The 144,179-nt window shown below is 46.3% G+C and overlaps 2 protein-coding genes across 2 annotated transcripts; both read right to left on the minus strand.

Annotated features, from left to right (window-relative positions):
* Window positions 1-27,157: 27,157 nt before the first annotated feature.
* LOC125757840 (phospholipid-transporting ATPase ABCA3-like) lies at window positions 27,158-58,552 on the minus strand. The gene is made up of 8 exons (XM_049414044.1): window positions 58,369-58,552; window positions 56,677-56,802; window positions 54,224-54,496; window positions 51,572-51,705; window positions 45,397-45,542; window positions 41,612-41,795; window positions 30,436-30,623; window positions 27,158-27,330 (listed from the first exon to the last, which is right to left on the minus strand). Exons 1-8 carry the CDS (start codon window positions 58,550-58,552, stop codon window positions 27,207-27,209), a joined length of 1,359 nt encoding a protein of 452 aa, XP_049270001.1. The 3' UTR covers window positions 27,158-27,206.
* Window positions 58,553-65,919: 7,367 nt separating this feature from the next.
* Window positions 65,920-101,036, minus strand: LOC119385623 (ATP-binding cassette sub-family A member 17-like). Its single transcript, XM_049414045.1, has 10 exons — window positions 100,884-101,036; window positions 92,145-92,300; window positions 86,500-86,713; window positions 85,208-85,460; window positions 82,646-82,698; window positions 77,417-77,742; window positions 76,214-76,389; window positions 72,392-72,533; window positions 66,290-66,382; window positions 65,920-65,988 (listed from the first exon to the last, which is right to left on the minus strand). Exons 1-10 carry the CDS (start codon window positions 101,034-101,036, stop codon window positions 65,920-65,922), a joined length of 1,635 nt encoding a protein of 544 aa, XP_049270002.1.
* Window positions 101,037-144,179: the final 43,143 nt, after the last annotated feature.

Consider the following 144,179-nt stretch of genomic DNA (forward strand, 5'->3'; position numbering starts at 1 on the left):
CCGTGCTTCGCTGTACCAAGCTTCGCACGACTTAGTGCAAACGTTTTTCGAAATGAAAATCCTTACATGGCCGAGTGCCAGATCGGGGTAACTTTCTGTCTAGTAGAAAAGTCGGTAGGTGTTAGGTGGCACTGAGAGCCGAACCCTGGACCTTCCGAATCGCTGGTAGACGACCCTACATTTCACCACCGCTGTTGTACTTATCCTGCCTCAGTTTGTGCCTCCGTCTTCCTGCTCGCACCCATGCACTCGATCTTAGCAGTTTCGGCCTTTTGCTTTCCTGTCGAAGACACAGCTCGCGCACGTCTTTTTTTTTTAAATAATTTGCATTAATGTAAAAATTTTAGTGTCTGCATTTGCGACATTGGAGGTCTAAAACGTGTTTTGCATGTCTATTTTAGGCGCCTAAAACGCCCTTTTTAAATGCCTAAAAATCTGGCCTCTAGTAATAACCATGTTGATGTTAGCGGCATTACCCAATTATAAACAACTGGTTATATAACGGCATATCCGGCTCTTTAACATATGTGTGTGCGTATAATTTGTACATATCTTTAACGTCATTTCGTGACGTTTCGCCCAGTAAAAATATTACGCCACAATAACCTTACCGCTGCATGCTTCGCACAACATCAGCTCCCATGGAGCGTGGGATCTGCCGATTTTGTTTCTTTCGCGGTTATGTAACAACATATGGCGACCGCAGGGTGTGCCTCACGACAAAAATGCTTTAGACCATGACACGCCTGTGTAGCTTAAGAACATATCTAAAAGAAATTTTTTTAATGGCACGAATACAGTCATGTGCGGGCCGCGGGCCGCGGGTTCGAGACCCCTTCGCTATATAGCGCGAGAGCTACATGATACTGCCGAAACAGGGTTTGGAATGTGCAGGAATAGCTTATGTGCATTAAACAAGCCGTAAGGCAAAGTATATTCGTTTGACAAAATATTTGGCTTGAAAAAAAAAAGAAACAATTGAGAATTCCGTGCCGGGTGATATCCCCTTACCTCGAGCCACATTCATCCAATGAGTAAGCGTCGAGAAACTGAATGGTGCCATTATTAATGAACAGCAACGAACCCCGAAAATAGATGAAATCGCTTCGTCCACCTGCCGCCATTCCCACCCGCGTAGTCAACTGGCCACCTTCTCTCGGTAAAACATCGTTAGGAAGGCATGGTTCACGATTCAAATCATGCATAAGCTACACTGCTCATAATTGCGAGGAGAAGCCCTCAGAGAGGAGTTTTATACATGATATTAGACAGTGGCGCGACGCTCGGGAGCGAGAGGAATGAAGGGATGAGCTGGACAACTATGTTCCTTCTGCAGGGGTTCACAATGACATTCTAAATTTGCAAGGAACTGTCGCGCGGCAGCATATGTGAGCATATTTCGGGTTTACGCACATTACGTGCTTAAACCCGAAATCTCTCGATAACTTGATTTCTGCACAATAGCCTAGAAATAAGCTATAACCTATGGCACAAAAAAAAACCTATAGACCGTATATACTAGCACTGGTGTGAATATGAAAATAATCCTATGACAAAAACATGGCTGATCCGTCTGTCATAGGAATCGGTATAACACGAAAGCGAAACGTTTCTTCACAGACGTAGTTGAGCGTTTGTTGTGCATTCTTTCGCCCCAAGCGTGAAGGAATGAATGCTACACCAACAAATTGTAATGCCACGCGAAGAACGGCAAGCAGCTCGAAACTTGCAACGCACTGCTCAAGACGAAAGGGCGCATGGAACGAACATACACAGGATGCGCGCGAACTGTCACAGTAGTGACTTATATCTGTGTAAGGAGCGCGCTGCTTTCGCAAAAGCGGCCGCTGCAGTGAGCGAAGTGACCGTCCCGCGCACCGCACACGAGCGAGCACGCCCTGTAGAGGCGCACGCTCATTCGCCTGGGGCGACGACCTTTAAAGCACGCTCTTCGGGCCCTTCGCGCCATCTCGCTAGTGATAACGAAAACACGCTGATGTACCACCAATCTCTGAGTACCGCCACCGGCAAATGGTGTATATAAATAGCTCGCCGTTAACATGTGAAGGAACGTGGCGTCTGGGGCCGAATCGTTTCGCGCCCCGCGCTGCGGAGCAAGGGGTCGTAAGTTCGAGTCCCGGTGACGGAAGACTCCCGGTGACGGAACTTTTTCTTCTGGTTTTTTTCATTTGCCAACTGTTAGTCTTTATATTTTACAACATCATATCCATGACGGAAATACGTCAGTGGAGCCGTGGTGGACCCCGGCATAAAACACTTTCGTGTTAAAATATTTTTTTCGTCCTTTCGGCTGCTTAAGCGTATTTCTAAAAGTACACGTGGCGCACGCGATTAGTTGCATTTTTTATCTTGGTTACGCTCTTTACAACAAAGGTAGTAAATTTGGCTTTTTTCCTGTGTTTCTCTTGCTGTGGCAAGGTGCCACTAGGCTGATGACAGGTGCTATTTATCTAGGAGGGTGCACGATGGGCTTTCTCGTTAGAGCCTCCTTTATATTTCAATAAAGAGCGCATTAAAAACAAAGTGAAGAGAGCGTTCTGTTCTGTGTCTTCTCTTTTGTTATTGTGCTCCCTATCGAAACTGAACTTATGCTGCTAATCACTTTCCATGCTACAATATCTGCTACAAAACGCGCTTGATAATCCCCATTGTACTTGCAGACAAAAAAGGTACAGTATACCACTGCCGAACAAACGTTCATCGTACCAGTGTGTCCTTTCAGCTGTTTTCACCGAGAGCCCCTTTTTACAAGAAACTAGCTTAGGTTAAAGTATAATTGCTAACGAAGCATACGAACCTGGTAACCTCCGAAGCCGATGATGGCACAGGCTTCTGAGGTTGGCCTTGTGCGCGCTTGTAGTCCTTCATACCGGCGCTGTAGTCCTGCACGTTGCAATTCGATTTAGGTTGCTCGCGCCAGCGTTAACGCCACTATTGCGCCCACTACTAGAAGAAGTATATCCTTCAATTTCTGGCACACACCCACGCTGTGGTGGCCGTCAGGAAGCGGGTATTTTAAAAACAAATCATGAAAATGTAACGTTATCTTTTGTCAAATAACCAAGAAGAATAATAAAAATTAAACAAATTTTAAACCTAGTATTACAGGAATAGGCAAAATATGAATATAATATGCAACGAGACCAAGAAGTTCGAAACAGGCCTGCGCGGAAAGCGCAGCACAGTCACAGCGAAAGCTGGAAGAGCGGCATTTATAGAGCCTGTTATAAACTCTCTTGTGACAAGTACACTAGCAACGTACCCTCTACGCCACACATCATAATTTGTAAAGTTTGGAAGCACCCACTACACTATTATTAGTCATTCTGCGGAGAAGCGAGGTACCATCTGTAAAGCATTATGTGCACTTTGTTGATGCGATGGCTGATGACGATGAAAACTTATGGCTCAGCCCTTTGTAATGGCTTGAAGCTTTACACGACCCACTAGTTACGTAATTCGCATTGTGTGACACCCGATCGTTATTTCACTCTCCCACCACGCTATCTAACATACGTTAACGTGACAAAGAGAGAGAGGGGGGAAATAACTTTACTAAGACCCTGAGCAAATGGATCGCGGGGGCCTTATGAGCCTCCTTGGCAACCATGAGAAGTGCACTTGCGAGGAACCCACTACGCTAGAAATCATAATTTTTATGAAGTAGGGAAGCCGCCACTATGCCATCTTTCGTCGTTCTGCGGAGACCCGTGGTACCCGCTAAACACCTGTAAGGCCACCTTCTTGATGCTGTGGCTGATGACGATTGATAAATATGGCAGAGCCCTTTGTAATGGGTTGGAAGCATTCAAGAACCCACTCGTTGCGCAAGTCGCATTGTGTGACGCCTAGTTACAGAATTCGCGTTGTGTGACGCCTGGTTGTCATTTTACTCTTCTACCCCGCTACATTATTATGTTCAAGAGGTTCCTTCCTGACATGAAGCCTGTATAGGGTCTTTTTGCAAAGCAGCTTTCAGCCCCTGCATGACTCTGAGGTAGAATACTGGGCTCCAACGCAGAGGAGCCCAGGTTCAAAACCGCCCTTCCATGCTGAAATTTTTTATTATTTCCTTTTTTTCTTATTTCGTGCGATAGCGGTTACGGCGACAATTGCGGCGCCAAAAACAGCCTTTATTGTGATCTCATAACAGCTTTCGCTGTAAGAAAGCAAAATTTATAAGAAGAAAAACAACTGAGTCTATAGCCTAAATCTCTTTGAACCTTTTAGAAGCTGCTGTAAGGCTTCACCAACCTTCCCGTCGCTGTCCAAGAGTCATAGCCACCTAAGAAAGTAAACTATACTCGGATACAGCTGAAGATGTCCGGGTAGAGCCCACCCAGAAGAAAGAAGCGCGCGAATCGATCTCCTACGCGGCCAAAGAAATTGTCCCGCTCAAGCACTCGGCAATGATCTCCGAAGGCGGGGTCACCGACCGTTCGGCTTCTGATCTCATCCTGGAGTGCGCGCGCATTGATGCAGGCTCTGTGGCATCCGCCTTTGAGGAGGAAGTGCCGCGTACTTCTACAGTTGTGTCCGACTATAGGCAAATCCAGTTTAAGCAGGCGGATTACTCCATGTAAAGTCATTTTACGCAAATTAGAATCAGTTTTACTCGAAATGAGAAAATACTGCATTGTTTTTTGGTAGCCACGAAGGAAACAATGAAGAAAATATTCCAGACCAGCTGCCCATCAAAAAATATTGAACGGAAAGTGTAACTGAAAGAAAAAACTCACTGCAAAGCCGACGTTTATAGGTAATTGGACTTCAACTATTGCGGCATGTACAAGATGGACGATGTTGCTTAGCGATCTCTAAAGCGAAATAAGCGAGCGGTCTGATGAAGTCGAGGGTCTGCAGAAATCTCGTCAGGCCGGGATGAAGCGTTCAGGGAAACATTGAAGGGCGTCGATCAAAGTGAAGAAAGTTTACTGACGTTTCGAATCCCTCACGGGAGCCTTTCTCACAGTCTTCATTGTGAACAAGGCTCCCATGAGGGAACCGAAACGTCAGTAAACTTTTTTCACTTTGGTCGGCGCACATGAATGTTGCCATGAAGCGAGTGGTGTACGCCATATTTTTGATAAATACTGTGACGTGTGCGAACACAGAATGATGGTGATGACATTTCCTTCGATGGCGCTCACATACACGTGGTTGTGTGTGCGCGATGAAAGAAACAGAAGCGTTCGCCCGTTTAGCGCACGCACGCGAACGCGCTTGCGGAGTAACCGAACACGTATGGGCTATTCTGTGCGTCCATGGACAAGCATTAATAGGGAGAGCTTCACTCTATACAAAGAAAGAAGAAACCAGCAGGGCCTACAGACGGGTAAAAAAATGGCGCACTTTCACCCGTGACGCGACGGAAAGCTATTACATTTAGGACCGCACCGATACCGGCTGGTTCCGGTATGGGTGCGGATCTTGCTACGGCTCGTGGAGGCGGTGTGATGGAATGTTGCAGGATTTATGCACGGAAGAGTACATTCAGCCGCAGAAGGAAACGCAAGCTGTATCTCTCGATTTCTTAACCATTACGAATGTAATGAAGCTTACTAATGATACTATCTCTTACTATTTCTACTCCTACTGCTACCACGGCTGCACTTACTGATATGATACACTACTCACTCTCAACTGTTATACCTCAACATACAATTTGCTACTATTTACTATACTGCCTATACTACTGTTACTGATACTTATACTTCACTGCTGCTCACTATTACTGCTACTGCTACTATTACTGCTTACGATGCTACTTATTGCTACTTACAACTATTACTACCAGTACTACTACTCCTATTTTCTGCTATTACTTCATGTCAACTGCAATCCCTGCACCTTCCCTACTGCACGTGGCGCTTCCCAGCTTGATTCTTTCGTATCCTCCATTTCGCTTCTTGCCGCTCACCAGGCGCATCGAGTCTTTTTTGCACAGTAAGTGATGAACTGCTCTGTGATGCTGTTGTTGCAGTAATCATCCGAACATGCCCGCGGAGTAATGGCAAGTTCCTCTCGTTTCGTATCTCCTTCCTTGCGCATTCTTACGGCTGTGTGTGGCAGTGGATGAAGTCGCGCAGACTATGCAGTTGTCCACGTGTCACCGTAGACAGAACCTTATCAGTAGTGGGTCATTCCACGCCAACTGTCCCAGTCAGGGCGCTCGACAAAAATCAATTTCTCTAAAAACTTCTGAGAAAATTACACACATATAGACATTAGCTCTACAGTATATTCCCAAAATAATTTGAGTGGCAGAAATTTTTTGGGTACGTAAGCGCCATTTGAACTTCACGAAATGTTGGAAAACCAAGCACGAAAAAGAAATTCGCTATAAATCGGCCGTTCCAGGCATTCTTTCAACACTTGCTTTGTTGCCTTTTTCGAGCATCTTTATTTCATTGTAGGACAATTCCTTATAGCAGCTTCATATTTTTACTCCTTAGAGCGTAGGTAAAGTTGAGTAAATTCTCGTGTTTTGGCGAATTTCTTTACAAAAGGCAATTATCGATCAAATGAAGTAATTATTTTGATAGCACTCTCCATAAAACGTACTGTCTCCTAAATGTTTTGTTTTGTTTGTGTATGGCGCACAGGCTCTCAAATAAAATCCTGAACTTGGCAAAAAGGCTACATTGGCCTATGTTGAGACGTCTGTAGCACCCTAAGGTTTTCCAACAAAAAATAAGCGGAAAGCGCATACGATTGAGAATTATAACAACTTCGTCCAGAAAAAGTTTAATCAAAGTAATTTTTGTTTTAGTTAAGAAAACATTTATGAGTTTAGTCCCACCATTGCATTGTTTCGCGGTGGGGGCGATATACAAACCAACTGAATTTGCTGCTTAAAAAAGGAGGTAGTGTATTCGCAGAACGTTGTTTTCAATTCCTTTTGTTAGTACTGTATATTGTTTATACATATCAAGGCGATAACAAACATAGGTAAAATTGTAACAATGATATTGGCTTACATCCCACAATTTGCCCAATAATGAATCGCGTTGCTTATGGCATTGCTTACGCACACCGGAGGTAGCGGCGGCGGCGTATAACTACGCCAACAAGATCGCCTGTTGTGGTCTCGTAACAGCGGTAAAACTGCATGTTACCATGCTGGCAAATCCTACTTTAACCAAACATCTGCTGCCTGCAACCACCCACATAAGGATGTCAAATATAGCTTGGCATAACCGTACGTAGGTCACGGACGACCTACGGAGAGCGTAAATACAGGCGCGTCGCCACATCGTGCGCCGCCCCTTCATTATCTGGGGCATTATCTGGGGAATTGCAGTCCCTAAGCCAATGGCATTTTTATATTTTTTACCTCTGTTTGTTATAACCTTGATATGGAATAAACGAGATAAAGTACTAACAAAACGAACTGAAAACAATGTGCTATGAATACACTACCTCTTTTTTTTATGCCACAAATTCAGTTGGTTTCTATTGCCCTCGCAGCAAAACAATGCAATGGTGGGACTAAATTTCAAAAATTTTTTTCTCATCTAAAACAAAAATTACTTTGATTGAACTTTCTCTGGACAAAGTCGTTATGATTCTCAATCGTATGCGCTTTTCCGCTTATTTTTTCTTGGACCAACATAGGGTGCTACAGACGTCTCAACATTGGCCAATGTAGCTTTCTTGCCATGTTTAGGATTTTATTTTAGAGCCTATGCGCCGTAAACAGGCAAAACAAAATTTTAGGAGATAGTATGTTGTATGGAGAGTTTTATCGAAATAATTTCTTCAATTGATCGATAATTGCCTTTTGTAAAAAATTCCCCAAAACACGAGAATTTACTCAACTTTACCTACGCTCTAAGGAGTACAATTATAAAGCTGCTATAAGGAATTGTCGAACAGTGAAATAAAGAAGCTCGAAAAACGCAAAAAAAACAAGTGTTGAAAGAATGCCTGGAACGGTCGATTTATAGCGATTTCTTTTCGTACCTGGTTTTCAACATTTCATGAAATTCAAATGGCACTCACGTGCCCCAAAAATTATTGCCGCTCATATTATATTAAGAAAATACGGTTGAACTAATGTCTATATGTGTATAACCTTCTCAGATTCTTTTTAGTGAAATTTATTTTTGTCGAGCGCACCGATTGGGACAGTTGGCGTGGAATGACCCTGGTAGAACCGATGTTCTTTAAATTGTTTTGCAGGAAGCTCGTATAGGATTCAAGAAAACAAAGGAATTACAAGCTACAAAATCTACCTTAATTTACAAACTACAATAAGTCGTATAAGGTCAAAAAGAAGCGGTCACCAGTAACGGGGATGGCGGCTGCGGGCGTCGGCTGCTGTCGGACGAGGCTGGGACGCTGACGACGGAACGTGCCCGCCAGCGCGTCGGAGCCGGATGGAAGGCACCTTGCCGACGCGGTTGAAGCAGCGGACAACCTGGGACAGACACGGCAGGCCCACCTTGAGATCTTCGGCTAAATGTGCAGCGCGGCACAGACGAAGGACAAGAAACAGCACTCCTGTCGTCGGTTTCTTGTCCTTCGTCTCTACGCTGCACATTTACCCGAAGGTGTTAGTATACCAACTCGCCCAAATCGCCGTATTAGCACACCGTGAGGCCACGTACCTCCAGCTGTTCCTTGCCTTGTCCGCAACCCCACAGGACGGTTCCGGGCAGCCAGAGCTCCGAACGCCTTCTGCCCACGGCTTGTTCTTGTTCTTGTTCACCTGCAACTTTGGCTCACACCGACTGTGGGGGATTGGCCAAGACTTGAGTGGTTTTATAAATGTTATAATTCTTTCGTTGCCGAATGTTTCTTCTTTTCTCTTGTCCTCCGTGCCCTCTTCTCATTGGTCGTTTTTTAGGCCTCGACCATGCATTTTCCCGCGAACTTCCTCTTCTTTTGTCGGGCCCTGGGTTCACGCGTGACTTTTGACGCCAACGTCGTTGTCTTCTCTTAACACGATGATGAAGCATCGCTGTCGTTGCCTCCCAACGCGTCTCACAACACACACGAGGCCACCGCACTTCACTGAAACCACCGCGTCACCACACTTCACCACAGGGCACCAGAGGCTATCCACTTGCGCCGAACTTGCGCTTTCGAGCGGGCCGATTATCAGTTGTCGCCATAGAAGTTCAGTGTAGTACTATCGTGGAAGTGTGTGCGTGCGTGCGTGCGTGCGTGCGTGTGTGTGTGTGTGTGTGTGTGTGTGTGTGTGTGTGTGTGTGTGTTGTGTGTGTGTGTGTGTGTGTGTGTGTGTGTGTGTGTGTGTGTGTGTGTGTGTGTTACGTTTGGCCCTAGATTTCATCGTGGCAGACGCCATTGTGCGTGCACCTGTCTGCCGGAATACTTTCTCCCCGGCGTGACACATGGACGGAGCAAGGGAGCCCCGCTTTTTCCAAGGGGTGTGCTTGCGTACACGTAGTCAAGTGTGCCAAGAAATTACCGTAGTCCAGTCGCGAGGAAACCGATGGAGGTGTCCAGAATACCTCTTTCTTTTGCAGCGTTTGACAGCGTGTGACGGCGCCGCTGGATGCGCTCTCATCGATCCATGTGATGCTTTCACCTGCAGGCAGCCATCAGCGCTTGCACGTGTTCAAGACAGCGGTGGCCATTTCTTCTGAGGATTAGAATAACAGAGAGCTGAGCTAGTTGGTACGTATTCATTCTAAAAAGAGACAGGGCGTGCAAACACGGACACAAGAAAGAGATCAGGACACCACAAACGCCGACTAACAACTGAAGAGACGCACAACGGCTGAAAAGAAAGAAGGCACGAAAACTTATCTGCGCATGCCCATGCAACCGGCGAACCTATCAATCCGGCACGCGCGGCGGTCTACGTGGAAGATAACTGTTAAGGCATTTGATTTCATCTTTATGCAAGCTAATCGACGGTTGGCTCACGCATGCGCTACCACTATTCTCGATATGCCATGCTTCAATCATCAGACGCGTTTCTTCATTTCTATGCCGGTACAACACTGCGCATTCATCAAATTTTGGCGTGCACTTACAATCTCGACAATGTAAAGATAGATTAGATGGTGAGCCTCCTGTTAGCGATCTCTTATGTTCCAACAATCTCTGGTTAATGCATCGGCCCGTCTGTCCTACGTAGAAGCGGCCGCAGCTGAAAGGGACCTTATACACCACACTCGTAGATACGGCGTTAATGTTGTTTTCACGGCTGCCAATAAGCTAGGTAAGATTTGTGCCGCTGTGCAGAGGAAGAATGAGCGAGTAAAAGACAAGAAGCGGACCGATAATTGTTTTGTAAAACACACCAACAAATTCACTGATTGCCGTACGAGTGTGGTGTATAAGGTCCCTTTCAGCTGCGGCCGCTTCTACGTAGGACAGACGGGCCGATGCATTAACCAGAGATTGTTGGAACATAAGAGATCGCTAACAGGAGGCTCACCATCTAATCTATCTTTACATTGTCGAGATTGTAAGTGCACGCCAAAATTTGATGAATGCGCAGTGTTGTACCGGCATAGAAATGAAGAAACGCGTCTGATGATTGAAGCATGGCATATCGAGAATAGTGGTAGCGCATGCGTGAGCCAACCGTCGATTAGCTTGCATAAAGATGAAATCAAATGCCTTAACAGTTATCTTCCACGTAGACCGCCGCGCGTGCCGGATTGATAGGTTCGCCGGTTGCATGGGCATGCGCAGATAAGTTTTCGTGCCTTCTTTCTTTTCAGCCGTTGTGCGTCTCTTCAGTTGTTAGTCGGCGTTTGTGGTGTCCTGATCTCTTTCTTGTGTCCGTGTTTGCACGCCCTGTCTCTTTTTAGAATCTTCTGAGGACATCGACCTTTCACCTCCCCCCTCCTTCGGACTCTTCCTCCGCGCCGACATTCAAGTAATCGCGTCGTCGAGGCCTGGTGCGTGAACATATTCATTGTGTGGCACATTGGCGTTCCCCAATTGGAATTCTCGTCCTTGCCTCTCATCAACGAATGCATTGTGTGGCCCATCACCTCCTTTCTGAGGGCAGGGCGCTGTGACGGCAAGACGCCGGATTAGCGGGAGCTGCTGACACCGGTCTTCGAGTGCCTCAGTGTTGACAGACTCGGGGCTATTATATCCGAAGAGTTTCATCGTTCATTCATTCGTTCGTTCAGTCTCTCTCTTGTAACAATGCAAATAAACCTACGTTCCTTGTAAGAACGCGTCCTCATCACTGGACAGCGTCAGGAATGCGAACGGACGGCTGGAGCCAGCTACTATAACGAGACCTGCCGAACCTCACTCCTTTAAGTGTGTGGCGGCTTTGTTAACATGTATTTTCGTGTGCACCGCTAAACGTGTGCCAGCCTTCAGCGCACGATTATCTACCGCGGTGAAACGCAAAACCTTCAGCAAAGGTGTCCCACAGTTTTCATAACGTGCTCCGATTTAGCGGCTTGAAATTTTGAACACACTTTTGTTTTCAAGAAACGATTAGCACTGTGGAGTGCTGTATGTGCTGTACTATGGGAGAGCAGTAGGATTTCCGTATAAGTTTACATTTTATGGGCACGCATAATGAGCACAGTAAGCTTACGAAGAGAAATTTAATGGTGAAACATAGAAATCACGCAAATGTCTTGCGGCGTTTTACTCTAAAAAAAAAGAAGAAAGCACTCTCATGAAAATGCGCGTACTGCCGTACGAGGCGGAATGACGTTATAAAAAATTGCAGGGAAACGCACTTGACAACGAAAAGCAAGCGTGGATGACTCACACACATACACAGGCACAATTCTTCCCTTGGGGAAACGTCGTCGATCATGGTCCCTCAGGGTTCCCGAGGTCGGCCGCCGCGCTTCCTGCCGCTGCGCTTGGACGCGCTTCACGGCGCGGATGCGCTGGAAAGGGTCGCATGTGTGCGCCCTTCTTCGACAAGCCATCTAGGTTGATGGCTTTGAATTTCTTCTGCGGAAGCGGCTCGCCCGTTGCTCTTTTCGGGTTTTAGATGCGAAGCAGCTCTGAGACTCACGTGTGTAACGCCGTACGTTACGTGCGTCCGTACGAATGCGCCGCAACGCGTTCCCCTCGCCGTAGGTGTTGGAGCATTGCAAGGTAGGTCACGCCACAGCTTTGCGTTGACGTCACGCTCCCCTCGCACGCTTCCCTCGCAGGTGCGCGCTGACGTCACTCTCTCCCTCACCCGCAGCATGCTCGCCGTAGCGCCCGCAGCTGCCGCCCGCTCGCAACACCTTTGAACGTGTCACTTCTCTCTCGCTTCAACCGTGGTAGTCAAAGCGAAACGCGCGCCTGCTCCGGTCCAGCGCCCGTGTCTCGACTCTGAAGAAACAACGACTACGAAGTCTTGCCAAACGCTTTAATGAAACTTACACGAAACCCAACCCGCCTCCCATGTCTTTGCGTTTCAAACAAACGTTTACTCGAGTAAACGCTACACCGAGTTTCGCTTCAAACCGTTCTTCCAGCACCCGCGTCGGCGCCCGTTTCAACCGGGTCAACTCCATGCGCACCGCTGCTGCTTCGCATCCCATCAGGGTTCCCTTCGGGGAGATGGTCCAAGTTTTTCCTCGACAGCTCAGTTTGCTGGCTTCGGCACTTGTGGTTTTATCGGCGAGGTCCGGACATTCTTGACCCAACGACGCGTTGCGGCTGACTGTCGTCGCCGACGCCTCCATGGTCGGGACGCTGCAGTTTGTCGGCATGGCATTCTCGGGGAAATCCGACGAGGGCGGTGCACGGCTATGGCGCCGTCAGCATTGACGCCACCAGGGAGTCGCGCGACCAGAAGCTCGTCGTGCAGCTCCGTGCCAACGCGGCGTTGTCCGCAGGTGTCCTAGAACCAGGGTTCGTGTTGAAGCTGGCTGCAGGTGGTGCTGATGGCTCGGCATCTTGATGAAAGCACGAAACGTATACGTATGACTTATACACACCACTCAACGCCTCAGTGAACTAGAGAGCCAAAAAGTGAACGCCAGGCCTGCGCGCAAAGCGCAACACAGTCACAGCGAAAGCTCGAAGAGCGGCATTTCTAGAGCCCGTTATAAACTACTTTGTGGCTACTAATACAACTACACTAGCAACGAACCACTACGTCACAAATAGAATAATTTTCGTGAAGTTGGGAATCACCCACCACGACATTACTCGGCATTCTGCGGAGAAGCGACGTATCAAATGTGCAGTTTCTTGATACGACGGCTGATGACGATGAAGAATTATGACTGGGCGTTTTGTAATGGGTTGGAAGCTTTAAAGGACCCACTAGTTACGTAACTCGCGTTGTGTGACGCCCGGTCGTTATTTCACTCTCCCACCACGCTTTATAACATACGCTAACGTGAGAAAGAGGTAGAGAGAGGGAATTAACTTTATTCAGACCCTGAGGAAATGGATCATGGGAACCTTATGGGCTTCCTTGGCAACCAGTAGAAGTGCACTTGCGAGGAACCCACTACGCTATAAATCATCATAATTTTTGTGAAGTAGGGAAGCAGCCAATATGCAATATTTCGTCATTCTGCGGAGAACCGTGGTACCTGCTAAACACCTGTAAGGCATTATGTGCACTTTGTTGATGCTGTGGCTGATGACTATGAATAATTATGGAAGAGCCTTTTTGTAATGGGTTGGAAGCATTCAACAAACCACTCGTTGCGCAATTCGCATTGTGTGACGCCTCGTTACAGAATTCGCATTGTGTGACGCTTGGTTGCTATTTTACTCTTCTACCACGCTACATTACATATGTTGATGTGGTTCTTTCTGGACATGAAGCCTGTATAGGGTCTTCTTGCAGAGCAGTTTCAAGCACCGGCATGGCTCTGAGGTAGAACACTGGGCTCCCACGCAGAGGGCCCAGGTTCGAACCTCTTTCCATCCTGCAATTTTTTTCTTATTTCGTGTTTTTTTCTTATTTCGAGCGATAGGTGTTACGGACACCGGCGGCGGCGGCGGACAACTACGGCTCCAAAAACGGCCCTTGTTGTGATCGCATAACAGCTTTCGCTGTAAAACGGGACATTGTCGGTGGTGCATCATGTCTTGTTTCACGACCCGGCTTGTGGGCCTCGTCGGGAGGAGCGCCTTTCCTGATTCCTTTCGCCTCGTGTCGTTGGTGTGATGCATCCTTGTATATGTGCACACGTACGAACAAAATACAGAAAGGAAGTTTGGGTGTGTTTGTGAAACAGGATAAAAGCTAGGTACTGGCTATGCATTATTAACAGACAACACGTGAAATCATTGAGGCAGACTTCGTGAGGAAGTTCGATAGCACGTGCGTCAGTACTCCTTCGATAGGACTTTCATCTCGTGAAAAACGTCTGAACAGGCTTTGAATTACATACTACGGTGCGCAGTGTTGCTTGTACTACTTACAACATTAGGTAAAATGGCTGTGTATTTTTTATTTTTTTTTTGCTGGTTGTGGCGCATGAAGGTGGCATATGTACAGTATAGTTCATCTTTCTTGTGCTATGAGTAAAGTCTTGCTAGTCAGCGCTTTGTGCGAGATTCTCTTGTCCCCACATACCGGGTGTTCTTTTTAGACAATATAATTTTTCATAAGGATCGTGTGAAAGTCAAGCTTCTGTCGATTTCCTGCGCGAACTCTACTTTGAGGTGGAATATTTTGCCGATTAAGGCTTTCGCCTTCGAGACGTCTTAGCGATAGAGTACGATACCCTCCATTTTTTTTATTCCATGGCGTCTCTCTGTGGACCCGTTTAGTTAATCTCCAGGCCGTTGAACCAGCGTTACGTGTCGGTCTGATGAGCCCCTTGCAACAGCAGAATACCAAGAAGAAGACCTCAAGAGAAGATGTTTCATGACGAGAAGGTGGAGAGGTCGGCCTGGAAAGCAGGTTTCTAGCCTGATACTGCTCACGAGGGTAGGGGAAAAGGTAGAACAAGAAGGAGGTATGATAAATGAATATAGTACGGCATAATGAGTCACTGTACACACTGTCCTGAGCGGGGACAGGACACGCGCGAAAGTTTTTAACAGCGAAGGTGTTCTTAGTCGAGGCTTTCATACTGATACTTATACTACACTGATTCACTGATACTACACTGATACTTACACTACACTGCACAACGAGCTTCTGTTTCGCTACCTCAGAGCGTCCTGCAGACGTGTCAAATATCTGACGGAGTTGGGCCGTGAATGTTGACCAATCAGCAAAGTCGCTTTCATGGTCGTAGACCAAAGTATTAGCTGGTTGTCAATTTTGTAGAATACATTTTAGAACCACCTGCCGAAAGGGGGTCGAGCCCCCTCCTTCAGAAACAGAGAGGGGGCCGCGCCACCCTGACCCCCCGCCCTGATTTTAAGCGGCACCCAAATGTTAATAAAGGAAAGGTAACATTTCTGTGAGGTCACACTCGTTCAGTGTTAGAGCTAACGTTTTGTAGCAACGCGGTTAATGCTTTCTCATGGTCCGTGGTTGACGCTGCAACTTACAGCGATCACCTTAATTCCTGCGGTTTTTTATATTACTTGCACAGTAATGACTTTTCATCAGCCAACACGCATATATCCCTTTGCGACACGGCGTCCTCGTTTGGGGACGCGAAATTCGGAGGCGCGTCCCGCGCCGCGTGTTTCTTCAAATGGCCTGAAACTCAGTGTGCACTTTCGTGCACGCCTCCTGATTGGACAACTAGCGGTCATTTAACTTCATTGTCCTGCGTATTGCTGCAGAGCATCACTTTGCTGGAGAAACTACCGTGTTAGACGATCGTTCGACGTGCCGCGTTCCAGGACCAACGTCAAGAGTATTTTTTTCTTCACTCTAAACGAATACAACCAAAAAAGAAGGTGTGCATGCTTTTCGGGCCTAATAGTTTATTCTTTTTATGCAAGTATTGAAGCACACTGATAGCAGAAAATTTGATAATTAGTTACATGCTAAATCACATTAATTACTGAAACTCACAAAAAACAACACATTCCTTCGTTTTCTTTCTTGGAATGTAATACTGAGTGCCTTCGAATCATGCCATGCGAATTTGACGCATTTGCAGACAGTGCATCATAATGCGTGACTGAGGGGATATGGCAACCATAGCAAATTTTTAAATTACCTGCGTTCTGCAATTTCGAAACTTTAGAATGCCGGTTGTAGAAAATCGCTCTAGGACTGGTTGAATACTAGAGGGACCTCGGAAAAATTTGGAGTTCTCTGTTCAACCGTGTAAGCGAGCCTGCTCTCATTGGTGGAGCTATGAGTGTACGCGCAATTACAGAAGGCAAAATGGCGCTTTGAAAAATCTTCCTTCATAATCAATGCTCAACAAATCGGAAAGACTACCTCTTTCTTGCTGGTGTATTTAAGCGCACTGTTATGCGCGATAGAAGAATATGGCAGTAAACATTACGATCATGCTTCCAAGTAAAAAAAAAAATCACCCACCATTACGATACTGCCTAATGCGAATTTTGAGCGCAACTGTTGAGGTGTTTTGATTTTCCGATACGTTGACGCAAACAATTTGAGAGAGCATGTACGTATGTACAGTTGCATACCACGCCTTAAGTAGCGTGACTGGCGCGGACAATTTCGTGCGGCCCATTTCACATCAACCACCGCAGACGGGGCGTGGCGCGAATGCCTCGATAATCGGGAGACCGCATTAGACAGTACGTGGGCGCGTTCCACAATAGACGCCGCAGACAGGCATCCCTTCATGCAGCGCTTTCTTTCCATATATGGTATCGGTGCCCCTGTCTATTTGGGTTGAGGGCTTGTTGTTCAATTAGAATGCCTGATTTCAAATGGACTTAAGAGTCGCATACAATTAGTACGACGCCATAACAAAATATGCGGCTTTAGCTACTTTATACACCGCTAAAGCATATCATACCGTAGAATACGGTATTTCATAGAGCGATTGTAATCCCTTGATTTCCCGGCATGCATGGTAGCGTGGGTTCGCACATTACTTGCGTACAGAAAGCTTTATTGTATTAAAAGTGGCCTTTGTTCATCTACTTCTTCATCGACAAACGAGAAGTACCACATGGCTCAATGCGATTACCAGGTGCTATTTAATGTACAGTCGCGCTCAATATGACTTGCAACACGGGAGCGCGTGGCCTTACAAGCTTTAATATCACCCTTGGCCTCCACTATTCCTTATTTCCACATGTAAACGCTCTTCATCTAACATGGGAATGATCCCAAATAAAAAAATATAATTTAGTTGTGGAAATTCAGTCAAGTTGTAGCCAGGCACCATCTTTGAACTCGTGAGTGCACGCGCTCCCGTGTTGCAAGTCATATTGAGCGTGACTGTACTACTGACCACCATTCCACATCACCAGAAGATAACAGCTTCTGCGTATGCTGACTATATCACGTTCTTTGCAAGGGCAGGAAATCTTCAGGCCTTATATGAAGCGGCTTCAGGACTTAGCCTAATACCCTGGAGAACTGGCTTGATAACAATCACAGTTTACTGAATCCGCGTAAATATGCCCTTCTTGTTTCCGCACTACAATACTCAGTGAACGTCTCATTGTGTTATCATTATGAGGACATACCGCTAGTAAAATCTGTTAATTACCTCGGGATCTTCTAACTTCAGACCAAACATTGAATATATAGCTGGAAAAGGTGCACAGGGTGTTGGCATTTTGTGTATACGCTAAGGAAGTGCCGTGTAGGCCTGGAAATAGACACATTAGCAATTATATATTGTATGTACGTTCGTCCTATTTTCGAATTCGGTTGCGTACTTTTCTCTACTGCTGCATCCTACAAGATCCGGCTCTTGATTTGTTTCGCAAATAGAATCACTGCGCTTATGCCCTGAGCTTCCCAGAACGTTGCGAACAGTGTAATGTATCTATAATAATTCGAATGCATTCAGTGCATGCAGTTGAGTGCATGCATGCAATTCGAATTCATTCAGAAGACAATCAGAATCCCCTTTTCATTCCACTGCGGCAATACTTTTCGGTGCTAGCTGGCAGCCATTTCACACCCCAGAAGTTATAGCTGTACAAAAACTAGTGGACCCTATGAACGTGCGTATCTGTGATATACTTCCGACTCGTAGCAATATTTACCCTCTTGATATTACGTTCGATAATATTTTCCAAACAATGCAAAATTACTTCCCCTTACTATTTCAGGTGCTTTATTGCAAGGGCGCCTGCAGAGTATTCGAACAAATGTGAAGTGTTCTACCACAGCGCCACGCCAGTGCTTCGGGTTGTTGAGAGAAAAGAACCCATACAAGAGTCACGTCGGGGCAACGCCAATTGTGGTTGCAGTGCTGGCTAGTCGCTTCTACAACAATGTAATAACATATACTCCGCAAGCTACAGTCTAGCGTCACTCGTAGCTGCTGACAATTGCTACTTATAATATGCACTTATCGCACCGCAGCATGCACTTCGTCGCGGTAAAACTGACATCGCTTTAACATGAGCGCCGACGTTACGGAGAACAATTATTAACTACACTATATACGCCAGTCTGGTCGATCTGCCTTTCAAGCGCACGATATGCGCACAAGTACTGAATTTACAAAAAGGCGACGATCCACCGCGTAACGCTTGACTCGATGCGAAAAATTCAGCCTAAGATGCTAGTCGCCGACGACTGCTTCGCATGACATCCATTCCCACACAGCGTGGGATCTGCCGGCACTTCTTTTGCATTTCGTTATGCATCAAAACATCCTCTATAATTTAAAATTTTTCTAGTCCAAAAATACCCTATTCCAAAGTTAATAAAAATTTACAAGACTAAATTCTTGGCCGATCCTCCATAGTACGTGCGAGCTACAGATAATAGGTTAACCTAGAACAAGCTTCAAAATGAGCACGCTATCGAGTTCCACTCTTGAAGGCGATGCACAAGTTTGTTCGCATCGTCCTGAAATTCGTTAGCCAAGCTTTGCTTTTCAGTGGGCACCTCAACAGTGCCGCGAGAAAAGGAACGCCTGTGCGCATAAAATTGACCGCTTTTTACTACCCTAGGATACCTGCTGCTAGTAAAGTTGCGAGGTGCCCACTACGCGTTCGTAAGGCAGCGCGCGCACCTACGCAGCTGCACGTCTTGTAGGCGCTGTTGCTCATCATAACAATTTATTATGCTTGAGCGCTTCGTAATGGTTAAGCAGTTAAACTGCTCACTCGCTGCCCTATTCCCATGGTGTGACGCCTCGGTTCGATTCTATGCTTCTGGACGCAATATTGCATATTTTGATGCCACTCGTCGCACTATATAGCACCTACTTGGGGTTCTACTGCGGAAAAGTTTAAACCACTGGCGTCGCTTCACGAAGGATCAATGGGAGGAATCCCTGAAGAGCAGCGACCACCACACCCAACTCCAGGCTGTCCAGAGGGCCCACGACATCGCGACGGAACTTGGACTTCCAGTCCCATCGTGGGCGGAGCCACCAACTTCATCTGGGGGCCTCCGGCTTCCCAGATTCGAGTTCCTCAGGTCTCCAATAAAATTCTTGTCATGTCATGACATGTCATGTCATGTCATGTCACTGGCGTCGCTGTGTGGTAGTATACCTGCTTACCGCACAGGGGGCCTGCGCTCGATTGTGGCACCAACCCTTGATAATTTTCATCCACCGTGATTTTTCGCTCACAACCAACGACACCGACGCCGACACTGAAAACCCTGCGAAACAAACCCTTTAACGCTACTGCGAGTTCTATGAGCCGTAATTGATGGCGTGCTGTAATCTATAGAAGGGTAGTTAAGATCACTGGATAGATTTAAAGAAGATCGAGGAGACTACACGATTTGGTCAGTATCATAGGTGGAAATATCAACAAATTCAGATCGGCTACTCGGCGGCCGCTAACAGGTACCACTGACGCAATGAATACGGCATACAAAATCAAATATCCATGTCCAAACTAATTTCAGGGGCGATTCAATAGAGCTTTGAGACGGCTCACACTGCTGTTTTACTTCGACGAGCGCTCCTGGTCATCTAGACCCGGTCCTATCTCCACAAAAAATTGGGAACACCATATCGCTATAAACAATATCGTTGGAAAACTAGGTTCCCGTACCGATGAGGACATCGGTGGAACAGGTGGGTATGATTGTTTTTAGAACGTCAAGATCAGCAAATTAACTGCGGAAGTTCGCCAAGAGCAAGTAAATCAGATGTGGCGTTAAAGGTTTATTTCGTTTTTGTGTGTGTTTTTGAGTAGACTGTGACCTCCGGTTAAAGTAGGTTTGTCCAAGAAACGTTAAATAAAAGAATGCGGCTATGGGGTGCCAGTAGCACCGAAAAATATTTTATAGTAAAAGTACATGTCTCAGGTAATATACGTGTACGTCTCAGGTAATGTACGCATCGGCAGATGCCCCATTAGACATACTATCGCACGCTATGGCATGAGGCCTAATTCCTTATACTTATGCCTCCAAATTGCGTTTTAATCAAGCATTGTAATAGCATGACAGTAGGATTCACTCGGTTGCTGTTTTCAATTTACCGACCGCCGCACTGCTTACCGACCGCCGCAGAGAGGAAAGATTATCAAGTGGACAAACATTTTTCGACAGCTATCAACAAAACAGAGGTGATATGTTTACATACATTGTTACCGGCCACGACACGTGAATACACAACACTAACGTACAAAAAAAAAGGAAACATTCGGTGCCGTTGTTCTCGTTCGTTGCCGTGTTGCTGTCGTTGTCAGCTCGTTCAATTTAAAGGCGCCGAACTTCCACGTAGTTTAAATGAAAAAAAAAAGCTGGTGCAGCATCAGGACAAGTGCTGAGCAATCAACAAAGTTTTGAAGAACATCGTCCGTTTCTTGAGCAGGCTCGACAGAGAGACAGATCCTCATTGCCCGGATTGAGGGAAAAAGTTCTCTACTTTAGCCCACATGCTCTGGCAGTGCCCTGTGTTACAGGACTTCAACAACAGCGAGGACTGGGAGAAGGCCATCACGAGCTCCAAACAGGAAGACCAGTCCAAAGCTGTCCAGATGATCCGTGAGAGAGCGGAGAGGCATGGCCTCCCGGCTCCAACATGGGATCAGCCAACAGTTAGCCAGGGCTCCAGTGGCTGGCTCTTCAGGACCATAATAAAGTTCCTTGTGTGTCTGCCTGAAGAACATCGAAGAAGGTTTTTGCGAATCTAAAACCGCCAGAAAAATCATTACTAACGAAAATATTTTTCTTTACAACAACACGGCCCTTTGTTTTGATTACGTCTGGTGCATTGCTAATTTATATTAAAATATTCACGTGACCATACACTTTTTTCTTTATTACATGACCATCTAGACCCCTCAGCGAGTTGGAGCTTAGCGTTTATGTTGCAGCAGTGTGCAAAAGTATCAGAATTCCATGGATGTGGCAAATCGAAGCAGCGCACTATTAAGGATATTTGTACATGCGCCACAAAACAACTGTTTTTATTGAAGAAAGTATCATTAAACAACGGACATGTATTAATTCATGCGCAGAATGTAAACATGTTGAGTGTTTCGTTTTTTGCGTCGATCATTTGATATATATTTGAGTGTATAACTCACACTTCTGCGACGTGACTGGGAATTTCGTGCAAGACGTTACATAAGGATACGGGCTCTTCCAAGAAAAATAAGCATGCCGCTCATGACGGTCACGCTTGCTACATGAGCCGGGCTTGTCCACAGCATATGCAGTATGGAAAAGTTGAGGTTGCCGTCAGACCGTTGGTTTATAAGATTCAACGGCCTTATGCTCGCCAATCCTAGTTGTAAACTCGAGGCATTTTTGTCCATGCAGTCTAACGCGTAAACACCTTCTCGAGCTTCATGATATTTTAGAGTGTATTGCGTCTTGCAACAGAAACCGTCGTGACAGGGAAAGCGAGAGCCCTTCGACGCAAAGGTCAATACGAATAAGTACTCTTCATCAAGCTTATGAAATCGCATCTACGAAATTCACAAACGAAATGGTCGTTGAATTACATAAGTAGGTAACGCGAAGTACAACATGAGGCTGCACATTGCGTAGAATGAAAGTTCGCATTCAAACACTGGCTGTGCGTGAGATGGCGAATTCGGTGAAGACGTCGTCGAGTGTCGCCGGTGACAGCCAGATGTCATCTAGGCGCAACGCCACCTTTAGTTCTTCAACCTTGGCGAAGACGGTTCCCCAAGAAAGGCCTTTGTCCAACTGATACTCATGCCTTCCCTGCGTGAGAAAGTGTGTACTATATTCAATAAGGTACCTAACTGCGTATCTCGGCGATTTTTGCGGACTATAGTCGGTTATAACATCAAAATAAATACAATCTCCATCAACAGAACCGCGATACGCCGGTCATTTACCCTTGTTTCGCTCGAAGCGCTAGTGTTTACTCTCTGGTAAGGTAACTACTAGATATGTATTGGAAAATGAACATTCGGCTCTCATCAATAATATATTTTTTGGCTCTGTACTGATGGGCATGGGCGTTGGGAATAAGCTTTTTCTCCGAGGCGGGAGCGGGGGCGGCGGGGGGTCGATTTAAGCCTGTCTAACTGTCCACTGAGTGTGCAGTACGCGACATTTCATATTGTTACTATCTTCATTTCGAAGTTCATTTGTAGAAGGTTCATTCCGGCATTATAATACATGTGTAGAACACAGTGCAGCACCTATATAGAGCTGCTAAGGCATGTGTCCCCGGTAGTTGGGGAAGTGGCGAGGGCCTCTTTATCCATCGGTAGCTGACTCCTATGCTGATGTCATAATTTATGATAAAACGTGTTGCGACTTTCAAGATTTCTACCTATAACCAGTGACACAAACGTTTGTCGACAAGCCACGCTTGGAACATCTTAGACATGCAGAATTTCTTGACGTGGCGAAGGTGGCCGAACGTAATTAAATTTAACGTGTGCGCGATCACTTTCTGTGTGGAACGGTACTGGTTTTTGGTAGAGCTTGTTTATTCTTAGGTTGTCATTGAATATACAGCAGCGTTATTGTAACGTCACCAATTTGCGATCTCATCTCAGTTGTTTTAAATGATCCAAATATTGTCCCATGACTAGAGAAGCTTCAGAAGAGCTCGTGCTGGAACTTCAATTAAGAGGGAAGCAAAAAATATCTCGGTTAGAGCATGAAACTAACCCGTAATAGTGTGGCGGTGGGCGCTGTATTGCACATCGAACATCACTGCGTCCTGCAGAAGAACTGATGTCTGGGCAAATGGGAATTTTTTATGCATCTTTGAAACGGGCGGCTCAAAAAAGAAAAAAATCACAGCATATCCACGTGGTGAATGATGATGAGTGGGGCGAAGGTACGGAGGGAATCATCGCTAAATCGTGAATCTTCCGTGTAACGCCCCATCAATCATCACATAAAGAGTGAAAACCACTGTGTATATATCACAAACATCAAACTTTTATTTTTCCTAATTAGATGACGCTTGGCTTGCGTTGTCCCTTCATTATCACGGCTTTATGATCCGTGAAATGAAGGGATGGCGGTTCCTGTACGGGTTGCAATTGGAAATTTGAAAATACCAGATATATACAGGTCCCTCGGATGGTCGTTGGTTTCATATGATCAAAGGCAACCGATTTTCATTGTGGGAACCGATTTCATGCGAAGCAGTCAGCGAGTAGCAGCCTATGGCAAACTTCTTGCTTCGAGCCAAGCGTTACTACTTGGATCGACGTCATTTTGTAAGTTTTGTACTTGTGCGCATATCGTGCGCTTTCCAGGCCAGTCGACTAAATTGGCGTGTAAAGCCTAGCTATGGTCCGACGTAACGTCCGCACTTACGTCAGAACAGAGGTATAGGTGTTATCGCAAAGAAGTTCACGCTACTGCCCGATCATGTGCTTTTTATAACAAGCGTTCGTCGGTGTATTCGAGAAACGCTTGAATGAAGATTGCATAGTCAATGTTTATTACGATTGTTGAAAAGCGTGTACACATCAATGCAGCCACAACAGCCGTTGCCTCGGCATGACGGCTGTGTAAAGTCATTTTCGTAACAAATTTGTACAACCGGCGTGGTTTTGTGGTAGAATACTTAACTGCAATTCAGAATGGCCTGGGTTCGATCGTGGCTCGAGATGTGATCTTTATTCTTTGCTTCCATCCTGATTTTTCGCTCATCGACAACGCCGTCAGTGCCGCCGGCACCGAAGTTTCTGTGACACGATATCCTTACCACTTTCGCCTTGAACTTTTCAAAGTCTATTCTCGCCTTTACTGGGTTGATACATACTGTGAAGCACCTGTGGCCCGTACCCGTATACCATGGGCCGTCTTGTGCGGTCATGTACCACACGTGACATGAAGTACGGTGCAGGCAAGTTAAGTTATTCGTATTGTGACCTGATAATTGTGTTCTGCATACACTCATGTCCTCCTACGCCAATTTTGGTACATACTGGGTTCGGGATACGATCACAAGAGCGAAAAGACTTCGGCGGCCAGATAGACATATAGATAGATAGATAGATAAAAACGGTCAAAGGGTCTTCTGTTTGCTAAGAAATGCGTCGCATTTAAAACTACTCAGGAATTGGACGCGCGGCACGACGTTCAGGAGGGAAAGCAGTTCACGCGGCCTTGTGCGTGTGAGAAACACATAGGTTTGAGAGTCCTTGATTGTACCATAGTATAGGATCCACTGCACTTTATGCCGGTCTCCTCATCGTTGTAGGAAGGACTGTAGCTTTCCCTTTGGACCCTACCGCCCGCTTCATCTAAATGAAAAGTAAATTTATTAAATTTTCTATTACTGCCGCGATAATATCCCGAGCTATCCTAAGACGGCTGCCGAAAAGAAAAAGCAATTATAAAGGGAGCGAGTAAGTATTACCGTCCCTTCATTTTTCAATACTTTTGGACATTCTTCAACACCCGAGATAGATAGATAGATAGATAGATAGATAGATAGATAGATAGATAGATAGATAGATAGATAGATAGATAGATAGATAGATAGATAGATAGATAGATAGATAGATAGATAGATAGATAGATAGATAGATAGATAGATAGATAGATAGATAGATAGATAGATAGATAGATAGATAGATAGATAGATAGATAGATAGATAGATAGATAGATAGATAGATAGATAGATAGATAGATAGATAGATAGATAGATAGATAGATAGATAGATAGATAGATAGATAGATAGATAGATAGATAGATAGATAGATAGATAGATAGATAGATAGATAGATAGATAGATAGATAGATAGATAGATAGATAGATAGATAGATAGATAGATAGATAGATAGATAGATAGATAGATAGATAGATAGATAGATAGATAGATAGATAGATAGATAGTGGTGTGTGTGTGGTGTGTGTGTGTGTGTGTGTGTGTGTATGTGTGTGTGGGGGTTGGGTTGTTCACTGCATCCGTAAACATACAGGGAGAAAAAATGTGCTAATATTCAATCTGCCCTACCGTATTTGTTTTTTAAAATGCGCTACAGATATGGACTACCGATTAGGCTGCAATCGAGGCCATATTATCGGAGCATTAGCACTCACCTTGTATGCACGCAGCCGCTTGCTTTGCGGGAGTATTTTGCTTACAATCGAGTCTACCCGTTCGCTGCTGCCACGTTCTTCCTCTTGTAGAGTGAAGGCAAGTGTGCAGCCAAGGCCGTAGCGCTGAATGATACGACGGAGCGATCCCAGGCAGCGAAACTGCCCGTCGGCCATGATGCCAACACGATCGCAGGCAGTCTCACACTCATCCATCCTGGAATACACACGTGTATGTGGTGTCAATTCACATGAAGAACAAGGAAACGGGGCTCATGTTATAAAGTAAATCATATATATATATATATATATAGACAATTTTTTTGTTTTCTAATTATTGAACTTGATAATTACCAGTATATATCTAAATTACTAATATTATTGACTTTAGGCAGGAAATGCGACTTGCACAGTTCGAGAAGGTCTTCAGAAACCCCAATTGCATTACATGCGATAAAGAAAGTCTCACGTATACCACTTTTTTCCAATGCTGCAAAGAAAGCACGCGACATACAAAAGGAACCACGTTACTAGCACATTCGCGTGGCAGCAGAAGTGCTGTTCTCAGCCGTGGTTTGAGCGAACGAAATGAGCTGCGGCCGCGACTCGCCGGCTCCGTTGCAGCGGTAGGCCGATAAGTTGGCGTTGGTTTCTTGGCCCGCGTCAGCCAGTTGGCGCGTTTGACGGTGCAAATTGTAGCGAGCGTCTATGTTCCCTTTCTTAGCCCTGGTCCGTTCTGCGCTGGTTGTTGAAGATGGATTACCAACTAGCCCAATCTCAAACTTTGCTTCAGTGATTTCGCTCGCCCGCCTCTAATATTGTATTTTTAACCCTTTGCTAAAGAAAGCTGGGACACCCGGTATATATATATATATATATATATATATATATATATATATATATATATATATATATATATATATATATATATATATATATATATATATATATAGCAGTGTATGTTATTGATTAAATGGGCCAGTTCTCTTCGAATAATTGGTATACCACAACGGAAGCGTTGTCAACAGTGATTTCAATATTTATTTCCCAACAGTTTCGGGAGGGGTCCTCCCTTCGTCAGGGGATGAGTTAAACTCACCGAGGCACCTTACCTCAGGCGCCCTTCCAAAAGAGAGTTATGATATATCACCACCTGATGCTGAACTGGCATTATTGTAACTACTAATTTTCGATTGGCGCCTTCAAGCACCACCTGCTTCTACAATTCATGTTCCTACTGACTCGTTGTCTGCAACGTTCCAATCTTACTTTGTCTCTGGCAATTACTCTGTCTCTTCTACATAGACACTATGCAGGCGCATGGAACTTATAATTTGTTCATTTAATTGCAGCTTGCTTATGGCTTGAAGACCAAGCAAGGTGAGAAAAAAACTGTGCTATTCTTTCTATTTTTTCTTGCGTATTGAAAACGATATTGTTCATTGTTCAGTAGTAAAAATTATGTTGTAATACGTCTTTTCTACCATTGGGCTACAAATATGGCGATAAGATTTAATGAGCTTGGATATATTGGCTACATTTAGCTAGGGCTCCGGCTCCTTTTCGAATGTACCCTACGGCAACCGCGACCTGCAGCAACTCGCGGGGTGCTGAGATTTCGCGGTGAATGCACTGAGGTTACGAGTTTTTAACGCGCAATCCTACCTGTGGGACGTCATGACAACGGCAGTTCCGCAGGTGCCACTGATGGCTCTCAGTGCGCCAGGATATCCCTACGCGCCAGCACATCGACGCCGGCCGAAGGCTCGTCCAGAAACACCACACGTGGTTGGCCAATCAGTGCGGCTGCCACGGATAGCTTCCGCCGGTTGCCACCACTGAGCAAAAGCCAAATCCACGAAAGAATGAATATTCGCGAGGCCCAAGAGGAAGACAGCAAGAGGCCGCATATCAAGAGTAAACAATGTTTCGTGTATGCGCAATAATCTAGTCAGTTTTTTTTTAGTTTTTTTAGAGAGAATGGGTGTTCCAACAATCGTGCACCAAGAGCGCGAGAAGGTATTACATTCCGCGAAGACAACCCCGTAAATATTGTATCCATTATACACTTGCGCCAGCGACTAAATTTTTTTATTAGCATATTTGATAGTTTTCTTACAGAAAACCAAAGGGGTGCGGGCTAAAGGCGCGAGCATGCGGCTGACTGAGGCCCTGACCCCTGTACAATCAGTGCTCGGCGAAGCAACATAATTAAAATAAAAAAGAACAGCTTATGTAGACACTAAACACATGATGGAGTAACATAAACAACATAATAAACATGATTAACATTAGTAGAATAAATAACATAAGTGACGGAAGTAGCATAAGGAACAATACAACATATTATTCCGCCTGCAGTCGTTGGCACTGAAAACACAACAATGTGCAACACATTTAACGATATTCGCAGATTTTTCTTTTATACACTGTTAAAGAGGACGATTCTTTTATTATATCTAACAGTTGTTTGTTTGAATTTAAGAGCCTAGGCATTTTGTATCTCAAGCATTGCGTCCTGTAATTTGTTCTGCTCTTAGTTAGTTTATAGTTGATCACACGTAGGCTGCGGTCTGCGGTCGTTTGAAGATAGCTGGACTCAAATTTCTCCAGTTTTCTTTAATTTGCATGAACATATTAAGTGAGAGCTTCTCTGTGTAAAGAAGACTTGGTGGAACTAGTTTATACTTAACTTTATATGGAGACGTGGTATCATTGAAAGGGGTGCGTTCAAGAGCACGAACGGCTCTATTTTGCAAAATTTCTAGTTTACTTAAATTAGTTTTCGTAGTAGATCCCCAGATCAATAAGCAATAGTGCAGATGTGACTGAGCTAGAGCATGATATATAATTGGTTTCAGTCTGTTTGTAATTAAAGATCCTACTTTGCCACGGTGCACCAATTGTACGAGATCGTTTGTTTTAGAGGTGAGATATGTGGTCATTCTACGATAAATGTTCTTGAAAAAATACTCCCAAAAATTTAATACTGCTCGTCTTTTCAAGCAATGAGTCTTGAAAACGTAGGTTGAAAGTAGTATTTATGCGCGAATTTCGAGCTCTGAAAATCACATATTTAGTGGTTTTTTTTTCGTGTTTCACTGTAACTCATTTGCATCTCACCACAGGGAAAGCTCTCTCAGCCATATATTTGCTTCTATTCCGGCATCTTCTAAACTTCTACTGCGAAAAAATACGTTTGTGTCATCAGCGAAATATACTGTTTCCTCAGTGTGGGGTATATTGCAGATGTCATTAACATAGAAAACAAATAAAGGGGATCCATTATCCAGCCCTGTGGAACTCCCGTAGTGATTAGATTGTGGTCTGAAGAACAGCTGTTTACTGCTACATACTGTTTGCGATTTTCTAGATAGCTCTTTATTAAGAGATGGGCCTAGCCCCTCAGCCCATATTAAGGTAACTCAGCTAGTAATATGCTATGAGTAACAGAGTCAAACGTCTTCTTTAAATCTCAGAATATCTCAACCGGTAAACTGCTTCTCCTAAATGTTTTCAACAAATTTTTCTTTGATGATTAGTAGTGCTAACTCAGTGGATTTCTTTTTTTTTGAAATCCGAACTCAAATAATGATATGTAATTTGTTGATCATAATACATAATCTAACTCGATAAGTACTTTCATAAGTATCAAAAGAGCCAATGAAGCCTTTGTAGGCATTTTACAGCGACGTATATATGCGGTATTTTCATCAATGTGCTATCATCACTTTCAGCTTATTTGTTGTCCACTGCAGGACGAAGGATTTTCTCAATAATGCGCAAACTTAAAGCGACACTAAAGTGGAACAACGAGTAGGTTTAGGTTGATCATTTGTACTTTGCGAAATTAATGTCATTACTTTCACCACCATACGTTTATTAATCGAGGAGAAAATGAAGGTCAGAGTCCCATTTCGAAGTATCGCGCCGCAATATCCGCGCGCGAAGTCACGAATTTCAAAGTATTTTTCGCATTTCGGCAGCATTGGCTCAACAAAATTCCCTGAAACTTTGTATACTAAGTCTGTGGCACCCTTGGAGGATAATGCACTTCATTTTTACCGATTGGGAGCTACGTATGGCCTAGTAGACTCCGTCAAAATCTATGACGTCACAGCGTTCGGTACGGAAATTTCAAGGCGGCGTCGCTACCCGCATCTTCTTTTCGCGTGTTTCCTCGCTTACTAAGCGTCGTCTCACGGTAAGAGTGGTGTTGTCAGTATTGTGAAATTGTAATTTATTAATGCGCGACAAAGCGCTTTTCTTTAGTGTCCCTTTAACATATGCTGTGCGAGCTGCAACTTTACAAAAATGTATTTAGGCAGTGCATAGACTGTCTAAAGTAATTTTTAGACACTCTATAGAGTGTCTAAATTCATTTTGTAAGTGTGGTTCCATTTTATGCCTGCGAACTTCCTGATTTCGTCACTCCATGAAGCCCCCTACCGTCCTCGGCTACGTCTCGCATCCCTTGGTATTGCGGCGCTCTAATTGACCATAGGTTACCTGTCGCTCGCACTGCGTGACATTCCAAGGTCCACTTTTCTTCCTAATGTCAGCTACCCCTGCTTCTTCTCTAATCTGCTCTGTTGTTTGCCTCGCTCTTAATTTTAGGCCTATCACTTTACATTCCATCATATGTTGCGTGGTTCTTAAAAATACTTCTCGAGTTTCTTATCCTGGAATTTTCCGCCCTATATGCTACTAGCTGATGCCCATATACGGTGGTTGTAAACTTTCCGCTTTAGGGAGGTCGATAAACTGACTTTTATTATTCGGAAATGCTTGATTGCGTGCTATAGCTATCGACTGATAAAGAAAGCCCTGGAAACATTAACCTATCTTCAAAATTCATGTCTCGCGGGAACCTTTTTTTTTTCGTGTGTAATAGCCAAAGAAATAATCCTCCTAAATGCAACTTTCAGTGAAACGTTTCTCACCTATAAGTCCCGCACTTTCGCCTTGCGTGGCCTGACAGTCTGAACGTGTAGAGCAGGTAATCCACAAGATGCGAAATCTCGCCTTCAGGCACACCGCGCAGCCTCGCAATCAGGCGTAGGTACTCTCTTGCGGTCAAACTGTCCAGGAGCCCGTCGGTCTGCGAGCAGTAGCCGATCGCTGACTGCCACTGCAGTATAAAAGCAAATTATTGTTCAATCGTTCGTAGGAATTTGTAATAGCACAATGTTTAACATGCATTCATAGAAGTGCATAGTTGCAGGTTTGTTGGATGTTAACAATACAAATGCTGAAGTCTGGTGGGTGTGTATCGCAAAAATGTAAGAACCCAATCTGGTAGATTTTCAAACGAAGAAGCTCCATCGCACATTCGCATTTCACCCAACGCTCTGATGTGCACAATTTCACATGCCTTAATAAGCTTCTTCTGCCCACATTTTCTTAACGGGTTATGATGTCCACGATGACAGTCATTTCCCTAAAGTGAATACCAGAAATGTGATATTAATTATTAATTCGCCTTAGTTTTTAACGAATTAGGCGCAATATAAAAATACTCAAACGAGAGCCACATGATGGTAAACCATGTCGTTGGTATTATTCAGTTGAGGTTAACCCCTTTTTTGTAAATATTTGGTTCCCACCCTCTATAAACACGATACGGGCGGCACCCTTAAAAGCTATCAAAATAAAGCATGATGTAACATCAACTTGCATGTTAAGGTTAGACAATGAAAAAACTCAGTGCCCAGGGGAAAAAAATAAAAGGGCTAAAAGGGCTCGTGGGGACGCTAATGAAAAAAAAGGAGTACTTTGTATTATGTTTCTCAAGTCCCCATCCTAAAATCTAAGATTCTTTCTCATCATTTCCATTATTATAATCCAAACTGAATTTCGCTAGTTTACTGAATCATAAGCAGGCTTTTTGTTAATCTATACTCTGGGCATGCTGAGATTATTTTATCTTTGTCCTCAACATCACCTTGACATAACAGTAAACTGACACGGAATGTAGATATGTAAATAGCAGAAATGATGCAGAAATGCAGTTCAAAAATAGGAATAAAGAAGAGAAGGAATTAGGGACACATACCAAAAGACATATTATAGTAAACAGACGGGAAAAAGTATACAGAGGCCTGGATAATGTATGGGATGCAAACGGAGGACAGCAAGGAGAGCAGTTGTGCAAAAAATCAAATTATCATTAAAATAACTTCTTGAATAGTTTAGCAGGGAGAACAAAGATGCAGTACGCCAAAATAGCTTCTCTTACGTAAATGCTTGTTCTATTGCATCTAGCTTCGGCACCAATGGTGCGATGGTTGTTAGAATCTCATTTGCATATAAGTGAATGTCATCTTGTGCAAGTCAAGCTTACATCCACGAGATCTCTGAAATCGCTGATGTATGAAAGCCGCAAGACACAAAGCAATTCCTTTCTTGCATCCTTGATACGTTGCAACGAAGCACCATGCAAGACAAACTTCGGTAACGACACTACAGGGGCATGAGAATTTGAGCGAAATACGCCGCACGCATTCGAGTACGCAGCACAGTATACAGTGAAACCTCGGTGATACGATCACGGCTCGTACGAATTTCGGGGTGATACGAATTTTTTTGTGGTCCCGGCCAAGGCCCATTATCCTGCAATGTATTGGAGTACGGTTGTTGGCAACCGATTTGCACCCTGTTACGTTTGATACGAACGTACGATAGCGCACAGGTACGAACAGGTGCTGCCCGTGCTGTCGCGGAAGACCCGGCAGTCACACGCGGGCGCGGGCATGCGCGCTGCGCGACCATGAACGGTGCGTCGTTGCCTCCGAGATAGTAAGCGCGAATCTTGGAGGCCTTTAGGCGTCCTTCGAGTTTAGGCTACAGATGACGTTGACGTCGAGCTTTTTTTTTCCCCCGACGCGTTGACTCGTGCTCCTGTGCTCGAGGCAGCAGCGTCTTTGTACTGTGTTAACACGTGCCTGCCACGTCGATGCAAGACATGTCCCCACAATCAGACGTTCTATGAAATAAGACTGAAACCTGGGCTACGGGTCCGTCATGAAGTCCCATAAAGGTGGACGAAGACCCCAAGAGACGAAGCTGAGGGTCTTGGCGAAAGAGTTTGGCCTCTATCTGTCGTGTGCAAAGCGCTTCTTTTCGCCGCAGTACTCTGGTGTCTTGCGGAAAAGCGTAGTAAGATTAGGAAGGGGCTACTAACGGTCACGGGGCACATGTTGTTCATTAATTACACAGGCGCGCATGCGCCGTATATTTACGAGTACGAGTATGATCGTAGACGTCGAAAAACTTTACTGGCAATCATTCGGAGCTGTTAATGACGTCGCTGTGGCCCTGAAAAACACTAAATCAAAGCGTATGCCAACTTCCTTTTGTCGCATACTGATTTTCCATGTTTCCTGGTGATACAAACTTCGGATGATACGAATATTTTTAGTAACCCCGCGAGATTCGTATCACCGAGGTTTTACTGTAGTGGCTACTAGCAAGTGTCATGGCACCGATTCTACTATAAAGAAAAAAAAATAACCATTGAGAAAACAAAAGGTCGGCTGAGCGTACACACTCGCGCACTTGTTTTTGTCGACGTGGCTCGAGCGCCATCACGTGACTCTGCTTCACCAATGGGGACTCGTAGGCCTAATGACCTGTGCTCGCTGGAGCATGCTGGCCGAAAAAAAATTTTCACTGTCGTTAGTTTTATTCGGGTGGCTTAGCGGTAACAGTATCAGCTTGAGAAGCAGAGTCCAGCCGAAGTGTATTGTTTCGCACGGTGGTGTTTCTATAGCAGTATCTTGTATCTTTAGATACTCGGTACATTACTGAATGTATCGGAAATACAGATACAGGTACTCGTTTTGCGAGATGTATCGCGATACAGATACAAGATACCCAAAGAGTATCTAAGATAGTATCTAGGATACATGTATCTTCGATACTGCCCTGCACTGTATACGTGAGACTTTCTTTATCGCAAATAATGCAATTGGGGTTTCTGAAGACGCTTTCGAACTCTGCATGCCGCATTTCTTGCCTAAAGTCAATATTTAGCAATTTAGTTAAATAATCGTAATTAACAAATTAGTTGATTACAAAACAGAAGATTGTCCGTTGTGCGCAAGGTGGCTGCCAGCAATTTGCAACTGATTTCACTCGCCTGCCTCTAATATTGTAGTTTTTAAGCCTTGGCTAAAGATAGCTATGATACCCGGTATATAGGTTGTAATAATCACTTTACGCGGTCAGGTATCCTTTGTTCTGAAAATTTTACTTGTGCCTGCCACCTCAAAACAACCTTTATGAACCACTGCTGCAAGTTACTGCTCTATATGCGCATACAGTTCACAACAGGCGAAAATTAGACTGTGGTGTCTGCTGTGTAAGGCCTCATTACAAAGCTATTGGTCGGTGATAAATAGGTCATAAGCATACCACATTTTGGCAAAAAAAAATTGCAAGCAGCCTACATTGCGAATAGAAGGGCCTGTGCATACCCGAACAGCCAACCAAATGTCTTTAAGGATTCTGAATGCAGTTACAGTATAATGTAAGTAACTTAGGGCTCCGTCCTAATGCTGCCGCTGTGAATTTCACCTAGAGGCGCTTGGAGACACAGACATTTGCGAGCTTCAAACGCTAATTATGAAACTGCAGCTAGGAAGACTAGTTGTACTGTCAGCCCTTCTTTAGAAGAGAGGAAAAATAAAACACCAGAGACATTGCGTTTAGGCAAACCTATGCGGTCTATGCGGTGTTTACGGCAGTACGCACCAGGGTTGCCAATGGTGGCTACTTTTCGCCAAATTGGCGAATTTGAGAGGCCCGTGGCGACCTAAAATTATGAATGGCGACATGGCGAATTTTTGGCGATTTTCGGCTTAGGTCCCTACTGACTTATGCATCCTAAACTCAGTGTCTTCCCAACGATTGAGCGGCAACATTCTCTGTATTTTTCTTGGTTTTAGACCCACGAGTAGAATGTGCACATCACGCGTCATTCGGTATGTCCGTCCTGTAACTCGTGTGTATCTCCTCAATTCATCCAGAGAGAGAATAAAACGTTTATTTGATGTTCTGTGAGAAGATCGGTGAGTGGGATCCTTAGTCCGGGATCCCATCTAGATGCAGGAGGTACTGGAACATCCCCCAGCGACATTTTAGCAAAATGTAAGTCAGTGGACTGCCTTGCAAACCGCGAGGGAGCAGTGTTTGGCTATAAGTTTATGCCTTTAGGTGCTTTAAGCTTCTCTGAAGTTTCGCTTCTGAAAGGGCTAGACGACGGGTTGGCCGCGTGTTCCGACCATTTGTTCCGCCAGAGCTCCAACTGTTCTGAATAGCTTGGCGGCTTATTCACTGTTGCAGTACCCCCAATTCAGCTCGTAAAGACTGTTTTGGAGGCGGATACGCGGCTATTTGTGCAATAAAAATATTTTATTGAGGCATTTTCCACTGTTCTCAGTGAGCGTGTGCAATGAAAGAATTGCTATATAACATTTTACATTGTCTACTTGTTCATTAATAACGCATCGGATTGACGCATGTAGATATAAGTGACTATAAGGAAGGGTCGGTGGCGTCCGGTATCATATTAATTCACACTGAAAAGGTGTAAGACTCACTAATGATCGGTTCCTGTAAGAACTCTGCCGTGTTGCCTTCAATAAACCTTTTAATCCCTTTATTTCATATAAGGGTACGCAAAGCTGCCTACAAACAATGCTTTCACGGTTTTCGCCCAAGGTTTACCACACTTTTACCTTTGAAACGAGCGGACAGGGATGTAAGGATATCATGAGCGTTTCATTCATTCATCCTTGCGCCACTACGCACATCTTGCGGCTAGTCGGAGAAGCAGTGTCATGTACTCCCATGGTGATGCGGGCGATACGACTGATATTGAGAAATGTCGATATAATCTAAGAGTCTTGGATGGTACTGTATTCTAAGGGGCTATATGTGAGTGGAAATTTTTGTTACTAGGTATGCCGCACATAGTAGAATGGCGACATTTTTGGCGAAATTTGTAAAAAAAATGGCGACTTTGGCGACTTTTTGCTCGTCGTTTGGCGACATTTACTCGAAAGTCAGTGGCAACCCTGGTACGCACTCACTCGTATATTAGCAAGCGGCGTCTCTCAGGGTAACTTTTACACTAAAAAAGCAGGCGCAGTGCGTCGTGACTCGTTGACGTACGAAACCGCGGAATAAAATGCTCGCAAAGCCGCAATACCCTGCACCTGTCAAAAAGGCCTGTTCAGAGGTCCTTACGTCCTTTATGCTTCTGTTCTGCTTTCTGTGACATTCGCCGCCAGTCCAAAAGCAGGGAGGCTAAGTGAGGAAGGCGGAAGTTTGTGCCTCGAAAGCTTGCTCCATAGTTGCTAGGGCTCCGGGGATGCTAAGCACAAAATAAACGAAACGCTTTGGTGTTGTCCTTTCGCAGTGCTTCACTATCCATATTTTGTTCACGTGCTTTTTCCTAGAGCGAACCGGAATTTTTTTGCGCAAGAACCAAAACATCTTCCGGATTGCTGCTAGTGGCAAGGGTACACAAAATGAGCTATCTTAAAAGGCAGCGTTCTTTAAAACTAGACGAAACAATTTTGCGGAAGCCGTCGATAATGGCTGTCACGAACAGCCGTAGCTTGTCAGATATTTGGTGGAATCCCGTGGGCTGGCTCTATACATAACTTTCAAAAGAACAAGCCAAGACCACGCTCATAAAGCATGCTTTAAAAACAATGACATGATTCGTATTAACACCTATAAGTTGTCTTGCTGTGTGCCGACACTACAGACTGTATGCGCAACAAGCCCAGCTTGTAGCAGAGAATGTAGCAGACAAATGAAAACATGTTACCATGCAATTGTGCTGAAAAATAAGAAATGCAAGTGAATGATTCATCCGAAATGAAATGAGAGGAAAAGAATAAACCTTTCGCAACTTTCTTTAGCGGCCTACAAACTTTTTCTGAACACGATTTGAAACGACAAGTTGGCGTGTGTGGGCATTATCGATTCCACTTCGTCAGACTAAAAACATAGATATATGAAAAACTAAACGTACACTGTGCTCTTCGAGGGCTCTATGTAATCCGTTGAGAAGTTGACAGTTTTGCGATTGGCTAGGCGTTCTGACAACCGCTTTATTTCGAATCCTCGAAAAACGAGATTATTTGTATGTCCTCTCTTTGTCCCTCGATTTTCCAGTTCCGCTGCTCTAAGAATTTTTAGCCGCGAACCAACTACTTCAGTTTATTGTGGTTTTGTCTTGTTTTCAGTGACGCAGCTGTCACTTCGAAAACTTTTATACGGAGTGAGGCATTAAGAATTGCCTGTAACTTTTGTAACACTTAAACGATGTTATTGAAACAAAAAGCATTTTGTTCATTACTGTTGGAGAACTTTTATTCATGATTACTAAAATTCCGTGTGATCCCCACCAATATCTACCAATTTTTTTGTGAACGATCGCAGGTGGTTTCGACACACTTCTCGTTGCTCTAAACTGTTGAACGTAAAAGACGAAGACGAGAACACACTGACACACCCGGAACGCAAACTCAATTTAATTTGAGCTCCGTGTGTGTCACTGCATTCTTCGTATTGGTCTTGTCTTCGTCTCTTACGCGCAACAGTTTACGAGCTCTTAGCGACAGTCACAGTATTGCACTGGTAGTGCTTTGAATTCCGTGCGTTTTTTCTTAACACAGAAGTGTGAACTGAACGAATACTCTTGTCAGCAAATTCGTCCCGCCTTCTATTTCCTGGGCAACTTTTTTTTCTTTTTCCCATGGAAAGGCTTTCTTTCGAACAATTAGGCCATGCCCCCCCCCCCCCCCAGAAAAAAAAAATCCTGGCTACGCGCCTGACTCCTCGTGCACAATTTGGGAACAGCTGACAGCTCTCCTGTGGTAGGTTGCATGGTACATTCAAGGATCCACATCTGACCCGCCACGGTGGTCTAGTGGTCATGGTGCTCAGAGGCTAACCCGGATGTCCGGGGATCGCATCACGGTCACGGCCGCCGCAATTTAATGGAAGCGAAATGCTATAGGGGCCCGTGGACTTACATTTAGGTCTGCGTTAGAAAACCAAATCGTCCAAATTTCCAGAGCGCACCCCTAAGGCCTCGCTCATAATCATATCCTGGTTTTTGGGCTTAAAGACCCAACAATCATTATTAATGATACACATCTTGCTTTCAATGAAGCACGGTGTAAGAAAAATAATTTAGGTGTGGACACTCTCCGCCCGCCGCGAAGGAGAGCGCGTCCAGATAATGTTCGCCTTTAATACATGAGCCGGCCGCAGTTTCTTGGGGGGCGCTGCGACATGGGGGCTTAATAGGGTGCCTTGATGCGCGTTTTGTTGCGCGTTTTGTCCAGGGTGAGGACATCTGCGGCGTCTACTGCGGCGCGGCTGCCATATTTTAGCCCACGGCTTCTTACCGGCGTCTCACCGCTCTACGGCAGCTGCGCTGAGAGGCACGAGACGCGGGGCAAAAAATGGCGTCTTGGCGGCATCAGCCCCTTCAAAGAATGGCAACACCCTAAGGGGGGCGCACGCATCGAGGCACACTAGGGGCTTAAGAAACCTATTGCGACGAGGCGAACGCGCGTTTTTCTTCATTTTTTTCCCACCTCATTGCATTTTTTTTAACCGTGCACGCTAGCAACTAGGGCAAGGAACGCATACCGCGTTTCTCGCGAACGTGCTCGCGACCGAAAAATGCGACGTGCGGCGAACGCCGGAATTGGCTGCGCGGCGTTAGAAAAAAAAAAAAGGATGCCGAAAAGAAAGTACATAATTGTTCTTATTGTTTAGACCGCTGCTGCTGTAATTTACGCACAGCGGAGGAGGATAGAGCAACTGAACGGCGAGTTTTCATACGGCCACGGTATAAACGGCGCACCCAACGCACATAGCGTCCCTAACAGCGTTGCGTACGTACAAGCGTGGCGTCTTGCTTAGAGCGCGTGAGCAGTCTTTCTGCTCGCTGACTTCTCACGTGCGCAACGCCGTTACAGACGCTAAGCACGCAGCTCGTCTTCTATAGTACATGCGCCGGCCGCAGTTGCGTGGGAGGCGCTGCGACATGGGGGCCGAGAGGAGGAAAGAGGCGAACATTATGCGGACGCGCCGTCGGGCGGAGTGTCCACACCTAAATTATTTTTCTTACACCGTGCAATGAAGCTTTGAATTTCAATGCTAAATCCTGGAAGGTTCCATTAGGGAGAGCTTACAGCTTTCACGTGGTGGGGTACTTGGTAATATAAATCGCCCCCACTTTTTCTAAACACCAACGCTTGCATGTTAAAAGAATTCAATGGCCAATTTTCATCGAAATATGTCCAATTGACGTGTAATTGCATCGGACTAATCAGGTGCTCTGGCGTCGTCGCATGTGCTGCGTTGTTAAACGCATGAGGGTTTCTATGTCGTCTCAAGAAGGAAACTGCTTGTCCGTAATTCTGTCAAGGAATACAAATCGCTATAACGAGGTAAATGTATCACAAGCATTCTTCACGGGGCTCGCTTTCGAACCTAGGCACCCTTGACCCGAAGGCGAACGCCTTCAAGGAATACTGAACAAAATTTTGCCACCGAGAGTTTCAACCAAGTTGAAAGTTTATGTATGAAATTGATAGATGTAACCATAACTTCAAGCCCAAATGCGCGAAAAATAATTAATTTAATGCGTTTTTTCTACAGCGGCCGTGCCGCGAACTTGTGGGGATGACGTTTAAGGCCTCCGTAAACGGTCATGCCAACGATGCCAGCCATGGCCCACGTCTACCAATCCGCTTTGCTTCCACAAAATTTCCTAGAACCAGTACGAATCGAACCGGCAGTGAACAATGCTACCGCGAGGGGCAAAACTCCTAAAGGGTGGGGCATGTCTCATCGACTTCGTGGAAGGGGGAGAGTGTGATGTAAAAGAGAGGTGGAGAAAGGGAAGTATCAACATAGGAAAACGTGTACCCTGCATCCGCCGCGGGTACAAGGGACGTCGCAGCCGTCGATGTGCAGCGCCGCGCGCGCTGAAAGTCTTCCAAAAAGTACGGCCAACTGTTGAAAAATGTATGTTCATGGGAACTGTTGCGTCTTCTGAGTGGGTTGAATTTCGAAGTTTTAATCTTTTTTTTTAAATTTTGTTTATTATCCCTTTAACCACTGCGCTACACAGCCACACCTGCGGAATGTGAATATACGCTGTAACGCAAATGAGGAGACTGTACTGCAGATTAATTTTATTAGGATTATTATTTCGTTGAAAAGGTTATTTAAAACCGAATTTTCCGCAATGACCTGTTCAGCTCACAGAAAGAGCAGAGACCAGCTCTTTGTCGTCTTCGTCGGGTGCCCACGGGCGTTGTCCAAGGGACCACAATAAATATGCATGCAATATTATTCTCCGCTGCAGAAGCGGCGTCTCGGCACCTCTAAATGTCGACATCACTCGGACAGTAGCAATGTTGCGAGCCTGCGACGTGCACGATATTACTGGGCTGTGGGACAGACGAAGCAGATGGGGCGATAGGTGCAATTTTATACGTCACGGGAGTAGCGGCACTGAGTACGACATGTGTGCCTATGCAATGAGACGGCAGTTTTACTGACACGCCAGCGTGACGAGACGGAGACCACAGCAATACCATTGAACCAGGCGCAAAGTGCACGCCTCAATATCGTTGGTCGTAGAAACGCCGTTGGCTCACTTGGGTTCTTAATAGTCGAACAATAGCTATTTCCCTTGTGTGGGCAGCCCGGGTGATGACGTCAAGTGCATATTCGCTGGCAAGTATTTCGTAAAACGGAATGAACGTGTCTAGGGGCAATATTGGTTCTCGACCGCATTGCAAAAAGAATAGGGACTAACCATGGGGTGATGAATTGTACGCGAATGTGACATAACGTTAGAGAAAGGATCGAAGCAGCGTAGTAGGAAGAGACTACGCGAGACATACTTCGCAAGCATGACTTTGAGAGTTCGATTCAGACGCTCAGTGAGGCAATTTGTTTGCATATGGTACAACGCCAGGAGCTTGCGCCTCTTTTCACAGGACTGCAGGATGTCTGCCACGAAGCTGGACTAGAATGTCCGGCCACGGTCCGTAAGCAGCAAAGTGGCGTCACGTCCTCCAGCTACCCAGGAGAATTAGCTATCCTGAGCATCTTTCTTGAGAATGTATTTCAACGAAAATCTTTGTATGAAACTGGAAGCAGGTATATAACAATAAAATGTTGAGCTGCAACAAGCTGTATAAACAAGGACCGTACAGAGCGCACTGAATGGCATCAAGGTAGAAGGCCATATGCACACTAAGTTAATTCAGAATGAAGTATAAAGCTGCGCATACAGGACGCCACACATGTGACACGTTATAATATTTGAGCACACTAGAAATAAGTATTTGTAGATGCCTCTTGAACAATGCTGCCGACGTTTCCGCACTATGAACTCAGACAATGAAAGTATTGTTCGGACCTCGCAATTTGTCGCTGTTTTGTCCTGCATGACACGACAAGAACTTCATTTGAATCTTTCGGAACTGAAATTTAAAATCTAAGGGAGCCGAAGCAACCCCTCCCCCCTGGACAAGTTGGTAGCCCCGCCCACGATGGGAGAGGAAGACGAAGTCCCGCCTTGATGTCGTGGGCCCTTTCGACGTCCTGGCGTTGAGTGTGAAGCAACTCTAAATATTTATTGCAATCTCCGTGGTAGTTAAATGGTAGGCTGTCGTGCTGCTGAACTCACAGACGCAGGTTCTCTTCCCGGCCATGCGTCTCTATACAAATAGTGGCGAATTGTACGAACAGCCACGTACTTAAATTGGTTTGCACCTTGAAGAAACCCAGGCAATCTAAATAATCCGCAGTCTCCCAATACGGCATGCCTGATTATTATATCTTGGTTTTGGTGAGTAAAAACCCATAAAATAATATTAGAAGCAGTATGACTTAGATGTCATACAGTATCATCTTGCTCAATCTACCATACTTGTGAACATTACTGGATGTGGTAAGCATACGTGAGCTCAATGCGTGACCAGAACTATTTTGCGGACAAACACAGGGTGGCGTGCGTTCCACGCTTGCAAAATCCCGAGTACTTTCTCTTGGCTGTTAACCTACTTGACGTGGATCCCTGGAGAGAACTGCTTGGCTCATATAGGCGTCGCCTTCAGAGGGCCTCGTGACAGCAGCCAGCATGCGAAACGTGGTGGACTTCCCGGCTCCATTCGCGCCTAGAAGGCCAATGCATTCCCCCGGACGCACCGCGAGACTCACGCCGCGTACGGCGTGTACTCGTCCATAGCTGCGAGAGCGAATGTTTATAAAAATGACAAGCTTGTCTTTCTTTCTTGCACGTTCACTCCATTGGTACACCCTTAATTAGGCCCCGCTTAATGTGATAGATATAGCCAGGAAACCGGATATTTTTCGTCTGGTACCTGGATATAGCCAGCATTTAACCAGGACCTGATTAAGAATGTATACAGTCACCAATGCGCTACTACTAGTGTTTTTATAGTTCCCGAACAACCCCGAGACTCAATAAACTGGTATAAACCTTAAGTCGCGTGCTTACCGTGCAATGGGTAAGCTGCCGCCGTGAAGATTAATTGTCAACATTCCAGCGTCACCTTATAAACACCGTCACACCTGCAACTCATTCACCGGAAATTCACCGCAGCGCTCTTCTGGATTGTGTAATTATATGCAAAAACACTTGATTGTAAACTGACAAACCCGTAAATTCTGGAATTTTTTACTAGCGCATCAGTCCAAAGTCTACTTCGAGTCGCTTGTTTATATCATTATGGAGTATACAAACCATTCTTCGCTCGCATCTAGTACTATCCCCTCAGGGGCTTAAATTGACGTCGCGTTGCTTCTTTACGTGTTCATGTTTTGTAAACTAAAAATAACGATGAACGCTAACAATACGCTATGTTGAGCGATTTGGTGCGTAGCTACTTGAAACACGCGCTGAAAGGTTAGAAACAAGAAGAATAAAGAAGAGCCAGATGGAAGGCCGAAATTCCACTATCTTTGCGTGCCTTCGTTCCCTAATATTTTTATTCTTGTTTGTAACCTTGCGCCGCGTCTCTCAAGTAACAATGATGCCTCTCGCTTCAAACATCTTTCTTCTTGTTGCGGCTATCTTTATTAAGTGCGTAGGCGAGAAGGTATTTTGAAGGGGTTTTGAACTTGAGCTTGATGGTAAGCCTTCATATCACGAAAGAGCGCGGATAAAGTGGACGAGAAAGACTGAAAGAACTTAGCGCTGATTATAAAAGCAGTGGCATAAGGCTTTGTTTATGTGGAGAATGGTGAGGCTAGATGTCACATCATATGTGCACCGGATTACCCACAACTTGAAGAAGGTTGCAAACACACATGGGGTGCCATCTGTTTCCTTCGTGCCACGAAAGCTGCCCCACTTGTGCCCACGCATACTCTCTGAAGGGAACATCAAATGTGGATCACGAAAGAAGCAGGCCAAGCCGCACATAAAATTTGCTGCAGGAGTCGTATATGAGATTCTACTATGTTGCGGCAAGGCATATGTCGGCCCGACGCGAAGATGCTTTAATGCACCTGCGCGGTAACACAAGCTGTCTCTAAAAGGTAAAGATAATGTATATTTGCCGGCTGAGTGTCCTTCACGTAAGTGTGAGCAAGGACTGGGTAAGATTACAATTTGCGGAAGGAGCGCGGATGCTACCGCTCTTGAATTGTTGGAGGCTTTTCACAATAAAACACGAGGTTCGTCATGTATTAGCGATACATGGGTCTTACTCTGGGGAGAGGCCCACCGCTGCGGTGGTACGGTGGGTATGGTGCCCTGCTGCTGACACGAAGTCGCGGGATTTAATTCTAGCCGCGGAGGACGCATTTCTATGGAGGCCATATCAGAGGCCCATGTGCTTAGATTTAGGTGCATGGTAAAGTATTACAGGTGGTCAAAATTCCAAGACCCTGAACTACGGCGCCTCTCACATGAAATCGTGGTTATTGGGGACGTAATACCCGAACGATTATTACTTCTGCGAGGACAAATCAGTCTTCTTTGATAGTTTGCTCTGATATGGCTGCGTATATATTTGGATGTTACAAAATTTGAGTAAACATTCTAAAGTTGGCGCTCCCCCGACCCTTCCCTAGTCATTTGTTCGCGTTAAGCGATTATAGCTCTTATTGCCCACTCTGTGACATGAACCGGCTAGCCCAGCGACGTATTCTTTTAAGAATACAGTGATCATGAAGAGAAGGATGCTCAGTAGAACAGCGGACGCTATACTAGAATAAAGCGGTCTCCTCCCAAAACTCTAGCAGCATACGCTCGCGCGAACGATGCAATGACGCCTGTTGGATCCCTTCCGACGACATATAAGTTCTTTGCGTGTTTGTTTTCCGGGAGCATATGTACCACCGCAGCCTTTCTGACGCAAGACCACCCAATCAAAAGCGCGTATACCTGAGTAGCAGAGGTGAGCTGGCGCCGAGACTTAATTGATTCCAATTGACACAGTAGATGCAAGACAGCCGTATAAACTATTTCATTCGCTCTCCAAGGCATAAATTCTGCAAGTGCAACGGAAAATAATTGGCGTAACAATAGTAGACAGGAGGTCGTCGGATTACATCATGGAGTAAACAGGCAGAGCCGATATTCTAGTTGACCTCAACAGAAGAAACAAAACTAGGCAGGTCATGCAATGTGTAGGGCAGATAATTGGTTGTCAGAACGACATTAATACTAATTGATGCGAAATGCAGCGGACAGCTGCATATGGTTAAGTGTGGTGAATAAAATTAGAAATTAGCAGACATAAAATGGAATCACTCGCACAACACGCTGTAAATGAAGAACAATTGGACACGCCTTCACCTTGCAGTGGATAAAGAGATGGGCTGACTACGAGGATGATATATGAATATGATGGAATGTTTGTTTGAATAAGGGCAAGCTGTGTTTCCAGGTTAGAATTTTTCTATCTCTACTTCTGTTAATATTCTGGTGTAATGTAGATGAAGTGTTGGTGTTGTGTTGCAAACGCACCTGTCCTGAAGAGGTTTCCTGAAGTGGTCATTACAGAAAATGGACTGGTTGGATTTACTCCATCAAGCCTACCAGTTTATCGTTGTATACATATATATATATATATATATATAAAGATCTAAAGGTGTGCGCGTGCGTGTGCACGCACGCACGCGCACACACACACACACACATGTATATATATATATATATATATATATATATATATATATATGTGTGTGTGTGTGTGTGTGTGTGTGTGTGTGTGTGTGTGTGTGTGTGTGTGTGTGTGTGTGTGTGTGTGTGTGTGTGTGTGTGCGTGCGTGCGTGCGTGCGCGTGCGCGTGAGTTACCGCCTACCTGTCTCCTTGTGGTGTTTCTAACTAAACATACCGAAACATAAGCACGTGAAGTTACAAGAAAACAAAGCTGATTTGAAAAACGCAGCTTCCACATTTACCTGAAGAAGAGTGTGACCATATTTCTAACCAATATTTTACTCTCACAACCACATTTTTTTTTATGTGACAATGAATTGGCTCGCAATAATCGTTTTACATTTTGCGCTAGCTTTCGAGTTTTGCGCTTCGCGAATACCAAATATTTCTTCGTTAAACCCGATATTCTGGAGGTGCTGTCATTTTCGGTTTCGTTTAAAAAGAGTGAATGTAATTGAAATGAAGTGTGGCCAACCAAAGTTCATATTTACTTTGCTGTAACCAATAATATGCTATACGAGTTTTTGTTCTAACACGGTTAAACTGTATTAAGCAACACAGCAAGCCAATCCGAGTAGGAAACACACACGAGTTTTGCTGTATTCATGATTAAACACAACGAGGCGGTATTTACGCGAAGATGAACGCGCGCACCGTTTTTGCACATTGTCCACGATCACAGCATTCCGTATCGGATTGAGGCCCGTTCGCAGTTCCCGCTGCACGAGCTCTCTCTCCGCAATAACGTCAGCATCAAGGTCGCCCTGGACTTCCAAATCGCCGTCATTGCGCCAGCGCTTCTGTAAAATAATTGGTACCAAACTTAATAATTGTCAACGCGTGTTGCTTGTTTATTATCTTCTTGTTTGTTTCTCAGCACGAAAAATTCGGGGTACAGTCCCCTGAGTGTGACTTCAAAGCACCATGACCGCTGTGCAAAATTATAAAAGCTGTTGATGCGAAAGTATTTTCTTCTGTCTTATGCTACTAGTGATTTCCATAGTTACAACGACAGCGTGCTGATGGAAGCAATCGTAAGGTAAAAATGAGGATGCAAGAACTGCCATTAGGTGGTATTGACGCGGTTGTAAAAAAAATGTCACAGTTGCACCGCAAGGGCGAAGCAATGAATGCGATAGCAACACATTGTAGTGTTATACGAAGCGAGGCTGGCAGAAAACTGTTTTGTATCCGATCTCGCGTAACTACATAACGCTGGTGTAAGAGAATACGGCCGCTCCAGGGAGAGATGCTCTCCGCATAGTCCCTTCGAGTTGAGAGCGCAGCAGGTAGAAGGGTATACGAGCTGCCCGCTGTGATGGCTGTCGAGATAGCGCGCGCCAGCAATCGTGACCGCGCCCTTCGATTCAAAGTTCAAAGTTGCTTTTCCCGCGACACACCCCCTCCTCGCGTTTTTACATGGCCGTTAATGGTGGACGCGGCCTTTCCTGTCTGCTTCGACAACAGGCCTCCCGAGCGTGGTGATCGTATCGCATGCACCCTCCGAGTGACGGAAATGGGCCGGCTCGTTTGATCTCTGCTTCGGCCCCGTTCGTCGCCCCCGCCCGCGAGCTTTTACCCGCGGTAGAACATAGGATGCGAGGGGGGATCTATCAATTTAGACTTCATACGGAAGGGACATGACAGCGACGGCAACGGTAGAAACCCGCCGAGACTGTTCATATAATTGCTATCGCAATAAAAACAAACTAGCAGTTGCTCTGAGTACGAATACCACCGATGAGCGAAGCTCCTTCGAAATGGGGCGCAAACGACTATGCGCCTGATCTCGCTACTGGCTTTCATGGAGGCGGTAGGGCGGGGAGCGGGTGAAGAGAGCGTCTGCTCTCTTCACCCGCTAGTGAGTGTGCGGCGGGCGCAGCGCAGGGAGAGGGAGACAGGTGGGAGAGGGGAGCTTCGACGGCTAGAGTCACTGGAAAATCAGAGTACCGCAAAGGTAGGCTGCACGCGGGCAACATTGGGTGGCGGCGGCCATGTCCCTTCCAGACCGTCCGGCGCGTCGCTAGCGTGTGTTGAGAAGTGACCGATCTTTTAGCCTCAGTGCCGTGTTACGCTCTGCAGAACGGCATTATGTGTGTGCGTTTCTTCAAGAGGATATTAGAAGTGATTTCGAGTCATCGACAGGTATGGATCGACTGCGCGGTTAGCGGTGTAACTAATAAAACGTACGGCGAATGTTGCCATGTGCTCGTGAACTCTCTTCATGGCTTCATCGGTCTCTTTTCGTGTCACGCCCAAGGAGGTTAAAAAAAATTTTTTAAACCTCCTTGGTCACGCCCGGGCATGTTCGCTAGGTCCGGATCTGTAAACATAGTTGCATTAGCGCGGTGACATCGTGCGAGATGCCATTTACTTGGACATTTGGTGAAACTTCACTGTTTGCGCTGGCTTTGCAGTCGGTGTTCAGGTTCACTGCACTCGAGAACGTTATCGAACATCGAGAACATTCAGCATTGCGTCCTTCGACTGATTGCTGACGCATAGCTTGCTATGCGCACCGTGCTTGCTGTTCAACTGGTTGACATGTGTAATAGAAGTTGTGTGTGTACGGTAATTGGAAGTTGTGCGCGACGTCTTGATTTGGAACGCCAGCAGCCGAACGCACGGGCGAATCGGCGTGCGGTAGGTAAGGTGCATCTTACGATACGCAGAAAATAGGCCATCAAAAATTATTGACATCACTACTTAATTGTTTCATTTCCTATTTCTTGTCTCCTTAATATTCCCAACATTGCAATGAATTTGCAAATATTTTGCTGTGTTCTGACAAACAGTTCTTTTTTGGGCGTTGCCAGTGCGTAAACAGCTGGGGTTCGGTTTCTGCACTGCTGCACTTTTTTTTTCATAACGCACTCTTATTAAAACTTCCTCGGCGCGGTGCTTTATGTTCTTTTGATCAGAAATAGCACATCCCGGAATTTTTAAAGCGCATGCTACTGCAACACGGTATGTATATAGATCTAGGGATCGCATAAAATCGACTCCCTCAATGCGTGGGATCTGCTTTTTTTTGCTTTTTTTTTTTGTTGTGACCATTTCTCATCAACTATACAGTATTTTAAGGGTACGCTTGGTGCAATGCAGCATTAGCAGCATTTTTTTGCAACAAATGTAAAAATACGCTTGATAACATTGCCTTATACCAAGTTTATCAACAGAGTTCCACGCTTCTGTTTTGTGCAGTGCCAAAGATCATGCCACAATTGCCTTCAAGGTATACCAGTAAACAGTTATTATTTTAATAAACCTTCCATTTCGCTCTCGTGCGTGACACGCTTATAACTCGGATAGCATGCGTAATCTGTTCAACAGATCGAGATATAAACAGCGGAGCAAATAGAAAGGTATGTAGTTTTCAATATCACTGACCATAGCGAACCGAAAAGGTGAAGTATCCTGTCGCATAAGATCTTTTCCAGCAAAGTTAGTGTAGTTCACTGCAGGAAGGAGTGTTATTCGAGGGGGGCGAATTCGTTCAGGGCAACTATGCAGCCACGAAGAACGGCGCCCCTTGACATTATTTTTCCCACACGGCAAACGAGATTCCCAGAGTAGCTCACCAGTAACGTTCGATTGATGGTGAGCTACTCTCTTCTGGCATCTGCATGCAGTGGCGTAGCCAGGGGGTGGCACAACGGGCCCGTGCCCCCCCTCCCCCCCCCCAAAAAAAAATGTCTGCTTACGCCCCTCTCTGCATGACGCGTTTAAAAAAGCGACGAAGTACTTCTGGGGACCGTGGTACTGCTAAATGTCCGCCCACGTTCTGCATTGAACGCGCTAGAAACGCGTCTGCACCCAAAGCGCTTGGAAGGGATATGGCGGCGAGAAGTCACGTGATGCGAGTAAGCCAATCGCGTCGGCGGCGGCGCGCGGAAAACAGATGCGATACTCTGAAATTTTTCCAGTGACTCTATCGACGGCGGCAACGGAAGGCCGCGCGCGGCGTTCGGCTCGCGCAGCGTTTCATTGTCTTTTTGCGCCGGCGCCGGTGGGGAGACAGTCTGCTACTACCTTCGACAAAGGGCCGTAGTGCGCTAGAATGATGGTTGTCATTTCGCAATCCACAATAAAGGTGGTGAAAGTGAAGCGATTATAACCAGTTGTGCACAGAGCTTTTTATTTTAACCTCGTATTTCTGGTGCGCCAGAACCAAACCGCTCAAGGCATCCACATTACCTCTTAAATCACCGGGCACTGCAACCTAAAGCGATACTTAAAGAGAAGGGAACTTCGACGACGCGGAGGAGTGCGGGCCTAAGGAGCTTCGCTCCTAAAGAGAAAAGAACAAACACAGTCCTCGGGAATTCACGAGGATAACAAGCGCAGTGCGGCATAAATGAAAAGACACTGCACACTTAATCATCCACCCATCGCAAGCATCTGCATTCTAGAGATGGAGGCAAAGAGATGTATCTTGCTCTTTGGGTGTAGCCCCAGGCTCCGCTGCTCCGGTGAGTAGCTGTTAGCGCAGCACGTAAAAATGAAAGGACGAAGAAATAGGCGATGTCTTCAAAGATGTGGACATCCTCAAGCGCACCAATATACTGCAGGCTATACCGAAGGGGCCGTATGAGAAATCTGTGGCGTGAAAAAACAAGGCAATAAACACGTACCACCACACTTGTGCCGACACCTGATAGCTTCTTTATGCTTAGAGTAGTGGTGGGGTGGGGCAAGCACAGTAGAAAGTTTGGCGAGCTGGTTTTGACCCATGATGTTAAAAGGCGCGAATAATGCAGCTTCACAAAATAGGAACAGACAGGACGATGGGCTGCTGGCAACTGTCGTGTTTTATACATGAAAACACTTATTCATCAAACGTATGGCATCAAGAAAGTGGCTTCGACACACGACGTTAACGCCGTGTTCACCGCGGAAAAACGAGGTGGGCCACCATTGCTCTGCGGTTAGCAACAGAATAGATAAGCCGGAGCGGTACGATGACACAGGCTTCCGGATAAAGCACATGAAGCAGCTTGCTGCTTGTGCATATGCTTTGTTTATCGACTACCATTGCGATACGGAAAGGTTTACTAAGGGATTAACGGGAGTTTACTCAGGGCAAACCGGGAGATGCCTGAACATACGTTTAGGAGAGGGCAGAGTTTTTTTTTTTTTAGATGCGAAGCAGCTTATGGCCTAGTTCAATCCGGTGTGCGGCGTGACCTCCCGTATTGCGCATGCGCGAACCCTCTCCACACACCTCCTCTCCACTCCCCCTCCTCGTTTAGATAAAAGGCTCGCGTTAGGTCGTACACACGCACAGTCACTGCGCCGGTGTCATGAGTTCCAATGGCAACGTCGGCGCCAGTTGCAGTAATACCTTAACGCCTGCCGAGATCGCGGAGCAGCGGGTGGAGCAGCGGAAGGCTCGACGCGCCGAAGCGCAACGTGAATGTCGGCAAGCGGACCCTCGAGCTCCGGGCTAGGGAAGCCCAGCGCAAACGGCAAGGTCGGCGGGAAACTGCTACGGATGAAACGCACGCTCTACATGCCGAAACGCTGCTTCGCATCGCCTCATGGTCCCCTTTCCCGGGAGATGGTGTAATGTTTTGGCGGGCAGGGCGTTCACGCGTCTGATCCTGCTCTGGAAAGAGTATAAGCAGAGTTGTTGCAACTACCCTCCTTGCATTATTTGCAGGCTTACATGTAAACCTCTTTTTCAGAAAGCAACGCTGATGCACCGGCACAAAGGCACTACACGGAGGGAGATAGTCGAAGCCTTCTATATTGACCAGGAGGCGTTTAGTTTCAAAAGCAGAGGAAGCTGAGGTTGCTCTTCTCGGACGTAATTACATTATTGAAGCGATTACACAAGCTGTAGTGCGGCTTTATCAACTTTTTGGACACATTTCCGCTTTTGGAATTAACCGCTTTACGAATAAGTGTCTTCCTGAAGAAATTATGTTCGTTGCTGGTAGCACATCGTCCTTATTTTTTTTTCTTCCTCTATTCTGTGTAGTCATGTTATTCAATCCTTTTCCCGCGATGGGTGGGTGGAGCCCTTGCTCATATTCCTGCAGTTCTTTAGTATTTCAGTGTAGTTCAACGGTTTTGTTGGTGCGTTATCTATCTTTTAGACAACAACAACAAAAGAAGACTCAAATATTGCTCTGGCACGCAAAAACCCAGCAGTCTCATTTGGTCCTGCGTAAACTTTTTAGCGTAGTGTATACCAGAGCAGATAAACTGAGACACCTCTCCCGTGTCCATTGTAGGCGCTAAACATGATTGTTAAGGTAGCATTTCGTCAATTTTCAGATAGTGTTATGCACCACAAGTCGTAGCATGAGCTGCGTAGATGCACAGCAGTGCAGTCCAGGCTCAGCATTTATGTCGTGCAGAAGACTGTATCCGTGTAGTTTTCATCGGCCTCGGCAACGCAATAGTAGGAAATACGGCAAGTTGGCCTGGGCATTCTTACGGATTGCTGAATTCAGAATAAATATTTCAGGAGTCATTTTGGGTAATCGATAAAGTAAAAGCAGCTTTGGTTGTTTTGCTTGCGCGTTTTTTGCCGGAGCAGCTGGGTTGTGTATGGGCGCTTGCCGAGTGCCGCAACTTAAAACGGTGCATCCCTACGTAGCGTACGGCGGTCGTTGCGCACTTAAATTGTACACAATAGCAGAAGTCCTTCGTCTGATCGCAACGAAAAAAGAAAGAAACTCAGCCGAAGCGTGTGCTCACGCTTTACTGTATCATGAGGCTGTAGACATAACATTGTTTAAGTAGTTTTGCGACGTACAAGCGAAAAGAATGATCGCCGGAAAATCGGTGGTTGTAGGCGTCCGCTCGCAGCCGGTCTTACATCTCTCCACACAACGAGGGCAAAGAGCAGCACTCCTTCTGTGGCCATCACGAGGATCTCCAGGGCGACGCCAGCTGAGTGAAAGCTGAACGGGTTCAGCGTCTTTATGCCCACCGTGGCATTGTTGGTGTATTCTGCGTGAAATAAGTAATCCAGTACCAGGATGTTTGACTGGTTGTTTGACATATGTATGGTATAGTGATTTAATATACACATGGATCAAAATAAATTTGGTGCACTGGGGCTGGTTGTTCATTTACACGGCCTTGGTATTTTTCCCTTCGCACACGTTGTTCGGCACAAAAGCGTTCTTGTATTTCGCCTCCGTCCGGATACGGCTCGTAAAAATGCTATTCGAACTCCTGATCGCGTTCACAGCACCACAGATTTTCACTACTGAAATACGATGGCGAGCATTGTTTCCGCTATTTGGAACTGAAATTTAGATTTAGGGTTTCCTGTTTATGTTTGTCGTAACATATTTTCATTTGCTGTGATGCGTTTTACTTGTTTCTTGAGAGCAACACAAGCGATGTGCCCGGTCTTCGTTGTGGTATGTTCTGCTTCCCTCATAAGAAGTGGCTTACGTTCATATTCATTCATATTTAATTCGGCTAGAAAATTTTCCTCTTCGAACATTCATCTATTCTTTACTCTCTAACCCGTCCTCGGTATCATTAGCCAAAACGAGGAAAGCGCAGGCATTTAAGAACTCAGGGATGGACAGAAGAAAGGATCGCACTTGCTTGCCATGCAACGCAGTGCTCATACATGAGAGTGTTTATGAGCATGCCTGCCGCAGCTAATTTTATTAAGGCCAGAAAGCCTTAGGCGTCTCATGAAACGCGAAAAGGAACCGACGGCGGCGTCGACACGACTGATGCAAAAAATTATCGTCACGTGATGACGTCATCGTGGTGTCACAGGTCGCCAAAATTTGTGATGTCGACTTGACGTCATATGAAGAGGTCGTGACTTCGTCAAATGCTGGGCAGTAACTAGTTAGAAGTAACGGGCTACCGGTAACCAGTTACTTTTTTCAGTAAATACTAAGCTGTAACCGGTTACTTTTAAGTTAGAGGAACTTGTAACACTGTTACTTTTTTTACACAGTAAGTGTAACGGTATTTCCCGTTACAGTTACTTTCCTATATCCTCTCCACCTTTCACATTTCCACAACACCGCTCCCCTCGCAATTTAGGAAGGGAGGTCGCTAAGAGGATTATCTTCCCTGCAGAGGAAGGTGGGCGGTCGGTCTTCTGCGTGGAAGATAATCCTCTTAACGACATCGTTTCCTAAAGTGCGAGGGGAGCGGTGTTGTGGAAAGGTGAAAGGCAACTTGAAGCTTACTTCCAAACTACATGTCGCAAATCAACCATGTTTCAACTAAACAGCTTATTAAGTTCACGTCAGTTTATTTTTTTTTTTCGATATGTATATCTTTTTTTTTCACTTCAGCTGCTAGCTCTGCTCTCGGTGTACCGGTGGATCATTCGGACGCAATGTTTAAAGTCTCTTTCGTCCGTTGCTCCGAGCTAATCGTGTTGACAGGCTGCTACAAAGCAGCGAAGCGCAAAATGGTTGAGAGCCAGAAATACCGTGAACTAGCGATACACTTTTTTAAAACCTCTTCGGAACCGATTGTAAATGTTTACTCCGACTTAACACAACAATTATTAACAAAATGACCTATGCAGGTGGCATCCTCAGAATACACTGGCAACAAAAAAGAAAAAGGACATGAGCGGAGGTCGACCAGTACACTAGTCACGCATGTCTTTGTAAACGTCCGGTATGAGACCGCCGTTGTTGTTGCAAGCCGATGCGCCGCGGCGAATAATCCACGATTTCAGATTTCCATTCATATCACATACTTCATGATTTCCATGACACAGTCTTCGTGATCTCGAGGCAGTTTAATTTATTCGATATGCACCAAAATCGGTATGTCATGGAATAAGTCTATCACCAACATAAATGGCAAGTCATAACATGAAACTCATGTCACGCATGTCATGTACGTCAAGATTTGCGTCACACGGTTTTAGTGCTCTCTTGGCCGTTTCAATAACTTGATATAAACCGAAATGGGCATGCAATAAGTTTGACAAACATCACTGGCAGGTCATTACAGCTTTATACAAGAATGTACGTTTCATTTGCTTGCTTTATACCATAATGTGCATTCATGCATGCATGACACACATGCTATAGCATACTATATGCCACGACATCAATCTGTCGATTCCTTTCGGAGTTTAACAGTGACGTGTATGCAGCTCCTCGCTGACTACTTCGCATTACATCGATTTCCATCGTGCCCAGGGTCTGCGTTAATTTTTTTTTCAAAACTTCTCTTACACGAATATTCGTAACATCAACCACTCAAAGTATGGAATGTAATATGCGGCATCTTTCCCCGCAAAATGTGCGCACGAGCTCTACATTGCAGCGTGATTCGCTGGCTTTCATCTACTGAACATCACGGCTAACGTGTTGAGACCAAAATGTAAATGGTATTCATATGGGAACTTTGATTTGAATGAGCATCTCTTGACCGGGAGCAATTCTGCCATGTTATTAATAACATAGTTACGAAACACACGGCCGTTTTCACGAGTTATCTCTACGAGAAAACTTTGATCGCTCACGTTCGCAGCAAAAGTGCATAGCCCCCGGAAAGCGGTTGCTCGAGGTGAGCGCAAGGCAGAAGACGTCGAGCTGGTAGAGTCCTGCGTGCTTAGTTCGCGCGTAGCGCTCGCACTGCGCGTTCTCGGCGTTCAGCTGCATCAACTTGAGCAGCGCCCATGGAAAGGCGAATGCCGGAAGCGGACACAGCGACAGTGGCACCCAGCGTGGAGCCTCAATGCCCCTGGACATGTCCACCGCTGTCACGACGAGGTACACGAATATGGGTGCCGCGCCTGCGGCACCAGTGATCGTAGAATCACCATAAAACATAGATCTTTGGATTTACGTTATGTTTTCACAATTATTTCCCACGACGTTTGGTTACAGCTTTCTAATAGAATGTAGCTACGTCGCATACTGGCACAGTTTACGTTTTATATTCGCCGTTGCAATCAATAGATAAAACTTCTAGGACGCTTGAGCTTCACCTTCAAGAGTAAAACGCGATAGCGTAATGGGGCGCCCTGCGCATGGCCTGCTCAGTTGCTAGCTTGGCTTCACTTATCAGTACACGCCTCAACTGTGCCGCTAGGAATTGAATGTCTTTGCGCGTAACATTGGCCGTTTCAAAGTCCCTTAGAATACGTGCTGGAAGTACAGTTGCGAAGTGCCTACTACTCTAAAATTCGTCCTTTTGTGAACCAGCGAAGGACCCACTACGCGTCCGTAAGGCTACAAGTGAACCTAGGCAGCTGCTCACGTTGTTGATGCTTTTGCAGATGATGGTGATTAAGTATTTGCGAGAGCTTTGTAATGGGTGCGCCTTTAAAACGCCCCCTCGTTGCGCAATTCACATGTTTTGAGGCCCGGCACGATTCTACGCTGCTACCACGCAGTATTTATGCGTTAAAGAGACTGCTCCCACTACATCACATTCATAGAGTGTGTTTATCCGAATTAGTTTCAAGAAATGGCGTGGCTCTGTGGTAGAGCACCTGCTCGCCAAGCAGAAGGCCTGGGTTTGATTCTTACTCGAACCAAAGATTTTTATTATTTATTTTATTTACATCTTTCTTGATTTTTCGGCGACGGAAAATGCTGATTTTTCGCTCACAACCAACGACGCCGACACCGACACCGGAATTTCTGCATAACGAACTCTTGAACGCTACTGCGTTCAAAGTGTGTTCAACTAAAAGAGTAAAGAGCTATACACAGCAGTGATTCATACATGTTTGAACATCACAATGAAAATTTTCTTCGCCCATCTGCAACTGGTAACCTGTTTAAAACATTATCAACATATCCTATATTGTGGCAGAGCCACGCGAAAAAAGGGACAGTAAAAACACAGGCCACAGCGCTATGAACTGTGCTATTTAATGAAAATGCAGATCATATATAGGCAGGCGAACAAGACAAAAATGAAAAAATAAGGAACGCAAACGCTATCAGGTGACTCTACCCGGCCGGCTGGCATAATTATCAATACCTGTAAAGGTTAACAGTTTACAAGATGTAGTGAAAGGCAGATTTCATAAAATGGCAGTCAAGCAGTCAGGAGCAAAAGAACGGCAAAGAATGATCATGACTTGGCGGTCGGTACGAAACTAATTGAAAGAGCAAAAACCGGGCACTCATAAAACGAAGAAAAAGCAACAACCATAGCCTAACAATAAAGGTTTGTAAGGAGGTGACGACGCTAAAGAACTAAAAAAACTATGACATTTTATAGCCTTGTTGTCACCTTCTTACAAACCGTTTCTCTTAAATTATGGTTGTTGCTTTTTCTTTGTTTTTGAGTGTCCGCTTTTTGCTGCTTCGATTTGTATAGTACCGACCACCGAGTCTTGGTCTCGCTTTGCTGTTTTCTCGCTCTTGACTGCAATTTAATGAAAACGGTTTTTCACTGCATCATGTAAACTGTTAATCTTTCTCTATATTGATAGTTGATAACACTTGCGTCCTTTTTTTATTTTTCGTTTTTCGCCTGCCTATACAAATTCTGTTTTTTCAATAAAAAAAACTTAATAGGAAGCGCTGCGTCCTGTATCTTCGCGGTCCCTTATTTTGCGCTGTTCCGTCACAATGTCCATGAACCAACTAGCCTACATCAGGAGCCTTGAACATATGCTACATTGGCTTACGACTCTAAATATACATCCTGTTAGTTCCCCATGCAGCTAAGATCAAAATATTTAACGCACAGATTTACCCTTCAAGCTTCAGCCTAAGTATATGGCGATATTTGAAGTGCTAGCGCTTATTCCGATCTGTGCTACTTCGAGTGTGATAATGTTTGTACTTACCCAGACTTAAAGATAAGCAAGGTGTTTCGAAAGAGGCCGTTAGACCTCATTATCAGAAAGCTTCAATCAAGCGTCTTTAGTAAAAGAGTTTTACAGCTCGAATAGTGATACTGTTCAGGTAGCGCAGCAATAATTAATTGCGCAATGCGCGAAGACACGTTTACCTCCAAAAAAGAAGAAGAGCGCTGTCACCGTGAAAGCTGTCGTGGGGCTGTTGGCAAACGAAGCCACCAAGTACGCGGTGCTGATTCCGACCACCGAGAAGGCCAGGACAACGGAAAGTGCGCCTGCTGCAATGTTTTGAGTACAATATATGGTTCACAAAACAATTGGGTGCAGTGAAACGTGCCTAAGAAACGACGCTATATACGCGAAGAGATGTATACTAGCTCTTTCTCTTTAAACTAAAGTACATTCATATACGCAACAAGGCCTCTTTGTCCCAAGATTATGCAAAATTTATTGCGGTGAAAGAATACAGTGCAGAACTGATAAATAATTGATAAAAAGCGTACACCGCGGAACTGACTCGCAAGATAGTGGAATCGTACCACATCTGGGAAATGGGACATGACTGCGTTAGTCAAGACACGATTGTGCTGTACGATATGGTGTACGCGTATCTAGACACGTAGTGCATGTGATGTGTAATAGATGACATGCAACGCAGAAAATTTTAGTGGTAATCCCGACGCGATTGTTTTTTGTTACGCCCTGCTCTGTTACGCATGTGCGAGGAATCATGTGTCTGCTTTATATGCCTTTTTCTTACCTATAAAGAATGAGTTGTGAATGCGAGCGCTGTCCTGTCTACTTCTACTACTGTCCACGTGTTTCGGTGCACTTCAACCTAATTTTTGTAAGATGAACATGAGCCAACTATCCCAACTCGCCATCTTGCTCCTGATAAATTAGTTCGTTACACCTGAGCACACTTATTACAGTGCAGCAGCGGCGTAGCAAGGGTGTGGCACACCGGGCCCGTGCCCAGCCCCCCTCCCCGGCAATTTTATTTATTTTTTTTTTGCCATGGCATACAAAGCACAAAATGACACTTGACCGCAGCATCCGCCTACCCGGTCCCCAATTCAGATCAATAAAGTCCCCCCCCCCCCCCCCGCCCGATAAAATTTTTTGGTTACGCCCCTGCAATGCAGCCGGTCGGGCTCTGGACAATGCATAGAAATCTATAGGCCTTCTTTCAGGAAAGCATTAGTTCGGTGAGTGCTATTTACGATGGATCAGCCGCATTCGGTATTATGTGCGATATCGCCATTGGCAGGCGCATGTTCTTACGACCATTTACAGCGTGCGAGCTGTTTCCTTAAAAAGCAGGGTGATAAGTTTTTGAGGGTTTTTGCCCCAACGTTTTACGGCTACCCCCACTTGATGAAAAACCGATTCAAATAGGCAGGTTGTAAAGGCGCGAATACATTTGTGCGCAAAGAGCACGGCGGTTATGGTAATTCGTTTTGTGAATTTGTTAAAAAGACTTCGTTGGATCATGGGAACTTGATGCACACGATAATGGGGCTGCTAAGGCCCGCATACGTGCGACTACAGATAAGAGCACAACAGTGCACAACACGGCGCCCGCGAGGTGTTTTTCTTGTTTCGTTGTTTAGAGCTCCTGCAGTGTTTCGGGCACGATCAAACTGTAACAGTTCTACGATAAGGAAACCAGCTGCCGCTGTTTTGCTAAATCTTCTTTCGTGTTTAGCTAATGAGCTTGAACGCTAACTTTCTCCTGTACAAATGAAGCATATCCAGGTATATAGTATGTTTCCGACCATGCTATTAGTCCGCAAGCCTCTTCGTGCTAGTTATATACATTCGGAATCGGAGCTCGACGTTACCGTTTATCTCTGCAGACAGGTCGTACTGGACGTTCAGCATTGCCCCCACGAGGCTCCATGCGAGAGCGTATACGCAGAGGTCGAACGCCAAGTTCGCTGCCCAGAACAGTAAGGGCGAGACGCCGGCCATGAGCTGGAAAGTCAGTACGCCACCAACACGTTCGGAGCTCGGCTGCAGCGCCATTGGGGCGATGCAGAGAGCAGTTCCCAGGGGTATGAACACGGCTCGCACGAACATTGGCAGAACCACGGAGAGGGCGTCACGTTTCGCCGCCTTCGAAAAGTCCAGGAGAGGTCCCACGGTGCTCTGAATGCGCCGACAAATTACATGAAATTTAGCAGGATGCTTTATGTATGCCAGGTTTTGTTATTCTAAAGGTCTCGCGGCCGTACTGTAGGAGTACGTCACGGAGGACACCAGCACAATGTTTCGAAATGTATGTCGGGATTCAAAGTCGGAAGCGTCTCTTATCGATGCTTTTCAGCAATTGAATACCGTAATAAGTCGTCCTGATTAATACAATCGTGCAAAACCAGGCTTGCGTTTTGCAGTAGTGAGGACATCAACTATGAAGGATTAATTGATGAAAATACCCAGCAAAACGAAAAAGTCACACTCTCCCTCATCTATTTGCCTAAGACAACTCGAAGGCAAAAGTCATTTTCTTTTTGTTCTCAGTCCACTGTACTGATCCCGCCTCAAAGCTTTCCGCGCCCAACGTGGTTTTGCACTGTCTCCGGATCGGGGGAATTGCACGCTTTCGGCATCTCAGGTGGTTTGGCAGAGTCTCCGTGATCGGCCCACCTTTGACCAAGCGACGATGTCATGAGATGATGTTATAGTCACGTAACGAAACTTCAATATGACGTCACTAACTTTGGCGACCTGTCAGGCCGTGATGACTTCATATGGTGCCGCCATCGCATAATGCCTCTTTGTATCACTCCTGTTCATGCCGTCGACACCGACGATCACTTTTCGAATTTGATGAGGCATATCTAAGGCTTTCGCCTTAGTTAAAGTCCCTAGACTTTTCACTTTTGCCTGACTAGCCTCCTCTCCCGAGCTAGAGGTGTGCGCCGCCACGCCGCACCGCCGCCGCCGCCGCCGCCGCCGCCGCCGCCGCGCAATAATTGCGGCGCGCCGCCGTTAGCCTTTTGTTTTAATGCGAATGGGGAATCTGAAAATAAAATACAGCACTTCGCCGGAGGAGCTCTTCTCGGTGTGTCCATGTAATAAACTGTCCATTTCAGCGGCCGCTGAATAGCGGGAGCTCGGCGAGAAGCGCGCCCCATGTTTTCGGTTCTTGTTTTGCAGCGCCATCATGACATCACAAAGTCTTCAAACACTCTCGACACAAATGATACGGACGGAATGCGCTTCAATGCAACGAACGCAGCCCTCAGAGATCCGATTTTCGGTGCACATGTCTTTTGATCGTGTTGACCATCGAATAAGGTTTAATGCGGACGCTCATCTAGCGCAGCTGTATGGTCAGTACGCATTCCCTGCATCGTTCTCAAACATCTGGGACACATTCATATGCAAATTCAGACTTGAAAAGTTCCTGTTTATGTGCATTTCGTCCACTCTCTTCCTACGCTAGGAATGTGCTGACGGATGCGGGGTCTGAGCGATAACGCGGCCGCTCTCGGAACACACGGAGACAGTTCACGCGGTCGTGCAACAAACGTGGACGTTTATGAAACACTTCTTTACATACGGCGAGCTCGCCGGCCGAATTAGTAACAAGTAACACGCTAAAACTTATACGCTGACAATGAATACTGGGAAAACATAACACACACTCAAGACAACATAAGACATACAATACAGCATAACTTAAGACAACATAAGACATACAATACAATACACCACGAAGGCGGCGCCGCCGATGGACGACTCACCACAATGGCCCGAGGGAAGTAAGCCGCGGTACCGTCCCCCCGGACCCACAGTGACAGACGTGCATCCGCGCCCGCCGTCACACCCCTAAAGATACTCACTGCCGTTTCTATGCGCCGGCCTAAATTCTCCGCGGCGGCGCTGCCGCCGCCACCGCCGGTGAATTCGAGTTACAGCCAGCGCATCCCTGACCTTGGCCGATCGTCTCTGTTTACGCGCCAAGCACGTGCATTGCAAACACAGCGGCCGCGCCCAAGTTACGGCAGTCGCCTTTACAGGGGGGTGATCGCACCACCACACGGGTGGTCAAGAGCGAGGTGACATCACGGCTCACCGCTTTTCGAATCACTGAAAGCGCTCTGCCGAAATGGACTGTGGACATCTCCTTTGGATGACCGCATCGAGAATAGCTCCTCAGAAGATGTAGTATCTTTTTCCTTCTCCAGAAATATCACGAATATTGACTGAACTTAACGCTGCCGCGTCCTCCAGCCTTAAAGGGCGACGACCCAACTCGCTGGATAGCGTATTCTTGGAGTCTTAGACCTACTACACTGTACATAAATAAATAAAATAGATAAGTAAAATATATATCTCGGTGCGTTAGTACACTTTTTCCTGGCATTCTTACTCGAGTAAATCGATAAATAAATACAGAAGTAAAGAGAATAGCAAACCTAGAATATAGCTGAGCTACTTGGTAGGTATTGATGTTAAGAAGACATGACGTGGAAACACGGACATAAGCGAAAAGTCAAGAGAGTGAACAGCTAGCTCTCACTTAGACCACTACTCGCACCTGATTGATAGGTATAGCCTCTTACGTGGGAATGCGCAGATAAATATTTGTGTCTGCCTTCGGTTCCGCCGCTGAGTGATTTTTCAGTTGTTAGCGGCGTTTTTGGTGTCTTGACTACTCTCCTGTGTCCGTGTTTGCACTTCCTGTTTTAAATGCGAAGCATTTATTAGTGAAACTTTGGCACTTTGAGCGTTTCTATCTACGTATCTATCTATCTATCTATCTATCTATCTATCTATCTATCTAGCCGCCTACGTCTGGGTGCTCTCATGGTCGCCTCCTTAACCCAGTGTAGACCAAAATTGGCATGAGAGGGTGAAAGCATTTGACGAATATGATGGTCGGGTCATGACATGAATAATGTGAAATTCCTGCCGCGTACGTCGTCAACCCTTTCCATTAGACACGTGTGGCACATACCCAGTTGCCACGGGCCGTGGTGTACGGGTATGCGCCACAGGTGATTGACAGTTTATATCTACCCAGGAATGGCGAGAACAGACATTGGTAACCTAAATGCGAGAGCGTTAAGAAAAACCAACATCGGCAGCGTTGACTTGCCGAATGGAAAGAATGAAAATTAGGATCCCAGGAGGAATCGAACCCAAGCATTCTGCGTGGCAATCAGGTATTCTACTACTGAGCCACGCCAGGTCTATAAACTGGTTTGTAAAAACAGCCTACGCAGGCGTAATATCGGTGCAAAGTCAATTGTGGTTGTGGTGCTTGCTATCTAATTTTACAAGAAAGCAATGCGCACTATATGATACTCCTACGATATGTACTCCTACGATACAGGCGTCATATCAGATTAACGTCTGTGGTTCCAGTGTTGACTCCCATTTTATAGCAGTCTAATAAACATTACATTTGTATTCCTATGATTCAGCAACCTATATTCAAGCATTGCTCGACACCGGAGGAATACATTAACGAAAGTTACATATGATATCCACATCACCGCACCGTAAAGTGCGCTTCGTCCGCCGGAATGACGCAGTGTCCTCTTCATTTTTTACGAGGCTGGGCGATGGCCTCATGCTGGCCGAGGATGATGCCAGATTGGTTGGCAGCTGCTTTGTAGACTGGGCAACGTAGGCCACATAATCCCAGCTAGTCTACGAATACGACAAGCGCCGTCCGCTGATGTTGGTCTACGTAGCACTATCCAGACCTACCAGCCTCGACGGCCTATACCTCACCAACGCGAAGGGTGGCTTCAGGTTCTGACATGTCGCCGGCTCTATCGACTCACAATTTGTCGATGAAATGACCGAGGCATCCACGAATTCCAACAGTTCTACTATACCACATATTTCACAACACATGGATCCCTCGTCACCGCGATCACGACCGCCTCCTATAACAAGTCATGACCAGCTGCCGGTGCTCACTGATCACGGTGATGATGGCCTTGTTCAAGCACTGTCAGGAGCTTCTTCCACACTTGCACGCGGGTTCGTTAAACGTGCGTGCGTTCTCCATCATAAGGGACAAGTACAAGCACTACATATCAGCTTACCGCTTGTGGTGTTGGTAATACCCACGTTGCCGTTGGCAGCGTTACCAACCGTAAACAACTGGTATATATAACACATATGCGGCTCTTGAACGTATATGTGTTGATGTAAAATTTATACAAATCTTTAGCGTCATTTTGTGACGTGTCGCTCAGTAAAAAAATTACGCCACAGTCACCTTCCCGCCGCATGCTTCGCATAACATCGAGTCCCACGGTACGTGGGATCTGCCGATTTTTTTATAAAGGGCCTCTAACTGCCTCTGAAAATACAACAAAAAACAAAAACAACGAGCGCGTTATTCTTTCCTGGCGTTTCTTGTCTTTTGGTGCACTTCATGATGCCAGAACAGTGATTCCCGTGACATCATCAGGGTACATACTCTCGCCTGGTCCATATACGAGAAATAACAGTTGTGAATTGTCTCCTATATACTGCTTTGCTATGCAGCAGCCCACCCGCTCTTGCTTCTCTCGCACGATTAAACTGATTTCGCTCCACTTTGTGCGTTTGCGACCGCGCATGCAGAGATAACGGACTGTAGCCGACAAGCGCGAAATCATGATAGGTTCAACGCTTAGTGCTGACATTGTACGCGTGTTTTATGAAGAAATAAGTGGCGAGGAGATGTCCCCTGTAAGAAGGGTATTGAAGGCGAGAACGAAACCAATGGAAAAGGCGCCGGATTATATTGTAACGGTCATGCGAAAGACAGAGAAGAGAAAGAGAGAAGAAGAGGAGAACGAAGGGTCTTTGCAAGGCCGCAGCGCGCTACCACCATCATCCATCTCCTGTAAATAAAACCCTCTTATCACAACTCGTTGTAACAGTTGTGGTGGAGGTGCTGGGTACTCGACACCCGAAAACGGAGGCTGAACCGCAAGTTCTTCGACGGAGCCGTCGCCTTGCTGGACTCCCACCGAACTCATCTGGGCTGGACATGTTCCACAACACCGACGGACCACAGCCCCCCTCAACTTCTACGCCGAGCAGTTCTGCTCCACAGCTACGAGATGCCCGTCCCTTCGCCGGAAGGCCGGATGAAGACGTCGAGGCTTGGCTCATCCATTACAAACGGGTGAGTGCCGCCAACAAGTGGGATGTCGCTTCCCAGCTTTCGAACGTCGTGTTCTTCCTAACAGACACTGCGTTAGTATGGTATGAGAACCACGAGGAAAAGTTAACGACGTGGGACAGATTTGTTTCTGAAATCAAAGAGCGTTTCGGTGACTCCACGACGAAAAAGAAGAGAGCAGAACAGACGCTCATGCAACGCGCACAAGTGCCAGGCGAAACCTGCACGACTTACATTGAGGAAGTCATAAAACTGTGTAGGATGGTGGACTCTGGAATGAGTGAAGAAGACAAAGTTGGACACATTCTAAAAGGAATCGCCGAGGACGTTTACAGTTTCCTCATCGCGAAAGACACCCTGACTTCCGTCGCCGATGTCATTCGGCACTGTCGCACTTTCGAACAACTCAAGACGAGGCGCATCACGCCGAAGTTTGGCAGGCTAGCCAATGTGACGACAGTTGCAAGCATAGAGAGCAACCAGCCGCTCGATCTCGCATCAACGATCCGGCAAATGGTCCGTGAGGAACTCAGCCTGTACGCGCAAGTGGCACAACCAAGTAGTCATCACTCCCACCTGCCACTAGAGTTCGAGCCACACGTGGCGTCCTTCTCCTCGCATCAAGCGGCGAAGGGCATTGAGGAGTACGATCTCACGCCTCGACAACAGCCACGTCTCTACGATAGAGGCCCTTCCTATCAGGCTCGAGCACAACGAGAACAGCCGCGTTTTTATACTCGAGACCCTGTGCCTGACTACGTCCCGCTGACACAAGGACAGCACCGACCCTATTACCATGATGCGGCTTACGACCGATATGACGGATTCCAGCGAGCTGCAGAGACCCGTTACCCGCATGATAACGAACTTGCTCGTCGTCCGCAGCGGCCTAGGATTCGTTTCGACGAGCACAGCGTGAGCCGCGACCCTCCCGTGTGCTACAACTGCGGTTCCACAGGACACATAGCTCGGTATTGTCGTCAACGCCGCCCATCACGAAGGACACCACCCATGTTCTCGCCACCAGGAACCGGTACATCATATGACCTGCGGACGGCCGACTTGTTTCCGAGGGACCGTTTTTCGCACGAGACTAGACGCAGCGATTCCCCAGCCTCTGAGCGGAGTTTGACACCACCATCTAACCGACCCCGTCGCTCGCCGTCCCCTCGGCGTCGTACGTCCCCTCCGCCGCCGGGAAACTAGCATCCGCGGCCGATGGAGGTGAGGTCGCCGGACGGTCTTTGCAAGATATACCTCTGCCTGTTGTGATGTTAAAAAACAAAGTGAATGTGTTGATTGACGGAATACCGACGATGGCTTTAGTTGATACTGGGGCGACTGTGTCTGTGATGAGCCTCGCCTTCAAAAATCGGCTAGGCCACAAAGTTATGTTTTCTTGGACCGACGCCATTACCTTTCGTGGAGTAGGCGGCGAGTGGCTTCATCCCCTCGGTGTTTGTGCTGTGAGTGTTTTGTTGGCTGGAAAAGTGTTTGCGTCGGAATTCCTGGTTCTTCCTCGTTGTTCGCACGATGTGATTCTTGGTATCGATTTTCTTGAGCAATGCGGCGCTTCCGTCGACTGTGGCAGTGGTGAAATATCGTTAAAGCAGTTATTTATACCGGCACTTTCTGAACAAAGTTCACGTGGCGAAGACAGGAACACACTCAGTGTGATCGATGAAGTGATAGCACCATCTTGGTGCCTGACACCCGTTCGTGTCTCTTCAAGTGCCGTTGATGCTGCTTGTGTTGACCTTGTAGTTGGGCCTCTCAGCATAAACTGCGCTAAAAAGAATATACTTGTACCCTGTTCTGTCGTGTGCATGGCGAAAGGAGTCGCAACATTGTGGGCGCTGAACTGTTCTGCCACGCCGGTTGTGCTTCCTCGCGGTATGAAGATCGCATTCTTCGATGAAGCCTCATGCAGCTCAATAGCAGCACTAACTGCGGACCCCGCCCCAGCTTCCTCTCCTTGCGATAATCGTCATCACGATCTAATGCTCGGTATGATCAGTAAGGCTCTCAGTACAACGGAACGGCAAGCGCTGGTACAGGTCCTTTCCCGGCATATGGCTGCATTCGACTTTGAACATGGAGATGCGCCACTTCAGCTACCGTCATCCCGCACTCGCCATAGAATAGACACCGGCTCAGCACACCCCATCCGCCAGAAGCCCTACCGAGTGTCATCCTCCGAGCGCAAAGTTATTGCCGAACAAGTAAAGGACATGATGAACAAAGGTGTCGTTCAAGAGTCGTCCAGCCCATGGGCAGCCCCGGTGATCCTTGTCCGGAAAAAAGATGGTTCCTGGCGATTCTGCGTGGATTACAGGCGTCTAAACGCAGTGACAAAGAAGGATGTCTATCCCCTACCACGAATTGACGACGTCATTGATTGCTTGCACGCCGCTTCTTATTTTTCAACACTTGATTTGCGATCGGGTTATTGGCAAATACTTATGGAACCTGAAGACAAGGAGAAGACTGCATTCGTGACTCCAGATGGCCTGTTCGAATTTAATGTTATGCCTTTTGGCCTTTGCAATGCTCCTGCCACTTTTGAAAGATTTATGGACACAGTACTGCGCGGTCTAAAATGGGAGATATGCATGTGTTACCTTGACGACGTTGTAATCTTTGGCCGCACGTTTGAAGAACATAACAACCGTCTCAGCCTTGTCCTCGACTGCATCGAAAAAGCCGGGCTGGTTCTGAATTCCAAGAAATGCCGGTTTGGCGAACGTCAAACACTGGTTCTAGGACACTTAGTGGACAAGAATTGCGTCAGACCCGATCCTCGTAAGATTGAAGCAGTGAGCTCCTTCAAACCACCGCAGTCTGCACGAGAACTTCGTTCATTCATCGGCCTATGTTCGTATTTTCGTCGTTTTGTTCCCCGGTTTGCCGAGATCGTCTACCCACTCACAAGTATCCTGCGACAGGACGCAGCCTTCAACTGGACACCAGACTGCGACGCCTCATTCTCCCAACTTAAGTTTATACTAACGTCAGCACCCCTCTTACGTCACTTCGATCCATCTTGCCCGCCCGAGGTTCACACTGACGCTAGTGGTATCGGCATAGGAGCAGTGCTTGTACAACGTCACAGTGGTGCAGAGCATGTCGTCGCATACGCCAGCCGTTGCCTGAGCAAATCTGAACGCAATTATACGGTTACGGAACAGGAATGCCTGGCAGCTGTTTTCGCCGTCCAGAAGTTCCGCTGTTATCTTTACGGGCGACCATTCAAGATAATTACCGACCACCATTCCTTATGCTGGATGATCGGTTTGCGTGATCCCTCTGGTCGCCTCGCACGTTGGGCGCTGCGCCTTCAGGAATACGACTTTACGGTGTCATACAAGAGTGGCCGTCGTCACGCTGACGCGGACTGCCTCTCTCGGATTCCTCTTGCCACTACCGACTGCGATGCTGATAATTTTGACGACTGTCTCGCTGCAGTTACTAGCACGTTTCCCGACGCGGCCGACTTTCAGCGAGAACAACGCAACGATCTCACCCTCGATCCGCTTTTTGTCGCCGCCCGTACTTCCCACGGCAGCGGTCGCTTTACTGTTCGGGACAAGTTGCTCTACAAGACTAACTATTCTAAGCCTGGAGCGCGTTTTCTGCTAGTTGTCCCCGAGAGCCTCCGCTCCGATGTTTTACGTGCCATGCATGACGATGCCACATCCGGCCATTTCGGCTTCGTGCGAACGCTGCACCGCACGCGGGAACGCTTTTATTGGCCGAAGATGTACGAAACAACCAAGCGCTATGTCGCTAGTTGCGAAACGTGCCAACGTCACAAGCGACCTGCCACCGCAGCGCCAGGCCCCCTTCAGCCATTGACACCACCCAGTACGCCTTTCGAACAAGTAGGAATTGACCTTTTGGGTCCATTTCCTTTATCTAACCATAGGAACCGCTGGATAATCGTCTGCGTGGACCATCTTACACGGTATGCGGAAACAGCAGCCATACCCTCTTCCACCGCTGCTTCCGTGGCGGTCTTCTTGCTGCACTCCGTGGTCCTTCGCCATGGCCCACCGCGTGTCATTATCAGCGACCGTGGCCGCCAGTTCACTGCTGATGCTGTTGAAGAATTACTTCGTATGTGCACTACACAGTTCCGTCATTCAACACCGTACCATCCGCAGACAAATGGTCTCGTTGAACGGACAAACAGAACGCTGACCAACATGCTTGCCATGTACGTTTCCGCCAATCACAAGAACTGGGATGACGTGCTGCCTTTTATCACTTATGCGTACAACACGGCGAAACACGAAACAACGGACTTTAGCCCATTTCATCTCCTGTACGCCAGGTTACCGCGAAGCCCTCTGGACACTTTCTTACCCTTCATTCTGCACAATGACGATTCTGTATCGCAGACCTTGTGCCTCGCGGAAGAAGCGCGTCGAATAGCTCGTCTTCGGACTCTGGCCTCGCAACATCGTTCGAAGGAGCGGTACGACGACCGTCACGAACAAGTATCGTTCGAAAAAGGCGATTTGGTGTTGCTTTGGACACCGCAACGCAAGCGTGGATTGTGCCAAAAGCTTTTGTCACAATATTCGGGCCCATTTGTAGTCGTGGACCGTCTCAGCCAACTCACTTACGTAATAGCTCGTCTCCTGAGCAATGGTCGACGATCAAGCGGAACGCAGCTCACTCATATTGCTCGCCTCAAACGGTTCTACCCTCCTTGACCATCTTGACTCGCCCTACGGGCTTCGTCTGCTTGCGGGGGAATGTAACGGTCATGCGAAAGACAGAGAAGAGAAAGAGAGAAGAAGAGGAGAACGAAGGGTCTTTGCAAGGCCGCAGCGCGCTACCACCATCATCCATCTCCTGTAAATAAAACCCTCTTATCACAACTCGTTGTAACAATATGATTCTTCCAATGGACGCACTCTTTACAGCGGAGACGATGCAGCTCTCCAGGAAAAAGGCGAGCCCGCTTCGGTGGTTTTTTGTATATTTTTTATTGCGTTAGCAATCATATGGACACTCAGGACAGGTTTTCACTGTCGCCATCATGTTCCGTATAAACTGTAAATCGATAACATCGCTCGGCGCATTGTATGTTCTAACCGCGAATAAAAGCTTGCGAGCGTTGGCAAGGAACATGGCTAAAGCAGAGATAAAACTAGCTGGCCATCTCCGTCACACGGAATAACATCAACCCGCGTGCGTGGCCTGCCGTCGATTGCTCCTGAAGCAGAAGAAAAAGCCCGCCCGTCATTTGCTGGGCGAAGGAGCAGGAAGGGATGTCTGGGGAGAGGGACTGCGTAACTCGAGCAGCAACTGTGGACTTTGACTATAAGGGCGCGGTCGAGAGCGCTGGCACGCGCGCTATTTCGGCAGACATCCCCCAGCGAACGGCTCGTATAGAGGGTTTCACTGTTTACTAACACAGGCCCTGGACTGCTTCCGGTTTCCTGCGCTGGCGTACGCTAGCAGGATTGGCGGGGAACAAAAGCCTTGGCGAGTAGCCCGTAGAGTTTCAACACTTTTCTCCCTGTGTGTAGCGAAATATTTCAATTAAATGTTCTTCTAAGCTACACACAACACTAAAAGAGTTAGTCTTTAACTATAAGCGCCTTCCTTTTATGTGAAACTGGAAAAACAGTATTCCCTTACTCTGACAAATCTTTAAAAAACGCTTTACGCTTCGGCGTTGCAGAATAATAAATGAGGTGACCGGAAGTTTCTTGGGGTACACCACGTGCTCCTGCTATCGCAATCTTGAAACCGTCTATACTTTCTACGCGCTGTGAGCGCTGTCATCTCACTGCTTCGCACTAGGACCACTGATACGACAAAGTGACCGAAAACCGCTCCTCTTCCAGGAGCGGCTGTATTGCCATACTCCAGCGTTTTGTAGATTTAAGTGAGATCGGAGCAAAAAGAGTTAGCTGCTAGCCCTCGTTCACGTAACATTACGGCGTGTACTTATCGCATTCACTGCTTCGCCCTTCCCCCCTTCCCCCTCCGCGCCGCGCCGCCGCCGGTCCGGGGGGGATCGGAGATCTCTGTTCGTTCCGCGTTCGTTCTGGCGGTGTTACGTCACAAAAGGGGGCGGTCCGCAGCTCTCTTCCGCCGAGAGGAAGAGGACAGCCAATCGTCAAGCGGTGAGCGGCGAGCTTTCCGGAAGTAGACGCGCATCGTTTGTCCTCGGCAAGGGGACCGTATATTTCAAAACGAATTGTTTCTCGCCTTCTAATAAATACAGTTGTTATACGAAAAGATATTGTTTTTTTTTTTTTTTTTCACGCTCAAACAGTTTCTGAAACAGCAATAGGTTTGAGCGCTGATATTTATTGGTGTTAGTTTTTTTAACGTGCTCGCTATGTGAAGTCGCGCACGCGAAAAAAAAAAGAGAAAAGTAGCGGTTGGTGCAGTTTTTGAATATGTCGTCCCACCGGAAAGTCTGGCTTGGCTCCCGGGTGTCGAATCGTCAAAAGGAGCTTCTGCTGGCTTTTATAAAAGAGCACCCACAGATACCTACGCCGTCGTGCCCACTGGGGCCGTGGTTTACGAGTGAGGGCCGGGATGACACGTGACAGTAGCTGGTAGCGCTTTTGAACTAAGAAGTCCCTGCGCGTAAGACCACAGCCCAGTGGCAGGCCCGTTCATTTTGTTCGCACTGTTCGTTTCGATAACAGAAAGCGACGCCGCACTCGCTCATGTCTTCAAACGCATCTCGCCCCTCCAACCGCAAGAGAAGCATACGTCGCAAGCGCCATTTTCTCAAAATCAGTTGTTGCGGCAGCCGCGACCGCCACATCATGCCGTGCGAAGCCGTTTGTTCGCTCGAGAGAACGCGTGCGAACGGTCTCGCGCTCCGTTCGTTTGTAGCAGACGACATGCTCGTTATGACGCGGTATGACGTCACCAAAAAATAAAAGATCAAGCAAAAAGAAAAATGGCTACGCCCCTCAGAAACGTGGTTTTTTCCGGCTTCGGCCAATCGCGTACGCCGCCAGAATGGGTACAGAACGAACGGCGCAGAACAGAGATCTCCGATCACCCCACTCGTTGTGCCGCGATATGACGCCACCAAAAAAGAAAAGATCAAGCAAAAAAAAAAGAAATGGCGACACCCCATGGCCTTGAGTGGCATCTCCCGCTTCAGCCAATCAGCGCGCTTGTTCTTCCCCAGGAGAACGAACAAGCGGAACGAACAGATCTCCGATCGCCCCCCCGATGAACGCCGTGCCGTTCACGCGCTGCCGCCGGAGGTGGAAACACCGGCGCGCCGCCGCCGGTGATTTTGGGTCCGGCGCACATGGCTACTCCCGACCCTCTCTCAAGCGCAGTCGGCGTCTTCCGCCATGCCCTTACTAACCAAAAGATTTACAAAGCCACGTACGTTTAAGTACATTAGCCGCGCGCATTTCACCGGATAATATGCGAACGCGACGGCCATTTCTCTCTCCTCCCCCCCCCCCCCCCCCCCCGCTAGTCTCCCGTCATTAGAGGGCGGGGGACGCGCTTCACCAGGCACTGGAGAAGTGTTAGGAAAAACATGGCTACCGAAAACGAGCGTTACCCAATAATATTCGTCGGCGTCGCTTCAATACTTGTCGCAACTTAACGAAGAAGACAAAAAATCTAAGGTCTTGAGCCTTGGTAATCCATCAAGGCTACCACTGCCCACCTGGCACAACAGTGTGGGAGCGAGCACAATAACCAAGTGGATGGGCCAGCTGGAGTTGCGACCAAGCTCATTCTCTACACTCGTTGTTAGTTTTGTAAGTAATCACGTGTGTACCATCTGGCACATCAACATGCGCCTGCTTAACGGTTGCTACAAATTATAATGGCGTCTGTCTTCGTAATTTGCAATAAAACTGTGGCCAATAGGAAGTATTCACAAAAAATGCTGGTAACCAATCGCTTATGTTATAAATACCCTTTTTCGGAGAAATCAATTAGCGCCCTCTTTCTAAACAGCAACCACATCATATCAGACTATCCGTTGAGCTCAGAAGATTTAGTGCTGATACGTAAAAATGAAGAAATCGTTTTTGAATAAATGGCCCCACTAAATGTAATAACGTTATTGGAGTTTTAACACACACAAAAAAAATTTAAATCCTAGCAAATGCCAGGCCACTTTTTATTTTTAAGAGGCGATTATTTAGCCTATATTTTCTGCACGTTTAAAAACTTGAATGCAAACTTACAGGGTATATTTAAGTTAGAATATTTTTTGAAATGTGAGGCGATGTTTGTTCCAGACATATTATTCACAAACGGCGCGGTCATTCACAATAGTTCCTTTTGAATTAAAAAAAGAAGTGTATACTCCGCCTTAGCTTTTCTAGCTCACATTTGCAGCTAGAAAACCTGCGTGTCAATGTTCCAAAAATATTATGTTAGGTGTAATACTTTATAAACATTTATTGGGACTATATGTGCTGCAACAAATGCATTTTGCAGAACTGCTAGTTCTCCTCTGACTGTGCAGTTAAAATTTGTGCAAACTGAAGAATTTCAGTTCTTAAAGATCGATTTCCTTGTCGCAAGTACTAAAAATCGAGGTACTAAATCGCGCTTTCCCTAAATTATTTTACTGTTTCAAATGCAACAATTTTCAATCTGCTTGACATGGGCCTTGATAATGAACAAGCGTTCTTGCATTTTGAATTGCGATGTCGCACTTGCCCCGGGATGCCTATTTTTGCATAGTTGGGTCAGAAACTCACCTCTTCTTCTCTGTAGAGGCGCACATTCATCGCTATGGAAGTTGTGACGTCACCGGACAGATGCCGAAGCAGAGCTGTATGCATCGCGTTCAGAGATATAACGCTGCTCAGCACGGCGTGTGGATTCCACCATGCCTCAAGCCTGCAAGAATACAAAAAAAAAACTGTTAATCCACAGTGTCGAGATGCGTGCAGCCAGTGAAGACGCAGAAGATGCCAATATATTACTTACTTTACGCAAAAGTGGCGTGCGTGTACGATATATATATAGATTTATCAGGATAGCAGATATGCACAACCGACCGAAGTTTTTAGTACGGGTGTACAAGGTAGATGAAGCTCCTATGGTATTCGATATTTCTAAAATACCTCTATCAAATTGTGATATTGTTTGCTACACCCTCATTCTTCATCAGGCATGCAACTATTGCGGTACGTGTTTAAAATACATACGCATTTCGCTCTAAACACTCAAGATACAAAAGAAGAAAAAGAATCGACGGCACTCAGCTGCTCTTTCGCGCTTTTTCAGTGCTTGACTGCTGCGGCTAACATGTTCAGACATCAGCAAAGGCCTGCCAATCACGGATGTCGTTCTTTTTAGACGTCTTTGTTTTCTGTTGTCTAATGGGTTACGGCTTTTCACTTAACCAGGAGGTAACAAATCGAAGTTCACTAATTCTAATTCAGAAAGTCTGCATCAGTTTTGAAGGGAAGCTGAAGTGGTTTTGGAATTCGATAAAACTTGATGTTTAGCAAGGGCCGACATTATTGTCGATGATGTCGTAATGTTTTTTTTTTTTTTGTGGTTGTTGCAGCAGGAGCTTTAAGATGCACGAAAGAAAAGTTTGTTTTGCTCCGCCCACGCGAATGCATCGAAAGTGTGGAGCGTGGAACTACGTCATCTTCGGTAGCTTTGGCGGAGCCGCGCTGCACTTCAATGGAAGGTTCCCGCCACTTGCTGACCCTAACTGCGACAGCGCTGTTTATGTACCGAGGCTACAGTAAGTATAGAGACGCTGAAAATTCTGCAGCTGGATATCTGCCATAACGACAAACAGCCGAGCGCAATGTGAACAAGCGTCTCGTATCTTCAACCGTGGCCTCCGTCACTAGATGCGGCTGCGCGTATCGCCGGAGCTAATCGCGGACGCCACGCTTTAACAGTGCTGCTGATGCAGATGACGCGGCACACCGAAGATGACGTCACCGCGTTCGCTCTGCACCTCAAAAAGCACTGCGACTGCTGTCGCCGTTTTTTTTTTTTTTGCCAAAAAAAAATGTTATTTGTGTCCACTTTCGAGAACTCTCAGATAGGTTTTCGAACTCAGCAGGGATGAAACAGGTTACCCCTGCAAAATCATTTTCTTTTAGAAAGTGCTTCAGCTTCATATTAGTAGTTCAAGCAAACATTTTCTGCGAGAATAGCCACATGGGGAAGGTAATTGCTGTCGTTTCATTTTACGCAGAAAAACGTGAACACATTCTTACCGTAGTGAATTCGATTCTTCCTCGCTAGAAAAAAAAAAGCAAGAAAATAAAACAATAACAGATATTATGTAAGAAAAGCCTGTTTTTCTGGTTATTTTTAGTGCTCGAAAGCAAAGCTACATGAAACTTATCGATTGCAGCAATATGAGGATCGACTTCATTGCACAGAGTAATATTGAAGCGTCGATATTTTCTAACTGTTCACGTGGAATTGTTTTTTTTTTTCGCTTTCCTGCTGTGCAGCGAAGACTTTACCGGCAGTATGATACTTCATTTTATTCTGAACTGAAGTAGTCAAGCGTCCCACGACGCTCCTAAAGAGAATTCGCGTTCCTTCTTAAAGAGTTGTACACCTCAGCACTCTCTTAAAGAGAGTTCTACATGTCTGAGTCACATGTGTAGCAAAGAAGAGTCAAATGACCCCTTTTTAACACGAAAGTGTTTTATGCCGGGGTCCACCAAAACTTTCATGACGTATTTCCGTCACGGAAATACGTCCGCAAAATGAAAGCCATCAGATGGCAAAGAAAAAAAACTATGAGCAAAAGTTCCGCTGTCAGGAGTCGAACCCACGACCTCTCGGTCCGAGATAATGGGTAGCGGGCATTTAGCCCCCTGAGCTACCGACAAACACACAACCGAGGTTACATAAACGCGCCCTTTATATTTCACACTTTCCTCTCACAATGCTCGTGGATAGATGGATGGCTGCTATGAGCGTCCCTTTTAGTATGGGGCGGTGACATGTGTGCCACGAGGGTCGAAAAAAGAACTTCCTTGCCTCCGCCATTAGCTCGTGCAACGCGCCCAAGCCTCGCTCATAGCATCCATTCATATCGAAAAATAGCTCTCGGACGCTCGCCTGGCTACCGCATCGCGCTTCCCGGTCATCCTGTGAGAATTAACGGCCGGACTAGAGGGAAGACACGACGCTCGTCGCGTTTCTCTTCGCGTTTCAAGACGCTTTGAAGGAGTGCATATAGAGTATCAGTGATTACAATGTGCTTGTTGATGCCATCCTTGCACGGTGTTCACCATATGCGGTGTCCAGGTATATCTGGACAACCTCAGCTACCGCAAGGGCTAAATCATGATCATGGGCATTAGTCGTCGGTACGGAAAGGTGCGGCAACAAGAGCTTGATTTGGGCGAGTTGGTTCATGCGCTCTTTTCTGTGTGTCATTTTTAGATGCGAAGTATCTTATGGCGGAGTTCAATGCGGTGGTGGTGGTGGTGGTGGTGTGCGGCGTGACCACCCTTACTGCTCATGCGCATACCCTCACCACTCACCCTCTCCACTCTTCCTCTGAAACGCGGGCTAGACCAACGCCACCTAGACAAGGCTAGACATGCCGAAATTCTCTCCAGCGCAACGCCGCGATGAGCACCAGCGCATGCGGGTCCCCTCCCCCTCTCTCTCCTCTCCTACGCTGCCTCCTATCGCACGCCTGCCGACTGCGTTCCCCGCTCGCCCTGTGAGTATTAACGGCCAGGCTCGTTTTCTTAACACAATGCACTATTGCTGAACGATTTCTCCTGCATACAAAAGGCGTCATGTTGCTCAGATGTCAGGAATGGTTTCCTCCAGTTACAGGTTGATGTTTCACTCAAGGACTCTGTCAGACCTTGTATAATCACACATCTGTATTAGTTTGCCTGTTTACATAATTTTCATTGATGTTTGTTAAAATTCCGCGTATCTTTGTATACCCACTCCTGCCATAGCGCACTTAGCGCTGCAGTATGTGTAAATAAATAAATAAATAAAGACAAGACACGCGTAGCGTTCCTCTTCGCGTTCCACGACGCGAGGTCTGTAGCATGCTCAAAGAACGCCAACGGAACGCGATCGTGCAAGTGCTCTTGCTTCGCATCGCCTCATGGTCCCCTTTAGCGGGAAATGGTGTAATGCATTTTTCCTACTGATGTTGCGCTGTACCCACGATATTCGGAAAGGTGCGACTAAGCGTCAACATGGGTGCGTCCATATCAAGCTGTGCTATACCTGCCAAACAACAATAGACATTGTACAAGCTCTCATACCAATGCACTATAAACAATCAACTACTTCCGTGACGACACGTTTCACTTTCGTGTTATACCGATTCCTATGACAGAGAGATCAACCATCTCTTAGACTCAGTCTACTGAGGCCGACAGCTTACAGCTTCAATATTTTCGTACTCGTTTTCTTAACACAATGCACTATTGCTGAACGATTTCTCCTGCATACAAAAGGCGTCATGTTGCTCAGATGTCAGGAATGGTTTCCTCCAGTTACAGGTTGATGTTTCACTCAAGGACTCTGTCAGAGCAAGTGCATAAACTCACTCGTCGTGGCCGAAGACACTTCCGAACACAAACGCTCGTGCGTATTCCAAAAAGTTGCCAAACCCAATGGAAAGCAGCGTCTGCTTGGCCGAGGCAACGCCGACAATGTTATTTACCGTGCCTTGTGACACGGGGTTGAAATACTTCTGGACGAAGTTCGCTGACACATTGTCGACCTGAAAAAACAAATGTAGACGTTGTATTTATCGCAATATTGAGGATATTATAGTCGTATACAGACGTCGATTGGTGGGCATTCGACGTCATTCAATTTGAAATAAAGTCAGGGATTAGCATTCGTTGACGAGATATTCACCAAAGCTAGAATGTTGCGCCGATCGTGGTACTAAATCGTTGATTGACACGATGCACAGAACTTCATTTTTAAGCTACAGCATCATCGCGTTTTTCATTCCGGAATAATGCATCTCACACTGAAGCCATTCAGCAGACGCATATTTAAAGTGTCTATTTGCGTTGTTCAAATGAAAATTCTGTTCTGTCCATTTTAATTACATTTTATACCGAAACCTCACTCTGCCTAATCTTATCACGTGATTGCACAGTTGCTCTGCTAGGCTTTAGGCGCTATGCGATTAGGCTCAGAGGGGCTGGAGAAAATTTTACGTTTCCGGAGTTCCATTATTCGTTACCGCTGTTTGCCGATGAAATATTAGTTAAAATGACAGTATTAAGGCAGCAATAGAAAGCGCTACTACAGGGCCCTCATTGTTTTTCAGTGTCCGCTCCTTCTCAGTGTTTCGTTTCTACGAACAGAATCTCCAAGTGCATGCATGATCTCAAGCTTTCATTCAGAGTGCATTATAAACAATTCTCAGTCCGACAAAAAGAAACAAATATTCATTTGACTCTTTTTGTACGTCCTGCCTTGCCACATATATAACTGTCTTCAAAGAGACCCGCGAACTCTCTTTGAAGACCATCATACTATTTTCGTAGAGTCGTGGAACGCATGTCTTTCTAAAATAGGGCTAACGTGTATGTTTAAACAGCCAGATGTATTGGCAAGTCAGAACTCACAAAAAGAGTCAAAGGACTCTTCTTTTTTTTTTCTCATAGTGCATGCTAAAACGACGGGAATTATTTTTTTGACAACTGAATTCGATATTCATGTGAGCATTAGCGCAAGCTTGTTGGTTGTACACAGCATCGAACGAAGCTTTCGCCAGCACTTCAGGTTACCTGCACGAACGCGGCACCCTGCGGGTAGAGCACCTTGGGTATGATGGCTATGAGCTCAGTGTCCACCTCGCGTGATACCAAGTCGAGGCGTGCAGTGAGCGGATTGCGTTTCGTGAGCAAGTCTTGCTCAAGCCGGAACTGCACGAAGAACACCGCCGCCGGAAGTAGCCAGCAGACAAACAGCGTGGACGGGGAGCGGGCGAAACACAACCACCTCTTGGACCACAGTGCAGCGAGCCGTGACACAGTGCTGGACCGCTGAACGCCTCCATTCATGCCGGTTGTTGCATGAGGCAGCGGCCGCATTTCTAAACGGTGGTCGACACCTTGACGTTGGGGGAAAATATAAATAAAATACTGCTTTTATTGCTACTATGTATGACTGCCTAACTATCGGTGCGGTGCAGGGTTCGTGCTTTTTGTAGAGCAAAAGACACAAAAGAGGCGTTGCTGATCAGCTTTCAAGGCAAAGAACATTCCAAGGATCTATGTCCCGTTGTTTTGATTCATTAGTATGGTTGGCGGTCGTCGGCGCATAAGCGGTCATACTTTCACTGCTGATAAAAAAGGTGCATCCTCAGGCGTAATCACGTGCTTCGAACGCCAGCAAATGTATGAGAATAAAGAAACAGTTGATGTGAACGAACTCAACAGAGCTATTTAAAACATCGTTTGCTACTTTCGAAGGCAAAATAAGTGTTTCATGGTAATCTGCCGTACATACAGGTATATCCGAAGTAGAGAAGGTGCGGAATCAGAGCAGAATACACCGGTTATGTTCGTTTGCTGTCACTTCTTGGAAACGTCTCTTAAATGTGGATGCGTCTAATCTAATAACATTATTACTCGAGAGGCAGTTTGAGACTCTCCTATTCTGACGATAACAAATGTGCATCGAGTCGGGAAAGTTACGAACAAATTATATGATTAGGAGGCAGTGCCCTCTCCATCTTCGTGAACAAAAATTTGTTGGATTTTAGCTGCTATTTAGATACATTAGTTATTTCAGAACGTCCTCTATTGAGTTAACCTATATTTTGTTCAGCAGTCTGCTGTAACATATAACGAAAGGATCAATATCCAAAATCTGCGGTCCTATACTTAGGTTTCTTTAGTATAAAGTACAAAATTTTGGGGCAGCTACACAGTAGTACTCCGAAGACTGAGGAAATGGCGGAGCTGGTGGCATCATGAGATGATGTCATAGTGACGTCACGAAACGTCAATATGACGTCACTAAGTTTGGGGACTTGTTCCCCTCTTTTCTCTCCTTCTCACCCCCACTTTCCTTGCTCACCCACAGCTATTCAATACTCTACATGGCTATCATATGCTTTCTCTCTCTCTCTGTATCTTTCTGCCTATTTCTCTCGGTCTCTTTCCTTCTCTCTCTATCCTTTGCTCGTTCTTTCGCCCATAGCAACGCAATCATAGGATTCCTATAAATGCTTGTTCTGTTACCGTGCCTGGATAACCGAGGACCATGGGTGCCCGGTCTCGAATTCCGCCTCGCCAAGAAAATTATTTCGTTCTGTTCATTTCTTCTCATCCTCCTCTTCACTTCTCATCTCCTGTCCTCCTCCTCTCGTTTATTCTCTCCACTTGGACGAGCAGTTTTCTTTTAAGGGGGTATGGTAGGGTATCGACGAAGAAGCGGTTTTTTTTTGTTTCATTACTAAAAACTAATACACACTCCGAGGAGCAAAATCTTGCTTTGGCGAGCGCGTAGGAGCGCTCGAAGCCATTAAGAAATGACTCCAAAAACTGCGCCTCCTGACAGATGCGAGTGCTTGTTTACATGTTGTTTTCCCTGATCGTTTCTGTATGCATGTATTTTTTTATAATAAATATGGCTAGATTGGTAAATATATTAAATTCCTACCATATTCATATTTTTGCACACTTTCCCAGCAGTAATGCTCTTCTAGCGTAGTATTTCGTTTAGGTTGTGGGCGCCTTCTGCGCGTGTTCTTAAACATAAAGGCGCGTTCTTCTTGCGATGAACTTTTTGAAATTTTTCGAAACTTGGTGTATCTTTTCTTGAAGGCTATCCGACTGATTTCGCTGACATTTTCGTTATACTTAAAGGCCAACTCCGGCGATTTTTCGAGGTCGATGGATCTCAGTGAAATTCGCTGGGTACGTTCCTTTGCACGTTTCCGCCATTTATGCCAAATTACAGGCTTGAGACATGCGCAGATTGTTTGCAAATTAATTTTAAAGATTGTCTGCAAACGCCCTCCTGGCTTCCCACAATTATTGGCAACATTGCGTCTGTGACGTCAGTATTGGCAAGGCGGCGGAAGTGACGCAGCCGAGGGCACCGCTAACTTCGGCGCTTAGGCCGCTACAGCGAGCTTCTGCTGTGCACAAGGCGACAGACAGCGTTGGTTTGGCCGGCGCTTCGCTGGTCGTACCGGCTGTCACAGTTTTCATACTCCGCGCCAGCGTGACCGGCATGCCTTGCACGACATCCGGTTCGTTCGTAACAACGTCTACGTCATACGTAGACAGTACACTCGGTTGGGTTTCGGTTTCGGTGTTGCGCTTTTTTGCTTATTTAAAATTATTCTCCAATTTGCCGAGTATTTCTGCTATCGGGCCCGTAACAGGACCGTCTCAGGAACATAAAAGCACCATTACTTTGACATGGCCAAAAAATCGCCGGAGTTGACCTTTAAGTCCCTTCCAAATAGTCTGAATCCGAGACTTTGAAAAACTGTGTGAGCAATAAATAAAGAAAAAATATTAATTGCAGTGTCTCCCTTACGGCACGTGACATATGACAACATAATTCTTTCTTGTGAGATAAACGTAGGAGCCCGTTTTTAGAGCTGGGGGTCAATGCCACTACCATATCGAACTTGCGTGCCAGATTTCCCGGTCATACTGTTCGTCGTTTCTGAGAAAAGATAGATTTAATTTTACACCCAAGTATAAAATAGGTACTTAAATACAAAATAGTAACAAAAGCGACAGGATTGAAATCGCGCAAAGTGAAGGCCAAAAGGCTTTCTTAATTAGCACGCAAAATTTCCCAATAGAATATGGAAGTTTTTGAGATATAAAGCTGAAAGCAAGGTGACCCGTTTACCCTACAATACCCCCTTGACGTTCGCCTCCCTCCTCCTTCCCAGCTCCTTGCCTCAGCACTCCTCGTTTTACTAGGCTTTGCTCTCCCCCACCCTCCTTCCCCAACCACTGGCATTTGCACTGACCCCAAGCTCTTTCGCCAAACTCCTTCCCCACCATCTTCATTACTCTCCTTCGCTTTGTTCTCCCCCTCAACTGTCTTCGCTTTCCCTGGCACCTGCTGTACTCGGCAGTGGGACTTGCCCAATCCTTGTGGCGCATACGACCTGCCCGAGTTTTTTGCGGACGAAGCAGGCCGAACCCTGTGCTTAAACAGATCCGCTGTTGAAAATTAAATTGACGTGTTTTACGTGCGAAAACCGTAACATAATTCAGGAATAGGCCGTGGGGGGGGGGGGGTCTGTGGACTAAATTTAACCCACGCCTAAACCTAAGAACACGGGTATTCTTGCATTTTGCCCCAACTCCCAATCCCTCTCCTTATCTTTTTAAATAGAAATATTCGTTTCGCAGATCACTAACCCTCAAATGGCAAAGCGAGTGGGAATCAAATATAAACAACAAACTCCAACTCATCAAGCCTGTACTTCATGAATGGAAAACATGTTACCATCAAAAACGGTTCATCGAAGTTGTCCTATGTCGACTTCGTGTAGGTCACACGCATACTACACATAACTACCTGTTCGCAGATGAGGACCCACCAACATGCGACAAATGTCATGAACAATTGACAGTATTACACATCTTAACAACCTGTCCAGATATGGAAACTCAAAGAAAGAAACACTTCCTTATGCTTTATAAGTTACACATACCACTACATCCAAGGTTAGTTTTAGATGAAGAACCTCTAATACCACCAGCTAATATCATGAGCTTCTTAGACGAAGCAGACTTAATAAATAAGCTTTAATCACTACGCTCCATGCCACACATAGTGCGGGAAGCCTCATAAACTTTTGCGACCTGTAGCACGGCCTCTTCGAAGAGGCTGTTGCTGCGGCGGCTATTTTAAAATAAAGCACTTGCCTCCTGGCCCTTGGAAACAAGGACACGGGGAAGGCAGCAGTGCTATGTACATATCTCTGCGGTTTTAGTATCATAATCCTGCGCAGAATACATACCGATTGACCATCCCGCGTATCATGCTCACAATTTTAATGTATATATGCAGTATATTTTACGCATCTAAACAGCGAGTGATCTTAGGCCTTTCTACAGCCACACTGCACTTTTCAGTCTACCCCATATGTCATAGATGACCACATTCTCATAGTCATGATCATAGTGTACGTTACCTAGAGTGCATTTTATTGGCTTTTGTTGTTTTAAGTGCGAATGCACTTTATAAGCGACCCTGAATCCGCCGTCCCATAGCAACGGCGCGAGGAAAGGAGAGGAGCGTCTGTAGCAACGGCGCAGCGACGTCACACCCCACGTGACTGCGCGCGCTCCGCCTCCTCACCGCGGTTTGCGCGGGCGCGCGCCGGCTCCGCACCGCTCTTCTAGGTGGCATTGGGTGCAGTGCTTCGCCGCTCCTTCTCTCGCCGTTCGCTCTCTCTCCTCCCTGCGCCCCACTCTCCCGTCCGCTGGCTGGGCGCCTCTCGAAATGTGTGCTTGAGACGCCGCTGTGAAACGCCAACGGCGACCACAAGGCTGAGATTATGGCCGTCAGGTACAATGACAACACAAACAGGTGCTGATGAATGTGTAAATAAATGGTTACGGTACAAATCCACGTCTTGTCATTAATTTACGCCATTAAAATTACTGCGCCGTGTACTCTCGGCGCAAGAAATGCATTCGCATTTCCTCACGATTCCCTTCGGGGAGGTGGGGGCATTTTTTTGTTTCGCTTTTCTCTCCTTCTCTCACCATGTGGCTGGCGCAGCATAGCCGTAGTCGCTTTTGCGCCAATAAAACCAACTTAACTAACTAACTAACTAAATATTCGTTTCGAAGAGGATTCACATATTCAAAACAATGTACCATTACGCAATAACTACACATAGCGATGGTTCCATAAGCGCAATGTTGTTGTTGTTTTTTTTTTCTTTTACTTCAGTAGGATAGTTCGTCGTAGTAATTGTAGTTAGGACATGCGTGTGGCACTACTGTTCATGTTCCTCTCACCTGTTCTGATTGGGTACTCTCGTGAGTCCTCTCCACTTGCAATGTTGTAAACGCTGATAAAAAAGAAATGTGAAAATTATATCAGAATCGCTCAGTAAAATATTCTCTGTCGCCGCGACAGCGTAACTTTCTAACGATGCACATACCGTCAGTATTTTCTTACAAGCCCACGACATATTTGTTTTTATACTAGGACGTCGAGAGCACAGTACAAGAGATAAATACGCTGTTTTCACGTGCACCACACCAGCATAACGTTTACTCCGCGCTCGTCGACTTACATGATGGCTAAATTTGCCAAGTTTCATTCCCTGCATTTGGGGTCATCTGTACGTGACGCCATCTCTCGGCGGCAGCAACGGTGTCCTGCCGTAACCGAATAGGAAATAGGCGAGAAAAATCATATCTGAGGAAAAAAGCTAGTTACCAAAAAGTACTCCCTGTTATATGCAGCAGAGACCCACTGGAACATTTTATTAGAATTGCAGTATCGCACTACAAAGTGTGTGCCTTCACAGGACAAATGAACACCGCCCATTAGAAACACATGAGGCCCCATTGTAAATTAGTAAACACTCTGGTAAGCCACGCGCTTTGTAGTGTGACTGTAATTTTACCACAACGTTCCAATGGGTCTCTGGTGCATAATACCGCAAGTCTTTATCGATGACTAGCTTTCATTTTTTGACAGATATGATTTTTTGTTCGCCTATTTCCCATTCAGTTACGGCAGGCCACCGCTGTCACCGACGAGGCATGGCACATGTCTACGTGCACATGCCCTCAAATCCTGGTCATGATTTATATGGAATTTTACAGCCTCTACGATGTGTCGTGATACCATGTCGCTCTACCTGAATACGCTATGTATCTCGCATCTATAGTGCCCTAAAAGGCAAGAGGGTACGCTGTTCGTCAGGCTCGCTCAGTGCCTTATATTCCCAAATATAAACTTCGAGGAGCCTGCTTTACCGAATTTATTTCTACCTATGGTTCAAGCATCTCCGTCTTGCCGCGGCAGCACATTACAGGTGCTTCAAGTCTTAGAAAACAGTGCTACACTTACAACCAGTGAAGTTTCGCATCCTGGCGAAATAATACAACTGCGATAGCTATTATATGGACAGTCTCGGCTGATTTTTGCCGTCGCCGTCATGTCCCGGATATGTATATGTATGTATATATAAAAAAGGCACAAAGAAAAGTAAAGCAGAAGAAAAAAATTCCGAAGAAACCGACAGGGGATTCAAACCATCCAGACAACTCAACCATGCCCCATGCAAGCGCCGGCGAAATAACGGCGAGCTATTTATATACACAATTTACCGCTGGTAATAAGCAAATCTCGGAGGAGCTTGAGCGTGTTTTCTGTCACGCAACGCTGCTAAATTTCTTTCAATTTGAAAAGTGCCCTTGCGACGTGCACGACAAAGTGGCTCTTTTCTGTACCCATTCGTGATGCGGAAGAAAAAAAAACAAAGAACACCGGGCACACCTTGCATCAGACGCCCCGTGTGGCAGTTTAAAAAGAAAAAAGTGCCGCAGTTTAAAAGAAAAAGAAATATCTAAGAGTATTATTAATTTATTTTAAGTATTCTATTATTCATTAGTCGTAGAATTCCTATGTGAACACTTTTATCTATTAAATATTCGTTTCTTGGCTAAACCCCCCGAGTGAGTGTGAGCCAATCATAAAGGCAATCATCATATTATTCTCTGTTGGCGGCACTTGCCGCGCGTTGCTCAAGCCCAAAGACGTAACAACATCGACAGTTGTTAGTTCACGCTTGCCCTGTGCATGCCTGTGCGTTCTTTTCGGGCGTCTTTCTTTTTGCTTCAGCGGCGCGCTGCAAGTATCGAGCTCTTCTCGCTCTTTTTGTGACATTCCAATTTCGTGCTATCGCATTCATTGCTCCGCCCTTGTGGCATAACTGTGACTTTTTTTTCCTAGAGCCTCCAATTCCTGGATACGTTGTTTTCAGCAGAAGTGTTCCTTTTTTTGCGCTACACAATTTTCTACTGTGTCCTACGCCTGACCGGCGAATGAACGGCTTAATAAGATCGATGGACACTCAATAAGTGTACACAAGTTCGTAAAGTGGTGTGGTTGCTACTTCCGTGTCTAAAATGATTGTCGGTACCCGTAGTTGAACGCTCACATGAATAGTAGCCGACGCATTTGCAGAGGTCATTCTGTAGCCAGCAAGTGTCGTGTAGCCACATATTGTCGTGCGCTGTGTGTCACCCTCTATAACAGAAGTAGCCCAGACAAGTGAGATTTGTTCTCCAATACCGCCAATACAGCAGAGTACTTATATGTTCGCATATTTATAGGAGCAAGTCAACAGCTAAGTTTGGCAGGTAAACCTCATAATGTCCTTGCGTGAGTAAGAATGCCACCTAGTTACTGCATAAACACGAGGCTTAAGTGCGTCCGAGACTTCGTTCCAATGAAGCGAAGAGCCTTGTTGGAGTAGTATGTAAATGCGTGCGCATATGACATACCGCACATGCAGCTTGGAGACGTCAACAACGATATATGTCACGTGACCACTCGCTCACCTGACGTACACGTCTTGAAGCGTGGTTGCCTTCAGCCCCACGGCCGTGATTCCGAGGTCTCTGCTCCGCCATTCGAGCATTCGTAGGACTGCAGTCACTCGCTCAGAATTGCACTGGGACAGTGTAATCGATACATCGTGTATTCTTTCCTCGCAAACGGTAGCTTCCGGTGCAATGTGGCGAACTTCTGACAACACCCGATCCACACGGAACGTGTCGTCAAGTTTAGCGATGGTCAAATGAGATCCCGTGCCTACGCAGAATTGGTACAGTGTTTCAGTTCAAGTCAAGATTTGAAACTTTGTGGCGTTATTGCAGTTCCAGGCGGTATTATGCGCGTTTTCCATTCGCTTCGTTGATTTAAAAGTAGTTGCCTTGTATCACATATGGGCATATCAAAACTGTCGTTGACTTACCTACTTGCTGGTTATAATTTCCAACACTTTTTCGAGCTTTAAAGAATCTCCGTCAACCCATATTGCTGTGGTTGTAGCAATTGTGTACATTCATTTTTAAACAAATAACACAATAATTAGTTAAATATTAGCCGACATCGCTGAGTCGTTCTAAGTAATTGTTAAAGCCAAGTGGACTATAATTAAGCAATGTGAGCTATTTCTGCCTGCTTGAGTCATCATCATCCCCAGCCTATTTTACGGTCACTGCAGGATGAAGAGATCCCTTAATGAGTGAGTTGAAATGTTTATTTGTAAAAGAGGGAAAGGAAAAATCAGGGCGAGGAGGTGGGTTCCTCTATTTAGGGCTCTGCTGGCCTGTACGGCCCGCTGGTTTTAGTCCATGTGGGCCAGCTGAATCTCCCTGTTCTCACCAGCGAGCCAGATCTCTCACTTCCTAGGGTTTTCTCCAGTTTACCTTGTCCTGCGTAAGCTTACTCCACTTTATGCCTGCGAATTTCTTCATTGTGAAGGGCATTTGCGCAAGCAAAACACCAGGGGCATGAAAGAAAGAAGACGCGAGACAACGTCTTGTCTCGTGTCTTTTCTTTAATGTCCCTGGATGTTTTTTTTTTGTTTTTGTTTATTTGTTGGTTTGTTTTTGCGCAAATGCCCTTCACTATGAAATGCCAACTCGCCCAACACTCTGTTCTAAGTTTCTTTCTTTCGTGTAACCCTCGGCCTTCCTCGGCGGCGCTTCCCATCGCATGGCATCCTTTTCTAAATATGGTCAACTTTATGTCGCCGTCAACGTCATCACAATTCTGTGAGTCAGTGTAGTTATTAACCACGCATCGATCTGCCAGTCAAATGTCAACAATTGCAATGCCAACTCACTGAAACGGTTCTTGAGGAACGTCGGAGACCCAGTGGAGGCTACCATACCACGGCATAATAGGACGACTCGGTCGGCGAGCAGGTCGGCCTCGTGCATGTCGTGCGTCGAAAGGAGGATAGTGGTGTGTCGCATACGCATCGCCAGCAATACGTCCCACAGCTCCCGCCGGCTCTCGGGGTCTAGCGATGATGATGGCTCGTCCAGTATGACCACCTTCGTAGACACGTAAACGCTCTTTACGAATGAAGTTATAACTCAGCGTGGTCCATCTGCGCCATTTGCGCCATTTTGCCAGAATCCCAAGTCCATACACCTTGCTGTCCCCATTCGATTGCAGCTTGTACCGACTGTCCCAAAGTTCGCTATTTCATTGTTCACAGTGTTTACAATGCAGTAGCATTTCCTCTCAGCACACTAATAAGAATCTTCAGCAAAAAGTTAGACATAAGAATTTTTTTTTTCTGCTCGAAACCTACTCCAAAACACGCTTTAGCCCCAAACGCGCTGGAAAACACAGTTCCTTTTGCTCCAGATCTGCTCCAAACCTGCCTTTTTTCTGCTACAACAATCGCTCTAAAACCAAAACGGCTGGATCACCTCTGATAGCGGCTTGATCTTGCCGGAAAGCCATGTGCAGTCGCTCAAGTGCATTTGTGTTCAATTATTTCCACTCTTTATTTATGGTCTATGTGCCAACATTTAACGGGACCTGCCTGATAAACCAACGTGCCATTAGTGCGTCCGCATATTAGTGGTGTGCATGAAAGCTGGCTGAATACCAACAGAACGCGCTTAGGAGGCTTCAAATTATCACTTACCGACCGTGCGCAGAGACATCGCATCAACACTTCACCGAAAAAAGCAGAGGCTAGCAAGGATAAAAGCGATCAGGTCGCTCCCGTTCTTTCTTTCATGCGTGGTTTGTCGTAGACTACGCAGCATTTGAAGTTATTCCTTTCGCTTTAAAAATGCACTTGGCGTTTCCTAAATTAGCGTATTGGGAATTATCACTGGCCCACTAGGTAGTTACGTCTTTCCTGGGGTGAATATTGTGAACGACCAATAGTTCGTCGATCAGTCTCGCAGTATTTCAGTTCTGCAAATATTTCAGGTGATATATAAAAAAAATCAGCCGTGTATATTACCATTTGCAAATTGCAAGGAAAGCAATATTATCAAAACTAATCGTTAGTGGCGTACTGAATAATAATCTCTTATGCAGTTTCGCGACATCAAACAAACAATTTAGTTATTGATTTCATTGTTTTCACAGATAGTAGATTCAAGCTAGGTAAGACACTAATTTCTGCAACCCATAAAGCACGAGGCATTCACAAATTAGGCAGGAAGGCCGGGGGGGGGGGGGGGGATAGTGAAATACGGAAGCATGGAGTGGTAACCTGTGCGATATGAGTACTCATACTCTACCGATCGCTGGTCTGAGTACGTATCTTCCTTTTAGAAAAAAAAAACGCCTAGCTCGCGCAGAACGCGCAGCACAGTCACAGCGTAAGCTGCACGAACGGTATTCATAGATGCCGTTGTAAACTCTCTTAGGGCGTCTACTGCAAGTACAGTTGCGAGGTACCCAATACAAAATAAACCATCACATTTTGGGAAGCAGCGACGCATCCGCTTGGCGTTTTTAAGGCAATATGCGCGCTGACCTAGCTGTATACTTTGGTGTTGTGGTGGTGGATGATGATACTATAACAAGGATGACCAAGCATCATGGATAATTCTTTTTTAATGGACTCGAAGATTTAAACCACCGACTCGTTACGCAGTTCGCATGATGTGACGCCCGGTGAGACTGTACTCTTCTGCACGCAATATTGCACCTGTTAGCGAGCTTCAGAGTCACATATGCCGCGTGTATAGGGTCCATTTCCAAAGCGTGTACGAGCACTGGGATGTTTTGGTGGTAGAGCACATGCTTGCTAACAGTAACGTAGCCAAAATATTTTTTTCCGGGGGGGGGGGGGGGGCGCGGGGGGTTGGGGTCGGGGGTGAGGGGCAGTTCTGCCATACTATATGAATGTTCGCGCGTGCGTTTCTACATGTGTGCGCATATATACGCATGCAAATTCTAAAAAAAATTTCGGAGGAGGAGTTCCCAACCCTTCCCCCCCCCTGAATATGCCCCTCCTTCTTTGTGCGATGGCACAATATGCACAATGCGCGATGGCATAATATTAACAGACACATTGTGGGAGTGTGCTTAGATAATCAATGTGCGCGATAGCTCCGACGGATACTGGCGGCGGCGGCGGCGGACTACTACGGCTACTGTTGAGGACAACAAAACCGGCTGCCGTTGTGAGCTCGTAAAAGCCTAAGCTGCAACACTTGCGGGTGCCCGTCGGCACTGCGAAACGAGTTGAGTGCCTGTCGCAATGCAGGCGACACCTCTAACGCTTTACTACCACTGCGGCAACTTTGTTCGAACACTATTCAGGAAAATATCTCTTACGCCCTTCAGCAGACTGCTGATATACAGCTATCAACCCCCACGAAAAGCCACTTGCCTCTCTCTATAGCGCAGCTTAAGCTGATTTTATACGGAATAGAATGTGCGAACTGAAATAAAAGAAAACTTACATCCGTCAGAACCCGTATGCGAGGATTATCTAAGTGTCGCAAGAGGCATTGTCGCATTTTACACCACTTTATTCAACTTCCATTACAACAGATTAAACTTGCGTGCGCCTGCGCCACGTTTGGGTTGGTCACACTGTCAGTCACACGCAATGCGCATCCCTCGAGACTTCCTGACCCTTCGCGCACGAGCCGCCCAATCCATTAAAACCGACTGAGCACAGCGTGGCGTTCCAACCATTACTCATTGGCATTCTCCAGCTGAATGTACTTCACGTCTCCGGTCACTTCACTCTCCCCGCGCGAGCCGGCAGTGTGCGTAGATATTGTGGTAGCAGCACGTACCGTTTACGATGCCCTGCCGTTCTGTTGTGGCACGTTTGCCCGTTTCTCTTTCAGAGCGGTGGGTGTGGCGCTCGCTTACTGAGCTGATTACGAGTTTCAATTTCTCGTAAAGCGCAACATTTCTCAATGCTTTGACCCCGGCATCGTACTGATCCCTCATTACCAGACCAACGTGTGCTGGGAGAGATAATGAAATATTCCTGCACTTAAAACTTGTAGCTCTAGGTTTATTTATGCTTTATTCACGTAGAATGGCAGCTACGCGTAAAATTTTAACGTAGAAGTTTGTTGGAAGCACTCAAGGCTACGTCTGCCGCTGCTGTTGGTCTATTTTTGGGGGAGATGGGTACGCGCGTCTTTCCTGGCGCCCCCTCCGTTAAGCTGCGCCCGTACAGTGCAGAAATGGGTAGCGTGTTGTGTGCAATATCACTGCGTTGACTATACGAGCACGTGTTTTTGACAACTTGTTGAATAATTTCCTAGTGGCTTCACGCTACAAACGGGGTGCTTGTCCATTTCTCCTTTCTTAACATTCCATAATGCACCTCAGTCAAGATTGGGAATTGTAGATCTGCGCCTAAATATATATGTATGTACTCACACATCTAATTTGCTGCCCTACAGAAGTGGCCTTGGGCACCTTTTTGAGTATATCTTCATCAGCCGTACGTGTAAGATTAACATTTGTAATATAAGAAGTGCCGCACAGCATATAGTTTAAAGTTCTTTGCTGATCCAGAAGGCAAATTTTCTATTTTTCAACCACAAAATAAACAGTTTCAACAGACAAATGGAGCCTATCGACAAAATGAAAAACTACTTCATGAAGGCTAGAGTGGTTAGTGCAGTCGCACATTGTGACATGTTCGTGCGTGGTTTACTGACCAAGTTAAACATCGTGTAGATTCGTTAGTGCAACCATAGTCACGGCGGCTTAGCTGGTATGGCGGTGTGCAACTGAACACGACGAGAGCGCGTGCTTGATTTTCTGCGAGAGCGCCGATATTCTGACGGGACCGATATGCAATAACGTTCGTTTTCCTAATTACTAGCTGCGTTCCTAGTTTAAAGAACCTCACTTTGTCAAACTTATTCCGCAGTCTACCACTACGGCGTGCCTCATTATCAGGTTCTGGTTCTTGAATTGTTTAATTTAATTTTATATTCTTTTGTCGGCTAGTTTAAAGAACAACTGGAAAGCGGAAGGCAAGGGACTGCACAAAATTTCACGAACAGGACCCTTGTCGCGCTTCTTTTGCAAACAAAGAGCCTTGTCGCGCTTCTTTTGCAAACAAAGAGAATTCTAATTTCCTATAAAGAGAAAACGAAACAACAACACATCTTTACACCTTTTTGAGGGATTAATAGTGTAATAATTGGGGGGGGGGGGGGGGTTTAACATCCGAAAACCACGGCATGATTATGAGAGACGCCGTAGTGGAGGGCTCAGGAAATTCTGACCACCTGGGGTTCTTTAACGGGTACCTAAATCTAAGTACACGGGCCTCGAGCATTTTGCCTCCATAGAAAGTGCGGCCGCCGCGGAAGGGATTCGATCCCGCAACCTGCGGTTCAGCAGTCGAGCACCATAACCACTAGACCACCGTGGCGTGTTTTTAGAGGGATTATTTGTGAACATCTAAGTATTGCGGGCACGTGTTCACGTTTTGATATATCCTCGTCATCACCACCAATGTGGGTACTGCCGTAAGCCCTCGCATAACATTAAGGGTAGCCTCGAGAGCCATTAGAAAAAAATATGGCTCATCCCTCTGTCATAGGAATCGGTAGAACACAAAAGTGAAACGTGTCGTCACACGAGTCGTTGATTGTTTATAGTGCATTGGTATATCAGAGATTGTACAATGTCTAATGGTGTTTGGCAGATATAGCACCGTTTGATGTGGAGGCATCCACGTTGACGTCTAGCGGCACATCTCCGTACCGAGGACTAACACCAATGATCATGATTTAACCCTTGCTGTAGCGGAAATTGTCAAAATACACCTGGACACTGCATACGGGGAATGCGGGGAATATGGGGACTACGAGGAATACTCGACATGCACTCCTTTAAAGCAGCCTGAAACGCAAAGAAAACGCGACGAGCGTCGTGTCTTCCCTCTAGCCTGGCCGTTACTTCTCACAGGGCGAGTGGGGAACGCGGTGCGACAACCATGCGAGCGTCGGAGAGCTATTTTTGGATATTGATGGATGCTATGAGCAAGGCTTGGCCTAAAGGCACCACCTTGCGGTGTGTTAAAGAGTTGACGAAATTACACTTCTATTGGAAACGCGCCGAATGGGATGGTCGTAGAAACGGCGCGCATTTTTTTTCTCGAGCCTGGTGGCACACATCCCACCGCCCCGTTATAAAGTGGACGCTCATAGCATTCATCCATCCATCCAAGAACACTGTGAGAGGAAAGTGTGAAAGATAAAAGCTGCGTTCATATGGACACGTTATGAGTTCGGCGGTAGGTTAGTGGGCTAAAGACCCGCCAGCCATCGTCGTGGACCGAGAGGTCATGGGTTCGACACCCGTGAACAGAACTTTTTATTGCAGTTTTTTTTTTCTTTGGCATCTGATGGCGTTCATTTTGTTGACGTATTTCCGTGACTGAAACACGTCATGAAAGCCTAGGTGGACCCCGGCATAAAACATTTTCGTGTTAAAAAAAAAGGCAAACATTTGAAGTACCTTTGGTTTCGACAGCGTTGCGATGGCAATACTTAGGCGCTGTTTCTGTCCCCCTGAAAGGGCTCCACAGAGGCAGTCTGCCTTGTCGACGAGGCGGGCCTGATTCAGCGCGTGCGAAATCCGCTTCGGGATTAAAGTCCTCCTGCGCTCCTTCACCTGGAAAAAGAAAAAGCGAATCCGTCCGCTCAAAATTTTATCCTTCGCATTCACTCTAGATTGGCTGCACGCAATATCGACAATCATGGTTCGCATTTGTTAACTTTCTCGCAAAACGATGGCAGCTGCGCTACGACTTTGACACAGACGTATTTGTGACAAACTATGCAAGCCGGTATATGGATTCGTTAACAATTCGGAAGGCTTTTACTTAGTGATGTACTGTCGGGTGTTGCTTGTAAAATGCAATTAAACGCACGATATTCTCATCATGCCACATGCAACGGATCTCGCACATATAGCAAGGTTCGCGGTCAATAAAGAGAAAAGCTTTACAGCGACGGTGGTTTATTTAGCATTCCAGATCGGGCGAACAGAAATATGAGTCAAAAGGAATAATCGCTTCTAACTAGTCCGGGTTTCTCAATGCAATACGAATTGCGAGAAGTCGTGACTCTATCAACGACACAGCTATTCTGCAATCTCTGGCCTCATCTATTTCATCTGAAAACACCATGTTTGACATGGTGGTATAACTGCCAAATCTTTGTTGTGTACGATAACTTTACGACGCGATTTCGCAGATGCTTCGCGACTTCCATGGTCTAATTCATTTCCAAATTTAGCGCGAGAACGTTAAAGGACCCCTGACACCAAAACTGAAACCTCGAGATGTTTGTGTTGTTTGACTTTCCTGTATACGGGGGCACATCTGAGCGATTATTAGTGACGAACGTTGCCTTTAAGATATCTTAATTTGGTTTTAAAGTGCGCGTGGAGTGCTCACTTGAGTTGGCTGCACCTCGCGACATCCTGGTATGACGTAGATATAGGCCCCGCGTGACGTTCCACGAGTAAAGCAAGTATTGTGGACGTCACAGAAGGTTTGCGGGGCGCACGTGCACAATACGACGACGGGCCCCCGGCGAGGCCTATTGTTCCGCACCCCTATTGCTTTGTTGTCGGCCTGCTCTCGAGGTAGTTTTCGTGAGGGGACACGCGCTTAACAGGTTTAACCCATACCGAGGCACCCACATATTTTCAATCTACCGCGCGCGGGGCCCCGATTTGAAAACCGCGCTTTCAACGTCACCACAGCTTGTGTGTACGTGGTCTTTGACGCTCCCCCGCATGGGGCGCCAGTTTCTTGTGATTTTTAGGCGGGCGTTTGGAAGTGACGCTAAAATGGTCGCAATTAACTACGCTAGAATGAGTTATGCGATACGCTAGAGCATTTACGATTTAACTTAGGGATTGCCAGACACAAGGCTACAAATTACAGTAAAAAAGTCATCAACAAAAAAACCCGCATTTCCCCGAAGGGGAGTATGAGGAAGTGCGAAGCACGGGGTGATGTTATGAGGGGGCGCGCGCGACTAAACTGCAGAGCCGAGCGAAGGAGACGGCAGCGAGAGAGCACGCGCCAGCCGACCCACGGAGGTCTGGCCGTTTTTAAGTGCAAAGCACTTTTACTGATGATGATGATCTGTCTTCCGAACTCGTTCCAAAGAACCCGCAACGCGTTCAACTTGTTGGCGGCGTTGCGCACGCCCGAGATGGGGCTCAGGTTGTTGTCGAACCACAGTCGATCGCACACCGCGCAGCTATATCCGAAGCTGCGGTCCAGGAAGTCTCGCTTGAAGCGCGCGTCCGGCCGATCGAATTCGAGGGCCCGCGCTCGCTCACGCATCGCGCGTCCCCGCGCCAGATCGGCTTCGGGGTGCTTCAATGTTTCAACCGCCGGCCTTCATCACCACAGGCAATGCGCGGGGCGCGCGCAGCCACGGAGCGGAGGGCGGAGCGCGCGCAGTCACGTGGGGCGTGACGTCGCTGCGCCGTTGCTACAGACGCTCCTCTCCGCTCCTCGCGCCGTTGCTATGGGACGGCGGATTCAGGGTCGCTTATAAAGTGCATTCGCACTTAAAATTTTGCTGTCAGGGGTCCTTTAAAGAGCTCGTGTCTCAGAAATTCCGGTGTCGGCGTTAGCGTCGGTGTCGTCGACGGTATCGCCGTCGTTCGTGGTGAGCAAAAGATCAGCGTTGTCCGTAACCGAAAAATCGAGAAAGATGCAAATAAAATAAGTAATGATAAACTTCGGTTCCGAGTTGAGAATCGAACCCAAGCCGTCTGCGTGGCAAGCATGTGTTCTACCACAGATCTACGCTATTGCTTAAAACTGCCTCGGAAAGAACGCACTATATGAATGTCGTATAGTGTAAGGAGTCTCCTTAACGCATGTAATATTGCGTGGCTGAAACGTAGAATCGCGCTAGGCGTAAACACATGTGAATTGCGCAACGAGTAAGTGTTTGAATGCCCAGCCATTACAAAGCGCTCAGACATATTTAATCATCATCAGCTGCAAAAGCATCAAGAAAGGGAGCGGCTGCGTAGGTTCACGTGTTGCCTTACGGACGCGTAGTGGGCCATCCGCTGATTAGCAAAAGGAAGAATTATGGCGTAGTAAGCACTTCACAAATGTACTTGCAGTAGGCGTTCTGGGATAGGCGTTCTGGGACAGTTCGCATCCTTACGGCACGGTTGAGACATGCACCGACGACCGAAACCAGGCTAGCAATAGAGAAGGCGATGCGCACGGGGCCCGATTACGCTGTCGCGCTCTACTCTTTAAAGGGCCCCTCACCAGGTTTGACAATTTTGAGCTAACGAGCGCAATGCATACACTGGGCGTTCACGATCACGTCTGCCAAAATTTGCAACGCTACGCGCCGCAAAAATGGGTCAAATTTCAAGGTGAAGGCTGCTTGCCCTTCCTCTCGCGGGCGCGCGCTTTAGAGAATGAGGGGATGACGTACATGAGAAAATGGCCCTACGTTGATGGTAGCGCTGTGACGTCGCTCCTCTACGTAGACGACTGTGCTCTGACGTCGCCAACAGTAGCACGTGACACTGCGATAATTATTTGACGCGACATGTGTAGTTTGTGTAATTTGTTGCTTGAATAGATTAATAAAACTTGAGAGAAATAATGAGACACACAAAGGGAATGTGTGCGTCTCTTTCATTTTTTTTTTCGTGAATTGCAGCGAGATGCGGGGCTAGTGTGCCTCCCTTTCCCATGCGTTCGTGTCCCCGCGGTTAGCGCATCGAGCAGACGCCAGCCCTGGAAACGAAAGTAATGTTCTGGCGCGTTCGAGCACTCATTATGCTCATATATTCCACCCGTCCAACTAAACGTTAATGCGGCAGTGGCTCATGATACCGCCACTCTCGTGCCCGTACAAATGTCTCAACTTTCATGCCCGTCCCGCAGAAACAGGCAGTACACCACAGAGAACGCCGACACAACGCCCACGGCCGCTACATAAAAAAAAAAGGTAGCGGCCGTGCAACGCCGCTCGCGTGCTCGGGCTAGCTCGGGCACGTCATGCGCACGTGACCATGCATGCGCATGACGTGTTCATGCGTATGTGTCAAGTGAAGAAGGCAGGGAAGAGATTTGGCTTGCTAAGGCTACACGGGGCGAGTGACAAGGGTTTGAAACTCGCCTCCTCTCATCATGGTTTCGCGCCGCTACATATTATTGTTTTTCTCAGCTCGTAATGAACCGATTTGAAAAATTCTTGCGGTATACTGCTCCTCATTTGGCACGCAACAACTTCCAGCGTCTAACTAAAATTTGCTACGTGGCCTGGTGAGGGGCCCTTTAAGGAGAAGCTTAAGCGTCCTCCAAGTTTCTGTCTCACTGATATCGGTCAAGTCATTGTATGTTTCCCAGTTGCAGATTTCTCCCAGTAAAAAAAAAACATTATGTGAGGAGAAATCGCCGACCAAAGAATGTCCGCGGAACCGACCTTTCGGCAAGCAGACTTGTCACAAGTCATTTTGTCCATACGTTCGATAAAGCAACATTTCCTGTCTAGCTATTTCCCGCCACTTCAAGCCTTCATCATTCCCGGAACTTCTGTCATGTTAAAATTGTCAAATCATGATTTAAACTCGGCACAGCGGACACGATATACAAACGAAGAATACACGAGGACAGGCGCCGGACTCTCAACTGCTCTTTATTCACGTCGACACACACTTATATATATGCACGTGGTTACACAAAAAATCACAGCATATCCACGGAGTGAATGATGATGAGTGGGCGAAGCTGCGGAGGTTCATCGGTAAACCGTGAATCTTCCGTGAATTCTGCCCGGTACATCATCACCGACGTGAGATCGGGCGCGTTTATACTAAAGGTTCGATGAGTTATGACGATTTGCAGCTCACTATAATTTTACATGTACGCTGTGAATTTTCATTGTTTAGAAAACCATTGCTTTAGAAAACATCTGGCGTCTTTCGTTAAGCAGCTGGCGTCTTTTCGTTTTGATTTAGAAACATCTGGCGTTCTTTCGTTTTGCTTTTAGAAAACATCTGGCGTCTTTCGTTGGTTTATTTCATCAATCAATGGCGTTTTGAACAAAATTTTTATTGTTTAATCACGCACAGGAGAAATCTCACCAGGCACTACCTTGAGGTAAACAATGGCTGCTAATGGGAATGAGAGACAGAAGAAGTCGGCTTTTAGCTAACACTTACACTTAAACTAACGTTTCCTACTGGAACATGCCAATGGCTGCTAATGGGGAATGAGAGACAGAAGAATTCGGCTTTTAGTTAACGCGCACGCTGCGAATTTTTTATTGTTCAACAACGCACAGGAAAAATCTCCCAACGGCACCACCTTGGAGGTCAAAATCTGGTACTAGCGTTACGACTGGTTACGCACTACTACGACTACGAGGGACGAACGGGTGCCGCCTTAAGGAGCTTCGCCCCTAAAAAACACGCGAAGGCGGTAAAATATACGGGGTTTTATGACGCTGGCCTGCTCAAATACGAAATTTCTTTTTGGTGCAGGGCGGTGGACGGAACGCTGATGCATGAGTTGCTGTTATGAATGTTCAAAGCCTCTATTATCTCGCGAGTTGTCTGTTTATTATTCCTAGCGATGATGTTGGTTTTTTCACATTGAGGGGCGCACCCGCACTCTTTGCAGTGCGCGCCTATATGCGCCTATATCATGAAACACAAAAGAAAAAAGTGGACAAGTCTGTTGTCGCAGAGGTACATCATAATTGTTTACTTAATCGTATAACACATCATAATAATGGTACGTCATGGAACGCTACCACAGAGCGCCTTCTATTGGATTAAGAATACTCGCAGGCAGGCTGCCTCGCAAGTGTTTCAGGCTACGTGAATCATCGGCGGCACGGCTTCGCTCGGTCGTCTAGACGCTGATATACGACAAACGCATGAATATGTCAGGTCATATTACAAAAGAAGAGGGCGTGTTATTAGAGCGATAGTTATACTACTCCAGGTGCAAACCCACAAACCAGCTAGTTTCATGAATATGACCTTCAATCGGCGCCAAGGTCAACCCAGTTCCTTCTCGCGTGTTGTCGCAACGCCTGTCAGAGGGCTTGAGCGAAAAGGTAGTGCGACGCGTTCGCGAAAACGAACAGCGGCTAGAAGGCCAGTTTTTCGTGCCGACCCCGCCAGAGGCGCTAGCTGCATCTAAGTTCACTGCGCGTTCACGCCCAGAGCGCCGACGGCGCCGATCAGCGTCTGTTTGTTGTGCTGTGGTGGAATTGTAGATGTGATAGTCACTGGTACAAAAGCGGCTGTCTACAGCCGCTTCGCCAGAAACAGGCAGGGGCAACGTTACTAGAATATGTTCAGTTTTCAAACTGTCCACAGGCGCCATACATTGCGGGCGCCCCCGTGCCTTGGCTCGCCGCCAGATGGCGGGAGCGCCGCAAGCAGCTCTACGCGAGTGCATCTCTCGTACTGGCGAACACGCGCGGGTCCTCAGACTTCGCTCGTACAATCGCTACAGGTGCTTTCAGCTATTACCTTTTTAATATTTTTGTGGCCTCGTGTTTAGCACATCGACAGAAAAACTTGACCGATTTGTGAAAAACGCCGCTGCGCTGTCCTAAAGTGCACTGTTGAAGTGCGTTTTCGAGCTCCAGCAGCCTTGGCTGTCCGCTAGGCTCTTTTAACGAGCTGTTGCAGATTCTCGCGCATTTAGTAGCGCGAGAATCATGGTGAAGATTCCCGTTACATTTCGTTATCGCCATCAAGACGCCAGACTCGTTTGAAAGCTAATTTCGCTTTCAGTGTCAGAACGACACGCCACCGCATCTTAGCAGTAATGGTCTTGAAAACGCGCTACACGTTCGTGCGATTCAGGTTAACTGTGCTTCGTAGGAAAAGCCTCTTAATCCTTTTTGGCCAACTATTCTTAATCGCGTAAGCAGCCGTGAAGTAACAACCAGCATGCCAATTGGTGTACATAACTGCGTCAATAAATATAAGACACCTCCTGACATATACACTCTCACAAAAAAAAAAATGACGCTCTTTCCTTTCGCCTTTTCTTCTCGGTGGTTTGCGCCGTCGAATTTTCTTCTAAACATGCACCAACTAGCCCAACAGCAAGTTTTACTCTCACAGCACTTTATTTCTACATGAAAAAAAATGAAGCCAGCACTGTTTTCGTTCATCAGAGCACCACATTGACAAGTGCAACGTTGAGACCTATATGAGCTTTGCTCGCTTGCGGGCAGACTTTACTTGCACATTCAAGGCACGTTGTCGTTGCAGGAACCACGCATAAAAATGCATTCGTGTCACCAAGTAAAATTTGATGATGCGGGCGGTGAACGCCTCAAAATGCACACGACATCCAACACGCACAAGAGTATCTTGGCCGAGTTCATCCAGAATTGTCCAAAATAGGTCTCCAAACACCTTCTTAGATTGTGTCTTTTCCTCAATGACGCCCTCAATCCCTGAAAGTAGGCAGGTCAGGGCACTTCAAGGTTGCTGCAGGGCGCCGGGTACATATGATCGAATTTCGATCAGGATTGCTGCTGGTGGAACATTGCAGGTGCCCGTGAGCGTGGTGAGACAGTCAGTACAGGTGGAGAATTTCCCTACTTTTATCACAACATACCTAGCAAGCTAATATAACACCGCATCTCTCGCGACAGGGCGATTGTAGTTGTGCTGGAATTCATCATCAGGTGCGTGCTCTCGCAACTGAATCTTCTGAAGGAACCCAGCCAGCCTTTCTTCTCGAGCCTGCTTTTGGGCAAGAGCTGCCAACTTGCCTGCATTAAGGCTTTCCTCAGCGGAGACGAGTACTGAGTCCGCATCACCGGAGCAGTTCCCCTTCGTTGCCATCTTCAGCGGGGTGTATAGGCTAAGAAGCCTGAATATTTCGCTGAAATGAGTGATTGTGGTATGATCTTCATCGCCGCCAAAATTTCTCACAACTCCAAAGAAGCGCTTACGGTTGCCAGCTTTTTCTCCCCTATGCAAATGAATTTTTTCTATTTGTACGACCCTGCTTGATGGTGAGCTGACCGTGAAAAATGCGATAAGCACATCACTGCCATCTCCAATCGAAATCTTTCGCCACAAAGGTGGCAGCTCGACACGCTCTATGTCACTCAGGGTGGGCCCACTTGCAGCGGCAGAGTCGATGTCTGTAGCGGGCTCGGCGTTTTCCTTGTTAAGTCACACTGCTTTCCGAGGCCATACACAGCACCTTGATAAGTTGTATTCAGAAAGCTCACTCTTCTTTTCCGCTTTTTTTGGGGCGGCTTCGAGAGGTAAGCAGGCAGGTTTGGAAAGATCTTCGGAATAGCACCATCATTGAGGCTCCATTTTCCACGTGGCGTTTCAACAACAGTTCCATTGATAACATGCACGTAGTTCTTGCAGATATCGTGGTCGTGAAAATGGATGTCACAAACCTTTGTCCTCGCCGAGAGTTCTTTGTCAGCGCGCGGAATGGCCCTGTTCCATGCGGAGCGAAGCGCCTCGTCGCTGGGAGCGGCGACGAAATGCCGGGCTGACTTCTTGATGTCCGTCGCATAACCACTCGTGCACCCAGGTACACAGCACGTCGGCATCGTTCACTTGCTGACCGCAGTCAGCACTACGCGGCTAGGCCATAAAAAGGTCGCAAAACCGAACAAAACACGCACGAACACACAACGCCAAACAACGTGCACAGCCGCGGACAGACTGCTACTCTGCTCCGACCGCGCCGCTACATAGCGCCGCGCTGACCGAGCAAGATGGAACAGCAGCGCCACGAGATGAGAGAATCGGTGGCCGGCCCACGCACTAGCGGGAGTTTGAAAATTGAACATAGTCTAGTAACGTTGGGCAGGGGCGAAGGAGGAGGAGAAATGGGGCCGTAGAGCCGTGAGGCTCACAAGCTATCGTTCCACAAACCTTGTTTAACCACGTTCGACCGCATCAATTTTCGCTATAAGCAATATTTACTTATCCTTCCATAAAAACACTCAGAGAAACTGCGCATTGCTTTCTTCTGGCTTTTTGCTACCTCTTTGCTTGGTACTCTACGCGGTAATAACGGCTTCATGCATTCTATTACGTTGAAAATTTTCCTTTTGCATTCGCTTCAAGCATAGTATGCATTTAAGTGAATTTCTTTTCTCGAAAGCATTTTTAGTGAAAGCATTTTAGTGAAAGCATTTTTTTCCATTTTTCACAAGTTTGATAATTTTATGCGGCGCTTACTGTAGCGTAGAATGCCAGGTGCTCCCACACAGTGAGATCAGGAAAAAAGACGCTCCTCTGTTGGCAGAAGCTGACGATCTGGCGCGCTTTCTCCGGGAACTGAACCACGTTCACGCCGTCTATTATGACTTTTCCAGAGTCGGGCAACAGCATTCCTTCGGAGAGTAAGACGCACAAAATAAAACACATCAAGCACATCGGCTTTGCGAAAGCGCGCGAGCTGAAGAATCGTGTTGCAAAGGAACAAAAAAATTCATCCACCTTTTTCTAACATGAAGCTATACGAAAAACCCTATGGAATTCCGCTGTTACCTTGCGCTACAAACATGTGCATAACAACTTATGACTCGCACTAGCAAAGATTCTGACTTTCTCGATTAGTAACCTTCAAGTGTTTTCAGTGAAACACCTTATTGCCTCACGAATCGACTGCAGAAAAAGTGTTTAGAATCCGTCAAGTACGAGAGGAGTTACAGGATATGTCACACGCTTAAAGCGCATACTCTGTCCTTTCGCACCAGCGAGCGCACGGAAATTTACGCAGGGAGGGGAATGTGAAGGGGGCAAGAATATGCGTCAATTCCTATGCGCGCGTCATGACCTCGGGTACTTTTTTTTCTCTGTTTCTTCGAAAGCACGCTTTACTTTCAGTGCGATCGTGAGTGCGCGCGCGGGCACGTTGGCGGCATCCCGCGGCGGCACAGGACAGTATGCAGTTCACGATGCTGAAATCAGCGAATGGCCGCGGACTTAGGTTTTATGGCATCATTTGTAGAGAGAAGAAGGAATGATTTCGAGCTCACGTTGAGAATTAATTGCAAATTTGAGGCCGCGTGCTGCGCTATAATGCTCATAGAGTTTCCTAAACTGACGTAGAGGGAACTCTGGCGCTGCGATCGTTCAGCCACCATGGGAATGATGGGTAGTACACGGATTTGCCTAGTCTTCGTGCTTGTGGGCTTCGAACGCACTTGTGGCTTTGTTTATTGCTATGTTCAGGTTTTCTTTCGGATAAAAGAATGGATCTATGTGAGCTTCGTGACCAGATTTGAACCGGTGAGCCTAAAGAAGTTAAAGTGGTGAAGTGAAACTGCTGATTTTTGCTGAACTTCGTTTTGCGACAAAGCGGATGCAGGCGACGCGGAGCCAAACGGAGCCGAAAGAACGAAGTTTAGACAAATCCGTGTACTACCCATGATTCCCATGCTGGCTGAAGCGTGATGCATTGCAGCTCCCATAGACACTAGCGCCAGAGTTCCCTCTAGTAAGTATTGTAGGAAACTCTATGATAATGCTTGGCTCGCATGCTCTCAGGTGCCTCGACTACCGATCGGCAGCGTTTTCTGACCCATGCTGAAAAAGTGTTGCAGGGCCCCATTAAAGAGATGTACTTGCGGCGTGCCTCTGTGGACAAACTGCAATGAACTTGAACAAAAGTATCTTGAATTCTTAATTTTGCGCAACTTTTACCCCGGCAATAGAAAGTAAAAAAACGGTAACCAAATCTTCCTCGTGCTATCAAAGGAAGAACTCCTGGGTAATTTGATCGAATTTGTGTACACCAAGATGTATCTATGAAGTTTAATAATACTAACAATTAAGGTTTAACGTCCCAAAACCACTATATGATTGTTAGGGATGCCTTAGTGGAGGGCCCCATAAATTTCGACCACCTGCAGTTTTTTAACGTGCACCTAAGTGTATGTACACGGGCCTCTTGCATTTCGCGTCCAGGGAAATGCGGCCACCGCGGCCAGGATTCGATCCGGCGGCCTTCGGGTCAGCAGTCGTACCTATGAAGTTTAAGTGTTAAGATAAATGGGCAACTCCACTTTTACTCTGCGTGACAACTGGAAGGCTGCCGCACAACGTCACACAATTTCAACCCGCCTTCAAAGATAATGAGCAGTCACCGTGCACTTCGTTCAATTCCAGGGGTAATTAACGGAGTGCAAAAATGGCGGAATTACAGTTTTCCCTTTGTCACTTTGATACTGGATTTAGTGTTTCAGTGGGATAGCGGTAATAAATTTGGCCTACCCGCGATGACATTCATCAGTGTAGTTTTCCCGGCTCCGTTGTGTCCAAGCAGCACTGTTATTTGGCCCTTGTAGACGTCTACAGAAACATGATTAAGCGATGTAGTAGATCCAAAACCCTGCAAAATGAGAGTATTATGAGCATCGTAAACGCATGAAATCAGACATACTTTTAGTTATATACCGCTATGATGCGCAGCCCAACTCCTATCTTGACACCCTTTCACGGAGCGACTTTGCTCGATACTTGAACAGGGTTTCAGTGTCATGTGCGTGACATGCGCCTCTGTTCTTATTAATCTAAATGTCACCGCCAGAGTATTTCCGGCGCTGTGTTTATTAGAGTTCCTTCTCTCTTGGTGAGCCAAATACATCACGTTTCAACCCAAAATACAGTACCTAAGTCATTGCTGTATATATCGACTCCGTTTTTTTATAATGAGGTACGAGGCCAAGTGTCGGGAAAATTGTTTTTTTAAAAAGCGAAAACCGTACAGATTATTAGTTGGCATTATAAAACAACCTTTTTGGGATATGTGAGCACTGTAAATCAAGTCCTATTCTTTGTTAATTTTTCATAAATAATAATTTTTATTAATAGTGGGTTTTACGCGAACACTCCAAACTCAAATCGCACTCAATAAAGAGGCGTAATTTTTTGTAGGGACATCAAAAAAGCTCTGGCTGATTCAGTGAACCAAAACAAATGGGATCAGATGAATATTAACAACATGGTGATTAAATTACCAAGGAATAATGCCTTATCCCTAGGGGCACCTTCGTATAACTGGCAGGCATAAGAAATGTTGTGGCACGATTTTACTTATTGAAGTTCATAACACACTCATTACTGAGTAAGGAAGTGCGTCAACTTTCAATGAAAAATATTTATTAGAGAAGAAGTTATGCTTGTTCGCGTACAGAAAAATACCAATAAGTTGTGAGAAGATCAACAACAACAAAAACAAGCTGACCAGGAGTGCTAAAATCCTATGTATTTGTAGCTAGTTCCATCCTGGACCTTACTCTTGTCTCCCGTTTCTCGAGGGGCACCTCGGCAATTTTTTTTCTGTTTTAGCTTGTTTTGAAGCATCAGTGCCGTGACGGGATGCTTTCGCGATGCGGTGCCGATCATTTTTAAGGCAAGCTTCTACAGTGTAGAGGCCAGGCTCGATGCGAGGTGACTTATTTAATTGTTATTTTTCAACAAACCATGCTCTGAAAGAGAACTGGGCGCAAAAAACTTACTTTTGTTACGTCTACCACAGACACCATTTTGTCCAAGTTCAGCGGTGGAGGCTCAAGCTGAGTTGAATCTTCGACTAGTTCAATGGGCTGGCTTGTGTAACGAAGTCCACGGAGTTGTCGCCCAGCCTGGTCATGAAAGAAAAATGAGAGGCAGAAGTCTAGATGGTCAAGATGGTGTCTAAGATATAACGATAGACATTTGTAAGTACCTCCAATTTGTATTTGAATAAAAGAACAATAATAGTAATGATTATTTGGGTCTTACGTCACAAAACCACGTTGTGATTATGAGGCACGCCGTAATGGAGGGCTCCGGAATTTTCGACCATCTGGCGTTCTTTAACGTGCAGCTAAATATAAGTACACTGGCCTCTAGCATTTCGCCTGCATAGAAATGCAGCCGCTGCGCCTGATATGCGATAAAAACATCAAAGCTCTGCGAGGGTAATGTAAACTGGTGTCCTGATAAATACCCAGAAATCTGTTCCAGCCTTATGAGTGACTAATCATGTTAGCAAATAAGCAAGCTCGCAAAAGTTGTAACCGAAAATTACACGCACCATCCGCTATAAAGCACGCTGGGTCTCTCTCTTTTTCCACACACACACACACACACACACACACACACACACACACACACACACACACACACACACACACACTCATATATATATATATATATATATATATATATATATATATATATATATATATATATATATATATATATATATATATATAGAGAGAGAGAGAGAGAGAGAGAGTACAGTAAATGATATTCAAGAGCGACATATTTGAGCGCGACACTCTATTGGATACACTGTGTGTGTTGACCTTGCAAGCAGCGCCAGCAAATCTTCTTATTGTTTCATGTTGTATTTATAGGTGGGTGGTGCTATTCGTAGATGTATGTGGTACCCGAAGCAAGGCAGCAGTAGGAAATGCATGGGCGAAATATGGCATGAGAATATGAAAGTACCCATACTGGCAGGAATACAAGGTGACATTTGGATGAAGGAAAATCGAGCCAGAGAATCTTGTTTCGAGATAGGACGCCTGGTTACTCCATCTCATGTGCCAATCGAAGACAATTCCTTAATGTTTAAAACTGTACACAATTTCACGTAGTTGTGAGGATGAAGCTTGTTATCTACAGAGATCTTTTCACTGCACGGAAAATAACACACTTCAGCTTCCTGGTGTTAATATCAAGTCTATTTGTTGTGGGGCATTCATGCAAGTTAGGACTCGATTTCCTTTAGCAAATAAATCTTCGCATGACAAACCACTGTGGAAAATTCTAATGTCATCGCCTTGCAAAATATCAGCCATATTGCCCGCAATATTCAAAATTCTATCATATACACTAAATGCAATAGTACCTCACAAAGTGCACCGTTCAATTTGCGATGAAACAGATTCAGGTTAGACTGAAGGTTATCAATACCGACCGTTCGCTTGCGGTTACTCAGATGACCGAATGAGGGCAAGAGACAGGCCCTGGATACCATGCCTTTAGTTCTTGGAATAAGATGACGTGCTTAACCTGGTCAAACCGCTTGCTAAGTCAACAAAAAATAAAGCGACCGTAATGCAAAGCGGTCAGAGAGTGGCAATGGCACTGACTGTGTTGGTGAACTAATGAATAACTATGAGCCACCTTCTTTTTTGATGCACTATCATGTTTTGCCCCGCCTCCAGGATCGGAAGTATTGCCAGCTTTCTGCACTTAACTGGTGTCTTACTGCCTACGGCATCGCACGCCTTTGACCTGCAAAGATTTCATGTGATGGCATCATCACATGGCGTGTCTCATATGACGTCGTAATGACGTCAGAACTTTTGACATCAATGATATCATCACGAGGACACAAGATGACGTCATCAATCCAAAATCTGTGATAACGTTAGTTTTTGCATCGTTCTTGTTGACGCCGACGCCAACAGTCACATTTTCGCTTGAGTCGTCTAGGGCTTTCGCCTTATATATATAACATTAACTATTCACTTGAACCACAACCATCAATTTTGTACCAGTGTGAGGAACCAATTATACTAATTGCTGCCTATACTAATTTCTACTCATTGTCTCCAATCTTAATATATGACATGCCTTCAGGTTCACTCTGTCATATGCGACTCTTAGCATAGCCCACTGCATCCATTTAAATATATATGTTAGCATATTGTTCCAACAATTCACAGCGGCGCTTGACAGGGTGATCTGGAAGATAGTGAAGAGTGTCACTCGGTGGTATTGCGACTAAAAATACATGGTGTCAGCTTTTGTGCCTCATTGTTACTGAGAATGTGTTTATTCTGAAAAAGTAGTGCGGATTCTGTTTGTCTGCCATTATAAAGGAGTGTTTAATAAAAATATGTTTTTCTTCGACAGCACCTGTTTAAGTTGGAAAATATTGGAGACAGGTAATACGACGACAGATGCTCAGGTCATCCGTGTTTCCTCATTTGCAGATGAAAGGTACGTTTACAGAATACTCTGGAAAATATTGACTAGATATGGATCTCAGCCAAGGTCGGCGCAATGGGGTCTGCCTATAAAATATATTGGAATTACTTGAAAGCCAGCTTAGTCTACAGAACCCGTTGACTTAAGGCTCAATAAAACGCTTAATATATCGTATTTCTCAGTTAGAAGAAACACAAGTGTTTCCAATACAGCGCTCGCATACGAAAGCTAAGAGCTGCTCTGGGATAACCAGCAGTAGCGAAGCTTGTAGTATCAGAAGTTTTCCGTCTGTCAACGGGAATTCTAACAACAGCGGGGATGGGGGGGCCGATAGTGCCCCCCCCCCTCCCGAAATTTTGATGAGTCAGGGTGTTTTACCGAAAATTAGTAAAGAAAATAGGTCATTTTCTCAAACAGTCAAAGCCTGCAGCGATTGCCCCCCCGAAAAAAATTCCTGACTATGGGCATGCATGGTAGCGCATCATACCTGAATAGTCGATCCTGCCATCGTAATTAGGGCTCGCATTCGGGACTGTAGGAGGTTGGAGTAAATTACCAGAACGGCAAGAACCAAAGACGTTCCGACCATTACTGCCCACACCTCGGCAATTGTGATGTTGTCCATGCTTAGCACTCTCGTGGTAACCAGACTCCATGTAGCCGAACCTGAAACACGATATTGTTTGTACAGCCATAGTATCAGATTTTAGGATATTGTTCCACATGCTTCGTCTCTCAGAACACTTGAGCTAGTACAAAATTAAAAGATGTATGTGGCAACTAAAACGTTTCGATGAAACACAGTCTTCATAGCCCACCAATAGGAACATTTACGTAACGGTGAGTTTAAAAGTACTCTAAACATGAAAGGTCAATTTTGGGCTTATTGGCGCAAGACACGCACTATGATTTCGAGACGCGCTATGTTTGGTCGATCGAATTATTGTTCAAATCAACAGTTCTTTAACGCGCCTGAACCATTCCTAGTGTTAAATTTCCTGATACCTTTCAATTTTCGACGTTGGGCTTTGTCCTCTGGCCGAATCGCTTCACACGTTCGTCATATGAAGAGTATGCCACAGCCTGGGATTCTGATGATCACGCTATAACACATCGCCAAAAAATACGAGCTTGGGTTTAGCTCACATTTTAATTGACTGGTCTTGCTCTCCACGTGTGGCTTACATGTATCATGTACTGTTTAACGTTTGTCTTACCCTCTTTAACGGTTCACATCAAGCGTGTCAGCCGAACGCTGTGATATGAAACGAGCCATTCTTTACACCGTACAACCAGCTGAACGGTGGTTCATCTTCACAGATACAAAGGCAGCCCTGCAGTGCATATGTAACATGAACACGGTTCGTAACCAACATCCAGTGACCCGAGACATAGTTCATACCTATGACATGGCCACTGCGTGTATATGGTCACATAATTATGTTCCAGTTTATTCTGTCTGCTCTAGCTGCCTATAGTTAATTCTCTGCGATCAAATTGCCTATAGATGTGAATATTTAGGGAAACCTCGGCAAATATTATTTACTGAAGATCAGACGATCAGGAACTGCAAAAATGAACACGCACAAAGAAAGAAACCGACTGCAAGATCGTTCACCTCACGATCATTTCTCCGTTCAGTATACACTGGATGGAACGAAATAGACAGCAAAATGAAAATATAGTAAATTTATAATGCAAAAAACGCAACTTCAACGGAGGCTAAGAAAGAACACAGGATGGAGCACTAACTAGCAACGGAAAAATTTTATTTGGGAAAGAACGCTCCTCTGTGTGCATGACAGGAATGTTCGTCACCACAAGACATAGTTCTTGCATATATCAGAACGTTCTTTCAGAAATAAAAACTTTCAAGTGCTAATAAGCACAACGTCCTGTGTTCATTCGTAGTGTCCAATAAAGTAGCATTTTTTTAAATATGAATCTATACCGACATGCCCAATTGGCAGTTATCGTAAATTACTTATGCCATGTGAAATCTTTTGATACTGGCGAATTTTATCTGTAAATTAATGTAGAGATTGTGCCACCATATTCTACAATGGCCCGGACACCATGCCATCTACAATGCTCGCGCGTTACATGTCAAGTAATAAAACGAGCTTACAAGACTGGACGTTTTCGCAAATGGCTCATATGATGTTCTTGAGCTCTCAATTCAGGAATGGAAAACGAGTCCCGTTTCAGTGCAGCGAAAGAACCTTGTCCTCTCAATACCCGAAACTGCGAATAAGGCTGGTCGGAGAAGCGGCGAAGGGAGGCCAAGAAATAACCTCGTGTGCCTGTGGTTATTTGATGCGCCGCCTAATATAATGAGAGCAGCGTTCTGGGAAAGTTGGCAGTAATATTATAAGCACAAACGATAGGACAAGTTGTCCTAGCATGAGTACACAAACGATAGTACATTCCATGCTTGGCGAAACGTGGTTGCCTGATAATAGAACCGAAACCAGGATCTCATTCTCAGCGCAGAACGCCGTGGTCACTGGGCCATCTCAACGGGTTTAGAGTGTAAAATCACTTAGCCTCATTGATACACTTTCTTGCTCTCGGATCTAAATGGGTGCACTTTCCTTGGCACAGACCGGTGTAGGTTGTGAAACAACTATTCTGATTTATAGCCAGGAAATCGGCAAAAAATTGGGGAGGGAGGGGGGCGCTGTCCCTATTGAGTTCTTTTTTTCTGTTTTGTGTGGCAGTTGCGGTCGCTTACCCTCGTAATCAAGAGAGATGCCGACAATTTTGAGAATCCAGTATGTTCCAAGGCAGGGAGTCATGGAAGCGAGAAGCTTGAGGTGCCTCGGCGCGTACAGGTAGCTGCCCAGTGGGGACTCGTAGCCTTCAATGAGTTGCCATGGTAGGAACAGCATAATTGGAAACCAGTAGATTATGCTGAATGTGATGGCTATGCTGGCTGCGAAAAAAATAGGCGATAAAAGAGGTTTCTAACGTTCCTCCTCGTCATTTCTTGTCCTTAAAAATTCTGTGTGTCCCCTCTGTCTATCTCTGTCTCTAACACGCTAAAACTTTCTTTGCTCTGCTAAACTTCAAACTCTCTCTTCCTTTCCCCGGTGTAAGGTTGCATACTGATTATTCTAAATTGGTTAATACCCCTGCATTTCCATTCTCTCCTATTTGCCTTCCTTCCTTCCTTTCTGTAAAATCAAACAGTGTAAGTTGTAACTACTGTTTTTCGGTTAAAGATTGTTTACACTTATAGGCATCTAGATTTGCATGACAAGTGCACGAGAAAGACGGCAAAATTTTCGTGAGAATAGTGCGTACGAAATACAAAGAACAGCCATACATGCGAAGTTATAAAACGAATGCCCTCTATTCACCATGGCAGCGGTTTTATTAATGCTCCTTCGGTAAACATCTACTATAAAACACACGCCAAACAACAAAGGAACAAGTACATGGCAGTCTCAAAAGATTTACCTCAACAAATAGTCAGATGTCATGAGGCTCTTTGCTAAGGTAACGGAGTGCTTTCACCGCTCTCAGTGAATTGTGATGTCGTAATTATTTCATATAAATCTTCACCCAATCTGCGGTGGAGTCGTTTCTACAATAATAAAGTAGGCAGTGGGATTAGCCGCTTGTTCCTTATTTATTTAGCAATATTCTGCCTTCAGTGGAAGACGAGATGCTCAGAGTGGCACAGCAGCACGGCTGCTAACAAATATGCCGGATTATCATTACCTTCTTTGTCGACTAGTGTTGTGTAGCGCATTTATTTGACGTTTTTGATAGTTAAATATATCGGACCAATAATAAAATCCGCCTTCATTTACGGCGTAGGGTACACAATGCTTTCATGGCTTAGGGACAACGCACCGTTTTTCAATAATCACCTGTTTGAAAGAGGCTGGCCACGAGCAGGGCATGCATCGTGGATAGGCAAGAGAAGAGAAAGAACGTCAGGATCAGTGGACCACTGTAGAGCGTCTGTGGTTGCAAGTAAGGCAGGCCTTCTGCGCTGGAGATCATCATGAGGAAAAGAATGACGGCACCGCTTGCAGCTCCCATTAAGACGCCGACGGCCAGGTGGCCAAACCAGTACGCAGTCTCCATCAGCCCGCCATGTTGAATCACGAACTGGATAAGGTGCAAGTAATCGTACTTTTATAAGACAGTTGAACCATTTTGTAGTCGTTTGTAGGGCGCTGCGCTGAAGCATGGCGTCCTTAATGGAGAACAATCGCAGGAATATGTCAGCTGCCTTTCAGTGGGGGCGAAGTACAAAAACACCCGCGTACTTGCATATAGGTGTAGGTTAAAGAACCCCAGGTGGTCCACTTTTATCCGGAGGTGTTCACTACGATGTGCCTAATAATCATGTCGTGGTTTTGTCACGTTAAACCTCCGCAATTATTATGCGCGTGTAACGGGCCAACGGTTTCAGCTAAGGGGCAGGTTCTCGCCAAGCCACGCCTGTTCACATCGTTATCTTTGTACCGTGAGTGTTCTCTTATACTACGCGCACGTTCGCCCAATGAAGAGTTGCATATTTACTGGTTAAGCGGCTGTATTGCCGACACAAACGGTTGGCGCTATACGATGGTAAGACATCGGCATAAGTATTGTATGGACTGGATCACGACATGAAATATTTTTTGTTGTTTTCGCTGACGTCCAGCCTTGTCTACTGAGGCTCATTGACACTAATCGTCATCATAATTGTCAGTTGTTATAGTAATATCGATGAATGATTAATCGATGAAAAGTGTCCCGCAAACGAATAATCTTCACAGACGCCCGCCCAATAAACTTTTTCAATTAATGGATTGACCGAGAATGACAGTAGTGGCGCGAAAATTGTGAAATCGAACAACAATACTGACCAAGGGGTGTGCCTTTTATGCTTCGCCGATTACACACAGGGTGAATGAGAACGGCTCTCTCGTGTCGACTGTTTTCGAAGTGCCGACTTTGGGGAGAGAATGCCGCGGACTTCTATGCGACTGTAGGTACAAGCTCTTTTCTTGTCCCTCAAGGATACATGTCTCATTATCATTTCCATTGCTCGCTGCGTCGCCTTCAATCTAACTTGAAGCCTCTTTGTAAGGCTCCAGGTTTCTGTTCCGTAGGTAAGTGCCGGTAAGATGGAGCTCTTATATACCTTCCTCTTGAGGGATAGTGGCAAACTACCATTCATGATTTGAGAGTGCCTGCCGAATGTGCTCCACCTCTTTTTTAATTCTTCTAGTGACTTCTGGCTCATAGTTCGGCTTCGCGGTCACTACCTGTCCTAATGAGACGTATTCATTTACCACTTCCAGTGCCTCAGTGCTAGGGGTGTGTGATTGGTGAATTTTAGAACCGAATAAAATACGATTGAAATAGCGATGACGCCGAATCGAGTATCAATGCAACTCGAATACTGTTCGAATAGTTTTCAAATTGTAAGGCAACCGTTTTCAAAGCAGCCCAAGAACTACACATTTTATTTGAAACAAATATTCACAAGCTTTTACAAAGAAGCATTCCGATTACTTTTAACCGACAAAAAGCACCACATTTGTCTAAACTGAGGGAGCCTCGTATACAGCAGCAACTAGAACCTTCGAGCTATTTTGTAACTGCAGGCTGAAAAATAGCAGTGACTGCAGTATTCAAGGTGGTGCTTTGTCAAACAGCTTTTAAATAAAACTGATACATAAATATTAAGCAATTGTCGGCAACACTGGAGTTTTAAGCGAAAATGCCTTCATGCTGTGATTATTATAACGTTGATAGTCCCGTAAGTACGTGGGCTGTATGCTAGTGATGCAGAACTATCGGTAAATTTACTATCGATAGCATCGATAGTTCTTTTGAAACTATCGATAGTGTAAACAAACTATCGATAGTGCAATCGGTAGTACCATCGTTAATATTACTATAGCGATATTACTGCCAAGCGTGTTCATTGCTTTGTTTTGACGTATTCGGGTTTCACCCACAAAGACTGTTAGCAATGTTTCACACAGACCGCGCCGTAATCTTTGAGAAGCTTCACAATTGCTTGAGATTGTTCTGTTAAGATTACGCACCGGACGCGAATAGTCAAGTTTATTCGAGAGCTTATGTGAGCACCAGCGATAACGCCGGAAGGTTTGATGACTGATGGATCATCGGTGGACGACGCGTTCCACCGATGATCAGATTACTCAACGGCTGACGACTGCTCCTGTCGCTTTCAATGCGCAGCATGTATCGCTTGTATTTTGAGTTTTGATTTTCTGGGCAAAAGTTCGGCCAAATACAGATATCCGTATTTCCCAGTCTTGATGCAACATTCTTCCCCGTCACAACTACGTGACAATACTATCGATAGTGGTGTGAATGATGATGCGCTGGCTGGCCGGCCATACTGCAAAAATATTTGCGATAGCCTACTACCAGCTTCGCCTAATTTATGAGCATTTTTAGCAGAGAAATAATTATTTCCGCAGTGAAAATGGCGGAAAATATCCATCGACAATTCGTATGCGAAAGCAACCAGTTACACCTTACAATTAACTTCTTGATATTTTTTATTTTGAAATCGTAAAATGCAATATCAATTTAAAGCCGCGCAGTCCCGCCACATGTAACGTCTTCCTATCCGCTACAGCTGAACCGTTTGACTTTATGATCATGTGTCAGCAAAGCACTCTGGTGAAGAACACAAACATCTCAACTTTATTGCCCTTCAGCCTGCTCCTCCGGCTCCACTATGTACCACGCGCGCGGGGAACCAAATTTATTCTGCGCTGAGTCCGCGCTTTTGATTATATACTATCGATAGTACCATAACTTTTTACTATCGATAGCGCTATCGATAGTATTTTTCACCATCGATAGTTCGATAGTGATACAGTTATCGATAGTACCACCGATAGTTCTGCATCACTACTGTATGCATCTGGGTGATCCGAGGATTAAAACAAGAAATGTAACCCCTCGCCGTTCCAACTTCTCGTTTCTTCAAGCATTTTTCTTCGTTGCTGATTATCCAAAAAAAATGTTTAAAAAATATTCGGTATTTGGAATATGCTATATTCGATTCGAGTTCTGAATCGAATTGAGCGCTATTGAATTTGTTATTCGAAATAATTTAATATTCGCACACACATACTCACTACCTCTCGCAAAGCGCTGTTCTGTTATCAGACTGTTGCACATTAGTTTTTTTCATGTTCATTTTCACACCTAACGTTCTCCTTTCCTTGTCCAATTCCGTAATCGTGAGTTGAGTCACTCATCGATGCGGGTCATCAAGAGTGGGTGAGGGAAAAAACGGGTGTTAAAGACATCTTAGACGAAATCACGAAGAAGAAATCGGCAGGGCATGTAGCGCGTAGGAAAGATAGCGCTGGTCATTAAGAGTAACAGACTGCTTTCCAAGAAAAGTCGAACGCCCGAGGGGGAGACAGGAATTAGTAGGGCAGATGAGATTAAGAAATTAGCAGGTGTAACGTGGCCGAAGCAAGCACAGGACCGGAGTACAAGGTAGAGGCATTTGCCTTGCATTGTGCGCAGTCGGGACGGTGATGATGACGATGATGATGATGATAGGTACATGTAATCGCACGCGGCTGGTTGAGGTTGAGCAGTGCAGGATAATCTGAGATTTTCGAATGAGTGTGACAGGAAGTGAAGTGAAATATAATACCGGTTGCGCAAAGGGCGGTAAATATAGATGTCAGGCTCTGGAGTTTCGCAAGACCTGTAGCTTCACCTGTCGGAGCGAGAGGGAAGGAACTGAGTAGTGCGAAATTCGACTCTCTTGCAGTGTTTGCTGCGGAACCAGGTGCAACTAGCGCGTGTGAAACAACGATTTAGCTTAATATTGCATGTGTTTTGCGCATTTAATACTCAGAAAGAGAGCTATGAACTTCTATCCACCAGTTGGACGCGCCGTCGAACCGCCTAGAAGTGCCTGTTGGATCGCTCAACAGAACGATGGCGGAAAGAAAAGCAAATGCGACAGCACCACGCCCTACGAAGAAACGCCGCAGTCGACGCTACCGTTGCGTTGTGCATTACCACGGATGCAAAGGACTGAATAACAACGTTCATTTTTACCGATTTCCATAGCTGTTGTATGACGCAAAAAGACAAGAGCGTTCAAGGTTGTGCAGTTATTGTTTTGCGTAGCCCTGACGGGGAACCATGAAAACCTTTACTATGAAGCTCAGCAGAGTCTAGCACGGAGTGAGCAGCCAGAGGCAGACTCAAGACATGCGCGATAAATGTCACGCACCCCACGACCTCCCATAATCTGAACTGGTCGTCACCCCACAGCATCGCGCTTGTACGTTTTGAAGGCTTAATGTTAGGGCATTAACTAGCAAATGCTAACACGTGCTCTCTACAAATGAATCGCAAAATTTTGGTCGTCACCACCTTCAGGTTTGTTTTTCCTTCGGTTCTACCCTCGAAAGCGGACACGCATGTATCTCCATTTTCAGTATACACAAACGGAAGACAACTGTGAACAGAACATTCGAAGACGCGTGATACAACACTCAACGCACAGAAGCGAGACCTGAAGGAGAAATGTAATTGAAAAGGCAAAAATCGTTGGTAGCGGAAGCGGCAGTTCATCAAAAAGGGTCCACACATTGTTACGGCGGAACATATGTAGTCTAAAGTATTTGGTGCCGTGGAAAAAGAAAACGGTCACCTGATAACACAAGTATTAGAGGCGCATCCATTGTAATGTGAGTTGGTGAGAACTTCCATGTTGTTTTTTCTCGTTTTGATGCTGACTAATAGCGCAAAGGTTTTATGAACTATTCTTCGCACAGTGATAGCCACGTGTGCAGTAGCGTCAGCTGTTTTTTGAATTGCTCGATGTGAGGCTCAGCGGCTTCTGATAATTTTTCGAAACAATATATTTCTTCATGGCTTAACCTACCTTCCTTGTCTACGCCGGAGTTTTACTCTCGAGACGAGTTGCTTTTTGTCACTGGAACCCACATGCTAACACAAATTAATGCTAACACAAAATATTTCTAGTGTTGCGTTCGTAAGAAAATCAACAAACAGATTTCGTATCAAAACTTCAAAAATATATTCCTATGACTGACTCGTAAAATATATTATCTCTTGCAAAGATTTCTGTGTTTTTGAACCAAGCTGTAACAGAAACAGGGGCATTCACCTGACACGATAGTTTAGTGGTTATGGTGCTTGACCGCTATCCCGCAGGTCGCGGTATCGAATCCAAGCCGCGGCGGCCGCGTTTTCGGTGGAAGTGAAAAATGCTTGAGGCCCGTGCACGTTAAATAACACCAGGTGGTCAATATTTCCGCAGCCCTCCACTACGGCATCTCTCATATTCAAATCAAGGTTTTGGGGCGTGAAACCCAACAGTTATTATAAACAGGCGATTCGCGAATTCATTCCTGGAAAGTTGCGATGTCCTCCTTTTCAGTTTGTGACATCTGCGCAAATCGTTACAACGTGGCGCCGCAGCAAGTTGTGGATCCCTCATCTACACTTAATAATCACTGTGTAATTAGAGCTGTGAGTGAGAAACCTCAATAAAGCTTTTTTTTAGCTTGTATATATCCAGACACACGTGCGTGCTACGATTGGTCCTGGTAAGGCCTGGAAGCGTTTTACGTTCATCGACGAGGGATGCGAGACATTGATCACTTCTTAGTGGCGCTGTTAATACCTAGCACGAAAGTAACATCGTGTTAAGCTCGATGAAGGGTAAATTTACTAATCTGTCATACCCTGAGACCCGAAGAAGCCTCGGTGACGGCGCTGCTGATACGAAGACAGAATGGTACGCAATATGATAGCGCCAAGAAGAGCAACACCTTCTCCCGGTAGCCGCGGTTGTCTAGTGGTAGGGCGGTTTGCGGGAACTGTCGCGTATAAACCTGCACCGTAAAGCAAGCACCCATGTGAACAAACGGATGCAAGTATACTTCAAGTTTTGTTCATTGCTTACTGCTCGATGTCTCCGGGACAAAGTGGCTACCAGAGAGGTTCCTCATAACACTTGAACAGGTGATTAAACAAAAATAAACTACCAGCTGCACCTTAAATACCTAGAAAGATGTCAGAAGTGTAATCAGGTTTAGTTATTTACTCTCAGCCTGAAACACGTTTGCAGCAAGTTTTTTCTATGCCAGATATCTGTTGCAGATGGATATATTGTTGTATATGTGTCTTGTTGTAGGTGGAACGTAATCAAACTAAAAGTGACCCCAAGAAAGACATAGGGCGTATTGCCTGTAGCATTTAACTGTATAGCAGTTATTACGATATAAAAGTAAATGAACTAATGTGAACAAAAAAAAACAACTTGCCATCGGTAGGCACCGAATATATAACAATATGGATAATGCGCTCTATCAACTGAGGTACGACGGCGGTCGTTCTTCTGTCGCCTTTATTAGGTATTTATGCGCGTTCAATTCTGGGCGTGTCAGACAACGTGACTCATAGCCATGGCGGCGAATGTGGAACACTCATTTTTGTGAGCTGACGCCACTTAGCACGTGATCTTTTTACAGTTCGAAGTTGACCAATAAACGCTCGCATTCTAAGGGCATCAGGCCTGCAAGGATGCGACTCTCACTGTGAAAGGCCGAAAGAAGGGGAATGGATGTAAGTTGTACATTCCGCCCTTAGCTACAGCAAGTTATTTTTTTCGTCCACATTAATTATCCTTCCATCTATGTCGTAATTACTATAACGAGCCGTTGATTCAATCTTTGTTCGGTTGTTGATAGAGATGTCAAGGCAGAAAGAATCATGCTGGGATTTACGAAAGACCGCAACCATTAAGGTCTTCCTTGAAACACAGTGCGTGGAAGAAGTCTGTATTTAGGCGATAGCATACGACACATTGTACGGGATGAACTCATAGTGTATGAACAGGGAGTTTTCATGGCAGGGCTACCTCGCACAGCCCGTTAATTACCACTCAAGCATTTAAGATGACTAACTTAAACGACAATGTGAGGCAAACAAATGAACCCAACGACAACTTGCTCGGGAACGCGTCGGGAACATTAACTGTTGTGTTTCAACTGCAGTCTGGTAATTATGAAGTTAACCGATGGAAAAAAATTTTTGAACTTTCTCATTGACGGCATTTGGAAACTTCAATGACGAAGCCGCCGTATGAACGAATGGGAAGCTAGCTATCAATGGGCAACTTCAAAAATAATTTCCTTGTTAAAACAAGAATCGTAATGTTAAAAGATGCTACATAACGAGAACTACTTGTTTGTTTTTGATGGAGTTATAAATCTGATTTTTAATTGAAGCACCACGTGCTCTAAATTTTGTCTCAATGTGGAACAAAATGAAAGTTTACTGAAAATCGTGATTTTTTTTTCGCGCAAGATTTACAATTTTCAGTGGTCTGAAATTATTTTTGCCGGGAAATATACCCCCCGCAGATTAAGCATTCATTACTGTTGTATTCATATATAGCGCGGTATTACAAGGGCCAAAATGCAAAGATAGAACACTTTGGCAAAATTTGTGGAGGAGTATATTGAAGAAAAATTGCTGTAATATCACTGAGATTCAAACGCCTTACGCAATCGCTTCTGCTCAAAACATACACCTATTTTGGCATTGAAGCGAGAAATGATGTTCTCAGAATTAATTTTTTAACAAACGTCACTCTTACGACATTCTGCGAAATTCGGAAGGCTCCCACGTGACCAGAAAAATGTTTTCTGCCCGTGATATTCTAGCAGTTTAGTGTTTTCCACGGAAGAAATCAGCACGATCATTTTTTTGATGACATTTGAGATGGTCGACAAAACGGCTGGGACGATTGGCATGGAATGACCGTATAGTAACTATACTACAATTATTGTCCCTTATGCTTTCTCTAAGCTAATTGTCAGTTGGATTCCTTTGACTGTGTCTAACAAAGAAACGAGCCCCTCAAAAAATTGCCGTCATTTCGTTGAATGTCAGGTAACGTAATGTGTGCGCAATTATTATCATTTTTAAGTACCACGCTTAACACGCCAGGTTTAAACAGTGTGTTTATTTTATTAATTTAGCTACAGATATTGCTGCCTCAACGAAAATTCAAAGCAGAAGCGGATGCTGTTATTACCAAAATAGCAAAAAGAAAAACCAAATTCGCACGTCACGTGTGCCTAAAATGCAAGCGGTAGTTGATGATAACTAACAATGATGCGAAGGAAAGTTTAAGGGGTGTTGTTTGTAGTAATTAGGATATAAATCTGAAGAAAGTAAAGTGGACGAAAAGATAACTTGACGCCGGCGGTCCCTGCCGGCGGCAAGTTATGTTTTCGTCCACTTTACTTTTTTCAGATTTATATCCTAATTATTACAGATAACATCCCTACACTTTCCTTGGCATTATTGCCTGTTAGTTATCATTAATAGTGTGTCTAAGAAACAAAAACGAGGCCTAAAAGCAATCTGCTTTCCTTCATTCAAAGCGATATTTGACACAATTACAGTTCAGGGCTACGTGCAAGCACAAACAGTAACTTGTGGATTATGAAACTGGCCTACAATAAGTTGTACGACCTATACTGTCTGCGCTATAGATGGCAGGTATACTTAAGCGAAAAATCCAGTTTGTTCAATATTTCTATACTTCTTCCGTAAATGTAAGTTGTTTATTCTTTTATAAGTGAGAGTAATGTTTCTATATTTATTGGATGAGCTCGACGCTTTTATTGAGTGCGATGACCAACGAAAGAAGTTGGCGGGTCCACGACAGAGGATGTGTGAACGCTCTGTGGATCCGACCAAACCGTTCAAGGATAAAGAGAAACCGCGAAAGCGCACTCGATCAAGTGGATAATCAGCAATCTTATCAGCCCAAAATGATTGTAATGGAATTGTTTTAATCTGGATGGATTTCACTCGCGTTGTGTTGATGGGACGACGATGAAACTGAACCGATGCTGCGTGTTTAATGATCTGCCGTACTATTGTCGTGTAGGCAAATCATACGCATTGCATTTTTGAAAGATTTGCAGTGCGTTTTATGTAAGCAAACTTGCGAACTGCTTGGAAATATGTGAAGTCAACCTGCGCGTGCGCTATTTAAGCTGTACTTATTTGGCAAGCTTCACTGTAAGGGCCTCCCAATTGATTTTAACCAACTGGTGTTTCTACACAGAAGTCACCTTCGGCTTAAAGAAGGTAATGTCCATGTTCAAATATCAGTTTTCAGGCCAGCTTGTTAAAACATTAGCATACATGCAGGCAACAACTCAGCAGTTCTTTTTTTTTATTTTTACTCAATATTGCTGTAGCTCTCGTATTGTTTTCCCTAAGGCCATCAAAGAACCTTGTGAAATATTAGGCATGAAGACTGTTTTTCTTCATGTCAGCAAGCTTGAAAATATAAAAGAAGGCAAGAAACGTGGCATATCACAAACGCATTCTCTTTGATCAGTATTGCCCGCAAGTTAATGCCGGTAACAGCGATAACAGTGGTTACAGCTCTCTATTTCTATATAGGTACGCAAAATGATCTGCCGGTAACCGACTAGCCTCAGCTGCCATCATATAAGAATGCATGTAGCACGTCTGCAGTCACTGCAGGTCATGATAGACCCTCTTAATAATGTATTGGCTCTCACGCCATAATTTACAAGTACGCGCTAAATTATGAAAATTTTGTATGAAATGCGCGTATTGAGCCGACTAGCGGTGCGTGGAGAACCTATTAAACAATCCGTGGCTTTTCGAGCCATACTCATCGCAGTGTTTTATGGTGTCGCATCTTTTCAACAGTCTAACGTGAAATGGCATGAATTATCCCAACAAGGCGCCAAAGCGAGAGCATCTAGCAGGTCTGAAATAATGCAGCACACCCATGCGTAAGCTATACCGCACGCCGATGCACTATTGGAAAAATTTTGAACGATTTTGTAAGCACACAATACATCATACTTGAAGAAATGTTAGCGATAAACAACGGTGCCCGCTATAAGGGCAACAGGTCTTTCTCTGGATAAATGAGCGTGCAACGAGAGCATATCGTTATGAAACGCCCTTTGCACAGATATTATTACAAAGAATTTGCGAGCGCTGAACCTGAGTAACTCAGTCTCTGAAAAAATAAAACGCTCGTCATTTGGACGTTATTTTTTCATGACGTATAAGGGTAGGTCACTTGCTTTGCTAAACAAATGATCTTACCGTATACCACTCTTTCTTGATCCGTGCGTTCCGATCCACGAGTGCCAGATGCTGAGTGTCAATCCACACTTGAACTTTTTGAATGAGCTCTGCAATGAAAAGAATAGCTCAGACAATAAATGCAACTGTCCATCATGGTCACTTACCGTCAATTAAGAATGGCCAACACGGTAGCGTTGTCTTTTCCATCTCAAGTTCGTGTACAAGTATGCCAAAAGCACAAAGCATGTAACTATGATACACTCAATTCCTAAAAACTCGCTATTCCCAACTGCAGATGCCCATAACGATGTTCAGGGATGGTGCCCCAACTTACGCTCCAAGTACGTGGGCTCCTGGTCATCCAAATTCTATGGGCTCCCGGAAACCGACTTTCGGCAAGCCACCAGCGAACATGTGCAGTGTGTAATTCAGTGACGGGAAGCCGGTACTGCCGTTGACGCCGTCGGATAGAGCACCACCGTGGAAGCTGATGCACAGCACGTACTCACGCTCAAACGTCTCGCGCACTTGCCGTCTGCACACGTCCAGCAGCTCCTGCTTACTTCGCACGGCTTTGACGGGACTGCGCACGTTCAGGTACTCGAAGATCTCTGCAAGCGCAGACAACGTGCTTTAAAAACAGTTTCGGGGACGAAGAGATGATAAGACAAGCTTGTAAGAAAACTCAGTTATTCGATTCAGGGTGAACAAAGGCAATGGAGCATTATGTGACATTTTTCAAGTTGCCGCCCACTATTTTGATTTCGGAGACCGGAAGTAAAAAGCGAACGTGAATTAGGATACCCGCTGTAATTTAGGAGACCGGAAATAGAGACTGGAAGCGAATTAGTCGACCGGAGCTAGAAAAAAAGAGCGAACTATGATTCAGGAAGTCGAAACTGCAAGTTTATGTATGACCGAAAATGCATAATGGTTGCTGCCTATGTTTTCTTTATCTAGTCTTTCGCATTCCTTGCTGATTTCGATCACAAATTGAAGAGCAGACATCGCATAATACCCCGTTACAGAATTCGGATGGAACAAGCCGAGGAAGACAATGGACATAGTCCTCAAAAGCAATGCAATATACACGTTGCCCCAAGTGAGCAGAAACGACTGAATATCATTACATGAGAAGGTCAGCACAGATTACTCGCGAACGTCGAGCTCATTTAGCGCGATTTGTGCTTCTTTTAAATGCGAATGCATTTCTTAGTCGGGGCATGTCAGGCGTCTGTCGGTGTCCGCGCGCCGGCAGGTGTTATCTCTCCGCTCTTACTCCCTCTCCCATAGCAACAGCTGCGGGCGTGCGCGCTTATCCTCGCCGCTAGCAACCGGAGCAGGTGGTGCGGGCGGAGTAGCGGAGAGTGAGTGGAGAGGAGGAGCGCGCTCTGGCGTGTGAGGGCGCTCGCATCGCGAGAGCTCGGCGGAGCTCACGCGTGTGTGGAGAGAGCGTAGGAAAGGGTAGCTGCAGTGCTTCGCCGCTCCTTCTCTCGCCCAAGGCGCTTTGTTGGGCCAGTTGGTTATGATCCATGAGACAGTGAGACTGTCTCCACTCACTTCTCTCGCCGTTCGCTCTCTCTCCTCCCTGCGCCCCACTCTCCTGTCCGCTCGCTCGCACGTATATATAAATGGAGTGTGCCTCACTCCGCGCGCCTCACTCCAAGCCTCACTCTCGACCGTTCGCTGGCTGGGCGCCTGTCAAGGCTACGCCGTGTACTCTCGGCGCAAGAAATACATTCGCATTTCCTCACGATTCCCTTCGGGGAGGTGGGGGCATTTTTTAGATGCGAAGTATCTTATGGCGGAGTTCAATCCGGTGGTGGTGGTGGTGGTGTGCGGCGTGACCACCCTTACTGCGCATGCGCATACCCTCTCCACTCACCCTCTCCAACCCCCTCCCCTCTTCACTTCCCCTCCCCCTCCTCTCGCTTCCCCCTTTCCACATTCCCTCTCCCCCTCTCCACTTTCCACTCTTCCTCTGAAACGCGGGCTAGACTTGCCGAGATTCTCTCCTGCGCAACGCCGCGATGAGCACCAGCGCATGTGCGTCCCCTCCCCCTCTCTCTCCTACGCTGTCCCCCTCTCGCACGCCTGTCGACTGCGTTCCCCGCTCGCCCTGTGAGAATTAACGGCCAGGCTAGAGGGAAGACAAGACGCGCGTAGCGTTCCTCTTCGCGTTCCACGACGCGAGGTCGGTAGCATGCCCAAAGAACGCCAACGGAACGCGATCGTGCAAGTGCTCCGGCTTCGCATCGCCTCATGGTCCCCTTTAGCGGGAAATGGTGTAATTATTTCTATAAAAATAATTATGTACACGGGCACTGGCGACACGTTCGCGATAACCGACTATGAATAGCTACAGGTCTCCATGGTGTTATGTTAGGCCTTGGAATTCATTGAGAAAGAAGCCATTTCGCGTTCACCTGCCTGCCGGAACGTTGCCCCCCCCCTCCCCCCCCCCCCCCGTATCGGCGCTTAGACGGAGGCACGGAACGCCGACTCTTGGTCGAGAGGGCTTATGCCGAGCGAGCCGGGCATGTCGCCGTGAATGGGTAACGAGCAAAACGTTGCAATTCGGAGACCCCTTTTTGCTCGGTGTTTTCAGCGTAAGATGGCATCTCTGGAGGGATTCTCACCAAGCCACTGCATTCGTTTACCCGATCGCAGACATGAAGGTTTGCACGTGGTGAAGTGGACCGTCTCCCTGTCCTCCGAATTCGAGACATATCCTTTGTTGTGCGGTGTTTATCAGCGTGCGACGGCACCGCTGTAGGCGCTCTCATCAACCCAGTTGGGGCCTTCCGTCCGAGGGCAGCGATCAACGCTTCTTACGAGTGTTCCCGGCAGCGGCAGCAGAGGTCATTGACCTTTCACCCCAACCCTCCTTCGGACTCATCCTCCTTGCCGACATTCCGATATTCGAGTCGTCGGGGCTTAGCGCGTGAATTGTGTGGTGCACTGGTGTTCCCCAATTCGTCTTCTCGACCTACGAGTGTATTGTGTGACTCATTGCCTTTTTCTGGAGGCCGGACGCCGGGACGGTAGGTCACCGGATTGGCGGGAGCTTCTGACACCGGTTTCCGTGTGCCTCAGTGGTGACAGAATCGAGGCTATAAAAGCCGAAGTCTTTTGACGTTATTTATCTCTCACTTGTAATCATGCAAGTAAGCCTACGTTCCATCTTGAAAGAGCGCGCCTTCTCACTGGGACACATCGGCTATGCGGACGGACGGCGGGAGCCAGCTACCGTAAATGGACCCGCCGAACCTCACTCTTACAATGGGTACAAGATAGGCGGAGCGATTTCACCTGCCGCGGCGGCCTCGTGGTTATGGTGCTCGACTGCTGACCCGACGGTCGGGGGATCGTATCCCAGCCGCCGCGGCTGCGTTTCGATGGCTGCAAAATACTAGAGGATAGTGCGCTTAGACTTAGGTGCACGTGAAAGAACCCCAGGTGGTCGAAATTTAGGAAGCCCTCAACCATGGCGTCTCTCATAATCATAGCGTGGTTTTATGATGTAAGACACCGACAATTATTAATATTAAGTACAGCTATTGCGATTGCGAGCAAAAATAGAGATAAGCCATCAAGCAAATATTTGAGTAAGTTCGTAGGTATTCTTGACAGAAAATAAACAGCGCTGCCTTAACCACCGAGGGAGCTCAATAAACGGTGGTAATTCTGTAGCGTCTAGTCCAGTTTGTCTATTTGTGAGCGTCAATCTTGATCTTCTCTTTTGTGTGCGTTTAAGGTTCTGCTGTTTCTTTCCCGAGAGAAAGTGCAACCATTCTTTCTGAATCCAGTTGATCTGACACGCGGACACAACATTGTCCCTTGTCAAAATGCGCCCAGCTGTCAATGAGATGTCAAGCATGGCCGCTGAATGAGTAGTACCTGCTCAAGCGAATTCCAACCAGCGTTTTTTTTTTCTGCTGCTGGCACAAGTGTTACGTGTCCTATCACATAGGCGTGCGCAGAAGGTGCAGGGAGAGTGGCCGTCCCCCTAATCATCTAAAGGGGGAGCCAACTCTGTCCCATATCTGTTCCATCAGTCGACCTTTACGCACCATTTCTTTAATAGCAGGGTTATGGCTACGCATGTGTTTTGGCGGTAATGGCGACTGAGGATCCTTGATGTAATCACAGCACGGGGGTTTACTTGCCAAATTTACCACAGGAAAGCCGATGACCAATGGCAGGCCGTTGTGAGAAGCACGTAATCGCTTCATTTTATTGTTTGAATCCATTACGAAGCTTGTTTTTTTTTGTTTTTGTTTTTAAATCGACCAACCAGGGAGGGAGGGGGGGCACTGCGATGAAACTTGCCCCACGACCATCTCAGATATACTTACCATAAGTATCTTGCTATCACTTTCAATCCACTGTTTATTTGTACTAAATTGCTATTGAACGTGTTAAGCTAAATGAAAATGGATTTCTTTACATACCTTCTGTTTCCTTACACTACGTTAGAAAGCAGGTAATGTGGTGGGGATCCTGATCTAGGATTACAAGAGCCGATTCGGCACTGGACACTCGTCGTTTATGCCCTGTCTGCGAGCGCTCTGGCCGTCTTCATTATGGAATACCGGTTACTATTTTCTAACACCCTGTATTGACATGCATTTCCTACTCACCTGTCCTCTTTCGGTACGAGGCTAGCAGGTCCTCAGCGTACGCTGACGGTGGCTGGTAAACCACATATGTCGGCCACTCGCCAGGAAAGGCGTACCGCGCCGGGAATTGCCGAGCCGTCGTGAAGTTCCCGAGCTCTGCTGGCCTCGGAGCGATGCGGCCCACTTGCGTAAAGCAGGCCACGGTAGCCAGCAGCTCGACGATGGAGGCACACCAGTGCCGCCGGACCATCTGAACTGCGACACGCTGCCAGAGGACGAGTCGCGCGTGTACGAGAAAGCGATCCATGGCCCCTATAACGAATGAAGACATATTAGGCGTCTCACAACAACAGAAATTCATCGTCTTTAGAACACTAGATAGCTTCTTGTTAGAAGACGCACCTGGCTTGAACACGTGCAAGTGAAGCGAATACCTTTTGAGATCCCAAGTCTAAAACAGACCTCATGATTTATTAAATGGCCATTATTGATTGACTGATTTCAATACACAATTTCCTATTCAAAGGTTATGCAGAGGGATGTTATGATGTAATGCAGCTAGGTGAAATACAATAAACATTCGGGAGCGCGCGGACCTGACCTACTATGCTTTCTTTCTTTCTTTCTTTCTTTCTTTCTTTCTTTCTTTCTTTCTTTCTTTCTTTCTTTCTTTCTTTCTTTCTTTCTTTCTTTCTTTCTTTCTTTCTTTCTTTCTTTCTTTCTTTCTTTCTTTCTTTCTACCGCATTGTGCAATGTCCGCTCCTAACTTTTCGCTTCCTCCATGCCGGGAATGGGACATCAATACCTCAGTTGCACCGCATCACTTCACCACAACACTTCAGCAGCGCAACACTTCGTTGCCACAGGCAGCGACAGCCACGTTCAGGCCAAATACCTAGGCAAGAATATCCAGGTTCATATATCCAGGCAAAATATCCACGTTCATATCCAGGCAAAAATTATTGTGGCAACGTGAGATGACAAGTGAACTCGATAAACGATCAGATTGTCATATCAGAAACGACTGATCACCGACAAACCCAGAATCAAGAGAGCATGAGTTATTCGAAAACGGGCATACAAACACGCATGTAATCAGCGCTCCTTCGAGGCCGCATTTCTCTACACTCGCAGGCATTTCGAGTACAATGCCACCACCGGCACCAAAATCTAACTCATAAAAAGCGTCGCTTGAATCATGAGGATCTACATACTGTATAATCCCAACTACATGCGCTGTAGATATATGGGACGAAACTTTACTTCCTGATGCGCTGTCGAGGAAGAAATCGAAAGACGCAGAGTCGTCATATAAAGATCGGTTATAGGTGACTAAGTGTGTAGCATTGCTTTTCTCCACATCAGGAAAGTGCAAGCCATCTGAAAGTGTGATGCGTTTACCTGTAGCACGAACGATGTTCTTGAGGCTGAGCATTCGAGATCACGAATGTTTTAAAATTCTGAAATATCCGGGCCCTGTCTGCTTGAGAGGTCCTGCTTTGCGCATTGCCGTATTGCGGCGTATGTCACGGATGGATGCCTTCTGGTGTTTACACAGTGACAGCAGCAGCGCTGCGAGCTCCCGTCGACATACGCAGACTCGTGTACATCAGCCGCATCAAAGTAACTATGCCTTGACGTTGATGTTTATTCCTTTGAACTGCCGGTGCGTTTGAGATCTCTATCAATAATGCAGCGAAAGCGACCGTTGGAAATTCAGAAGAAACTACGCCTGTACTTAGGCACGCGCGCAGCACGTGCTAGAGAACACGCTTTAAGAAAAGGCAGGACATAAGTGCTCAGCTCCCATAAAATATGGTTCGGAATATTCTTTATTGGAGGCATATTGCCTCTAGCGATAAATACATTTTATAACCTGCACAGATTTTATTGCCGTGAGGCGTGCTTTCTGCTAAACGCTCTAGGCAACGTTTACCTTTATAAATAAGTTGTATCATGTTATTCCGCCTCCATGCGAGTTATGATCATATGGTTATTGAAAAGGGCGTTTAAGAGATCGCTTGTTTGGTTTACTGTCCCAAAGAATGTACACAATATTAAGTATGCTCATGAGATCAGTTATGAATATACATATGAGTTCAACGATTGAGTAAATGGCTTGAGGCGTAAAGATATTCCAGTTCGCCACAACAGCGTCCATCAAGCACAGATAAACAACAACTACACGAAGTAATATTACGTCTGGTTGAGGAGAGAGGGGCGCTCACTGCTGTTTTGTGTCACTTGAAGACGTGAATGCCGAAAATAATGTGACACTGCATTTAGCACTCTGATTAGTTTTCCTTTTGTTTGCGAGAAATGTTTAACGTATATTTATAACAATAAAACCTACCTATATCGCATGACTAGAAAATACACGCCGTCACTGCAGACGGATTAAGCGGTATGTTGCACTCCTACTGTCCTGTTCATTCAAGCACACCTAGTTCGCTTTTTGCATGATACAAAATGTGGATAATTATAAAAAAATGTTATGCCGAAATTTTTATGGCCACGTCTCGCGTAGTTAAGAACGAAAGAGATCTTACTACGTAAACATAGCCCGACTTTAAGAGCCCGACTAGTGACAACAATCTCTTCGCCCGTTTCCACTGTGGCTGCGCAGACTTTGTGTCAAGACTGTACCGTGACATGATAAGTCATGGTGGCTCTTTATGCTTGCTTGTACACCGTAAGGGTTACTGCAGTGCCAAAATGCAGCATTTCCGTCAGAGTTGGCGTTCGAGTGTCTTCTCGTTTTCTTCCTCTGCACGTGTCTTTTCTGCACTGCGGTTTACCCATACATTACTTGTCGCTTCCGGAAAAGGGGATGACAAGTAAAATGTGCGATGTACTCACACTCGCTTCAAAGGCCGTGTCGTTGTTGGTGCTGGCACAATGGCGCGCACTGGTGGTGCTGATGGTGATAGCAATAATGTTGGCTCCATTTTTCCAGTGGCACAAACCCACCACGGGGCATAGGCCATTAACCAGATGGAGTTATTAAGGAAATAGAAATATTTAAACGAAAAATAACTAAGAAACCTACTATATCAAATGCTGCATTCAGTAACGGCATTATTTAGCCTTTCGTAAGCGTAAATAATAATGTAAAAAAAATAGCAATTGCCCTTAAGCATCAAGGGGACGGTAACATTGTGCTTAATATTACAAAGTGTAAAAACACTTTTGTCAGGGATGGCAGTTAATCGCCAATGAAGAATAGCCGACCCACTCGTGTGAGATGGTAAATCTTAACAGCATATACTTTTTATGTCAGACAAGCATCTATAAACGGCTCACAAAAGGTTACTTCTCAAAAGGTTCACAAAAGGCAGCTTCTGCGATCACCGACACTACAAGTAAGAGTGAAACAATCAGTGTGTTGGCATTGTAATTCAGTGCAGAGAAGTGCGTGTACTGATTCTGATCAAGGGTAAGCGATGGATCGGTGTCAGCCAACAGCAAAGATTGAGACTTTTCTGGTTGTTGTATGAGGGTTGCTGGGGAGGACAACCGCATGTATGTGCTTTAGGGCGAAGGCTCTCTTGCACCCCCTCACAGGAAACATCATGCATATCGGTGCAAGGACTCTTGTCATCAGTTTGACGCTCCTAGGTTTAGAAGGTGTGATGAAGTAGTATTAACGATAGTGCACAGCCGCGGCCACTAGATAAAAAGAAAGGTACAGCCTGTTGCCTGACCAGGAAACGGCAGAGGCCTGGCTGGTACGCCACCAAGGAGCAAAACTTCCTTGCAGGCTAGTGCGTTCCTATTGGCGTACCGCGCGAGCAGCAATGATAGGAAGTCAGGACAGAGCGAATCCTGTGTCCTGTGCTCTGTGCTTCGTGTTAAGAAAACAATACTCTATATTATGGGAGAGCGCTAAGCCATCCAAAAGAATATTTGAGTGTAAACTAGTGCGGATGCTTCTACGCAGGTGGCACGTCTGTGTTTCGTTTTCTTATTTTTTTTGCTTACGCAGCACGTGAATAGTTCGGAAAGGGGGATTAACCAGCACAGGTGCGGACTTCTAACCCTGTTTTTTTTTTTTTTTTTGAAGAAGCATTGTTATGCTGACAAATATTATTCCGAAATCGCGTGATCTGTACACACCTGACTGTATTATTGTCATCGAGAACAGCGATCTCATATTTATATTTGTACCATTCACACCGTTTAGCAAAAAAAGGAAATTCGCCGAAGCGACGGTAAAACCATTTCTTGTCATCGAAGGACAGCACAGAACACAGGAGCTTTTCGGCATCCTCACATACGGCAAGGATCAGCGTCAGCTTCAAAGCTTTAATAAGCTCGCGACCGCTGCAACGCTCGCTTTCTTTAAGGCCTCATATGCCTCATGTATCTCGGCGTGTGCTACAAAAGGTCACATGACCACCAGCACGCCTCGTAGGCCGAGGAGAGCGAGCTGCGCGATCGCTTCGTCTGCGCGGCGTTCCCGTTGCTGAAAGAAAACAAAGAAGTGGCGTTCGCGTTTATTAAAGCACAGGCTAAATATTTAGGGCAGTGCACAGCCACGGCCACTGGATGAAAACAAATGTCCAGCTTGTTGCTGCACCAGGCTTTGTGCAGCCTGGACAAAGCCCGGTGCAGCCTGGGCTTTGTGGCACGCTAAGTGGTACACCACCAAGGTACAAAACTTCCACGCAGGCTATTTCAATCATCCGAAACGAGGCGGCAAAGTCCGCATCATCACCGTCATCAGCGAACACCGTACGATGGTACGATGACGACAGGAAAGCCAGAATTCTTCATGTATGTTTGTGTTTACGACCACGTGCATGCAGGGGTGTAGCCAGAAATGTTTTGTTTTTTTTTTTGGGGGGGGGGGCTCCTTGGTCTGAAGTAGGGGTCGGACGGGCAAATGTGATCGAGTGTCATTTGGAGCACTGCATGCCACGGCAAAAAAAAATTCGGCGGGGGGGCACGGGCCCAGTGTGCCTCCTCCCCCCCTCCCCGGCTACTCCACTGACCACGTGCGACTTCAGCGGCTTAGGCAAGCTTCTCTCGTTTTCGTTATTACTCGGCGCACGTGATCTGCGTGGCCGGAAAAGAGAAAGAGAGACGTGGCGTCCCGGATGGACCCCCCTCCCCCTTGACATCTCACTTTTATATGATCGCCATTGTCATTGCACAATAGATTTTCATGATATATAAATCATATGAAACAAAAATCACGCCATATCCACGAAGTCAATGATCATTGAGGAGCTGGCTCGGAGATAATTGGGTGAAGCGTGAATGCTCCATACAATTCCTCTACTGTCATATAAAGACGTCACGCGCTTTTATAGTAGCGATTGGGGTCAGTTTGTTGTCAGACCACAAGCGGTCGCAGACCTTGCAGCTGTGGCCGCACGTGTGGTCGAGCTATTCGAGGAAATGTGGTTTTGCCTGCGTTCATGTCATCATCAAGGCGCTCGAAGAACAAGAGGAAGAAGACTGTTCTTTTGCGCGAGCGGTGCGCATGCTACAATTCGCTATGCTATATGTGGTTTTCCCTGCGCTAATGTCATCATCAAGGCGCCTGAAGAAGAGGAAGAGGACTTCTCTTTCGAGCGAGCTGCGCCTGTAGCGGTCGCCTATGGAACTAAGGTTGCGCTTACGACGCGAGACCTGGCGAGCAAGCTCCTAAAAAGACTAGCTCACGCGCGGAATATTACAAGCTACAACCATTGAGCAGAGCGGGTAGTCATGCATCAGCGAACCATCAGTACCACTAACAGAAGAAGAAGAAAGGACCTACGCAAAAACACTTAATAAAGAAGACTGTCCGAAGCATGACACACATAGACAGCGACTCGAACAGGAACTTCATGTGCTGGACTCGGAGCGAACGTTTTCGTTAGCGAAAATACTAGGCCCATGGCCGACTAGGATAAACTGCAAAGCGATGAAAGTGCTCCAGCGTTTTTTTTTTTTTTTTTTTTGAGGACACTAATATCTGCGATGGCTACTGAGTTCTTGAACTCGTAGGACTGTATATATAATATATATATATATATATATATATATATATATATATATATATATATATATATATATATATATATTATTTTCGTTTCCTATTTTTTATCCTGACAACTATGTGGAAAGGGGTAGCCGTCATCAAGCAATGGTGACAACAACTCTTTCATTTATTTTCTATTTCAATAAAAAAAAGAAAAAAATGAATACTGAGCGAGCACTGCATTGGCTGTCTTTTGATATAAAATAGGAAACACTTAGGGTTACCAATCGTCCAGGATTTTGCGGGACTGTCCCGACTTTTTCATAAGGCGTCCCGAGTCCCGCGCAGTCACAGCCGATAGAGCTTTACGCCCCGGATTTGTCCCGGGCCGTCCAGCTAGCAATATTTATATTATAGAGAACCTACAGACAATATTGCCAAGGAAAGTTAAGGGGGTGTTATTTCCAGTAATTACAATATAATTGTGAGGAAAGTAAAGTGGACGAAAAGATAACTTGCCGCCGGCAGGGACCGAACCTGCGACCTTCGAATAACGCGTCCGATGCTCTACCACTGAGATACGGCGGCGGTCATCCCCTCGTGCACTTTATTGGGTTTATATGTACATTTAAACCTAGGAGTGTTATACCCCTGTCACACGGCCACCACCGAACTTCGTTAAACTCCATCGATGTAAAACTCCATGAAGGAATTCGATGGAGATAGAGTTGTGCCCATGTCACACGGCAGTTTTCCGAGGGTTAGACAGAAACCGCAATGGGTCCACTAGGCACTGCTGTACCTATAGTCTGCATGCAAGATTTCGCGTCTAACCACGCTGAAAACATTATCTATGGTATGTGTCATTATATAAATTATATTTTAATCACATCGATACAAAAAAAATTTTTTTGTCTTTCACAGAAACGTGTACCTGCAAGCACGTTGGCAGTAATTCTGACAGGAGTGCTGGCAACACTGTACGTTTGTTTTGGTACGCGTCTTCTCTACGCCTGCCGATTGTCAAACCCGCTGCAAGTTGTCGTCGAACTCTTTGAAGTTGCGCTAGCACCAAGATCACGTTGTCCTTCCCAATATCGGTTGAGCACAGGTCTCACGTCCAGTCCACGAAGCCTTTGCTGCGGATGACTCCCACAACAGTCCGCATGTACTGCCAGCGTCGACGAAGAAGGCAGAAAACCCGCGTCCTCACTGCTATGACTATTGGTAGTGTTGAAGTAGAATGAAGAGCACCGCAATAGCGAACGAGATGCACAGACGTAAACAAAACGGTGCACACGAACTCGGAGACACTTATTCAAAAATGGCGGCACAACGATTTTTCGCGAGGCATGGTGCGGAGACTATGTGCACTGTACGCGTATTTTTTCCGTCACTACTGATTACTGGGGACGAGAGTACTCCATTCCGCCGCTAATGGAGATCGCCTAATTCCCTTTGCGAAACGTTCCGTTTAACTTCCTTGGCGTAAGGGAGACCGTGTGACACGGACCGCATCTCCGTTGACGTAACGACAAGGGAGTTACACGGAGTTAGCGGGTGCCCGTGTGACAGGGGTATTAGTCAGCGCCGGTCCCAGCCATGGCGGCGAGTGTGGAACACTCTTTTTCTGCCTGTTGGCGTCATGTGCTACGTGACGCCAACAGGCATATATGCATGCATATATACATATATACAGTCGAGAACAAGGTGTTGCCGGATCTGGGAGTAATAGCAAAAGCAAGGTGTTTGACGCACAAGTGAAAAGAAGCTTTATATCAAGTTTCGGCCGTGGGCCCAGCCTTCGTATCTCTCTCTCTCTCTCTCTCTCTCTCTCTCTCTACATATATATATATTATGACGTCTCAGTCGTAACGAGGTTTATTTGGTCGCGACGTCGAGAGTGAACAAGCGCCACGGCCACGATGATCAAGAGCACACACCCGAAGACGATGATGATGAAAGGCAAACGCGTGATGATGATTACAATAATACAGAGATGAGGAAGAAGTGCATAATAGATGCCTGCACTAATTCCCCCCACGTGGAAGCGGCCAGCCTGGCCGCTGCAAGTCAAGGCGACGAGGAACGTCGCGTGAAGTGCTTCATCCGAGAAACGTGAACAATCTCGGTACTGCGGTAACGGCGGTCAGTAGGGACGACAAGTGGTGTCACGCGATAGTTTACAGGAGAAGTCTGCTCCAACACTATGTATGGCCCGATAAACCGAGGCTGGAACTTGTCACACAGACCAGGTGTGCGAAGTGGTGTCAAAAGCAACACCTCGTCACCAGGTCGGAAGGCGACAACGCGATGAGATGTGTCGTAGACGAGCTTCCTGGCTTGTTGCGTGGCTTGTGTGTTCATGAGAGCGCGCTGGCGACACTGCGCAAGTCTCGAAATATGTTCTTCGGAAGAAGTCAGGGATGAATGGCCATTGCAGGTGAAGAAAGAAACGTCGAGAAAAAATGTAGGCGAACGCCCGTAAACGAGATAAAACGGTGAGTAGCCGGTTGTGCGTTGAACGGCCATGTTGTAGGCGAAAGTGAGAAATGGTAGTAGTTTATCCCAGTTTTTGTGGTCGGGTTGAATGTAGACGGCGATCATATCGGCAATGGTTCGATGAAATCTTTCGGTCAGGCCGTTGGTTTGAGGATGGTAGCTAGACGCTGTCTTGTGTGTAGTGCCAGAAGCGCGTAGGACTTCACTTAACAGTTGTGATAAGAATGCCCTTCCACGGTCGCTCAGGAGTACTCTGGGAGCACCATGACGCAGAATTATGGCGTGAAGGACGAAGTCAGCAACTTCCGAAGCTGAACCAGTAATCACTGAAGTCGTCTCAGCGTAGCGCGTGAGGTGGTCCACGGCAGTCACTATCCATCGATTTCCAGCGCCAGTGACGGGAAGAGGCCCATATAGGTCGACACCTACGACCTCAAATGGTGTTGTAGGGCACGGAATTGGCTGTAGTTGGCCGGCAGGAGCAGATGTCGGAAGTTTGCGACGCTGGCAAGAAGAGCAGGAACCGACGTACCTTGCTACGCTGGTTGAAAGGCCAGGCCAATAAAAACGGCTTCGAATGCGGTCGTGGGTTTTGTGGAAGCCAAGATGGCCAGCTGTCAAATCGTCGTGAAAGGCGTTAAGAACATGATGCCGAAGAGAGCGTGGTAAAACGGGCACCCAGAGTTGACCGTCAGGGTGGTAAATGTGACGATACAGAACACCATTCTCCAGCTTAAATTGCGAGAGTTGACGACGAAGCCGCGCGTTAGGTGGACGGGATGCTGCAGAAAGGTGATCTATAATGCGCCGGCAGTACGGGTCAGCCAGCTGGCGAGAGCTGAATGGTTGATCGTCATCGGCTGGTAGCTGGTCCATCGAGGCGAGCGAGGTAACTGAACTAGAAGGTTCGTCCGAGCAGGTGTTGTTGAAAACGGTTGCGGGAGCGTCGAGCGGAGCGGTAGGTAGTGGGCAACGAGAAAGAGCGTCGGCGTCTTGATGTTTTTTGCCAGACTTGTAAATGATGTCGAAATCATACTCTTGGAGACGTAGAATCCACCGACCCAAGCGTCCGGAGAGGTTCTTTAGTGTATAAAGCCAGCATAAGGCGTGGTGGTCCGTAACGATGGTGAAATGACGGCCGTGCAGATAAGGGCGAAATTTCTGTACTGACCAAACCACAGCCAGGCACTCCTGCTCAGTGATCGTATAGTTCTTCTCTGAAGGGGTCAGTACGCGACTAGCGTATGCAACGACTCTCTCGAGGGAAGAGTCGTCGCGTTGGAGAAGAACAGCACCTATACCGCGGCCGCTAGCGTCTGTGTGCAGGAGAGTCGGTGCGGTCTCATCAAAATGACATAGTACAGGGTCTGACGTGAGGGCTCCCTTCAGCAGGTCAAACGCCGATTGACATTCGTCGGACCAGACAAATGGTACATCGGAAGCAAGTAGCTTGTGCAGGGGCGCAGCCATCGAAGCGAAGTTCCGTATAAAACGACGAAAATAGGATGCGAGACCAAGAAAACTTCGCAAATCCTTAGGCCTTTCGGGGCGAGGGAAGTGAAGGACCGCAGCAATCTTGTCAGGGTCAGGGCGAATTCCGTCCTTGCTCACGACATGACCGAGAACCTTGATGGATTTGCTGGCGAAACGGCATTTCTTGGTGTTGAGTTGTAGACCAGCGGTGGCGAGGCATGTTAGGACTTCATCCAGGCGTTGCAGGTGCTGAGCAAATGTTGATGAAAAGATGACAATGTCATCAAGGTAGCAGAGGCAAGTCTTCCATTTCAGGCCACGCAGCACGGTGTCGATCATGCGCTCAAAAGTCGCGGGTGCATTGCAGAGCCCGAAAGGCATCACGTTGAATTCGTAGAGTCCGTCGGGAGTTGCAAACGCTGTTTTTTCTTTATCATCTTCGTGCATGGGAATTTGCCAATATCCTGAACGCAAATCGAGGCTTGAAAAGTATTCCGCGCCTTGTAGGGAATCAAGGGCGTCGTCAATGCGTGGCATGGGGTACACGTCCTTGCGAGTGATCTTGTTAAGCGCCCTGTAATGAACGCAAAAACGCACGGAACCATCCTTTTTCCGGACCAAGACAACAGGCGACGACCAGGGGCTAGCTGATGGACGGATTACCTCTCGTTGGAGCATGTCAGCGACGTTTTCTTCGATGATTTTGCGCTCAGCAAGAGACACGCGGTATGGGCGGCGGTGCACAATAGATGTTCCCTCTATCTGAATGCGATGCGCTGCAGCGGTAGTCTGGCCCAACGTCGAGGAGTAGGCGTCAAAAGAATCGGCGTGTTTTGTTAACAAAGCAAGCAGCTGCTGCGCCTGCGTAGCGGACAAATCATCGCTGAGGAGTGCAGTAAAGGGAGAGGAAGAAGCAGGCTCAGAAGTTGGAGGGTCGTTGGTAGAGGCAGGTATAAGTGGCGCCACGCTTACAGGCTCAGCATCGGCAACGCAGGCCACCGTGGTACCCTGTGGAAGGAGAATTTTCTCCGATGTGGCGTTCATGACCATGACGAGCGCGGAGCCGTTGCGAAAGCGAACCACACCTGACGTGGCCTTTGGTAAAGCAATGGGATGAAGGGGACACCAAGACATCACCGTGGTCGATGTCCTTAGACGTAAGGGTCACAATTCGCTCTTGACGTGGCGGTAGTTCGAGATCTTCCGTAGCGAACAGACGAAGTGGTTTGTAGGTGTCGTCGTCTAACATGGAGTCTGTGTCTGTAAGGTGTAGAACACGTTGCCCACAACAAATGGCGGCCGAAGCAGAAGATAGAAAGTCCCATCCTAAAATTAGCTGGTGAGAGCACTGGGTTAACACTGTAAACTGGATGTAATGAAGGATGTCATCGATAAAAACACGGGCAGTACAAAGAGCGGAAGGGCGTATGGTGTTCCCCTGGGCTGCGACTAGCGTGGGTCCATTATAAGGCGTCGTGACTTTCTTGAGGCGTTTACACAAATCAGCATGGATCACAGAAAATGTCGCACCGGTGTCCACCAAAGCATCGACGAGAACTCCTTCCACTATGACAGAAAGCATATTGAACGGGCGTGCTGGAGGAATTTCAGTTCTACTTCGAAATGCAGTTTTCCCTCCAAAAACTGCATCACTTAGTTTTCCGTACGGTCGGCAATGGTGAACGAGGCATGGCGGAGCGGAGAGGAGGAGCGGCGAAAGGGCGAAGGTGATCGGCGTCTTGCGGACCGGTACGTACTCCGTGCGTCAGTCGATGCGGGCTTAGATGGAGACCGCTGCGGAAGGGACGAATAACGCCGGCCGTAAGAATCCCCAGTGGAGAAATCACGTTCTCGCATATCGTAACCACGACGCTCTTCCTGCTGGCGCTTGCGGCAGAAACGTGAGATATGCCCGCGATATCCGCAATAATAGCACGTTGGGCGGGACGAACGCCAAGGCGGGTAGTAGAGGGCGTTCACTGCACCGGAGGATAGTGCAGTCAGGTGGGTAGATGGAGATTCAGGTGGCATCGACCGGAGGTGGACCGGTGGCGCAGCAGCAACCGACGCGTACGATGGTAGCGGCAACGTTGAATTCACGTTGCTGGGAGGCGCGGCAGCAACGTGCGCGTACGTCGGTGGGCGAGAAGCATCTGGTGGGACGTGCGTTGGACAGGTCAAGGATGTTAGTTCCTCCCTGATGATGTCTCGCAAGGCCGTTGCTGAAGGCTGTGCAGGGGACTGTGAAGGTGGGGAGAAGCCCATTGACCGCAGTTCTTCGCGTATGAGCTCCCTGATCATGTCGCGTAGGTCACGGTCCGCCGTAGGACGGTGTTCGACAGTGGCCGGTTGTAGGCGGACGGAGTCAAGTTCATCGAGGTGCTGACACGTTGTGACGACGTCAGCGACAGTAGACGGATTCTGAGCAGCAAGGGCATTGAAGGCAACAGGCCCTATACCCTTCAGAATGTGGCGTAGTCTGTCTGACTCCGTCATCGATGAGTTGACACGCCGACAGAGCGCAAGAACATCCTCGATGTACGATGTGTATGACTCGCCGGGATGTTGTGTGCGAGCATCGAGGGTCCTCTTCGCGAGAGCGGATCGGACGGCAGGTGTCCCGAAAACTTGGCGAAGCTGCTGCTTGAAGCCTGGCCAGTCGGCGAAATCAATCTCATGGTTGAAGAACCACGTCTTCGCAACACCCGTGAGATAGAGGGAGACGTGACGGAGCTTGTGAGGATCGTCCCACAGATTAGTGGCGCTTACTCTTTCGTAATTGTCAATCCAGTCCTCCACATCATCTCCGCGGAGACCGGTGAAGATCGGGGGGTCACGCTGGAGGTTGTTGATGACGTAGAGAGGTGAGGCTTGCGGCGCCGGGATGGGAGCGGCAATGGGAGCGACATGGGCGTCGGCTGGCTGGTTCTGCGCCATGCTGGGGCACGGTGGGTGCAAGCGGCGGCCCGAACGAAGCTCCAGCGAGTAGTCGGGGCGAGGAGAGGACCGGGGATCGTAAAGTCACCTCCACCACGTATGACGTCTCAGTCGTGACGAGGTTTATTTGGTCGCGACGTCGAGAGTGAACAAGCGCCACGGCCACGATGATCAAGAGCACACACCCGAAGACGATGATGATGAAAGGCAAACGCGTGATGATGATTACAATAATACAGAGATGAGGAAGAAGTGCATAATAGATGCCTACAATATATATATGAGAAGTGGCGCTTCAAGAAACCTTCATTTATTACGTCGACGTTTCGGTCAGAGCCTGACCTTTCTCAGGAAGAAATGTTTGTGCATTTTCCGTGTTTATATGGAGATCAAATGAGAGGGGAAGGAGGTGAGAGAGAGAGAAGGAGCAGGAGGGGGAAAGGTTTGCTTAGGGCCCATCAGGAGCGAGGAGTAACACGCCGCCGCCGACAGCGGAGTGCTTCGCGGAGGGTTTCGCTCGCTGGATTTCAAGCAAGACGGACGTGCCGGCCGCGATGTCCTGGATTACTCCTCGTACCTCTCGCTGATCGGCGCCCCGTGACGGACTCCTCGCCCGCTATGCCGTGCGCCGCTCATCGACAGGGCCTTCGCCGCTTCGCCGATGTTGTGCACCGTGCCTCTAGCTGTGTTTCGCGGACCCGTCCCTGAACTCCCGTGACCGTTTCCCCATCTTTCCTGTCCTCTTTTCTCTTCGTTGGATGGATCTGCTCCTCTCACTTTTCTCTCTATTTTCCTACTATTCTTTTATTCCCTCCTTACCCCCACCCCTACAAGGCACTGCGCCGTGTCGCCTATAGGCAGACAGAAATTAGGTGCCTTTTTCCTTTCCTCAATAACCACAGAAGAAGAAGCTTATACTTATGCGTCGGCTATTACTCATTGTTAAAAGTCGTCGCTCTATTCTGTCCCGGAGACGAAGAGCCGGATCAAGTTGAAAACAGCCGGTGTGCGATTCCAACCGGCTGACTGAAAAAAAAAGGGGGGGGGGGTTTTAAAGTGGGTGTCGGTGAGCACTGTTGACACGGCGTATTGTCCTTTTGGGCCACGCAGAAAGAGTCTTGTCTACCGTCTTACTTGCCAAGCCTGCTCGTTTGTCTGATAAACGACGCCCGCTTCCAATGCGAGAACGAACACGTTGAGTTACATTAGCGACTTCCGGTCAAGGAATCACTGAAGAAGGGAAAAAAAAGGGTAGGGGCAAGAAGGAAGGAAGAGGGAGGGCGGGGCTTCCGCTTAGAGTGATCGATTGCTGCTCTCTCTAAGAGCTGCAATTACAAAGCAGGGGAAGGTAAAAGACGGCACACGTGAAAGGGTGAAAAACACTGCAGGCACGATCCCCGAAGGCATTGGCTTACACATGCATCTTTGCTGCGTATTTTTGTTGGGTTGATGTTAGTTTCATTTAAAGTACTATTTGCGCTTTAAGGCACGTAAGACAGGAAGAGCACCCGGATGTTCATTTATTCCATGTTCAACGGTGTTGAATTTGTGTATTAAGTACGCTTCACGCTGTTCACGTTCTCTCTGAGAGCGGAAAGTTCCTTGGAGTAGTGTTACTTTAATGGAATCGAAACTGTGACCTTCTGACTTAATATGTTTGGAAAGGGGAAGGTTCGGTAGTGTGTTCACATGCGAGCGGTGGTTGTTGAATCTGATTCGAAAAGGTGTATCAGTTTGTCCAACGTATTGTTTAGCGCAGATTCCACATTCCAATAGGTAGACAACGTTTGGGGAGTCGCAGTTAAGGTCACCATGTATGGTGTGTGTAAAATTACCATGCGTACTTTCAGCTATCGTGGTTGTTTGCATGTGCTTGCACACCTGACATCTACTTTTCCCGCAGGGATGACAGCCAACTTGTCCTGTTCTTTTTGTTTTAGAGTTTACTACATAGTCGCTAACATTTTTGCAGCCAAAGGCAACCATTCCTTCAACTATATATATATATATATATATATATATATATATATATATATATATATATATATATATATATATATATATATATATATATATTGTTTGTCAGGAGAGAAACAAACAAGAGACAACGCCCGTATGCTGTGGCGGCTGTTCTTATTTCATGTCAGTTCAGGATGAATCAAGACCAACTAGCCCGGCTGTCAACTCACTCTGCTTAGTCCAGAAAACCATGGACCTTGCCCACCTCCCTGGTGTGGTAGAACAAGTTGCGGGGCAAGCTTGAATGCTGGCCTTCCGAATGTTCTCGAGTCCACTGCCTTATTCGTCGCCTTGTTGCAAACCGCCGCATATGCTGCAAGCATGGAGGAAGGAAAAACTAAGGAGAGGCCCTATCGTATCCCAATGCATTGCGAAAAGTGTGGCCGAAGTGACGTCAGATTTATGGGGCAAACAAAGCGGTAAGGGGAAAACAAAACAGCAGACGCCCCGCGGCGTGCTCTCCGCGGTGGTTCGCTTCTTCTCGAATCTGTAGTCCCGGCGTAAAGTTAGCGCGTATTTTGCGGTTCGCACGCAGTAAAATGTTGCAAGCAGACGTTTACCAGGCTGTTCGTGCGTGGCAGGCCCGAGCGCTGCGTGCGGAAATTTTTCGTGGAGCGTTTTCGTGCAACAGTACAGAAAGTACCGGTAGGTGCCGTATTCAAAAACATTCAGCCCCTGCCTCATCGTATTCAAACTCACCTAGTAGTGACTTACGCGTTCTGCTGGGCGTTAGGCCTTTCTTTTTCTTTCTCGTAGCCCGATTTTCAGACCTATTGCCCGATTAGCGGTTTTTTGTTCGTGTATATGGAGTAAGCCTAGTAGCTATTCGGCGCAACGCCAAACTATAGTTGACGTAACTTCACGTCGAAAAGAGGACACCGCTGTATTGTATACGCGACCGTGCATGTAAAGTTTGTAATTCCAGTGCGCACACAACACAAGCACGCAGCGAGCGCACACCGCACAATACATACGTCACGTAGTCCGATAACAACAACAAAAGTTTATTGCCCTTTCGTTTGAATGACACAGCCTCTAAAACGTACGATGCCTTCAGCGCATGGTATGTACGGCGCGTCAGACGCCAAAAACAAAATTTCACGTGTGTTCCGAGTTGACAGAATGAGTAACAAGCAACAGAGCGCATATCCGAGAGCTTCGCACGCAAATACCATGCCTTAGTGATCAGTAATGAAGCGAACGTATACGTACACATGAAAAGTGACACCCGGTACTGTCCGCAGTGCACGAGATTAGCACAGGGTATACGCAACAGCTGGGCATTGCGTAGCCAGCGTATCTTTCCTAAGGAACACACACAAAGAGCAGCATGCGTGAATCGACTACACCGCTTGCACGGCGAAAAACAAACAAACAAAAAAAAGGCTGCAAAGTTTCGCGATGCGCGCATGCGCTTGCAAACGTCGCGACGGAAATCGCGAAATGTTTCGCTACGCCTTCGCTAGGAGGCGATGCGGGTGTTTGCGATGTGGAGGCTTCACGAATGTAACGTCGGGGCCTCTCCTTAGTATTCCTTCCTCCATGCTGCAAGCTACCATATTGTCACGTGGTTATGACGGTGAAAAGGTTGCAGCAAGACTGGGAAACACGAAACTCTTTACGTGGGCGAACTTGTGCCCTGAAAGTGAACTCAAAATGCAAGCGATACACGCTGTGCACTCCTAGCTGCGAAAAGATTGGTCGGCCGTCGAGTAACCTGATCATCGCTGGAACGCGCCGTCTTTTATACCTCTTATCAAACCTTCCAGCGTTATCGCTGGTGCTCGCGCAAGCTCTCGAATAAACTTGACTCTTCGCGTTCTGCGCATATTCTTAACAGAATGATCTCAAATGACCGCGTAGCTTAGCGAACATTGCGGCGCGGTGTGCGCTGAGCGTTGCTAACAATTTTTGCGTGTGAAACCCGATTACATCAAATGAAGCAAAAAAAAAAACACGCGTGGCAATACAATAAGCAAGACGAAGCAGATACTCAAGCGGAAACCTTCTTTAGCTCTCCCAGTTCAACCCAACTAAAACACTTCTGCACTCTCATCGACCGACAGCAGTTTGAATATAGAGCAACGGTGACGCTATTCCCTTTCGATGAAAGAAAATGAATTTCCTGAATCAGGAAGAGCGTTTCAGCGGTCTATGAAGCTTTTACTGGTTCCAGCTCGTATTTTCGTCGTCGTTGATGTAAATTTCAGGCCAGGCGGAGCAGAATAAATGCACGTGCAGAGCGTTATAGCGTTATAGAGCCCCTGCTAAGCGGTAGCCTGCTTTAGAATGCTGGAGCGCAAGGCGCGAAAGCGTCGCGTAAGCGGCCTGCACCGCACTGCTGGTCTTGAGTCACGGAGGACAATTTTCACAGCAGAAGCATTCGACAAATTTTAGTATAGAATGACATGATTGCTGTGTTGAAAGAAAACTTCGCCACGGTTCGTTTCCCAGTGTGCAGCCGACAGCGACCAATGTCGAAAGTTGGGGGGCTCCGCCCCCCTAACTTTTCTCAGTGGGGGGGGGGGGGGGGGCAAGGGCCCCCCTTGCTCCCCATTAGATACGCCTATGGCTGCTACAGAGCCTTGCTGATGAACAAGGTGAAGCGGCGGCGTGAATAGCCTTTGGCTGCATGTGGTTGAGGTCTGGTCGAGGTGGAGCGATTCCGGCACTGGCAGGATGTTGCTGTCCTTAATTAAATACAAAGAAGACGCGTACCATCGAGGAAGAATTTTAAGACAGAACAGGAAAAACTCTTCCTCGATGGTATGCGTCTTATTTGTATTTCAGTAAGCATGTACCAACTAGCCCAACAACAGGTTTCACTGCGTTGCTGTCCTGCTGCAGGCTTTGGACCCGCTGGCAGGTTCCTAAGCCCGTGTGGAAAAATTCATGTCAGAGAAGCTGAGATTGAGGCCAGGAAAATACGCTATTCCTGCAGCACATTTGTGGGAGCAGGGCTCAAAGTCACAGAATTCATATGAAAGGAATGCCCACACGCGGAATATTACACTGCCTGTTCTCATGAGATTCAACAGGAAAGACAAAAATCTGTGCATTCGGTCTGGCTTCCGCATTTGCGCTGCTTGAACGTAGCTGGGGACAAACAGCGGAGGCAGCGAAACCGCAGCGCTCGATATGCACCATTAAAGAGTCAGAGTGCTAAAGGCTCGAACGATCAATAAATAAAACATTAAGGGGAGATCGCGCATCGCGCACACTTATAAAACATGTCTTTTTCGCAAGTGCGCGAGGTTGAACGAACTGATATTCTAGTAGACAAGATACTGACACTCCGCAAATGAACTCTCTATTGCAGTAAGTTCAGGCTGCTGCAATATAACGCGCGTTCATTTTATTGCATTTACATATCTTTCGTTTTCAGTCGATGTACTTGCGAGCTTCGTTTGGCTCAACGTTGGGGCGATGAACGCTTGATGCCCTTAGTGATGAAAACTGATTTGGCGGGCATCGGCACTGCGCGCTGCGCGTTGCACATTTACTTCACTCCTCTTTATATACGGACGCTGACGCACAATAGTCAAAAGGCCGCATGAGATAAGGCATTCGATGAACGATCCAATCTCGTGTGTATAGCATAGCCTTATTCGCTTTTTGAAACGAAAATTTTGTGCCTCCGCGTGACTATTTTCTAACGATAACCCTCCCGCTTCCCTGAATCGTGCACTAAACAAAATCTTACAACATCGCTAAGTGCATGGTGCGCAAATAATAACGCATAGCGTGACCTCAATCTCGAATTTAGCTAAAAGAAGCGGTAACAGTGAAATTAGGAACCAGTGCATTGTACTGTCGCACATGCGTGAATGACCGTTCTCATCGATTTCATGTTGCGAAAATTTC

This window comes from Rhipicephalus sanguineus, chromosome 3, assembly GCF_013339695.2.
Source record: "Rhipicephalus sanguineus isolate Rsan-2018 chromosome 3, BIME_Rsan_1.4, whole genome shotgun sequence".
Lineage (NCBI taxonomy): Eukaryota > Metazoa > Arthropoda > Arachnida > Ixodida > Ixodidae > Rhipicephalus > Rhipicephalus sanguineus.

Excerpts from the sequence above, each read along its gene's own strand:
- LOC125757840 (XM_049414044.1), bottom strand. The coding sequence starts at position 58,552 with ATGGCGCTGCAGCCGAGCTCCGAACGTGTTGGTGGCGTACTGACTTTC. Across the intron at positions 54,497-56,676 it reads GCTCTTCTTCTTTTTTGGAG|GCGCGGCACCCATATTCGTG; the intron begins GTAAACGTGTCT and ends CTGGTGCCGCAG. Across the intron at positions 27,331-30,435 it reads CGAAAGTGCGGGACTTATAG|TGGTGGCAACCGGCGGAAGC; the intron begins GTGAGAAACGTT and ends GCTTTTGCTCAG.
- LOC119385623 (XM_049414045.1), bottom strand. The coding sequence starts at position 101,036 with ATGCTGTTGCCCGACTCTGGAAAAGTCATAATAGACGGCGTGAACGTG. Across the intron at positions 82,699-85,207 it reads CTTCAAGACGTGTACGTCAG|CGTTTACAACATTGCAAGTG; the intron begins GTGAGCGAGTGG and ends CTTTTTTATCAG. Across the intron at positions 72,534-76,213 it reads AGTGTCTTCGGCCACGACGA|GCTTGAGGCATGGTGGAATC; the intron begins GTGAGTTTATGC and ends GTATTCTTGCAG.